This window comes from Condylostylus longicornis, unplaced genomic scaffold (genome assembly GCF_029603195.1).
Source record: "Condylostylus longicornis isolate FDR11 unplaced genomic scaffold, ASM2960319v2 ptg000814l, whole genome shotgun sequence".
In the NCBI taxonomy this organism is placed as follows: Eukaryota; Metazoa; Arthropoda; class Insecta; order Diptera; family Dolichopodidae; genus Condylostylus; species Condylostylus longicornis.
The window spans coordinates 81,513-225,691 of record NW_026578758.1 but is presented as its reverse complement, the minus strand read 5'-3'; the positions used below and the strand labels follow the sequence as shown (position 1 = coordinate 225,691).

The 144,179-nt window shown below is 23.5% G+C and overlaps 10 protein-coding genes and 1 non-coding gene across 13 annotated transcripts; 5 read left to right on the top strand and 6 right to left on the bottom strand.

Annotated features, from left to right (window-relative positions):
* The first annotated feature begins 47,001 nt into the window (after positions 1 to 47,001).
* Positions 47,002 to 48,561, top strand: LOC129618330 (developmentally-regulated GTP-binding protein 2). The gene is made up of 4 exons (XM_055533098.1): positions 47,002 to 47,175; positions 47,237 to 47,544; positions 47,603 to 48,160; positions 48,217 to 48,561. The coding sequence occupies exons 1-4, from the start codon at positions 47,112 to 47,114 to the stop codon at positions 48,376 to 48,378; spliced, it is 1,092 nt and encodes a 363-aa protein (XP_055389073.1). The 5' UTR covers positions 47,002 to 47,111; the 3' UTR covers positions 48,379 to 48,561.
* A 252-nt stretch (positions 48,562 to 48,813) lies between these two features.
* LOC129618328 (uncharacterized) lies at positions 48,814 to 53,094 on the bottom strand. The gene is made up of 7 exons (XM_055533095.1): positions 52,679 to 53,094; positions 52,006 to 52,456; positions 51,650 to 51,867; positions 50,608 to 51,592; positions 50,178 to 50,554; positions 49,517 to 50,117; positions 48,814 to 49,430 (listed from the first exon to the last, which is right to left on the bottom strand). The coding sequence occupies exons 1-7, from the start codon at positions 52,796 to 52,798 to the stop codon at positions 49,177 to 49,179; spliced, it is 3,006 nt and encodes a 1,001-aa protein (XP_055389070.1). The 5' UTR covers positions 52,799 to 53,094; the 3' UTR covers positions 48,814 to 49,176.
* A 16,311-nt stretch (positions 53,095 to 69,405) lies between these two features.
* LOC129618327 (glycine receptor subunit alpha-4) lies at positions 69,406 to 85,831 on the top strand. 3 transcript variants are annotated; one of them, XM_055533093.1, is made up of 7 exons: positions 69,406 to 69,534; positions 80,788 to 80,857; positions 80,931 to 81,385; positions 83,711 to 83,988; positions 84,194 to 84,361; positions 84,436 to 84,579; positions 84,646 to 85,831. In XM_055533093.1, the coding sequence occupies exons 2-7, from the start codon at positions 80,790 to 80,792 to the stop codon at positions 85,084 to 85,086; spliced, it is 1,554 nt and encodes a 517-aa protein (XP_055389068.1). In that variant the 5' UTR covers positions 69,406 to 69,534; positions 80,788 to 80,789; the 3' UTR covers positions 85,087 to 85,831. The 3 variants fall into 3 exon arrangements, with proteins under 3 accessions (XP_055389068.1, XP_055389067.1, XP_055389069.1); XM_055533092.1 differs by lacking the exon at positions 69,406 to 69,534 and adding an exon at positions 77,252 to 77,322; XM_055533094.1 differs by lacking the exon at positions 69,406 to 69,534 and adding an exon at positions 80,579 to 80,627.
* Positions 77,538 to 77,609, bottom strand: Trnap-ugg (transfer RNA proline (anticodon UGG)). The gene has a single exon. It is a non-coding gene; the product is annotated as a tRNA-Pro (tRNA).
* A 4,842-nt stretch (positions 85,832 to 90,673) lies between the features above and the next one.
* Positions 90,674 to 91,854, top strand: LOC129618334 (solute carrier family 22 member 3-like). The gene is made up of 4 exons (XM_055533102.1): positions 90,674 to 91,004; positions 91,146 to 91,266; positions 91,462 to 91,616; positions 91,682 to 91,854. The coding sequence occupies exons 1-4, from the start codon at positions 90,674 to 90,676 to the stop codon at positions 91,852 to 91,854; spliced, it is 780 nt and encodes a 259-aa protein (XP_055389077.1).
* A 623-nt stretch (positions 91,855 to 92,477) lies between these two features.
* LOC129618333 (uncharacterized) lies at positions 92,478 to 93,932 on the top strand. The gene is made up of 3 exons (XM_055533101.1): positions 92,478 to 92,803; positions 93,165 to 93,299; positions 93,466 to 93,932. Exons 1-3 carry the CDS (start codon positions 92,743 to 92,745, stop codon positions 93,930 to 93,932), a joined length of 663 nt encoding a protein of 220 aa, XP_055389076.1. The 5' UTR covers positions 92,478 to 92,742.
* Positions 93,933 to 94,512: 580 nt separating this feature from the next.
* Positions 94,513 to 96,407, bottom strand: LOC129618332 (RIB43A-like with coiled-coils protein 2). The gene is made up of 8 exons (XM_055533100.1): positions 96,285 to 96,407; positions 96,092 to 96,232; positions 95,692 to 95,849; positions 95,534 to 95,612; positions 95,304 to 95,465; positions 94,969 to 95,196; positions 94,718 to 94,824; positions 94,513 to 94,654 (listed from the first exon to the last, which is right to left on the bottom strand). Exons 1-8 carry the CDS (start codon positions 96,405 to 96,407, stop codon positions 94,513 to 94,515), a joined length of 1,140 nt encoding a protein of 379 aa, XP_055389075.1.
* Positions 96,408 to 97,584: 1,177 nt separating this feature from the next.
* On the bottom strand, positions 97,585 to 99,818 carry LOC129618325 (histone deacetylase 11). Its single transcript, XM_055533091.1, has 5 exons — positions 99,293 to 99,818; positions 99,012 to 99,228; positions 98,592 to 98,955; positions 98,424 to 98,532; positions 97,585 to 98,363 (listed from the first exon to the last, which is right to left on the bottom strand). Exons 1-5 carry the CDS (start codon positions 99,458 to 99,460, stop codon positions 98,196 to 98,198), a joined length of 1,026 nt encoding a protein of 341 aa, XP_055389066.1. The 5' UTR covers positions 99,461 to 99,818; the 3' UTR covers positions 97,585 to 98,195.
* A 156-nt stretch (positions 99,819 to 99,974) lies between these two features.
* LOC129618324 (adenylyltransferase and sulfurtransferase MOCS3) lies at positions 99,975 to 101,853 on the bottom strand. Its single transcript, XM_055533090.1, has 5 exons — positions 101,619 to 101,853; positions 101,074 to 101,550; positions 100,898 to 101,018; positions 100,387 to 100,836; positions 99,975 to 100,333 (listed from the first exon to the last, which is right to left on the bottom strand). Exons 1-5 carry the CDS (start codon positions 101,775 to 101,777, stop codon positions 100,185 to 100,187), a joined length of 1,356 nt encoding a protein of 451 aa, XP_055389065.1. The 5' UTR covers positions 101,778 to 101,853; the 3' UTR covers positions 99,975 to 100,184.
* Positions 101,854 to 104,532: 2,679 nt separating this feature from the next.
* On the top strand, positions 104,533 to 106,403 carry LOC129618331 (zinc finger protein 112-like). Its single transcript, XM_055533099.1, has 9 exons — positions 104,533 to 104,784; positions 104,848 to 105,186; positions 105,248 to 105,365; positions 105,421 to 105,493; positions 105,550 to 105,598; positions 105,662 to 105,747; positions 105,815 to 105,841; positions 105,897 to 105,980; positions 106,081 to 106,403. Exons 1-9 carry the CDS (start codon positions 104,641 to 104,643, stop codon positions 106,283 to 106,285), a joined length of 1,125 nt encoding a protein of 374 aa, XP_055389074.1. The 5' UTR covers positions 104,533 to 104,640; the 3' UTR covers positions 106,286 to 106,403.
* Positions 106,404 to 106,570: 167 nt separating this feature from the next.
* On the bottom strand, positions 106,571 to 109,633 carry LOC129618329 (protein O-mannosyl-transferase TMTC4). The gene is made up of 12 exons (XM_055533097.1): positions 109,542 to 109,633; positions 108,989 to 109,385; positions 108,848 to 108,931; positions 108,694 to 108,791; positions 108,406 to 108,624; positions 108,172 to 108,350; positions 107,939 to 108,113; positions 107,747 to 107,875; positions 107,611 to 107,690; positions 107,443 to 107,550; positions 106,947 to 107,386; positions 106,571 to 106,882 (listed from the first exon to the last, which is right to left on the bottom strand). The coding sequence occupies exons 1-12, from the start codon at positions 109,557 to 109,559 to the stop codon at positions 106,746 to 106,748; spliced, it is 2,064 nt and encodes a 687-aa protein (XP_055389072.1). The 5' UTR covers positions 109,560 to 109,633; the 3' UTR covers positions 106,571 to 106,745.
* Positions 109,634 to 144,179: the final 34,546 nt, after the last annotated feature.

Genomic DNA, 144,179 nt, shown 5'->3' with positions numbered 1-144,179 from the left:
AAAATAAATAAAAATTAATAAAAATAAATAAAAATAAATGAAAATTAATAAAATTAATAAAAATAAATAAAAATAAATAAAAATTAATAAATATAAACAAAAAATAGTAAAAATAAATAAAAATTAATAAAAATAAATAAAAACTAATAAAAATTAATAAATAAATGAAAATTAATAAAAATTAATAAAAATAAATAAAAATAAATAAATATTAATAAAAATAAATAAAAATTAATAAAAATAAATAAAAATTAATAAAAATAAATAAAAATAAATAAAAATTATAAAAATAAATAAAAATTAATAAAAATAAATAAATATTAATAAAAATAAATGAAAAATAATAAAAATAAATGAAAATTAATAAAAATAAATGAAAATTAATAAAAATAAATGAAAATTAATGAAAATAAATAAAAATTAATAAACATTAATAAAAACAAATAAAAATTAATAAAAATAATAAAAATAAATGAAAATTAATAAAAATTAATAAAAATAAATAAAAATAAATATAAATAAAAATTAGTAAAATAGAATAAAAATTAATAAAAATAAATAAAAACTAATAAAAATTAATAAATAAATGAAAATTAATAAAAATTAATAAAAATAAATAAAAATAAATAAAAATTAATAAATATAAATAAAAATTAGTAAAAATAAATAAAAATTAATAAAAATAAATAAAAACTAATAAAAATTAATAAATAAATGAAAATTAATAAAAATTAATAAAAATAAATAAAAATAAATAAAAATTAATAAATATAAATAAAAATTAGTAAAAATAAATAAAAATTAATAAAAATAAATAAAAACTAATAAAAATTAATAATAAATGAAATTAATAAAAATTAATAAAAATAAATAAAAATAAATAAAAATTAATAAAATAAATAAAAATTAATAAAAATAAATAAAAATTAATAAAAATAAATAAAATAAATAAAAATGAATAAAAATAAATAAAAATTAATAAAAATAAATAATATTAATAAAAATAAATGAAAAATAATAAAAATAAATTAAAATTAATAAAAATAAATGAAAATTAATGAAAATAAATAAAAATTATTAAACATTAATAAAAATAATTAAAAATTAATAAAAATAAATAAAAATAAATGAAAATTAATAAAAATTAATAAAAATAAATAAAATTAATAAATATAAATAAAAAATAGTAGAAATAAATAAAAATTAATAAAAATAAATAAAAACTAATAAAAATTAATAAATAAATGAAAATTAATAAAATTAATAAAATAATAAAAATAAATAAAAATTAATAAAAATAAATAAAAATTAATAAAAATAAATAAAAATTAATAAAAATAAATAAAAATAAATAAAAATTAATAAAAATAATAAAAATTAATAAAAATAAATAAAAATTAATAAAAATAAATAAAAATTAATAAAAATAAATAAAAATTAATAAAAATAAATAAAAATTAATGAAAATAAATAAAAACTAATAAAAATTAATAAATTAAATGAAAATTAATAAAAATTAATAAAAATAAATAAAAATAAATGAAAATTAATAAATATAAATAAAAATTAGTAAAAATAAATAAAAATTAATAAAAATAAATAAAAACTAACAAAAATTAATAAATAAATGAAAATTAATAAAAATTAATAAAAATAAATAAAAATAAATAAAAATTAATAAAAATAAATAAAAATTAATAAAAATAAATAAAAATTAATAAAAATAAATAAAAATTTATAAAATTAAATAAATATTAATAAAAATAAACAAAAATAAATAAAAATAAATATAATTAAATAAAAATTAATAAAAATAAATAAAAATTAATAAAAATTAATAAAAATAAATAAAAATTAATAAAAATAAATAAAAATTAATAAAAATAAATAAAAATAAATAAAAATTAATAAAAATAATAAAAATGAATAAAAAATAATAAAAATAAATAAAAATTAATGAAAATAAATAAAAACTAATAAAAATTAATAAATTAAATGTAAATTAATAAAAATAAAAATTAATAAAAATAAATAAAAATTAATAAAAATAAATAAAAATAAATAAAAATTAATAAAAATAAATAAAAATAAATAAAAATTAATAAAAATAAATAAAAATAAATAAAAATTAATAAAAATAAATAAAAATGAATAAAAAATAATAAAAATAAATAAAAATTAATGAAAATAAATAAAAACTAATAAAAATTAATAAATTAAATGTAAATTAATAAAAATTAATAAAATAAATAAAAATAAATAAAATTAATAAAAATAAATAAAATTAATAAAAATAAATAAAAATTAATAAAATAAATAAAAATAAATAAAAATTTATAAAAATAAATAAATATTAATAAAAATAAATAAAACTAAATAAAATAAATAAAATTAAATAAAAATAAATAAAAATTAATAAATAAAAATAAAAATTAGTAAAAATAAATAAAATTAATAAAAATAAATAAAAATTATAAAAATAAATAAAAATTTATAAAAATAAATAAATATTAATAAAAATAAATAAAACTAAATAAAAATAAATAAAATTAAATAAAAATAAATAAAAATTAATAAAAATAAATAAAAATTAATAAAAATAAATAAAAATAAATAAAAATTAATAAAAATAAATAAAAATTAGTAAAAATAAATAAAAATAAATAAAAATTAATAAAAATAAATAAAAATTAATAAAAATAAATAAAAATAAATAAAAATTAATAAAAATAAATAAAATTAATGAAAATAAATAAAACTAATAAAAATTAATAAATTAAATGAAAATTAATAAAAATTAGTAAAAATTAATAAAATAAATAAAAATTAATAAAAATAAATAAAATTAATGAAAATAAATAAAAATTAATAAAAATAAATAAAAATAAATTAAAATTTATAAAAATAAATAAATATTAATAAAAATAAATAAAACTAAATAAAAATAAATAAAATTAAATAAAAATTAATAAAAATAAATAAAAATAAATAAAAATTAATAAAAATAAATAAAAATTAATAAAAATAAATAAATATTAATAAAAATAAATGACAAATATAAAAATAAATGAAAATTAATAAAAATAAATAAAAATAAATAAAAATTAATAAAAATAAATAAAAATAAATAAAAATAAATAAAAATTTATAAAAATAAATAAAATAAATAAAAATAAATAAAAATTAATAAAAATAAATAAAAATTAATAAAAATAATTAAAAAAAAATAAAAATTAATAAAAATAAATAAAAATTAATAAAAATAAATAAAAATAAATGAAAATTAATAAAAATAAATGAAAATTAATAAAAATAAATAAAAATTAATAAAAATAAATAAAAATTAATAAAAATAAATGAAAATTAATAAAAATAAATAAATATTAATAAAAATAAACAAAAATAAATAAAAATAAATATAATTAAATAAAAATTAATAAAAATAAATAAAATTAATAAAAATAAATATAAATTAATAAAAATAAATAAAAATTAATAAAAATAAATAAAAATAAATAAAAATTAATAAAAATAAATAAAAATGAATAAAAAATAATAAAAATAAATAAAAATTAATAAACATTAATAAAAATAAATAAAAATTAATAAAAATAAATAAAAATAAATGAAAATTAATAAAAATTAATAAAAATAAATAAAAATAAATAAAAATTAATAAAAATAAATAAAAATAAATAAAAATTAATAAAATAAATAAAAATTAATAAAAATAAATAAAAATTAATAAAAATAAATAAAAGTTTATAAAAATAAATAATATTAATAAAAATAAACAAAAATAAATAAAAATAAATAAAAATTAATATAAATAAATAAAAATTAATAAAAATATTAAAAAAAAATAAAAATTAATAAAAATAAATAAAAATTAATAAAAATAAATAAAAATAAATGAAAATTAATAAAAATAAATGAAAATTAATAAAAATAAATAAAAATTAATAAAAATAAATAAAAATTAATAAAAATAAATAAAAATAAATAAAAATTAATAAAATAAATAAAAATAAATAAAAATTAATAAAAATAAATAAAAATTAATGAAAATAAATAAAAACTAATAAAAATTAATAAATTAAATGAAAATTAATAAAAATTAGTAAAAATTAATAAAAATAAATAAAAATTAATAAAAATTAATAAAAATAAATAAAAATTAATAAAAATAAATAAAAATTAATAAAAATAAATAAAAATAAATAAAAATTAATAAAAATAAATAAAAATGAATAAAAAATAATAAAAATAAATAAAAATTAATGAAAATAAATAAAAACTAATAAAAATTAATAAATTAAATGTAAATTAATAAAAATTAATAAAAATAAATAAAAATAAATAAAAATTAATAAAAATAAATAAAAATTAATGAAAATAAATAAAAACTAATAAAAATTAATAAATTAAATGAAAATTAATAAAAATTAGTAAAATTAATAAAAATAAATAAAAATTAATAAAAATAATAAAAATAAATAAAAATTAATAAAAATAAATAAAAATTAATAAAAATAAATAAAAATAAATAAAAATTAATAAAAATAAATAAAAATGAATAAAAAATAATAAAAATAAATAAAAATTAATGAAAATAAATAAAAACTAATAAAAATTAATAAATTAAATGTAAATTAATAAAAATTAATAAAAATAAATAAAAATAAATAAAAATTAATAAAAATAAATAAAATTAATAAAAATAAATAAAAATTAATAAAAATAAATATAAATTAATAAAAATAAATAAAAATAAATGAAAATTAATAAATATTAACAAAAATAAATAAAAATAAATAAAAATTAATAAATATAAATAAAAATTAGTAAAAAATAAATAAAAATTAATAAAAATAAATAAAAACTAATAAAAATTAATAAATAAATGAAATTAATAAAAATTAATAAAAATAAATAAAAAATAAATAAAAATTAATAAAAATAAATAAAAATTAATAAAATAAATAAAAATTAATAAAAATAAATAAAAATTTATAAAAATAAATAAATATTAATAAAAATAAACAAAAATAAATAAAAATAAATATAATTAATAAAAATTAATAAAAGTAAATAAAAATTAATAAAAATAAATATAAATTAATAAAAATAAATAAAAATTAATAAAAATAAATAAAAATAAATAAAAATTAATAAAAATAAATAAAAATTAATAAAAATAAATAAAATAAATAAAAATTAATAAAAATAAATAAAAATTAATAAAATAAATAAAAATTAATAAAAATAAATAAAATTAATAAAAATAAATAAAAATTAATAAAAATAAATAAAAATAAATAAAAATAAATAAAAATAAATGAAAATTAATAATATAAATAAAAATTAGTAAAAATAAATAAAAATTAATAAAATAAATAAAAACTAATAAAAATTAATAAATAAATGAAAATTAATAAAAATTAATAAAAATAAATAAAAATAAATAAAAATTAATAAAAATAAATAAAAATTAATAAAAATAAATAAAAATTTATAAAATTAAATAAATATTAATAAAAATAAACAAAAATAAATAAAAATAAATATAATTAAATAAAAATTAATAAAAATAAATAAAATTAATAAAAATTAATAAAAATAAATAAAAATTAATTAAAATAAATAAAAATTAATAAAAATAAATAAAAATAAATAAAAATTAATAAAAATAAATAAAAATAAATAAAATTAATAAAAATAAATAAAAATTAATAAAAATAAATAAAAATAAATAAAAATTTATAAAAATAAATAAATATTAATAAAAATAAATAAAACTAAATAAAAATAAATAAAATTAAATAAAAATTAATAAAAATAAATAAAATAAATAAAAATTAATAAAAATAAATAAAAATTAATAAAAATAAATCAAAATTAATAAAAATAAATAAAAATAAATAAAAATTAATAAAAATAAATAAAAATAAATAAAAATTAATAAAAATAAATAAAAATTAATGAAAATAAATAAAAACTAATAAAAATTAATAAATAAATGAATATTAATAAAAATTAATAAAAATAAATAAAAATAAATAAAAATAATAAAAACAAATAAAAATTAATAAAAATAAATAAAAATTAATAAAAATAAATAAAAATTAATAAAGATAAATAATAATTTATAAAATTAAATAAATATTAATAAAAATAAACAAAAATAAATAAAAATAAATATAATTAAATAAAAATTAATAAAAATAAATAAAAATTAATAAAAATTAATAAAAATAAATAAAACTAAATAAAAATAAATAAAATTAAATAAAAATAAATAAAAATAAATAAAAATAAATAAAAATTAATAAAAATAAATAAAATTAATGAAAATAAATAAAAATTAATAAAAATAAATAAAAATAAATTAAAATTTATGAAAATAAATAAATATTTATAAAAATAAATAAAACTAGCAAAATAAATAAAAAGCAATCGAATACAACTCGCCTGCCTTCATGTGCTTTGTCGATTTAACAAAAGCCTTTGACAGAGTCGAATTGCATGATGTGATCACCCTTTTAAGGAGAAGAGATGTCCACAACAACATAGTGGATGTAATAGAAGAATTAAATAAGAACAACAAAACTTCTATTAAAGTCAATGGCGTCGTTTCATCTCCGGTAACAATAACGAAAGGTATCAGACAGGGTGACAGTCTAAGTCCAATATTGTTCAACATCGTGATGGACGAAATAATTAAGACTGTCAAAAATGCGGGTAGTGGCTACAGAATAGGCGACGATGAAATAAAAATTATATGTTTCGCCGATGACGCAGTGCTTGTTGCTAATGACGAAAACAACTTACAGCGAATGCTTTATGCATTCGAAAAGATAGCAGGAAAATTTAATATGAAAATCTCTGTCGAAAAAACAAAATCAATGACCTTCTCAAAAACTCCACTTCGATGCAAGCTTGCCGTCTATAATAAAAGTGTTGAACAAGTAATGGAGTTCAATTACTTGGGCTCGATAATAACGTCATCCCGTGACCTCAACAAAGAAGTGACAACGCAAGCCAGAAAAGCCGCCTCTATATCCGGGTATCTAAGAGATGTGATATGGAGAAATAGAACAATGAGCATCAACAGCAAGGTCCGCATTTATAAAACATGTGTCAGACCGATATTAACGTATGCGATAGAAACGAGGGCTGATACAAAAAAAACAAGTAGTATAATGAATACAACAGAGATGCATACGCTCAGATCAATAGCAGGATATACCATGTTTGACCATAAAACCAACGAAGAAGTGCGACAAAAATGCGAAATTCAAGGAGTAGAAAAATGGGGACGCAGAAGAAGAAAAGAGTGGAACCAACATGTACGCAGAATGCTCCCAGAAAGCATAGCTTATAAGGTACTCAGTGGCCGACCAAACTCAATGAGGCAACCTGGTAGACCGCCTAAGCGTTGGTACGAATGTTGGACATCTGGATCAACCGACAATCAATAGAAAAAAAAAAAAAAAATATGTATATATGTGTATATATGTATATATGTTTTTTATTAAATAATTATTATATATAATATATAAGAGGCTAAGTGGTAAAAACAGAACAATGTTCTATAATAAAGAGGAAGAAGAGAAGAAGAATAAAACTAAATAAAAATAAATAAAATTAAATAAAAATTAATAAAAATAAATAAAAATAAATAAAAATTAATAAAAATAAATAAAAATTAATAAAAATAAATAAATATTAATAAAAATAAATGACAAATAATAAAAATAAATGAAAATTAATGAAAATAAATAAAAATAAATAAAAATTAATAAAAATAAATAAAAATAAATAAAAATTAATAAAATAAATAAAAATAAATAAAAATTAATAAAAATTATTAAAAATAAATAAAAATTAATAAAAATTAATAAAATAAATAAAAATAAATAAAAATTAATAAAAATTAATAAAAATAAAAAAAAATTAATAAAAATAAATAAAACCAAATAAAAATAAATAAAACCAAATAAAAATAAATAAAAATTAATAAAAATATATAAAAATTAATAAAAATTAAAAAAAATAAATAATAAAGTTGGGTCAAACCAATGGTTTGTATTGTAGCACTTTTCCCTTCAACAAGTGAAAATTCTGCTTTTAAATACAGTCTATGTATACCAATCACACTATTAAAATTATTTTCATTCATATACAAAACTATTTCTAGGATTGCATATATTTAGGATGAAGCATACATGCAGTCTTTGAAATAAAGCAAAAATTAATATAAAGAGGGGTTAACATAATGCTCGATTTTAAGGATAAATTGTGTGAGTTAAGAAAAATAATTATATTTTTTAATGTCATGGAATTTACCGTTAGCTTTTTGTGTTTATAGAAATTTGAAAAAGCTTGCGGTTTCGGAAATATAAGGTGTCAAAAATTCAAATTTTACAAATTTCAAGAGGCGATAACTTGAGAGGGGGTAGAGATGGAAAAAAATTTTCTTCTAACGAAATAAACTATTTGCTAATGTCTAAAAGCCCATAAAATTTCAAGCTTCTACAAGCTGGGGTCTAGAAGAAAAACGAAATCAAAAATTTGGAAAAAAAAGACTTCAGATAACGGTAAATTTAAACGGCCATTTTGTTTTTCTAAAGTTTAACTATAGTGTACCACGCTAGGAGAAGCAAGCCGCTGCCTTTATGCGTTTGCAAAATTTCAAAAATGCTTATGGTTTCATTGCAACAAATATTTAAAAAAGACCATTTTTAGTGTTTTGGGGGGGTGTAACTTCTAGAGGGGGAAAGATAGGTAAAAATTTTGTTTTACGGAAATAAGTTTGTAGTAAAGATCTATGTACATATAAAATTTCAGCTTTCTATCTTCAAGGGTGTAGAAGTTTTGTAAACAGACACACGGACAGACAGACGGAAAGACGGACGGACGGACGGACGGACGGACGGACGGACGGACGGACAGAGTGAAACTAATAAGCACTTTTTTTCAAAAATTTTTTGGAAAAGTGCTAAAAATTAAAAAAAATTTATAAAAATTAATAAAAATAAATAAACATAAATAAAAATTAATAAAAAAAATAAAAATTAATAAAAGTAAATAAAAAAAAAAAAAATAAATAAAAATTAATTAAAATAAATAAAAACAAATAAAAATTAATAAAAATAAATAAAAATTAATAAAATAAATGAAAATTAGTAAAAATTAATAAAAATTAACAAAAATAAATAAAAATTGATGAAAATTTATATAAGCTTGTCGTCTGTGCTTGCAAATATGTCTGTAGTTTTAAAATCATGTTCTATTCTATGAGATATTTTGGGCTTACTTTATTTTTCAAAAGCAGATCCGTAATATACACATAGATATAATTTTTTCCTAATAAGCAATAAGATAAAATTTAAAATAAGTTTTTAAAAATAATTACGAAAAAGTACATAATTAAACAAATAATTAGTTCCTTTGCGATCTAATATTTTTTGAGTAATTTATTTTAGAACCTCGCTTTGAGTTGCATTGCATAAAATCGTAAATTACCTATAGCAATAAGCACTTAAGCGATCAATTATTGTATACGCATAATATAATTCGCTACTAAAATACACGTATGTATTTGGATTCTATAATGCGTGCGAATAAAATGCGTAAATGTATAATTAGGTAATACTAATAACATAGAGGGTAATGTGTATAACATACGATTTGTATGCAAAAGGTCTCAAATCCTGAAAAATGTGGATTGTAACATGAAGTTTTTGTTTTTATTGACAATTTTTTTTTATTCTTATTTAAAATGAAATTAAAAAAGCTTTACGCTTACAAATCAATTTTAGCGAGTTTCCTTCCTCAAATATTTTTTTGAAAATACCCTATTTGTAAAAGTTTAATGCAATGAAATAACATTTTCTAATAACATTTTGTCTTAAAAATATATTGTCAAGAAATTGAATGTACACTTATGTTTTTCAAAAGATTTTTTCAAATATCTCCAAAAATATTTTTGCTACAGTTTTCCTGAAAGTAAAAAATTATTATTAATAACTTTACATAGTCAAAGTTAAAAAAAAAAAAAAAAGTTGTGATCAGCACATAACTGACCGCAATGTATATTGTCTAGACTATTTAAAGTATTCCAGGAGATTATGACAATGCGTTTTAACCACTTTTTTAAGGACACTAATAAGCTTTTAGTTAATATACCTAGAAAAATGTAAATTTAAAGAAGCTTTTTCCACTTTAAAGAACTTTGAAGAGATTGCAAAAATTCATGTTTTCAATTTGTTATGCTCCCCATTCAGCATATACTTTTAAAAAACAATTGAGAATATTTCCGCATCGTTACACATACTCTCTCTCTTCATTGAAAATATAAAGAATTAAACAAAGATCTATAAAAAATCACGAAACTCACATTTAAAAAAAGAAAAAAAAATTTTTAGATATTGTAAATTGTAATCTTCAGAGAAAGGGTAATTAATATTTTTAATATTTCTTTTTCATTTTCATTTTTATTCTGATATTCTCATAAATTATCAAAATAATTCTTTATTTTATCAAAAATTTCATTATTTCATCCAATATAGTATAATCTTATATCAAAAACAAAAATTGTATAATATTTCACGTTCTTGACTTAACATAATCTGTAAAATTATGGAGTTACGCGAAATATTTCTATTAAAATCTTAAAATCTTAAAAAATAATATTTATTACTGAGTTGCTTCTATTAGTGTGATTTTAATCGTGATTCGCTATGTAGAAAAAATAAAAACGTTTAAAATTCGTATTTGCTTTATTAAGAAAAGAGGTTAAGAAAACTAATTTTGTATACAGCTTATACATATGTATACATACATATATGTATGTAAACAGGGTGTTTCATATAATGTAGCAAATAATTTCAGGGATGATTCTTTAATAAATTTACAGCAAAAAATTGTATGGGTGGAGGAGCGAAAATATACTCGTTTTCGAGATACAGCCTGTTAAACAAAAAAGATACCGGACCATATATTTTTCTCCATATAAATAAATGCTTATTACTTCACAATTATACAACATAGAGTTGTCATTAGGAGCTTGTTTTACAGGCAATTGATTGTTCTTAATTTTTAATCTTACTAAATAGTAAGTTTTCTAACCATACTGGTCGAGATAAAGCTCGTCAAAGTCAGACTTTATGGTTTTTTTTTTTTAAATTTTTTTTTTAAAACTCAAAATTTCCCGAAAATTTATGTCATTTTTTCCAATGAACTATTATGAGAGCTAAAAGTTAACTATTATAACATTTTCTTCTATCTCCCATAGTTTTGTTAGTGTAACGTGGTAAATGTATGCGAAAAATTCGTAGTTCATTCATTTTGTGCGAATTTCTTTATATGCTTTTTTTTATTCCTACTTCGCTCCGGGGAGGGGTATTAGGCTGGTAAACGATATTGTAGATAACCATGAACCAGTTTCTTACGTCATTGAGTTTACCAGGTAGCTGACGAATCTACCGTAGTTTTATATTAAATATTTAAGGTTTTTGATATTTACTATTTTATTTTGTTGGTATTTTTTATATTGGATATTATTGAAATATGGCAATTAGTTCATATTAATTTTTTATTTTTATATGTAATATGTGTAAAAGCTTTGTAATAATATTAAATATAATTTTTAAGTGAACCCGAGACCCTTTTGTAAAAGGACCAGTGCAATTACCACTACACAATTGGTCAGGTATTGGATTATACGTATTAAACTAAAAATACTTAGTGTTTGTTATGGTTTTATGAAATGTACATATGTATATCTGATACCTTTTTTAAACAGGCTTTATGTCGAAAACAAAATAATCCGCACTCGCCTCTCACCAGGTCATACAATTTTTTTTTATTTATTTGTCTAATCATCGAATCTAATCAAAGAATCGCCTCTGAAATTATTTGCCACCTTATACGATATACCCTGTATATCTAGATGCACCTTTATACCATATCATATGTAAGTATTAGTGTAATTTATAAAAAAGTTTTAAATCGCAGGTGGAAACATTCCTTTCCGTATTATAAAAAGATTTATAAATCTTATTTACATATTTTTATGCAACATTTTTATTGTGCATAGTTTGATAGCAGAATTTTTGTTTGTGTTTTAATATACAGTAGCGGATAACATTATATAGAAAATATAGAATGAAGATAGTATACGTCATATTGAAACACCAAGATGATCCTTTTTGTTTTGATTTATCATCTCGTAGAATTAAGGGTCGAATCCGAACAAAATTTATACAAACGACTGTACCCATTCTACAAAGTGATTAAAGAAAATGTTATAAAATTCAAGTTAATTATACAAAAATCTATATTAAAAGATAAATAGTATGATATTTTTTTGTAAATTATTTTTATTAAGATTAAATGTTTAAATTTATCACAATCAATTCTATTAAAACTTTCAAAATAAATTTCAAAAACTCTGAGTAGTGTGAATAGGTGAGTAAGTATTTAAAATTCCATAATTAAATTTTCGTTCTTCATGTCATGACTTACACTGTATACTTATGTATGTATGTATACATTCATATATTTTAAAATATATATGCGTATTATGCAAATTAATCAAAAGTTTAAGTTTTCAATATTTTAAATTAAAAATTGAATATTAAACCTCTTTTGACCGCATTGTGTACACAAAAAAGTAAGTTATGTGATAGCACCCAATTTTTGATGTTAAGTTTTCGGTGGGAACATATTTCTCTAAAGCAGGGAAGGGTAGTTAAACTACTTTTAGAGACATATTGTTCTGCCAGTCTGTCAGTCTGTCGGTGTGTCGGTCAGTGTGTGCGCACGTGTATCTCAAGCGACTTTGAATTTCGGCTAAATTGATTTTGATGAAATTTTACATGTGAGTTTATTTTGACTATGGCACGGATTGGTCAACTTTTGGCTATATCAGCCCTGGGGAACTGCACTTTTTAACGTGCATGTTTTACATTTTTGATCATTTTCAAGAAAATATTCAACAAATTTACTTGAAATTTCATATATAAGCTTCATTCAATCGTACGCGAGACCTCCTAACTTTTTTGTTTACTACGGGCCAAATATAAATTTTTGCGTATAGAAAGAAAAATTATCAACCGATTTGATTAAAAATTTTTTATTAAAATTCGAGCTGTTAAACAATAAATCTATAAATTTTTTTCAAAGATCAGAGCTCGGAGACTAATCTAGGGGCCGATTTTACATTTTTTACTATATCTACGGAACGAATTGATGAAATTTTTTGATATTTAATATTTGAGTTCTGGTTGTTAGCAGAACTGAAATATTAAATTTCTTTTACTTTTTGGTTCAAAAGTAAATTAGTGACGAACTTTTCGTATATTTCGGACGGCACAAAGTAAAATTCTACTAAGAGGCAAACTCATATTTTTCTAGGTAACTTAACTAAAAGCTTATTAGTGTCCTCAAAATTGTAAAGAAGTGTTTAAAACGTATTTTCATAATCTTCTGAAATACTTTTACTAATTAAGACAATATACATTGCGGTCGGTTATTTGCTGACCACATCAGATTTTTTTTGTCTCGTTTGGATATTAAATACATAATAAATTACGGCATATTAAATACATAAAACATTAAAAATTCATTTATTAAAATTTACCATTCGTTCTGGAAGATCAAAGATTATAAATTTTGGGTTTTTTCTTTAAAAATTTTTAAAATTTTTTCCAATCAAATTCAAAAATTTATCCATATTTATAATAATGTAACAAAGTACATAATTTATTATCTTTATTATTTATTATAAACTTACGATAATAAAATATGTATCAATTATCATTATACAACGTATTGCACATGTATATATGTGTAACAAAACTAGATATATTCTTCAAATTTAAGTGTTACACCATGCATTTATTTAAGCCTCAATAGATTCTCGTTGCTGTCTAAACCATTGCAGTAGATTAACTCTGTAAGGTATATTTATAGTGGAAATGAAAAAATTCGCACTTGTAAGGCATAATTAAAGTAATTTGCAAATTAATATTAATATTACGAGTATAATATTTAAAAAATGTTAAAATTTAGTTTTTCAAAATTCAATTTATAGATTTAGAATTTAAAATTTATAATTCTTAAAGAAAATTGCAATTTCTACAACAATTTTAAAGCTCTTTATATTAACACACTCACCTTGTATGCTTACGAGTTTGTGATAAATATCCTGTAATTAAAATATTATACATATATAAAAATATTTTCAATTTTTATTATAAATTGTTATAAAAAAACATGATTCAATCTCTAAAATAATTTATTTTCTTGAAATTTATGTCAAAAAAAATTATACACATACATACATATATGTATATATATGTATATTATTTATGCATATAGAAAATTTTATTTAAGAACATACAATACAGTAGACATACTTATGTATTTTATTCAAAAATTTATTTGTAATAAATTATAGCACTTTATTACCATAAAGAGGAAAATATGTTTGGCGCTTTTTAGCGAGATACAGGAGTTAAAAATAAAAATGTTCTTTATTTAAGCGTAAAGAAATTCATTATAAATTGTTTTAATAATTTTTGAACACTCAAATTATTATCACCGTCAAAAATGATTTATGAATTTTCACCATGAATTTGCATACATTATGATTTTTTTTATTGTTTAAAAGAAGAAGAATAAACATAACAAAAAAAAAAAAATTTTTTTGTTTTTTTTTTGTCTAATAATTTATTCATAATTACTTCTTTCTCTCTTTCATTACTTGTTTTTCTCTGAATCGACTTATGCGAATTATCGTTGTAAAACAGTCCTTGAATTTAGTTTCATCAATTTTTCAAAGAATATTATCGCTTTTTATTTTATCGAGACAAACAAAGAAATTATCTTGGCATTAATTATAAAGGATATCGAGTTAAATTTACTTTGCCATTAATTTGTGGAAATTTTTAAGAATTATATTTGTTTATATTTAGAAATTTAATTAAGGTATTGATGAAGTTTTCAACAGGTTATTATTATTTTCTATATGTCCTAATTATAATATGTTCTACAAAATCGTATAAAGTTTTCAACTTTTACAAAAAAATTTTTGCTTTCATTTATTACTTGTTTGAGCTTTCGTATGTGATCAATTCATATATATAACAGGGGTAATCAATTCATACATATAACTTGTGACTTCAAAGCCAACGGGGGAAAGGAAGAGATTTTTGATGATCTACCGCTGACGTTTAGCGTATTTAAAAAAATTTAAAAAAAAGACGAAAAGGATTTTCAAAAAATAAATCTAATGAAGTTAGAAATTATAAATTAAAATTTTCAAAAAAACTGTTATATTTAAACAGAGCTAAATATAACAGTTTCTTGAAAATTTTCAAATTTAGTTCCTTTAGTAATTCTTTTTTTTTGTGGAAAAATATTCGGGTGAACATATTGCTATTTAGTTTGATTGAAATGTTATTGCGTATATAGTAAACTCTTTATTCTCCTAATTATGCTTATGTTCGTACATATATGTATGTATTTTTTCACAAAGCTTAATATCGATTGTCATAAGATGATTGTAATTCTAAAATATAATATAACTGAACATACTTTTATTTTTTATTTTTAAAATATCAATTAACATTAACTTTCCAGTTTATGTCACTATTGTTTATTCAACTGAGTATTAATTAAGTTATAATATCAAAACGAAAATCATATTTACGAGTATTACAATATCACGATGAAAAACAAAAAACAAAACGAAAAAGTCACTACGGGTAAAAAACAAATTAATGATATTAAAGTGAAATAAAGCTTGAAAAATGCTTCTAGATTTCAATGAACAATTTTATTCTATAATAAATTTATTTTTTACTGATTTTGAATTTTTCAAAATACCAGCGGCATAAAACTATATATGCGAATTCCCTAGTGTTTTAATTTTGTTGAAAATTCATCAATTATAAATCAAGTTTCATCGATGCTATAAAGAGCATAAGGAATTGTTTTTTTTTATGATTGTGTATTTTTGCTTAAAATAATTATTTGAAAGGATGTATTATGTTGGGTTAACAAATTGAAAAAAAAAATATAGCTATAAAAGAAATGAGAGTCAGAATTTGTTATTTAATTACATATTTACGTTTACTCATATGTACATATTATGTTTGCAGTATACCCATGAAATTAATTTATTTTTGGAATACATATTCTTATTATGTTACAATTGATTTTCAAATTTACCTACGTATATAGTTGATTTTTCTAAAAATGTTTTGTATGCCAAATATGCCTAAATCGAGCTTATTTTGTAAATTAATGTTATTACTTTAGTGAAATAGGTAAAATTATGAAATTCGGCACAGTTTATGCACATGGATCGTCTTTGAAAATATGGGTAGGATCGGCCGCCTGCAACGGATATCTTCCATTTCCCTCTATGTGAATGAGGGTTTTTCTCATTTCCCTCTATGTGAATGATGGTATTTCCCATTTCCCTCTATATCTTTTGCGGCACATGTTGAGCGACATTTTTGTTTTACTTTAAAATATCCGCCTATTATAAAAATCTTTATTTTGTAATAGGGGGGGGTTTTCAACTTTGGCAAGACCAAAATTAATTTTTCACCTGTTTTACATGAATTTAATTTTTTTTATGAGCGTGTCAATACTAGAAATTTTAATTAAAATTAGAATGTAAAGCTATAATGAATACAAATAAACTATGTATGTAGGGAAAATGTATGATTATATTTCTTTTATTTAAAAGTGAACTAGACAAATTTGATCTGCCAAATGAATTTTTGTGCTAAATATAATAATTTTTTATTCAACTATTTTCCATAACTATACAAGGTAAAAAGTACATATTAAATCATATAATTTGTGTAGTTATATCAATGGTATAGCTTGTATACTAGTATATTATAGCTAATATCAATAGTATGTTTATACTCAATGTAATTATAATATATTTACATAGAAAATTAAATTCATTGAGCCGATTATTTCATTACAATGCAATTTTTAATACATAATACTTTTTTTTTTGATTTTATAAATTAGTTACAACTATATAGTATAAAATTATTTCTTTTATATGCCCTGTAGTTACTTATTTACTGTAATATATACCTACATATTTATTAACAATAATAAAAAATATTTCGCATTTATTTGTAACATCCTAACGATGAAACTTTTGAAATAAGATCGTTCTGGAAAAATTAATACGGCTTCCTGTTTGATGTGTTTTAGATTTTAGATTGAAATATTTAATATCAATTCAAGATCAGAGAATATGAGTTAGTTTTACAAAAAATAAAGTTGAAACTTCATATACTTGATGTATCTAAAAAAATCAAAAACGATTATTTTTTGTGTTTTATTAGATAATGTCTGTTAAATGAAAAATATAGACTATAGTCCGAACTTAAATTTGTTGTCTCAAAAAAACCATTAAATCCAAAATTTATAATCTAATTGTAAATATGTATTTATCTTAAATTAACTCTTAAATAATTAAGAGTATTTGTTAATTGAATCAGCCTATTTTTGTTAAAAATTTAATATTTTTCGATGGAGTATTCTTGTTTTAGTGGTATGTGGTATTTTACATAAAATTTTCTAATTTCTTTATTTTGATTTTAAAATATTATTAGTTTTGTTGAATAAAGTTTCGTTCAAAACCTAAATATTCCATCATAAAATATCTACATATTTAATTCCTTAAAATAAATACTGAAGTATGTACATAATTATATTTGTACATAAATTTCAATTCACTCTTTTAATAAATTAAATATTTATAATATATAAACTAAATAATTTTCTAAAAGGTATTTAACATTAAATATTACACTTAAATAATATATTAAGAGATTATGAAAGCCAACAAAGCATTTTTAAATAATTTCCACAATATTATATTTTATATTTAAATTGTTGAGTCAATAATTTTAGGTTATACAAAAGTTATCAACAATAATTGTAATTTTAATAATATTCTATTGTATTAATAATCTAATAGACCTTCAATATTTTTTGAATAAGCGTACTGAGTAAAAACATATAAATAAACAAGTAAAAAATACATAATGAGGAGTTACATTATTTATGCATAAATTTCTATCATTATTTAAATGAAATTACATCATTGTTATTTATTAAATTATTAAATATGAGAATAACTATGAAAATGAGCCCGATGAAGGCTATGGAATCCCTACTGGAACTTACACTATGCAATTAACAGTCGTTTTTGCCGTCAAGGCAGCTGTTCTGGTTCTGGTCACGATAGATGCGTAAGGACGGAATTTTGTTTTACGCGTGATTTTTGGAAGGGGAGGCTTAATAGACCCACCCCTTGGGTAGCGATCTTATGCAAATCCTTTCGATAAAATATTATACAACAAATACACAATTCAATTGTTAAAGCTGAATATATTTTTGCTACAATATACTAATGCTACACTGTGGTGTTGGAAATATCTGAAAGCGGATAAAAGATCATTTTAATATCGAAGAGCTTTTCGAATTGAAATTAAATTTGGAATTTGTTCTTATAAATTACATATCTAAATAAAATTTCATTTGGTTTGGTAATCTTTACTACTATGTAAGTTATAGTTAGAACCAAAATTTGTGCCAAACTTGTTAATCATTCAGAATATCCGATATTCTGAAAATTTTGATTAAAAATTCAATAGACAACTTTAAAGTCAACGTATTACACTCATATCTATAACTTTAAAAGTTCAATTTATTGTTATGGTTAGTTTTGAAAGCGTTGACTTCTGATTAATATTCGATTATGTGTTTTTATTATAAATTGAGTATTCAGTAATTTCATTCAGTGTCAGTCAATCATTTTATTAAATAATAAAAACTATTTGCATTTATTCGTGCTTTTTTTTCTCAAATCATTAAATCGAGTGTTCTTGGGCCGCTTTTATTAATTTAAAAACATTTTTTTCCAATTCAATTCTTAATTGCTATATGAAAATTGATATCAAAATTTTTTTTTTGGTTTTTTGATTTATTTTCTTTTTTTTCAATCAATTGCGCACTGATAAAACAGAAACCATAACAGACGTTAATGGAACTAAAATGATAAATTCTAGAATATTCACACATATAAGAATAAGTCATTGTTGATCATAAACTTTATGATGAAAATTTGTTTTGCTTTTCGTCATCACTCTATTAAGAATTTTCAGATATACGAGTAATATGTACATATTATTTGTAGAAATTTGAGAAAATATGTAGATGACCTTAAGAAACTTGAATGAGAAATAGTATTTTATTTCCGAGTCATTCAATTACTAATTTACTTGACTTTATTTTCAAATAAACTATTAGGAAAAAAATTTAGATAGAATTCAAAATTACAACAAAGAGAAATTCAATAATTTTTAATAATCACTTTGTGCTCTTTAAAATTTTCATCACCGTAAACATCAAGTCAAAACTAGCATCTTAAGTGTATTCGAGATGCGCTATATCCTAGGTATATTCGAGATCAGTGTTGGGCTGTTTTGAACTCAAGGAATATAAATGAGACACTGGACTGGCAAAGTTAGGCCTGTATCCTCTTTTTGGGTATTTTATACAATTCTTAATTAATTAATGAAAAAAGTAGACATTGTACAGTCGGTGCACTAGATAGCCAAACCGAATTATGCAATTTACAATTTACATAGATAAGTATAATTTTCAACTGATTTCTAATACATCATAACAGTAGCGAGTACTTCCAAATATACATATAAGGTGCATAGTACATGGTCTATATTACCTCTGATTTAAAAAAAGCAACTTCAATTTCCTATGCAGAACTTTTATTATGAAATGTGCATTGTAAAAAGTAACAAGAATTAAATCAATATTTATTATATCAGTGCAATTTTAACAAAGTAAGTGTGTATGTGTAAGGAATAAATTTTGAGTGTCGATAAATTTGAAATTTTCTTTTTATGTGATTTTTTTAATTACATATGGATTAAAAAATACAAGACCTACACATACTCATCAGTTTTCCTCTTATAAAAAAAATATCATAATAAATTTTAAAAAAACAGAATATAATATACATGAGCTTCACTGAAACCACACCAATATGTTTTTTTTTTTATTAACGAAGCATGTCCACACATTTTAACCGTAAATGTACGCATGCATACCTATTGTATACTTGCATTGCATTTTGCATATGAATATAAAATTTTTTAGAAAAATTTATACATTTTTTAACTGTAACCAAATTAATTGAAAGTCGGTAAAGAAAACAAAAAGTTGTGTACATGTACAGACATCCAACGGCTTTTCACTAATGCATTATTCTAAAAGCATTCTAACCCTCTTAGCTCGATTTAATTTTGCTCTGATTTATTTACTATAAAATTTCTGTCATTTTATCATGATTTAAAAAAATCATGAGTGCATACAAAAACTTAATTTTAAATTCATAATGCATTACTGTATAAAATAAAAACTTTCAACTCGACATTAATTTTATTATGTATACATACATATAAACCGATGGTTCCGCATCACGCTGTTACTGCAGATGAATTTTATATTTTTTTCACGTAAATTTTTGTAAATACAAGTAATATAACGAACACACATAATATTTTTATAAAATAATTTGGTAAATTATAACATGCGTCGCGGCTATAACTACCACATAAAATATAGTTTTCAATATTTGTGAATAATAAAAAAAAATTAAACCCCAAAAAAAAGGAAATGGTACAAAAAGAAATTCAGTTGGAAAAATTTTTGTTATAATATTACTGGATCAAAAGAACTGTTACGAGTAATATGCATGATAAAAAGTTAAATATCTAGAATGAGAAGTATGAAACTTGTGCGATGAAGTATCAAGTCCATTGCATACAAATGAAGGAAATTTTATGTGTATACATTGTACATTGATGAATCATTAATATATATTAAAAAAAATATTAGATACCGAATATTACATAAAATTTCATAGGTAAATTATTCAAAATGTTAAGCAATCATTAAGCAAACTCAATACAAACAATTTTCAAAAATCCATGAATATACTAGGAACATTCACTATACCTTAAAATTTTTAAAAGCAACATTTAATTAAACTTATTAAATTATTATTTAATAACCATAAAATTTTTTAAATACAAATTATATTCGATTTTATTAATACGAGAAAACTATCTGTGCTTTCTTTTCAGGATATACGCTGGAAGAACAAAAATCATTAAATTTAATATCAAATCGAATTTTAGAAATAATCACAAAATTACCAATAATAGTTGTTTTCTTAATTAGATATAACTTTTTATTCAAATAACCTCAATTCAATTTGAATACACAACGGACAAATACTTATTTAAGAATACAGTTGACATATACATGTATTGTACATATACAATATGTGTTCATGCATATAGATACATTCACAATTAAGTTTATATCATTTTGTAATTTTTCCTAATTTTAAATTATAGTATAGATAATATTTTATTAGTTTGGAATTTAGCTATCTCTAGATTGAATGTTTTAAGCGGCTCGTGTAATGCAGATTCAATGATAAGAATAAAAGATCAGTTAAATCTGAGATCAAATTATCCGAAATTATTGTTTAAATACCATTCGTACACGTTTAATTTCTTTACAACATATAGGTCATGTCAAAAAATGTCAAATTAAAAGTCTAAGAAAAATATTGGCAAAAAACATCATTACGCCATGCCTGCAAGGATTAAGATATCATATCGATGCCTGCAAGGATTATTATCAATATGATAATTGCTTGACCAATCAACCCTACTCTTGACGGTGTTCTTATTAATACAATTTAGTCGTTTTGAACTTCTTTGCAAAAAAACCCTTGGTTTATTATGGGTTCAACTATAGATTTTCAAGCTTTATTTTTTAAGGACCCTATCTAAATTTCGAATTACGAAGTATTAGAAAATTCACAAATAGTTTCCTAGCTGCTACTTTTTTCAATTTAAATACAATTTCATACGAAAATTTAAATAATATAATATGTAAAATTTTATGATATTATAGAATCCTTTTCAAAACTTTACTTTATATACCACGGTTACTTTAATGTCTATAATTATATAACAAAGCTATATGTAATACACAAAAAATCATTTTATTTTTTAATCGATAATCATTAGCCAAAAGTTACTGATATACTTTATAAATTTAATATTCAGACAAATATAATTAAAATAAATATTAAAATATGTATTTAACAATACAATATACATATATACAAACTAGGCTATAGAATTAATATTATTATGTACATTTGAAAAGAGTATAGAAAATTTGAGCGGAATTGTAGTAAAAATTACACTTTAAAGATGCGATGGTGTAAAATAAAAAAACAATAAATATTGTAAAATAACCTTCTGTATTTACAGTACACACAATAACACTAGCAACATCATTAAATGTTATTATCACTTCATATTTGCCAGAATCGTAAAATTTAATTTCACCTAATTTACAATAAAGTTTATTTTTAATATTTTTCACCTTTACCCCCATATCTTTTGCGCTTTTCATTCTTTACTTAATATATGTATATATACAAAAGCTTTTTTAAGAATACGCCAAACAAAATTATCATTTTATATTTTTTCTTATGGGGTGTATATAAAATGTCCTTATGGTACCATAACAATTCGCAGTGCTGTTTAACATTCATATTGAAAACAAAAAGAGAAACAAAAGCAAAAGACAAAAAAAAAACAAAATGTATAGAAGAGCCTCCACTTCAAAAATTTTTTATATTGGATAATATAAGCACCTGTTTTGATTACTTTAATTATGTGCTCCAAAAATCAGTGTCATTTTTTTTTTTTCTCTTTGTTTTCTCCAAAAATGTTGAGTTTCTTTTTTCTTGTACAAAAAAAAAAAAAAACACGAATAAAAAAAAAAGAAAACAGAAAAATAAGAAAATATTTTTTATTTGCTGAAAGGTCGTTTTTAGCTTATAAAAAGTAAAGTATAAAAATTTTTAACAAAAATATTAGGAATGAAAAAAGAGAGGTTAATAACACCTGTTCTTCTTATTCACCTTTAACTTCGTATATATACACACTTGTGCACGTGAATTGAAAATATCAACAACACTCAGTTATCGGTAATAAAAAAAGATCAGATTTTGCTTTTTCTCCTGTTTCTTTCACTCTCATTTTCCCATTTAGTTTTTAAATATATATACAAATTCACATTCTAAGACTTATCTAACAGGTCCTGTTTTTATTTGAAAAGAAAATATCATAAGGATTCAAGAAAATGAATTAAAGTTGAATACAATATAATGAAAATTAAAGAATAATTAAAGGAAAAAATATGTTTTCGTTTATTGGAAAGCTTTAAATTACTTAATATACCTTCATATTTGAGTATATCAAGAGAACCGAAATCAGAAATAAAATTATATAAAATATTCCTTAAAAAGCATTTATTTAATGTAAAATAAAGTAAATGTTCGTAGTGATAGTATTTTATATTTATAAGGAAAATATCCATCACATGTACGATAATAAAATGTTACGGTCAGTATTTATATAGTTAGTTTAATAAACCATAACAACATTAAAGGTGAAATTTATGATTAATTTAATATGCCAATGAAAACGTAAGATATTTAATTAAAAAATCTTTATTGCTCTATAATAAAAACTTATGATTGGGGTAACTTGTGTTTGGAACTTTTGTATAAAATATTAAATGTACCTATACATCTTATGTATATTCTTGTATTCTTGTGAGTAAATCTTATATTATATTTATGTAAATATTTCTAGTATTACATAAATAAGAATTCGGAAATTGCTAATAAAAAAGATAGCAAATCATTTGAAATTTCATTTTAAAACTAATATAGAACCTGTACCTGTAATAGACACTGAAAAAAAATTTGAATATATTTTTTTAATTTAAAAATTCTTACTACATTTAATCAAAAAACTTTAATTATAACTAGAAATTTATAGAAAAAATTCAATATTTCATCGATTTAGTGTTTGTATAGTGGAACAACACCTAAGAGCCGATTTGCGTAAAAATAACTTTATAGTTTATTTAATCGAAAATTTTATACAGTTTAATTAATCAAAACTGCTTTGTGAACTTCAATGAAATACAATCTGCAAAGGTAGTGGAGGAGACAACCAATATAAGTTTAATAAGATTTAAGACGGAGTTATCTAAAATTGAATAACATTAAAATATCTAATTTTTAGACAAGTTTACATATTAAACTACTTGACATATAAAGTGTTAAAAGAATATTGAAGAAAGAAATAATAAATTCATTAAGGATTTATAAAAGATTACCCAAAGAAATATTTAAAAGTACTAAATTTGCGTGAAATTTTTAATAGAAATTTACTTTCGTTGTATACATTATGAGAACAAAGAGGAAATAACCTCTGCTACTTAAATTTATCACATATTTAATTGTAATATTTCAAAGTAAAAATTTATTTAATTGTAAATACGTATATGTATTTCCGTATGAACATTATATAATTTTCATTTCATTTTAAATTAGACTAAAAAAAATAATGAATTCTGTAAATATTATGCCTAATAGTTACAGTAGGTAGTATATTTACATTATAACTACTATTTTTTGGGTTCAGCATTCATTATTTTTTGATAGGTAATAATATATGAGCATCTTTACATGTTCTGAATGACATAATGTAATTCACATAATGGAATATTATATATACATATATTGTATATGTTAAATGTAATAATACGTGTATATACATTGTAAACAAAATGTAATTTTGTAAACCTATCAAAATGATCTTCTTTTTTCTCTTGGAAATTCATATTTAGGTCAAAAAAATATATATAATCATATAATATTTTAGATAAAGCAGCTGTAGTCCATGTAATTCAATGTATATACAAATAAGATTTCAACGAAACCTTATCTTAACTTAAAAAAAAAAAAATAATTTTTCTAAATAGAAAAGGAAAATACAAATATAGCAATTTTTTTTTTATTTCTTAAATTAGAGCCCCCATAAATATTTTCTAGACAGAAAGATGAAAAATCTTTATACTATGTTGGTTATTGTAAAAATTAATATTTTGATAAATGATCCCATTGCAGAACTCTATGAATTTTATTTTATAATAACTATATTTTTCGACTATAAGACATACACATACATACATATACGGTTATGGTATAGCATGAAGAATACATTGAGATATTCATTATTCAGTTTTTCTTCCAAAAATTTATTTCACCATGTAAGTTTATTTGTATATGTATAATATTTTTCTTTATAAAAATCATTCATTCTTAGAAATAGAGCAAATGTGTATGTATGTATATGCATATATTCAGATTTTGTATGTTTACATTTCCTTGTTGTTATATACCTATGTTTATAAAATATATACATATGAGCTTACGCAAATGTTTATATAGTATACCAAAAGTACTATAACTAAACTATTGTATTGTAACTATGCATGTATGTATATGTATATATATAAGGAAAATTATTTATTCAATATAGAAATTTTGAGTATAATTCAATTGAATAATATCAAAAACAAAAAGTAATAATAACAATCAAAACCTTTCCTTCCAGTTATCAGAATTTAAAAATTTCGATTCAAAATTATTTACCTTTAATACTTTTAACAAAAGTATATTCAATGTTCATTTTGTTCAAATTCAATACCGTATATTTCATAAAATTTTCATTCCGCCTAAGGAGAATCTAATTTTTCTATTATTTTTGATTTAAGTAAACAATAACCAAATACAAAACAAAAGTTTACTTGATTCGTGTGCAGAAATTTTGAACAATAATTTTGTAAAACAAAAAACAAAGGAAGTTCATAATAAATTTATGGCCATGTGCACAATAAAAATCCCAAGGGACAAGAATTAAAAATATTTCTTTTAAATTTATATAAAATTCTTATTCCAATTCCAATCAGATGACATTCGTGTCATTCATTATGAGAACACAATTACAAAAATACTTTTATTTTGTTTTAAATTCAGCTTCATTAAATTGAAAATGTTACTTAAGTAAAAATAAGTTTAGTTTTGTACATAAATATAATATTAACGTTTAATAATAAAGTATTGCCTCAAGTAGAAATTGTTACACCAGTATATCGACATTCCAGTTGCGCCAGTTTTATTGAAAAAAGAAATTTTATACCAAACTCAATGCTATAGTTATAAGAATTGCTTATGAACTTTAATTTTGGAAAATATAAATATTTTCTTATTTCCATAAATTGATTTTTTATAGTATACATAACTTTTTGATTTTATCTATTATTTTTTGAATTTTTCAAGACAGGCAAATGGAGTTTGTGGGTAACTTAATTATCATATTTCTTAAGTAACAAATCTTACTTCATCTTGCAGACGATTGATAACAAAAGAAAAAGCCAGATGTACAAAATGATTGCTAGTAGCTGTCCCATTTCAGAAAATAGATTTGTACAAACTACTCGTATTTATTTTTAATGTACCTTAAGGAAATACCCTAGTCAAGTCAGAAAGAGAACTCTGGTAATACGATTCATTCTCAACAAATTGATAATAATTATTTTTTTATTTCTTTCAATTTAAAAAAAATGGCGTTTTGGTATAACGAGATTATAAGGAGACATAATCTTATTGGGGACCAGATTGCTGCGATGAGGTGGTGGAGGAGACGGTGGCTCATCTCATTTGCTCATGCCCGGCTCTGGCGAGGAACAGACGAAGATGCCTTGGGTCATTTTCCATTTTACGGGCGACGGACCTTACGATTGTAAATGCTAAGGAACTTAGCCGGTTTTTGAAAAGCTCGTGCTGATTTTTGCAAAAGCGGGAATTTTGTGAGTTCCGTGTTATCACTACAGGCCTATCTGGCGTATGTGTATCTTATAGTAGCCGCGTTAACCTAACCTAAACTAATCTACTAATTTACCTTAATTTGTGTTCTACATTTTTAGTGTGGCAAGGACGAATTAAATAATTTATAAATTTTTAATTGTTTAAAAACTTGATTAATTAATCCAAAATTTCAATATTTTTCCATTTATTTTCGTTGTTCAATTGTTCAATATTCACTATAAAAATTTATTTCAATTATTGATGGTTTCAAAAGATAAATTGAGCGAAAATTTTTTTCCAAAAATTTCATTTTCATTAAATTTATTTTCAATGACTCTTATTAGAAGTATAGAATCATTTTAATAAATGACTCTAGCATTTAAAATTCATCAAAACTTCAAAATTGATTTTATAAACTAAAACATCAAATATTATGCAGTTCCTAAATATATGCAATTCATATAGATATAATGTATACGTATAACAAAAAATAAACTATACCCATAAATTTATTGAATTATAAAAGAAATGAAATTGATGTTTACACATAAAAATATACTTACATATTATGCATATATGTACATATCTATGTATTACGAATATATGTATCTGTTATATTTTTATTTCTAAACTTTTATTTATATAATAAAAAAATTAGGGTTCTTGGCATAAAATTGAATTTTTTTTTTTCGAAAAATTCAAGTTTTTTACAACTCGTTAGTGTTCAAGAGAGCGTTAGAATATTGAAAATATTTTTTATTTTTATTTTCTCATTCAGCTATATATACAAAAAATCTGCGTTCATATCAATCTGGATAAAGAATCAATATGTGTCCAACTTTTTATTAAAAAATCGATTTGACAAAAAAACTATTCGAAAAATGTTTGAGAACGTGAATTACTATGTAGTTAATATTAAAAAAATCGACATGTTACCTTTAAAATTTCCCAGAAAACGAGCTCACTATTAACATATTTTAGCTAGGTATAATAAAAAATTGTAGTCCACAAAAGTTTTCAGCCAAAGGGCAGCACAAATATTTCTCCAATTTATATACGCACCTCCAGTTTCTGTCCCCCAAAATTTTCTATAATGTTGTTAAAAATGTTTATACATTGGCATATAATTACAATTAAGGATCCCATATTATTTCCTAGCAATTTATGCAAATAAAAAAATTTTGCGTTTTGTAGTTTTAATTTAAGTACATACTTATAAGTAAATTTTTTCAATTAGAAAACAATCAATTTTACTAAGTTATATGTGTATAATTACAAAATCTATTATTATATACATAATAAACTTTTGGTTTCTAAAAACTTAGTACTGGAAATTTTTTACAATATATAATAAAATAATAAAAATAAAATACTTGTAACTAAAAATGCCTATGGTATTCCTACAAATTCTAATTGAAAAATAATAAAATAAAATTTTAATTATTCTAAATGAATAAATTTATTATATTAAATATACATACGAGTACATATTTAATGCAATTTTGAAAATATGCACAAAATTGACATTGTTTATATAATAATATATATATTAACATATTTATATATTCATAATGCTAAAATATCCTTCTATATTTACTAAAAATGCAAGTCTTTTATAATGCAAGTTTATCAGACGAGTTTACTTGACATTGTAAACATTTTATGAAATTTCGTTAAACATAACCTACAAAAAAAATTTTTTTAATACGTAGCTATACTATTATTGTTGAACCGAATAATGATTTACAAAAAATTATGCTAATATTATAATAATAAAGTCAATTTTTTTATGTATGTAAGTATGTTTATGTACGTGTACGTTTCCAGTTTTTCCAGTTTTCTTTTTGGTTTTTATTTAGTTTTATTTAACTTTTTCTTTATTCTTATATAATACATATATACATATATATGTATATATACAGATACGTATATTATTACAACTTATATATGCAAGAAAAACTTTAGTATGACCCTCATTCAAACGTAACCAACTGCAATTGCCCTCAATTTTAATAAATACAATAGAAACTTATATTTTATTTAACTTTTACAAAAAAAAATATTTTCGAAAAAAAAAATAAATATTTTTATTTTTTGCACATACACACTATTTATGTATTTTATTTTTATATAAATTCGTATATATATATATATATATATATATATATGTATATATATATATAAGGTTATTTTACGTGTATACAATATGTATTTTAAACAAGGAAAATTTTATCCTTTTCATATTAGAAACCATGGTTTGGCTGTTGCGACTTTATATATGAAATATTTATTTATTTATTTATTCAACTTTCGTTTTTGTTTTTCCCCTATTTCCTATGTACCTTTAAATTTTCCCGATCAAAAAAGTGACATCATAGTATAAACGGGATAAAAATGTTTGCAATCCATTTAAGAGTAAATAAGCGTATGCTTCAACTAAAAGTTATATTGGAAAAGAATAGTTACTCATATTTATTCCGATAGCTGGCTTTATATTTTTTGATATGGAAAATAATCATCAAATTTTTAAAATTTAAATTTATACATAAGTAAATTATTACTTCTACTTTCACAATTGAACACAGTTTCTAAAATCCTATCTTAGAGTACCTTAAAATACTAATGTGTAATTATTTTTTGTTGGATAATTTGGGAAAGTTATATTGCTTAATATAAAATCGGAGAATGATTATGTGTGAACTTAGGTTCTCTCTTCTGTTCTTAATCCTTTGATATTATCAATTCTTTATCTAAAAAAAAGGAATATCTAAAATTTGACCCATAGTAAAACAAATTTACTTTTATACTTTGAATATTTTTAAAAAATTCAAGTTTTAATTCCGAATTATTAAAAAATATTTCCAAAAAAATTTTAAAATACACAAATTTTACTATACTTATTACAACGTTGAGTCGGGAAAGTTACGTAGTGTATTTTTTCTTGTTGTTTTACATTATTAAATAAATATTTTATTAGAAAAATGATTGTAAAATAAATTTTGAAATGTTATAAATACTTCAAACACTATGAGTGCTTTTATGCTTCCTTATAGTATGTACACGTTTTGCCAATTGTTAGAATTTAATTTACATTCATCGTATACCAATTATAGTATGATGTTTTGATCCATGTACATATGTGCGTAGATGTAAACAACATAATTGAATTAAATAACACAAAGCACAACATAATATTCGCTTCTTGTTAAAAAAAAATGTTATATAATTAATTATAATTAAAAATTGTACTTGTACTTTAATATACATTTTCAGTTAATGACCTTCAAACGACACTTGGAATATTATGGTATTTTATGCGATTTTACAGCTTGATAAATCATACAATTACACATATACATATTAAGTATATCCTTGAGTATTTTGTGCCGTTTTTTTTTATTTTCAAATTAAATAATAGAGAACATACACTATTACACTATTAAAAAAATTTTTGTTCTTGTTTTTTCTCTTATTTAGCTTTGACGCATAATACCCAGTTTTTTTTTGGAAATCTCAAAAGTAATTTTGATTAAAATAATTAAATTTTTTATAATAAGAATGAGATTTATAAAATTATTATTAATAATTTTTTAATGTGCTAAGATTTTTTAAAACATTTTTCGTAAAATCTATGATAAATGCTCATCCCTATTTAAAAAACCCGCTACAAAATTCTGTTTAATTCCGCACTCTACATAATTTCAATTTAAAACCGGTACTTTAAATGAATATTCAACAATAATATTTTACACTTTTATTCAAAATTAAGATAAGATTCGAAGAAAATTTAATTTTGTTTAATAAGGAAAAGATCATTAATGTTCGATGATTTTTGTAATATTTATTCGAACGTTTTCCTAAAGCTCAATTCTGTGATGTTAATTTAAGGAATAATATATAGGGGAAAAGAACAGAGAAATAGAAACTTGTATAGACCAGAGATTTCTACAAAATGATAATGGTCGCAAAAATTTTCAAATAATTTGAATATTTTTAGATTCATACAAATGAAACAAAGTTCATATTGAGAGCTACTTTTTCTAAATTGACCTATGTACCTATGTATCAAAACAATGATGAGTTAACTTGTTATCGAACTTGAAAAAGGTCAAACTTGAGTTATTTCGCCTAATTATGTTACAATGAGAAATTTACTTAAAAAAAGCAGAGAGCTTTTAAGTGAATTTTTAAACGGACTTATTTTTGTCTAAAACAAAATGTCAAACTCGAACTCAAAACGAAGAATTTTTTCAGCTTCTATTGTCACGAACACTTTAATATTTTATATTCAATATAAAGAGCATGCAACTACCCGGAGAAATTTTTTATGTTGGGAATTTTAAACAACTTTTCATATAATTGTGTCACCCTTTTATACAATATTTCATAATACCAATACACAATAAATATACATTAATATATCTGCAATAATTGTACATATATTTTTAAAAAAATACTAAGTGCAGTTAATAAAAGTTTCATTTACACAAAGTTCCACTCCGTAATCGAATTGAATCGAACAATTCTTAATTGAATAATTTTTTAAAAATAAATTTTTCAAAAAGTTTTTGTACTTGTTTTTTTTTTATTGTGTTCAAAACTTTTTTTTATTGTTTCTAGTAATTGAATTGGAACCGTATTAAGTACATAAGGCGACCTTTAATAATAAACATGACAAATTTACTTAAAGTTTCTGTTAAAAAAAAGTTTTAAATTCTCAAATAGAACGGAAAAATGTTCATTAAATTTGTTTTTTGTCCTGTTATTTATGCAATTTCCTTACAAGCTTAAAAAATCTCTGCATTATTTTACGAGTAACAATCAGAAAGTTGTTAAGAAGGAAATAATATTTTATTTTACTTTTATAGGACAAAAATTTCTTTGTTAGTATACAAATTTATTTTTCTTAATTTTCCTGTCCTCTGTTATATTCAAGTTTTGTTTAATTAGTAACAATTAATGTAATACAATGCATGACATAGCATTGCGTTACAAATGCTTGAACTTGGGGGCATTTTTAAAGATTGAACGCATTGAATGTGCTTAATTTATGAATTGAATCTATTGAATTCGCTTTCTATTCTAATTGCTCAATATAAATTCATCTTCATTTTGTCATCCGTTATAAATACCTTTTTCAATGGACATCTTGATTAATAGAGAAAAAAAATTAGCATTGTTTAAAAAAATAAACTTGCTGAAATTTTAACCTTATTAAATAATTTCCTTATTTAATTTTTTATATAACAACTTCTTTAATATTTTCAACAAAATTAAAAAAAAAAAAAAACGCTTTAAAAGTTTTACTATTAAACTAAAATATTTTCTTAAATTAATTTACTGTTATCCACTTAAATGAATTGAAGAGAGGATTATATGATGTAATTCACCAATTTACAAGAGAGCAATATTTATAAAATATGTACGTATACACAATTATCGCAATCACCATAAGGAAAACAGTAAATATATAAATAAAAAATTTATTACAACAATACAGTAATTAACTTTTATATATTATTGATGACTTTTATGTATTAAATTGGTCAAAGTAGTAAATTAGAGTTTCTGTGTAATGCGAATTACATGATTTTTTTTTTTTATTTTTAGCACTTTTTGAACAAAATTGAAAAAAATAAATGCTTATCATGTATAATTTTCCGTAAGTTCACAAATTTGATTCAATTTTTAATTTTATTTGAAGCGTTTTCAAATTTTTGCAGCTAGGATAGTTGCAAATCAATGGCTTGAGAAGGATTTCTCCGATATCAGTACAATATTGACATTCAATTGACGAATGTTTTAACATCAACATTTGGACGTCAAGCAGATATTTTTTCACAAATTATATCCGATTGCTGTATTTGGTTGAAGGTGATTATTGAAGACACAATATGTCAAATAAATATAAATTATTAGTTCTAAAGTTGTCAGTTTTTATGAGTTATTCGCTGAAGATAAAAGTGCAGCTCACACTAGTGTTGTTTTAAGGCATCATACAAAATTAGGCCACATATACTCATGTACTCGTATATAATAAAAAGAGGTGGATGTGAAATTTCTTGAAAAAATGTAATTGGAAATGTAAATTGAATTAAAAACGTTCAATTAAGATTTGAAGAAAACCCAAAATGGATTTAAAATATGTAATTCAGGATATACAAAATTTATAAAAATTAAATTACGAGAACAAAATAAATTTCAAAAATTTTATTATTTCGAGAAACAAATTATTTGAGCTTAACATTTTAAATTCTATTTTATTGAATACATTAATATGTTATACATAATGTATATATATATATATATATATAACGTATATATACCAATGTATCCAATATGATTGTATTAAATAAAAATAGCAATAATGGAAAATCTTCTTATAAATATTTTTTAGCCAACCAACAAATGCACTTCATTTAATTATTATAATTTTTTATTTTTGGGATGAAAAGTCCAAAAACGCATTGGTACAATATGCTATATATATATATATATATGTACGTGCCTATGCATGCACACAAATATTTATAGCTTTATTCTCCTGAGTCCTGACTAAGAATTTAATATCACAATATTAATACTAATAATTATTTTATATATACATATATATATATATAAATGTACATGTAATTACAAACATATATTATGAGTATAACGGATACAAAATATTTTATATACATAAATAAACATAATTATTTTGAACTTATTTAAAGTTTAGTTCCATTAAATTTTATTTTACTAACACAATACAACTATAAAGAACACAAAAAAAAAGAAGTTTATAGCATTAAAAAGGGATCACTACGGTGCTTTTTCACTGTTTTTAGATTTTTTTTATTATACCCTGCACTTCGTGAAGGGTATATTAACTTTGGTATGGAGTTTGTAACTACTTGAAGGAGTCATCTGCGGTATGGACATATATATATATTCTTGCTCAGCGTAAAATTCTGAGTCGATTTAGACATGTCCGTCTGTCCGTCCGTCCGTCCGTCCGTCCGTCCGTCCGTCCGTCCGTCCGTCCGTCCGTCCGTCCGTCCGTCCGATCGCACGATAACTCAAAAACGCATAATGCAATCGACATCAAACTTTCACAAGTTTTTTCTTTTGTACCAAGGACGAGCCCTATTGTTATTGGACTAATTCGGACAACGGGTTCGGGTAGCTGCCATACAACTCAAAGAGTTTATTTTAAATATTTCAAAAACTAATAAAGGTATAAATATAAAATTTTGTATACATGTGTCCAATTATATTCTACACATGCTCTAAAAATTATAATGGGGTAGCTGCACCGGTTCGGGTGGCTGCCATACAACTCCAACAGCAAATTTTTTATATTCGGCAAAATAATAAAGTCAGATCCATGAAACTTGGCAGTCATGTGTCCAATTATAGGTCAAATATATTTCTGAAGTTTTAGAGGAATCGCTTGACAGGTTCGGGTACCTGACATACAACTCCAGAAGCAAATTTTAAATATTTAGGAAAATAATAAAGTCAGATTCATGAAACTTGGCAATCATGTGTCCAATTATGGCTCAAATAAATTTCTGAAGTTTTGGTGGAATTGCTCGACAGGTTCGAGTAGCTCCCATACAAGTCTAAAAGCTTATTTTAAATATTTGGAAAAATAATAAAGTCAAATTCATAAGACTTGGCAGTCGTGTGTCCAATTATAGGTCAGACATATTTCTAAAGTTTTGGTGCGATTGCTTGACAGGTTCGAGTAGCTCCCATGCAAGTCTAAAAGCTTAATCTTAATATTTGGAAAAATAATAAAGTCAGATTCATGAAACTTGGCAGTTGTGTGTCCGATTATAGATCAAATATATTTGTGAAGTTTTGATGGAATTGCTTGACAGGTTCGGGTACTTGCCATACAACTCCAAAAGCTTATTTTACATATTTGGAAAAATAATAAAGTCAGATTCATGAAACTTGGCAGTTGTATGTCGAGTTATAGGTCACATATATTTCTGAAGTTTTGGTGGAATTGCTTAACAGATTCGAGTAGATCCCATACAAGTTTAAAAGCTTATTCTTAATATTTGAAAAAATAATAAAGTCAGATTCATGAAACTTGGCAGTTGTGTGTCCGATTATAGATCTGATATATTTGTGAAGTTTTGGTGGAATTGCTTGGCAGGTTCAGGTACTTACCATACAACTCCAAAAGCTAATTTTAAATATTTGGAAAAATTATAAGGTCAGATTCATGAAACTTGGCAGTCGGATGTCCAATTATGGGTCAGACACGTCCGTGAAGTTTCTATAGAATGATTTTAGAGGTTCAAGTAATTGCTACACAATAACGAAAGGTGCAGGGTATAATTCAATCGGTTTATACCGACTGAAACGTTTTTACTTGTTTTTATTTTATTTTTAAATTTACCAACGTCATTGTCGTGCTCATCGCAATAATCATTATATTGCATTCATACATCGAACATAATATGTTAAAAAGAAATGCACAATGGAAGCATCATTTATTAGATAAAAATCCTTATCAAGGATGAAATTGCAGTTTATATATACGAGTATATAAACATTAACTACATAGATAATGTGGCTAATACAATGTGGCTGTACAAATACATTTTCCATAAATTGATATACGTATATATGTATGTACATACAATTAAGTAGATCTGTTCTATATAATTCATTGTACCATAACGCGTTTTATTTCCCTTGGAGGAAACATACATTACAAATTATTTGAAAGAAAAGAAAAGAAGAAAAAACAAAACAAATTGCAACAAAATATTTATGATTCTTTCTAATATAATTTATTCTGTCAACTCTAGGATATTATAATGCGCTTATAATATTTAATTTAATATTTGAAATAATTATGAAAATTATCTGGTGACAGATAAGCTTTAAGCAGTAGTTTAAAAATTATTTAATTATTTTTGTATTTAATTGTATTTTATATATTTTGTTAATTCATAAAAATATTTTCAAATTCTGTCATATTCCGTCTATCTTTAGTAAAAATTGCAAACCACACGACATGGGATCATACTTGATTCCTAATGTTCGGGAGAATAGAAAAATTTCTATGATTTGTAATCAGACAAAGCCTCATGTCACACAGTGTTTAAATATGCAATTTTCATCAAACTCAGATAAAACCTTAGGTTTTATCTTGTATAATGTACCTAAAATTTGCTAATAGATCGGACAATTTTTACAAAATTTGAGAAAAAAAAGCATTCTGGAACACTCATAAAAATTTTGACTTAAAAGTTCGAATAATTTAAAAGTTGAGACATTAAGTTCAAATTGCAATAATATGGTGGCTTCATAGAGATTTTAAGTTCATAATGAAATCACAATAGTAAGCTTTAATTTTTGAATACATATTTGTATTTTGAAAACAATACATTATATATACATAAAAAAATAAGGAGAGAATAATAGAATAAATCATGCAGTTAATTTGTTCTTTATATTATATAAACAGTATAGAAATATAAGTTGGTACAAATATCCTTTTTCAAGCTTCTTCAAACTCTTATTCTCATTTGGAAAAAAAAAATAAAAATCTTAAATTAAAATCTTAAAGCAATCGAAATAAATTGTATTTGATTTCAAAATTAGAAAATATCATATGTCAAGTGAAATTGTTCTTCAACTTTGTGATATTTATTTAAAGAAAAAAAGAAATGAAAAATTGAATAAAAAATTTATAAATAAATGTACAATATTACTGATACTAATAGCACTTCTTCTGAAAACATAAAAAAAATCTATTCGGACATTATATTCTGGTTTCGATGGTCGGCTTAATTAATTATAAGATTATCGAATTAATAAATTATTTTAATTTGAAAGTTAATTTACATATGACATACTCAACTACTAATTTAATTATTAAATTAATTATGCAATAAGCTTATCTTAAAATTCGAAAAATGAAATTTGTATTTTCGAAAAAATCTTTATGTGTATATTCGAATATTGTATATAACACCAAAATATATGAATATAGCTGCAAATGTGCATCAAATGTTAAAGTTTTTCCATTAAATTTATTATAAAAAAATTATATAAGCTTATATATGTACCTTATATATACTTTGTGTACATTTATAACTAAAAACTATATACGTAAAGTAAAAACAATATAAAGATAAAAAATATCAAATTCATGTTAAGTTAATATGTTATTATTTTACTGTTCAATTTTCAAAAGGATTTGTTCAAGGATAACCATAAATACAATGATAAGTCAAAATAGTTCAATATAATATGCAATTATACAATATTATATATATTTTCTTATTGTGCACAAATAGTTACAGATGCATATATAAAATATAAAAGAAAAATATTGCATTATAAAATATTTAATGTTATACTTTTATCTTCATACTAATATATTAAGTATCTATTGTACATTATGCACAATATTCTATGGAAAAGTTGTCCATATGAAACAAAAAAATAAAATGCAATCTATATAAGAATGAGTCAACTGAATTTTTGGTTTACATTACGAGTATATTTGAAAATTTTTTCTTATCAATAAATTTAATTCATCTTATATACAAAAAAAAAAGTAAAAAACAAAAAATGATGGTTTATAAAGAGAAAATTAATTGACTGATTTGTTGGTTTGAAAGCAGTATTACGTATATATATCTATATATATGAATAATATTAAATATCATGTCCATAATACCCAGAAAAGGATATGGAAAAACGGAAATAAAAGTAAAATCCTACCAGCATTTTTAAGTTTAAGATATAAAAGAATAAATAATAATGATAAAAATTAAATGAAAATTCACCTTATATATGCAATGCACATTTACACATACTGCGATTGTGAATATTGCAAAAAATACATAATATTTATGTACGGTGTTGGAAAATGGAAAAGTGGAAAAGTTATTAAAAAGTGGAACATAATAATTCTTATAACGATTTTAAATTCATTATTATTATATTTTTGTGTTTATTTAACAAAGAGGAGAACTACATATAAAATCAAAGTAAAAGAATATTTAAAAAAAAAATATTTTTATTGGACATTTTATTTTCATTAAAGTTTTGGATTATGTTTCTTAAAAAAAAATTTTTTTTTCTCTCTTTCTCTTTTCATAAATTTTATTATAAATTTATACATATTATGTCAACATTTAAGAAAATTGCTTTCAATTAATTTTAATTACTTTTCTGTAGAAAAAAAAATTTAATAAAATTGAAAAAAAAAAAAAAAAGAAAAATTATTGAAATATGAAAAGATTTAAAGAAACAACAAAAGAAAAACTTTATATGAAATTCTTTAATAATTTGTTTTTAAAGTTCTTTGTAAGCATGCACATATACGTATGTATGTGGTCATGTAAATGTATGTTGTATATACACATATATTTATCATTAAAAAATATTAACAATTTATTGATGAATTTGCCATAAATTCTTAATGGTTATATGTGTAGATTTTTGAAAAACTAATAATAATTCAATAAGATCGAGATGTAAATTAAGTTTAACAAGATAAAATAGCCTTAAAGAACATGAATATGATATTATATGAACAACTCTAATGAAAATTTTAAAATATTCCTTCAAAATTTTTAAGAAAATATTGTATCATTCTTGGGCTTTACTCCAAGATAACTATTTTATTTAACATAATAACAAAAGATGCCTTTTAAAATTTGACAGCTGTCGGATCATTAGTTTGTGAGTTATCGTATCGAGAGTGACGCTACTTTTGTTACTTTTGAAAACCATGGAAAGTCAAGAGTTTCGTGTGTTAATGAAACATTATTTTTTGATGAAAAAAAGTGTCGTTGAATGCAAGAAATGGCTTGATGAGTGTTATCCGGACTCTGTCCCGGGCGAAGCAACCATTCGCAAGTGGTTTGCTAAATTTCGTACCGGTCATATGTCAACCGAAGACGACGCACGCAGTGGACGCCCAAAAGAGGCAGTTACGGACGAAAAAGTGAAAAAAATCCACAAAATAATTTTGGGAGACCGCAAAATACGGTTGATCGACATAGCCGACTACTATATAGCGTTACTGGAGCGTTTGAAGGCCGAAATCGCCAAGAAACGGCCACAAATGAAGAAGAAAAAAATCTTGTTTCACCAGGACAACGCGCCGTGCCACAAGTCCATGAAAACGATGTCGAAATTGCATGAATTGGGCTTCGATTTGCTCCCCTATCCACCGTATTCTCCGGACCTTGCCCCAAGCGACTTTTTCCTCTTCTCGAACCTTGAGAGAATGCTCGCTGGAAAAAAATTTCACACCAACAAAGAAATCATCGCCGAAACTGAAGCCTATTTTGAGGACAAGCCGAAGGATTACTGCCGCAAGGGTATCGAAAAACTTGAAGACCGTTATAATCGCTGTATCGCTCTTGAAGGCAACTATGTTGAATAATAAAAGCGAAATTTGTCAAAAAAAAATATTTTTTCATTGAAACGATACGGACTTTTCAGCCCACCTGTTACATAATTTAAACATTTAAATTTTGAGCTTTTAAATTTTTTAAATTCTTTATTTAAAATAGTAAAGATGTTAACACTTTTATTTAATATCTTCTATTTCGGAATTTGGTGCGCGATGTAGTTATTTAACTTTGGACCTTTAGTAGTGATATATTTGATCTTAAATTTAAGTGATTTTCTTTTATAAATTTTGTGTTGCAAATCTATAGTAAAAATTGAAATGTACTTTGTTACCAAATATATTATCGAAATACTTAATTTAAGCTTAAAAAAGGCTCGTTTCGAAAATTAAAGATTTTTTTGTAACTTTTGCATTGAGACCAGTACAAATTATAATAAAGGTTATTATATTATTATTAACAACCCATGTTAAAATATTTTTATATAACATTCGAAAGTTTTTGCGGTATACACACATACGAGTATATACGAGAATAACGCACAAATTCCATTTAAAATAAATTTCTATTTAATTATATTTAAGGAAAAAATAAATATTACCCCGTTTAGTAGAACGATTGTCAAATTTTCTAAGAATTTACATTATATTTTTAATGTATCAAATTATCAAATTATATGAAAATAAAGCAAGTTATTGTTAAATTGGAAAATTTATTACATATACATATATATATTTTATTTTTTTTGGAACACACTATGCACATTGTTTTTCGAATCCCTCGGATAAAATTTGTTTCATTTCACGTGAAATTGCCAAATCGATTATATCAAAATTTATTTACAATATATACATGTGTATATTCATGTGTATTGTATACATAATCGTATACTATTGAACAATTGTGATATTTTTTTTTAAATAAAAGTCTTATTTTTGAAACTTATTTAAGATTCCATTATGCATTAATAAATAATATCAAAGGATTTTATATATAGAGCGAAATAACAAATTCAAATCAAAACTCAAGTTTATTGTAAAAATTCTACATAAAAAATCTGTTTTCATTTATTTTAAAAATATAATATAAGGTTATTATGCTTTATATTATAAATATTATATTGATTGATAATATAAAATTATTTTTATATTGAATAAATTGTTGGTTGTAAATGAAATTATGCAATCTGAAAGAACACAATGCAATAAAATTCAATAATAAAAAATAATTTTTTATTATACATGTACATACCAAAAATGTAAAATGTATATATATATTGTTTTAAGTAAAAAAAAAATTAGCAAAAATGTGTTTATTAGTTCCACCCTCTCCGTCTCTCCATCTCTCCGTGTTACTGTAGTTTCTTAAAGAAATTAACCCTCCTGCCTTGTTTTTTCAATTTTATCACTTCTCGAAATTCGTAAATTTTGAATTTTTACCGTATTAATTTCCGAAACTGCAAGCTTTTCCAAATTTTTACAAAGTTAAAAAAAAGACGGCAATATTAACTCACTTACTTAACCATTGAATTCGATAGTTAACTTATATTAACGCTTCTTGATTTTTTTTTTTGCTCATCCTAAATTTATGCAATTAAATGATATATTTTGTTTCATTTAAATAGTGTAGTAGATTATTTTTAAAAATAGTATATTCTCTTATTTAAGAGAGAAATGTGCTACTTTACAAACCATTAGATTGGTCCATCTTTCAATTGCCCATAAATGTATACAAAAAAAAATTTAAAATTAAATTATCATGGTATTTTTTTCAATGAATTTTTAACTTTCGTTTTTTCTTTTTTATGAAATATGTAATTATTATATTTATAAAAATTCATCAATTTTGTAAAGGGCAATGATATTAATAATATTATGGTAATTAATATTGAGTTATTATGATTTTTTGTTTAAGTTTTAAATTATTGTAAAACAATTATTATAAATGTATAACTACATATATAACATACATTTTTACCTTTGATATAAGGGTGATTTGACCTATGGGCACTTAACTACTGCTTTAAAATAAATTGATTAATGTTACATACATATGTATATGATTTTAAATTGAATTGAATTATGCATGTACATTAACATAAATATAATGTTTGATAATATTTTTAATGTAAAAGTTTTTTAATTATATATTGTTCTTATACATCATAAATATGTATTTGTAATTTTATAAATAATGTATAAGTGTTGTATTATATTTAAATATTAATTTACAACTTTTTTCTATAAGTTTTTAAAATTTTAAAATAATATCCTGATATTTGAATTGAATTTTTTTTTTTACTTTTATACAGACTTTTACATATTATACAGGCTCTATACATTTGTACAGAGAAATATGTACAGAATATTTCGAGCTAGATTGAAAAGTTTCAAAAAAAAAACATTTAAAAAATTTGTTAGTTATTTAAAAAAATAGCAAAAATTGCAAACAATTTCATTCATTCCATATGAAAAACTAAAAAACTTGTAAAATTTTCAAAACACTTAAGAAAATAATATTCTCAAATATATGTATACTCGTATATGTATATTTAAAATATTCAAAACATTATAAAAGAATTAAAATTTTTCTAAAAATTATTTGAAAATTTTTATATTTCTTAAAGCGAAATTAGGAATTATTTTTAATTAAAATATGCAAAATAATTTCAAATAAAAATGCAAATTAATTTCGTATTCCAAATTTTAATTTCGTTTTTATAATTTTTAGTACTTACGAGTACATCAAATAAAGAACATTATGCGTAGCTCTATACGTACACATATTCTATTTCTGTTATTTATTATATTATCCTAAAATTTATTTCAAATATATTTTTATTTATAATTTTTTTGTTTTTTTTTGTTTCTATGAAAAAAAACCATCATTACGCCTATTAGAATAATTATCTTAAATTTATCCGTAGAGAATAATAAAATAAGAATTAAAAAACAACAAATTTTTTATATATTCATAGATTAAATACGTATATGTAGATCCTTGAACAAGTCTAGATAATTTAAATATATACATACACACAAACCTAATTTTAAGTGTTCTAACTATACATAATATGTTTTCTATACTATTTTTGGATAGATTATAAAAAAAATTTATGTAAATAAGTGAAAATTTTATTCAAATTCCTACAAACATATGCATATTTATATTTTTTATTTATGTATATATATATATACGTACATACAACCAAAAATTTGACATTAAACAAAGATTTTTAACACTTATTAATTTTTCTTATACATACCTACATATATACCTTTTATTTAATATAAACCTTAAAATATTCGTTTGAACATATTTTACACAATTGGTACATAATATATAAATATACCGAATTTTAAAGTTTTAACTAATTTTCCCAAAAAAATATGTATATGTACATATATATGTTATATATAATGAAATTTAACTTGACTGAAATAATTATTTCTGCTCTAATTATAATGTTCCGCGTTTTATTTATGTGTGAATAAAATAGAAATAAAAATTTCTGATTCGGTCTGTTTATTCCTATATATACATAGCTACATATAGCAAAATAATCTATAAAACATTAAATTTAAATTACGTAAAATTAAAAAAAATATTTAAAACTCGTATCCAAAAAATTCACATAATTGTAATTACATATATCTATGTATTTACATGCTTAAAAAATACGCCTAAAAGTAGACAATTCTTCTAAAATTTCCTATTCCAACAGCTTTATCTTTAAACAATAATTTTTAGTACACAAAAAGCTGTTAATTGTTGTTTGATTCTATTTGTATAGACTATACTGTATCAATTTTCAAGTGAGTATTCCAGTCCCTTATAAGTATTCTAAATTGGATCAAATAATTAAAATAATATTGCCCACTTTATTTATAAATTATGACGCATATTTCTACATAATTTAATTCAAATTTTTTTTGGCAAAATTATTAAATAATTTATAATCAATTCTTTTAATTTTATTCAATAAACGCTAAGCAACATCATCTCAAAATATAGTGGTGTTCTCCTATAGTAATATAAATAAACAATTATAAACATAAAAATCTCTAAACTAAAATTTATTAAAATGTGACAGTTAATGTTAGTATGTTAGTTCTCTGTTGTATCCTTGAAACATGGTTAAATGCAGTATAATACTTTTCACGCTGATTCTTTATAAAATTCTTGTATTATTGTAATATGTATGCAAGCAATCATTTTATTTACGTTCTAAGTTTGCTAAAATCTTATAAGAAGATTAGATAAAATATCACAAAAATTTATAAATTATTTTTGTAAAGAAATATTCTTTTATATAAATAAAAATTTAAAATCCAAATATTAGTTTAAACCTGCATAATACGAGTATGTATGTGTACATTTAAAATATTCAAACTTCATTAATTAATTTGGTAATGAATATGTTCGCGAGTATGTAGACGTATTTATGCATTTGAATATTTCAAAAATTTTCGCACTTTCACAAATATAACGTTATCGCGTTGTAATATAACAACATAAGAGATTTAAAATGTTCTCAGAATTTTATAAAACCGAATTGTGTCTATATATACATATAAATTTGATAAAACATTGTATGAAAATGTAATGTACTCATTACTTACGGTTGTGAACACAACAGATTTTAAATAGTTAAAATATACATATATTTTCATACATATATTTTCGTACAATATATATATAATGTACGGTTTTATTGCAATTTAAATTTTTATAAAATAATAAACGTTTTATTTTTCTCCTAATAATTACATGTGCAAATATGCAAGTATATTGTGTTGAAATTTTCCAGTAGCAGATAATTTATACTTTTATCAGTTTATAAGAAAATTCATAAAGTTTAATATGTTTGCCGATAAATATATACAATCGTATATATAAGACTATTCATTCAATCTATACAATATGTATATATATATATGAACAATAATTTAAATTCTATTAAAATTGTGTTTAACCAACCAAAATTAAGTTCTTGAACATTTCTTGTTCATAAACCAAAGGTAATAAATTATTGAGTCTTATATAAAGTTGTGGTTTATAACACATAAATATAAGTAAGTATGTATAAGTATTTACACATATAGACAAATAATACCAACATATGCATATAAATAGTTTTTAGGATATTGTATATATATAATATGTATATATATTTTATTTCACCTCATGCGGTATACTTTTTCACCCACAAAAAAATTGTAATTCTTATATTTTTTTTAATTTCAAAAATTTTACACGTTCATTTTTATGCACTGGAAGGTTTCGCACAAACATTTTTAACAGAGTAAAATATAACAAGTGAAAAAGTGATTTGAAATGTAGAAGTTGTGATTTTTGAAAGTAATTTTATTTTGAAATAAAAAAATTATCATTTTTTTGTTCGAAAACAAAAATTTCGTGTATTTTGCAAAATAATTCAAACAGTTCTTTAATATTTTAATTTAAATCAATTAATAAATGTGGATGGGCCGCGATTTTCAGGTTCAGAAAGCCATTTATACCCACTCCTATTGTATTTGATCCTTTCTTTGTAAAAATATAAAGACCATCATAAATTTTTGTAAAATCTATTTTAATATCGTAAAATAATTTTTTCTGAAATGAGGAATTTTTAGCAAATTTCCTCATTTCAGCAAGGATTACACAGACGTATGAAACATGTTGATAATAAAATATAGGTAAGTAAAATATACTCCAAATATATAGCATAACTTTTACGACTTTTAAATATTTCTATACAGAATAAATTTTTTTAGTGCGGTTATAACCTATTTCATTTGTATGCTACTACTACACAATGTGCAAAAAATATAATAAAGGATTTCGGTTGCACCTGCAGTTGTAAAAAAACAGCATTTCCGAAATTGAAAAAGGTTTACTTTTATTTCATTTTTATTTTTTTTTTATACCATAAACGAGATACTCTATTAGATATTATTTTGAATGCAGGTCAAAATTTTTTTATTTTTTTTTTCAATACCTATTTAACTATAAATCTACGTTTGCATATTATGCAATAATATTCTGTCACTCACAATAAAGGATTCTTATTTGACAATCTTCATTTTTCTATTGTACTAAATTATTTTTTTGTGCTTTATCATGATTCAAAGTTATTATTGGGTAAAAAGTTGTTTTCAATAAGTGTTATATATTTGGTATTCTAATTTTAACGCGCAGCGTCTTAAATTTTATAATCCTTTTTGGAATAAAAAACGTCTGTTACCAACTAAATGGGATAAGTATAATATTTAATGTGTATCAAATATGTAAATTGTGTCACAAAATTTTAAGCAAGAAAATGAGAAAATTATCTCAGGAGGAAATGTACGCAACACAATATAAAATTGTTTTTCGAATTATGAGCATTTTGTAGAGTATAGTGTTATGTAAAATAAATATTTTTATTTTTTTTTTTAAATTAATATTTCCCTCGACTCTTGATCATGTCAGCATAAAATTTCAACACGGCCATCCCATAGTTAACCGAAATAATCTTTTACTTTAAAAATTCCTTTTCTATAGAAAGATAGTTATCTACTTTTTTTTTTGCGACAATTGTTAAGATTGAAGAAAAGAATAAAAATTTGTCATTTTTTATACCTAAACTAAATATATGTATGTATATTTAAAGGCAAAATAAATAAATAAAAATTGCGCTCATATTCAAAAAAAAAATTAAAGTTAACTGAACTAAAAATGCTGAAAAATTACATAAGTGAAAATACTCGTACATACACACAGGTAATAAACGAATGACAAATCAAACTTTAAACACAAAAACAGTAGAATAACATTTTCGTTAAAAAATATAATAATATTTTTAAATTGAATAAAAATTTACTTTCATATTATGTTAAAGTAAGTATTTTCAGAAAGTATTTTAAGAAAGCATAATTAAACATGCCCACGGTTAAGTTCAAAGACATCATACAACGAAATATTAAAAAATAGTACAATTCTTCTTTAATAATATTGTTAGCTTATATTATACATATATTATATACATATGTAGACATACGAAAATAAAATTAAAAAAAAATAATCATTATGTGTAATCACTTTTTGAATAAAAGTAAGTTGTTCTACAAACATATTATGCTATAGTACGTTTAATAATTAAATTAACGGTTAAAATTAAACCAAAAAGGTACTATTTTGCACAAACGATTATGTGTACGTCTAGTTTTGTTTGATTAATATTAATCATTTAATTCAAGAGTCAAATTGAAACTATTGTCTTGTTAAAAAATAATAACGCAAAATTAAATTTAACAATTGAAATTAAAAAATTTCAGTAAATATTATTATATATATGCATATTTAAACCTTTGACAACACTGGTATTAATTTTTGATACTTTGACAGCCTTATACTCGCTCGTTTGAAATATCGCGCCTAGTAAATATTTTTGAACTTTGAATACAAATCTGAACAAAAATAAGTGATACATTGAATTAAAATTTTTATAATAATATTAATATTTATATAATAACCAGTAATAAATATAAGATAATGACAGGATAATATTATTATATAATTTATAAATAGTATTATATATTTTTTAAAAATAATATTATTATTTTTATTTCGTTCCGTATTATAACAACAAATTCATGAACGCGTTTTACGCTCCGTTTCGTAATTGTGTTGTAGTATTGCAGTTTTTTTTCATTGTCACTGTCAAAACAAATTTGACGTTGACAAAATATGTTTGATCGGCTGTCGTATTTCGCATGTTAGTAATATACAAAACATTAATATTTTTTTAGATATTTATTCTGGTCAGATTTTAATAGTTTGTATAGTCCGAAATGGGTATTCTTGAGAAAATTGCTGAAATAGAAAAGGAAATCGCTCGTACTCAAAAAAATAAAGGTAATTCCGAATTGAGGTTATTATTAGTAGAAAAGTATTTTTTACATACATTTTATTTTAGCTACTGAATACCATTTAGGATTATTGAAAGCTAAATTAGCAAAATATAGATCACAGTTGTTGGAGCCTGCAAAGAAAGGAGAAAAGGGCGAAGGGTTTGACGTTTTAAAAAGTGGAGATGCTCGGGTTGCTCTTATAGGATTTCCGTCAGTAGGAAAATCTACGTTACTTTCAACACTTACAAAAACTCAATCTGAAGCAGCCAATTACGAATTCACTACCTTAACATGCATTCCTGGAGTAATTGAATATAAAGGAGCTAATATACAGTTACTCGACTTACCTGGAATCATTGAAGGAGCTGCGCAAGTAAAAAAGAAGTATGAAATCAATAAAATGAAAATGAATCCATTGTGTTTTATTTTAGGGCAAAGGAAGAGGTCGGCAAGTCATTGCTGTAGCTAGAACTGCTGATCTAGTAATAATGATGTTAGATGCAACTAAACCTAATGTACATCGAGATTTATTAGAAGCTGAATTAGAGTCCGTTGGAATACGATTAAACAAACGAAAACCTAATATTTATTACAAGGTTAAAAAAGGTGGAGGAATTAGTTTTAATTCAACTTGCACGTTAACAAAATGCAGTGAAAAAATGGTCCAAATGATTTTGCATTCATATAAGATTTTTAATGCCGAAGTTCTTTTCCGTGAAGACTGTAGCACAGACGAATTTATCGATGTAATTAGTGCCAATCGTGTTTATCTCCCTTGTTTATATGTATACAATAAAATTGATCAAATATCAATGGAGGAAGTAGACCGATTAGCAAGACAGTCTCATAGTGTCGTTGTCAGCTGTAATATGAACTTAAATCTTGATTATTTACTAGAAACTATATGGGAATATTTACAACTTATTCGAGTTTATACTAAAAAGCCTGGAGCACCGCCTGATTTTGATGATGGTTTAATTTTAAGAAAAGTATATATAGTTTACGTATAAATTGTCAATCTTTATATTAATGTTTAAACTTGTAGGGTGTTACAGTAGAGCATGTTTGTCACGCGATTCATAGAAACCTAGCAGCCCAATTTAAATATGCCTTGGTTTGGGGAACTTCGACAAAATATTCTCCTCAGCGTGTTGGAATCGCTCATATAATGGCGGACGAAGACGTTATTCAAATTGTTAAAAAATAAAAATGAACTAGATTAATTTAACTAATTACTCAGTGTGACAGAGTTTCTAATAAATTAATATCTTTTTTTATTCATGTAAGTACCTACGTCATAATTATTAGTTTGCTATTGCAAATTTATTCAATATATTGAAATATTCCCAAGAAAAAAAAAGTTAAGTTAATAAAGAACAGTTGGAACATATTTGTAAAATTTGTTTTTTCTTTATATGAGAAAGAGAATACACATAGTAACAATTCCAAGCTAATAGAATTTTTATTGTTCGTTCAAATATTTTTTTATAGCTTGATACATAAGTTCACTATTTTAATATTAAATTATCATCAATTATATGTATATATTTATTAAATTATAATAATGTAGTTTTCAATATAAAAATAATATATCAATGATATATAATGTATATGTATATTACATTTTTATATACATATATACATGCATACATAACATATAGGTAGGTTTATTTTTTTGAATGGCTTTTTTACGATAAAAAATAATCTTATTAATTTTTATAAAAAAAAAGATGAAGAAAATAAAAATGGATCTGCCACTAGTATTTTCATATCTTACAATAAATTTATATTACACATTTTATTAATATATAATTACAATATGGATTATTGAAATTGATAATTTAACATCCTACTTATTTGAAAGCTGGTACCCATATAACTTAGAAACTAGATTGTAAAAAATAAAGTTGATTAATTATAAAACTAAAATTAACAACACAATTTTTTAGTAAGAAAATTTTTGGTGTGTCATTGGCAATATTTATAAATTCATTTTCAGTCAATATTAATTTTTGTAAAATCCATTTTCATAATTTCCCATGAATTGTGTCCATTTTTGTTGATCGGCTTTCTCTAATTTTGAACATATCTCGCCAGGCTGTAGATTATGACAACTGCATGCTATTGATATTTTTATAACAACAACCTGAGATTCATAACGTGGTATACCTGGTTGTATATTTTCAGTACCTAATCGAGATTTTAAGCATTGCTCAAGAACTTGTTTTTGAATTTGCTGTAAATCTGCATTGGATATTGCTACATGAAATTAAAAAATGTAATATTTGACAAAATATCATGCCGTTGTTTTGCAATATATCTGATATAATAATAATTTCACTTACTGTTATATGAGCTCATTTTTTCTTCAATACAGTTAATATCTTCCTGCAGTAGTAATGGGGGATAAGTTTCTGATTCACGCACATTGATCACGAACGCATAATCAATAGTGGAATTGGATGACTTGTCTAAAGAATCGACTAGAACACCCGTAGAAGATATCGAAGCCAAAAAGAGATCACTTTCTTCTTTGAATGTACCCATAACAGATGGTTCCGTTTCTTGTTCTAAATTTTGTCGTCTTTGCCTTAAGCTATATTCATATTTATGAGATTCTTTTAATGCTTCCTCTTCTTCTTTTTCTAATTCTATGTCCCAAAGGTTCACTGGTTCATCATTGTTACTATTAGATTTTTCTGGTAAAGGCGAAGTTGATTTTTCATCGCTTGTGATATTTAAACTCTCCCTATTGATTGAAGTAGGGATCTTATCGTACGAAGTTATTTCACTTCTAACATCACGATTACCCGGATATTTACTTCTTAAACGAATAGGTCGTTCATTTAATTGCGGGGGTATTGGTTGCTGTTGCTCAATATCATTATATAAAATTTCAGGATATTCATCTTGAGTACGCGATTGTGGATCTCCATCATATTCCTTCTGCAATAAAAATTAGAAATTGTTACGTGAACATTTAAATTTAAAAGCGTTTTAACTTACAAATCCATTTCTTTCCGGTATATTGTATGACGCTGGGTATATAAAAGGTTTTGCATTTTCGAAATTAGAGCTGTCTTCGTCATCAACAGGAGCTAATTCATCTGCTATAATTGATTTTGGAGGATATAGCGGTTTCCTATACCGTTCTCTTAGTTTTTCTTGTTGTTCAATTATAGGATTTACGCTATTTTCTGGACCGTTTTCCTTATAAACTTTTTTTTGACCTTTATGTGGCAAACTATTTGCTAATTCGCTTTCTGTTTTCAAATATTCTTTGGCAAGTAATTTTTTTAACATTTTTGGGTGCTTTAAGGGTGAAACTGTATTTTGCTTAACCTTATGTAATTCAGTTTTATTCAACTTAACGTCAATGTCATCTAAAAATTAAGAGTTTAAACATTAAAAGAAAAGAACTAAATTTATAACTAACCTGAACTAAATATTACAGCACCCGGCGGTTCAATATGTCTCGTAATGGCATACAGTTTTAAAACGGTTGTAGTATTATATCTTAAAAGACATGTGTCAGCTCTGGCTTGCAATATTACATCGCTTTCCGGTATAAATTCATACGAATCTTTCACATTTAATTTTCCGCGACATTGTACTTGCCAATGTAAAAAAAAATCTCCACCGGATGTTTGAGATATTGAGACACCACCTAATAAGCTATTTGGGCCACCGGAATCCAACATCATCGCACCCATTATTGGTTGACCATCTATGCCATTTAAAATTGTTGTTTGTGAATAGTAATAAACCGGAAATCCTGGCCCCGTATTATATTTAATCATGAAATCTGTAACGTTATCATGATTAAAATGACCTGGCACAATTGCGCTGACACTTTCACTCCCCGGAAAAGTGTAATTCCATATCATAGAAAAATTTCGGCCATCAAATGCGAAAATTGTTGAATTAAATGAGGCTACAATTATATCACTTATTTGATCGCCTGTTACATCTGTAATTACAGCTGGTGTCATAAAGCCAGAAAAATCTGTTTGATAAATTGGAGTGAATTCTTTTTCACTTCGGTATTCCATTAAATTGTATAATCTAATAGTGTAAATTCCTCCTGGGCTATTTTGTCCACCAGTAATAATTAAAAGTAATTCAGTACCGTCTTGTTGAACTAATGTTTGTATCGGTACAAAAACTTCTTCTTTAAAAGGCGTTGGTATACTTCTAATTACTTTTCCAGATCTTCCTGAAATTAATTTTATATGCCCAGACTTAGATGTTTTACGTTCCTCAAGGTGAACAGCCAATATTTCTTGAATGTCATCACCATCTAAATCTCTAACTAAATTGATTGTATAAAGGTCAATAATTATTGGCGAATTTGTTTCAATATCTAACTCTCGAAGATTCCAAATTATTTCGCCGTTTCGGCCATTTATTGCAACGACAACCTAAAATTAAATATTAAATATAAGAACCGTTAATTAAAATAATGTAATATTATTAACCCCCCCTCTGCCTGCTGCGATACAGTCATTATAACCATCATGGTCTATATCGACTGAACATAAAATTGAAAATATATTAGCGGCAAGCCATCTTTGCCATATTAAATCTCCATTTTTTCCATTTAAGGCAGTAACGCCTCCTTCACATGATACTTCTTCATCTTGGCGTGCAGATGTACATTTCTTTAAAGGAATATTTTCATAAATGATACTATCATCTGTAAAATATAGAACGTATGTAAAATATGTTTGAATTCAATTATAAAAAAATTAATTACATATATCACATTTTTAAATTTTAAGATACATATGTATATGCTTAAATGAATTTTAAAAGTTTCCAAAATTTATCTTACCAATACCAAATCCAAAAACAATATCATCTATTTGATCACCATTTAAATCAACCTTTCGTACAGGACTTTCGCTAATCATCCTTGGAAAAATTTTCATCCAAACTCTTTGTACAGCTATATGGGTACATGGTACAAATTCTGGGCCTATAACACCGAAACCATCAGTTTCGAAATTTTCACTTTTATAACTTAAAGAAGCTGAATCTTTTTTTAACCAAACTTTAAGTTTTTGTAGTGGAATAGGAAACATTGTCAATATTAATGCTGCCAAAAATATTAATACACTTAATATTGTAACTGCAGCCAAACCATAACAAAATGGTTCACAGCATTTCCAACAACGTCGACGATTCTTTTTCATTATTGGTATTTGATTAGATGATTTGCCATTAGTTTTACTACTACGTTTCGGAGCCATTAATGGTCTTTTTAAGCCATTTTCATCGCTTATCTAAAAAAAAAAATAAATAAATTTTCCTTAGATTGTTTCCATAGATACACATGTACATATATTAATTTTAATGAATACTATACATTATTTTAAATTCTTATTTCAATTGAAAACTGTATTCACATATAAAAACTACACAGACACTATATACACACCCTTATACATAAGTGTACATAAGTATGTGTTTTTTTTTTCTAACAATAACGCTTTGTTTTTTCTCACCTTTCCTGTTCGACCATCACGTATAAAAACTTCATCTTCTATATCTGACGTTTCTTCATCTATGCTATCTGCTCTAATAGCTACCCTCTCCGAGGGGGCATATGGTCGCATTTTTATCATTATTTTTTTTTAAATACTATCTAAATTTTTTGTTTCTTTTGTTTCCCAAATTGAAATTTTTTTTTTATATATTACATATTCATGTAAAAATGTAATATGATACGTCGTCCCCAATTCGTAAATATTTTTTGATTTTTATCCTAATTTGTACTTAAAAATATATTTACAGCTTATCGGAAACAATTGAGATATTTTTATTGTGTAAAATCGAAAAACAAGAAAATTACACAAATTTTTTCTAAATTCTTTAGATTTATTTTTTTAAGGCTGCTCAAATTCTTAAAATTAAAACTGGATACTTTAATTAAATATATATATGTATATATTTCATATATTTATAGTAAATACATTGAAGCTCATTTATTTTGTTAAAATAAATATTTAAATTTTATTATAATTTTTTTTTAAATAAATTTTTTCTTCCACATTGATTAAACAAACTTTTAGTTTACTTGGCAAAATGAAAACTTTTTAAACTTTTTATGAAAATATTGATTTTCCTTTTCTCCTTGCTGAATTGCTGATTTGCAATGGCGTTGAAGCATGCGTGATTTGAATTAAACAAAAAAAAAAGGATTTAATATTTACATTTTGATAAAAACACGTGGTTCATTGCAACTGTTTTTGTTTATGTTTACATTTAATTTGTTACTGTTTTTCATATTGAATTTTGAGGTTATGTTTTTGAAAAGGAGAACAAAATTTTTTGTTATGAGAGAATATTGTTGAATATATCAGCTTGTTGCTTTAACATTTTACTGTAAATTATAAAAAAAAAATTATTTCATTTTATTGTTTTTGTCAGCACATTTTTGTGATAACAGTATATTTATGTTTTGGTTATGTACATAGGTACCGTTAGTATATATGCTTATTATAAATAATAAGAGAGTAAATTTTTTGTTAATCAATTGGAATTTTAATATTTATAAAAGTTAATTTGAGACTCCTTTATAAGCATACATGTACATACGTTTTTATACGAGAAATTGTTGAATTTTTATAAAAACTGTATTTTTTTTTTAATTACTATAATATTGTGTAATATTTATAGTTACATATTATGTACAAACATATTTAAATAATAGTACATATTAAGAATTATTTAAATGTCTATTATTAGGAAGTGTTATACGTTTCAAATGTAATACATTTTATGTATACTCCTAAAACGAACATAAGCATTGTACGCATCTAAAAGGAGTACCATATTATTGGCAAGAAACTTGCAAGGTAATAATATTATGAAAATATGAATTGAAAATTAAATATAGAAATTTATATACAATTCAAACTAAAATTTGGAATTGTTATAAATTTTGCCATTGGCGAGTGTATAAAATATTCTTATACAATTTAATTAATTATTTTCATACAGATTATGTTTTTAATTATTAAATATTTAAGAATATTAATATTTAAAAAGTGCATTTATGTTCTTACTGTTATACAATAGCAAAATAATACTGTTATACTATAGCAATTGAAATCTCCAATTTATTTATAAAAAAAATTGTAAATTTGATCAATTAGATTTCAAGAAAAAGAGTTTGTATTTAACGATTTTAGTGACGTTTCCTTAAAAAAGCTCCTTATTTCTTTCCCATATTATTCTTAGAAATAAAAATCAATATTATACGATCTTGAATTTTTTAATCTAAGAATATATGTATTTCACATAATCCTTCATCTTTTTTAAAATGCAAAAAAAAATCTATTTCCATTCAAGTACAAATTAGTATCATTTGTTTCATAAACATCATTTCTACTATTAAAACAATTCACATTTAGAACGCACGTCATCTCAACTTTAGAAATGTTAATTAATGCAAAATGATTACAGGATATTTGAGAATATAAAAGTATTTCGAATTTAACTAAAAATAAATGCGTTTCATATAAAAATATAAATTCATTTTATAATATCAGGAAATTTACATGATTCTCATAAGCAAATAATTACAATCCCTATGTCTATATACACACATATATTATTTTGTGTATTAACACTATTTATAGTTACAAAGGTTTTAATATTTGTATAACTTAAATCATTTTAAACACTAGAATGTGAAATGCTTCATTTATATACATATATATACATGTATTTTATTATATTATAGTATGTATACTTTAAAAGCGATAGATTCGTACATACTCCTAATTATTTCATATATTCATGAATATATGGAGGAGTCCATAAAGATACTATCACAAAATTCTTTTGTATAAAAAAAAAACAACATTAAAAACTTTTATAAATTTTATTTTAAAAAAATTATTATAAAAAGAAATTTATAAGACAGGATATATAAATACGAGTACATGCATATTATATACAATTCTTATATCAACCTTTTGTATAAAAACAGGATCCATAAATAAATATGTAAACAGTGTTCCAGCGAACATAAAATTCATACTTAATCTAATATTTATATTTTAATTTCCTTGATATCGAAATTACAAAAATATTGCATCAACATACAATTCAGCAATCGGAAGTTATAAGCTGAATTGTGTATTAAATAAAGTTTATTTATAAATTGTTATGTACGCAGATTTGTGTATTCAGATCACTTTGTTCAGGTTAAGTGTTAAGGTTTAAAACTTATCATAAAATCTACATATTTTTTGAGTAATTCAAAGCTTTGATTTCATTTTAGCTTTTTTGCAATTATCAGCATTTTATATAACATTTTATCACATAAAATTTATGCATATTGCTCGTCATCACCCTGTTATAAAATATTATGCACTTTATTAAAAAAAAATCCACACTAAGCATCATCTTAGTTCATCATTCTTTTTTTTTTAACGTCAACGTTAACGACATACGATTGAAAATTAAAATCCTTGAGAAAAAAAACTCAAGAAGTCCTTCTCAAAAACTCAAGTGTTTTTGATGTTCAACGAAAAACGAAAGAAATAACAAAAAAAAAATAAAATAAAACTTTTTCCTATTTCTATTTTTATGTCCTATATTTTATTCTTCATAATTTCTTTTCTATCAAAGAATCGTAGACATATTATACAACTGCAACAGCAGTATAGTTCTTAAGTAGGGTGGTTTTCTATGACCCATTACAAATTTTATTTTTATTTTTATAATGCAGTAATATAATTTTATTATATACATACACTTATATTTAAATAATAAAAGTGAATATACACATATTTTATTCTATTTTATAAATAGAAAGATTTCCTATATAATAAAGTAGAAGAAAGAAGGAAGAGATAGAAGGAAATATAGCAAAAGTGATTACTTACAATACAATCTTATAATATAGATTGTAATTTAATAAAATTTTGCGTTAATATTTTAAATTAGGACAAAATATATAAGTTGAAGTAAATTTACTTAAATTTTGTATATTCAGTTTGCAAATAAATAGTATCATATAGTTTTTTAAGTAATTCTATATTAAGTGCCTGCGAATTTACAAGCAAGTAATGGCTTGTAAATGTATATAGGTACTTAAATTTCTATGTATATTTTCGGTCTACAGTATACATTTTTGAGCGATATTTTGTATAAAATTCTTGGATTGGATAGATTTTTGAAGTTATACATTTTATTTTATAATAATAAAAGAATAATTTATTTGCTATACACAGTTTGTCTTTTAAAGTATGCCAAACATAATTACCGTTAATTCATAAAAGCCTTATGTTATGTGTAAGTAATTTCGTTTTGAAAGAATTGAAGTCTAAAGATATTCAATACTTTCACTTAATTTAAATAGTTATTCAGCTTCAAGTAAATGAACTTTTAAAATATATATACATATATGTGATTTCTACTTTTCACAATTTTTTAAATATTTACAAATGTTTTCTGTATAATAAAAATGGGGTTCATTTACTTTTAATTTTAAGTTTACGTCAACAGAAAAATACATATAAATGTTTACAATGAATACATACATAAGTACTAAGCAGTAACAATAAAATCATCAAAATATAATGTTACATATTAAATATAGGTATATCAGTATATCCTTATATGTACATACATATATACTCACGTTATTATCATACAACATTTTTTTGAAAATCTCATTGCATTATTACCCTCATTTTAATATTTAAGAGCAAAGGAAATATGGATGAATTTTAATTTTAATTAATTGCAGTGATTTTTATTCTCTAAACTAAAAATATGCGCTCTGAGAATTTGTTTTAATGAATATTAAAAAATTTTTTATTTTTTCTATAAAAAAAAAAATATTTTTGTATAAATTAGTGCAGTGTATTTATGTATGTAATTTCATAAATGTAAAATTACCTATACACACTTAAAGACTAAATAATTATTACAATTGAAAATCAATATTATATATATATTTATTCTTGCTATATACACAGATGTACATCTACTATACAATAATAACTATATCTTGCTTTAGTAAAAAATAATTTAGATATTTAATTTTTCTAATATTTTAGAATAATTAATCACTTTTAAAAAATTTTTATAGTGTAGTAGAATTTCAAAGACTGAAGGTAATTATACTTTTTTTTTTTCTAATTTTGTATTAATCATGTATGGCATCAAATATTTTTTTAATTGCAAAATTGTGTTGAAAAACAATTGCCTGTGTGTTATCAACTTCAAAAACAAATTTATAAACTGGATTATTAAAACCCTTTATCAAATATATTTGTTTTGTAATTCAAATAATGGCTAAAATGATTTTAATTTGTTATGGGGTATTGGAAATTGGATCATTGATCTTAATCTTAATTAATATCGATAATTAAAAAATAATAAATATTACAAGAACACAAATTTTATTGATAAATAAATTTATTGCATACATTAAGGATGATGAAAAGAAAAAATTGCCGGATTCGACGATTATGTAAGCTGGATAAAAATATAGTTATGTTTTTTGATGACAGGGTATTTTCTGTTTCGGAAATATAAGGCTCCGAAATTGCATAATAAAATAATAAATTTTACAAATTTTGAGAGGAGATAAATTGAAGTCGATGGAGGTGGAAAAAAATTTTCTTCTAAGGAAATAAACTATTTATTTGCGTGTAAAAGTTGCTAATTTCAGACTCTTATAACTTACCGTCTAGAAGGAAACTGATGTTTGTACGGCTTCGATATCGTACATTGTCAAAAATGTAAATTTTAGGATTTTGATGGTCAGTAGCTTGCGGGGGAGATAACTAAAAAATTTCTAGGGAAATAACAATCTAGTAAAAATCTAATTATACCTAAAATTTAAGCTTTTTATCTTAAATAGTATTTGTAATAGATGAGCGGATTTTTATCTTAAATAGCTTTGTAAATAGATAAGCGGACAAATTGACTATCGGACGGACAGAGCAAAACTAATAAGCATTTCCTAATTTTTGTCGTTTACCAGGAAGGAAACTGTTCTAAATACTGTAGGTTAAAAATTTCTCACGTTAGAAAAAAAAATCATGTATATCCACACATGCACACATACATATATACAAATTTGCACATTGTTTAAAATATTAAAATAAATTTTTCTCTTCGATCAATCAGTATTTTCATCAAAATTATTCTCAAATGAGCTTTATATAAAAATATCTATTATCTTTATTATCGATTTCCCAATAGAAATTTCTATACAAAAATTATATATACATATATATGTATGTATAAAAAACCTACTCAAAAAAAAAAGGATAAAAAAAATAAAAATTCTATTTTAAGCGGGAAAATCACTAGAATTTTTTTTTTCTCTTTCTCTCTTTTTTTTTTATCCTCTAAGAAGACATAATTTTTTGATTGGCTTTAACAACACAATTTCAAAAATACATGTTTATACACATACTTATAATATATGTATATACGTGCTCACATAATAATAATATGAGAACAACAAAAACAAATGAAAGAAATTTCAAAATAGAGGACAAAGTGAAATTGATTTGCACCAATTCACACCAAATTTGTGTACATTGAATTGTTTAATATGAAAATAGCAAAAAGAAAAAAAAATTAAAAGAGAAATTTCATTGAAGTACCGTTATTATTATTGTCTCATTTTATGAATTTTGTAGTTTATTATTATTTTTTTTATTGTTTTTCTCTTCTATTTTAGTTAATATATGTTTTTCTCCTATTTTGTTCCTTGTTTCGATTTTCAACAATATTATTGGTATGAAGGACAAATTGCAATGTCTGATGTCAGGATTATTGTTAAGATATTTATAATATCTATGTAGATATATTTGTATAGGTATAATTCTGAAATGTGTAGGTTCATATACATGTAAACATGCACATGTAACGTATATATTTAATATATACTTAAAATTCACAACTTGAATGAAAAATTTTAAATACACACATCAATGCATGGATTTTATTCATATACCACTTATAAATATGCACATTATACAATATAATAATGCAGAAGAAAAGGATAAGAGCGAAAAAAAAGAATAAATTGATAATGAGAAGAACAAAAAAAATTTAGAATATACTTGCATATATTTGAAAATATAAGAATATCAACATTAACATGCACATATATACATACAATAGGAATAAATAGTGATATATTTAAAGTTTTATTTGACAAAAAAAAAATTCTAAATTAGGTTTATATTCCAAGTTCGTTTCTCAAGTTTAAATAACCTTTAGCTTATTTTATATACACATATATATATGTTCCTGTTTATTATATTTATGCTAGATATACATATATAAAAGTAACAAAAGTCAAATAGTATAAAATCATACAGTCAAAATAAAATACAAAATATAAAAATATAAACGCTAGTTAAAGAGAAAAATAAAAAATGAATAGAAAGATTATATGGATTAAATATTGAGGAATTCATAAATAAACATTTCATTATGAAAACGTGTGTGATTACATATGTGTAGAGTATACAGTATCCTTTATTCTATACCAAATATTCTTAAAAGAAAAATTTAAATACCTATAGCTAGAACATTGTATTATAAAATTATTAATAAAATATAAAAATAAAAACGCAATATTTGTAAGAACTTTATAATTTGTAACATTATGTTAAATATACGTACAAACAATCAAATATATTATGTACATTCAGCTAAAGAAGGTAAGACACCGCGTTCTAAGAATAAAGGTTATTGATTAAATTGATTGCAATATGCGTGATTTACATAATTGCAGTCAATTTGCACAAGCGTTTGATTTTTAAATTAAAAAAAAAACGCGAAAAAATTTCAAATTTGAACCAGTAAAAATTAATTTTTGCTATCTACCATAAATAAATTCAAAGTTGACCACAACTGCATTTTAGAAATGACTATTGAAAAAATTAATTTTGTGCCATTTTTTCTCACATTTCAACGAGAACATCACTAATTATATGTTCAATTTTGCTATTTAAAGTGATACTCGATTTGAGATGATCAATATAGCGATAGTATTTATGCTGCAAGTTTGAAATCATCGATACTCCGCAGATGACAATTTTGTTTATTAACAAACCTGTTCAATCTAGGATAAAGACAAAATTATCATTAATATAATTTTTCAAAAAGAACTGAACTGTTTAAATCTATTTCCCGAGTTTTAATTATCGCTCGAACTGCATATTTTATAATTACCTTAAAACCATTATCCTGGCATGATCTATTCCACATAATTCATATACAATCTCAAGTATTGTAAACAACAGCGAATAGCCAAATATACAATGATCAAATTGGCCGAATCGAGAAAGAATAGCTAATTGATGCTTTAGAATCAAAAAATCTAAAAAATAAAGTCATTATTTCTAAATAGAGATTGCAGTGCAGGAAAAGTTTTTCATAAAGATAAAAAAAATTATCTGAGATAAAAAGATCCCCAATATTTATTATTTTATTTGAGTGCCATACTATATGGTATAACATACACATTATACCATATTACCATATTAACATCTATGAGATATAAATAAAAATCTCTTTTTGATTTTGAGGGTATAAAAATCAAGTTCTCAATATTAATTGTTTTCTTTTTTTTGATTAATTTTAATTAGCAAAAAAATTATTTTTATTCGTTTTATTTTTGTAAAATAAAAATATTTTTAAAATATTTTATCACCTTGTCAATTTAAATAATGATTGTTGTGCAAATGTGAACAAAAGTAATATACAAATTATTGCTTTATATTTAGCCCTTTACTGAAGGACAATAATTCCCATTCTTAATTCAAATATATATATATATATATTAATAATATTATAAAATGAACGAATTGAAATATATGTACATTAATTTGCAATAATAAGAGAGGATATGGTTTTATTAATAATGCATTAAGGAGCTTATAGTAGTGTAATACGTATATAACATTTATGTACCTACCTGTATGATATACCTGTTTGATAAATATTAATGACTTCATCTCATATGTTTAACAAAGTGAATGATAATGACGTAAATTGTAACCTTGATCTTATATACAAAAATTATATTTACATATGTATATAGTTACAAAAATATTTGAGAAAAAATAAAATTTATATTTTGATAAAAATTTTTTATTTTTAGCTTAATTAAAATGTAACAAGTTAATTGAAATGTCATCTAAAATGTTTTTTTTTTATTTACCTACAATTTTACAAATTTAGTTTTTATTAAATTAATAAAATGTAGGTATTTAATTTTATTATTTACAAACATAAAATTTGCTACTGAACAACCAATTGAAAAAACTCATTTTCAAAAAAAACTATTTAGTGCAGACCACAAAAAAAATTGCCATACAGTTAAATCCTGATGAAAGGTCCTTGAATAAAGAAAATTCTCTATTACATAGAGATTTTTTCCCTCAACTTATTTTGCCCGTTTTTTGAATTTTTATACCATATTCGTTTACAAGAGAACATTAATTTGTCAATTTCTATGAAATCATTTAGAAATGTTTTAATTATATTTATTTATTTTTAAGAGAAGGAATGATGATGTCTCTGAGCACGTGCAACCTGTTGTTAGGTAATATGGCAATAGAGCAAGTTAACACCGAGTGGTAAAGCGGAACGACATTCGGTGTGGCCAAACAATTGTAGACTAACCTAGATCTACATCGCACGGCTGATCTAATGTCTCTCCCTTCACATCGGAGCTGTGACAGGGGTTATAGCTGGTCATAGTCTGATTGTCGAACAACCTATAGAAGAGTGGAACGCCCGCTATTGATCTCTCTAAGGCGAGGAGAGCAGAAGATACTGGCCAGGCGTTTGTGCTCATTTTTAGCTTTAGCTGATGTAACAACGACTCGGGCTGATTCAAGTGAGGGTGGGAATATGGAGATGTAGTGGTATAACAAAAACATATTCTATTTTATAGAATTCATGAAAAAAAATCATCTTTTATTTGGATAGAACGAATTTTTACAGATTTATTTATGATATAAAAGAAAATCTTGTGGGTTGGACTGTTAAAATATAAATTATTTTTAATAAACTATTATATTAATTGTGCATCTACTTTCCTTATTCTTATAATATTGTTCAATTTAATTTTATATATACTTAATAAAATTTAAGTGTTACTTTCAATTTCTATATATACCATAATATATTTCGGAAAATTTCCGTTATCTTGCCCTAAATAAATTAAAACAAAATTGAATAATAAAAAAAAAAGAAAAACAATCTTATTAAAATAAATAATATAAAAAACTGAATCTACTTTATTCAAAAGTTGCTATTTGAAAAGAAAATTTCAAATTGTAAAATAAACTTTTAAATAATATTTTAGCGGTACTTGTAAATAATTAAATGCAAAAATTAAATATTATATTTTTAGATTTCATATTATATACTTAGTAATATTCATAAAATACCGCAGTTTATTTAGTTTAATATTTCTATACAAATAATTTTAATTTATGGAAAATGTTTAATTAGATCATGTAATTAATATAGAGTCTAAGTACATGATGACGTTCAGAATATAATTTTTAATCTTCAATTATTATGCTCAATTCTAAATCATTTTATATGTATATAATGTAAGAGATGGACTCTTTCTTAAATAATAATTCAAAGTAATAGTGTCAAAAAATTTCATTAAAATATTTCCTTTTTTGGCTAAAATTTTAGATTTCTTTTTTGATTAATTTACCGAAAAACTTGTGGATATTTAAAAACGCTGTTTGTTGGTATGTTAATTTAAAATGTTTTTCATTTACTTAAGATTTTTAAATCATATTTGCCTTTGTACATCTACATTTGCGATATAATTATGGATTTTTTACCATTTTTATGATGATCCTTTAAATTCAAAAATGAAATTTATTGTATATTTGTTACATAATTTCTGCTATACTCGTATAGCTTAGTAAATTAATTTTTATTCCAAAAAGATTAAAACTTATTATAAATTTACCTTGCATATATGCGATAATTATTCAATTATGTGCTATTTGTTATCTGGTATTTCAATCGGTAATTATTCAATTAATCTTATATTTATGGTATTTGTCTAAAATACAATTTTGATCATCTTTCAACTTTCAATTATTAAACTATTTATATTTAATATAAAGACTTTATTTTGTACAAGTGGGACTTTCCATTTAAATTTTATACACCCCTTACCGTCATGCATATTGATGTCATGTATATTTTTGATTTTTCTTATGCCACTTAAAATTTCGATTTTCAAGTCCTATAATAATTATTTTATTTTATTGGGTAATTTTCTATAAAAATATAATTTTATAGTTTATAAAATGAAAAATAAAATTCTATATATTATAAAATACGCCAAAATTCCTTTAAGAAACTAAAACTATATTTTCCAAAAACAAAAACACAAGAAAAAGCCAAGAGCATATAACAAGAAATAAATAAAAAAAATCTGATGTGGTCAGCACATAACCGACCGCAATATTTATTGTCTAGTTAAGTGAAAGTGTTACAGAATAATATAAAAATGGCTGTTAAATACTTCTTTCCAATTTTTAGGACATTAGTAAGCTTATAGTTAACATACCTAGAAAAATTGGCTCTTAGTTGAGAATAAATTTGGCTCTTAGTAGAGTTTCTCTTTGTGCTACCCGAATTCCCTGAAATGCTCGCCAGTTAGTTTACCAGAACTCAAATATCAAATTTCAAGAAACTCCATCAATTCGTTCCGTAGATATGGTGAAAAATGTAAAATCGGCCAGTAGATCAGTTTTCGCGCCCTGATCTTTCCAAAAAATTTACATGTTCATTGTTTTAATGCAAGGAATTCAAATATTAAATTTCAATGAAATCGGTTGATTATTTCTCTTTATATACACAAAAGTGTATAATTGGCCCGTAGTAAACGTTTAGTTGCCGATGCCTGATCTCTCCAAAAAATTTACATGTTCATTGTTTTAATACGAGGAACTCAAGTATTAAATTTCAATGAAATCGGTTGATTATTTCTCTTTATATACACAGAAATGTATATTTGGCCCGTAGTAAACGTCCAGTTGCAGACGCCTGATTTCTTCCAAAAGCTAGGAGGTTTCATCGCCGGTAGAGCAAAACTTATATATGAAATTTCAAGTAAATCGGTTGAATATGTTCTTCAATATGCTCAAAAATGTAAAACAGGCCCGCTAAAAAGTGCAGTTCCCGAGGCCTGATATATACCAAAAGTTGATCGATCCGTGCCATGGTGGAAATAAACTTACATATAAAATTTCATCAAAATCGGTTCAGCCGAACTTGAGATACACGCGTGCACACACAGACCGACAGACCGACAGACCGACAGACCGACAGACCGACAGGTTGCTAAAAATAGTTTATTTACACTTCCCTACTATGGAGAAGTACGTTCCCACCGAAAACTCGATATGCAAAATTTGTTGCCATCACATAACCTACCTATTGTTTACACAATACGGTCGGTAAAAATTATCTGGTAGGTACTCCAAAATATTTTTTGCACAAAGAAAAATTTTCTATACTAGCCTAATAAAAAAAAAAAATTGCTGTAAGGACAAAAAAAAAAATTTTCTATGCAATCTTCTTGAAGCAATCAATAATGAGGTTATGACGTTCAAAAATAGATAATTTTTTTCTTTCTTTTATATCTTGTACAATTATAGTTACAATGTCATTGAAAATGGGGTAAGAAGTATCTAAATAGATGATTATATGATGAGAACAAAATTATATGATGATGAAAAAATAAAAACCCTCTATTTGTTTACATTGACATTTCATATAGGAGAATAATGATTGTGACGATAATAGTGTGACGATAATAATGATAATAATGGTGGGTAGGTATTTAAAATACTGCATTTAAATTCCCAAAGTACTTTTAATTTTTAAAATATAGCTGATATTGTCAATTTTTAATAGTTGTGTTTAGAGTGGTTTTTATCGTATTATATACATATATATTTTACGCATGTATTTTGCAGTGTTTCGTTTCTGAATAATTTTCTTTTGTAAAAAGAAATCATGTAGAAAATTGTTTAAAATTTTAATTATTTATATTGAATTTTTTAATTCTATAACAATATTAGAATTTGTAATGAGAAAAAGTGATAGTTATATAGAATTTATTATGTATATTTCGTGTTATATGCAATATATACGTATGTATGTGAAAATTTGAAAGAAAATTTGCAAACAATCGAAACCTATGTAATTATGTGTACTTGATATTTCAACTTATTTATATAATATTTGAATTTTTAATTAATATGATATGGGTTAACGACTTAATATATTAAATATTTGTGTTATTAATTTATAACATTATAATTATCTGTTTATTTAATTTATATATATGCACTTTCAGGTTTTGTTTTATACAGGTTTCTTTGTACCAATCTTACTTTATCTTCTTTTATTATATATGCCATGTTCCACGTAAAGTTGCAATATTATATTGTATGCTGGAAGGGGGGGGGGGGGTCTTATTTTATTAAAATTTCTTCTGTATTGGTGGCTAAAAAGCAAGGAGTTACATTAACCTGGAAAAGGAATTGTCTTACTAATACCCATGATTTGTTTGTCAGCTTAGGTGTTTTTCCTGTTTTGGTATAAAGCCCCAAGGGTTTTCTTCTTAAAATCATTCATTGCAGCTATTTTTATAACCTTAAAGCTATTTGCAATTACCTCGTAATTGTTCAGAACTGTACATTTTGATCATTCTTATACAATTGAGGCACATCGTTTATTTAACAAGCTACCCGAATATGTGAGGAAAATCAGAACAATACCTAAATTCCTAAGTGAAATCAAAAAATTGACTTGTGAAACACTTATTTCGGAAAACAAATGTCTTCTAAGTAGTAGATAATTGTAGCAATTATCAAATTTTCATATTTTTTTCTTTAATCTTATACAATTTTTAATTAAATTAATTGAATTTACTCGCAAAAACTACAATTTGAATCACCCTTTTACTATATGTTAAGTTTATCATTCATTATAATTTTTATATACATCTATAAACACCCCCCATGTCATTTTAAATATCATATTGTATACGCTTTGTTTAACTCCTTTCATCTAAAAATTGTACCAATTTTTTAATATATATTCCCAATTTATAGACAAAAAAAACTCAGATAGCTAGTATTTCACTTTCTCGTTGTATAAACCCCCTACTTTGGTTAAATTTTATGATTATTTTAACATTTAGATCAAATTCATAATTGCATATTTACATTTATAAATTTTGTAATTTTTGAGAAAAAAATTTGTTCATCCTATAACCACATATTGAGCCTAGACAAAGTCAAGCAACCGATTAAAAAAAAATATTATATAAATATACATATATAAAATATATATTTTAATACTCTAATGTATTAATCATAACTATATAAATGTATGTATATTATGATATATAATAAAATAATATTAAAATTACAAGACGGATAAGATTTGTGTACAAATATATTATGAGGACAAAATACTCATTTATATAAAATTTCCTATTATATGCCTTTAATAATTTGTCGAAATAAAACTTTATCACCTCATATTGTACTCATGTTACATAAGTATAAAAGAATCATTTTAAGAATCATTTTTTATAATAAATCACACATTAGTTTAAAAAAAAATAAGGTACCATAAAATAATATTAATAGTATAATAGGCACAAGTATATAACATTTAAAATAATTATAAAATAATTTTTCATTTCCTATCTAATATTAATAAGACCGTAGATAATAAGTTAATAATATCCTAGAATAAATTGGTAAATTCTATATAAGTATACAATATATTCAGACGGATATTAAAATTCCCATTTATTTAATGCACTTCAGTTTTGTAATTTTAAAATGAATAAAATACATAATATATTTGTATGCATTTATAAATACATAAAATACCAACAGGTTTATATAAATATTAAAAAATACTTCCTTATATTATAATGTATATAAACAAACTTATATATATATATATATAACGAATAGAATTCACGAAATATATTTAATTTTAATTTTCTTATTATGATATTTTAGTAAAAAATATTTTTTCTCATTTCTTCATTGTATATATTTATTAAAATTACAATATGTATACCAAAATATATAAAATGAAATCACATAAGTATAAAAATAAATAATTGTATCCTTGAATAGAAATTGACTCCCTCGAATTTTACCTAAATAATAAAAATAAAATAAATAAAATTTAGTCTGCCGTAAAAGATGTTATAAATTCATCATATATATACTTGGATATAATGTACTCGTACAGCCGAATAAAAGTGTGTAAAATATACTTGTACTTCATATTATATTCTCAAATAATTTTGTTAAATTTACATCGAGTGTTACGTTTTCTATAATTTTATTCCAATTCATATATTTTTCAAAAAATTATTTAATTACAAAACAAAAATTGAGTGGTTCTTGCTATGTGTAATTTTAAGTCATACATCATAAAATTTTATCAACACTTCAATCAAAAACATTATTTCAATTCATTAAATGAATAAATAGTATGTCTTTTCTAAATAAAAAGGATCTCAGAAAATTCAATTAAATGGAAAAGTAAAAAAAATTATAATCTTATAAATTATATTTAATTGCTTATAGTATAGTAAACACGAGTGCGAGGAAACTTAACCTAATTATAATTTTTTACTTATATAACATATATGTGGCTTATATATGTAAATTTCAAATTATCTAACAAAAAACCTTAAAGCCTTTTAATTATTTTCGGGTTACAGAAATATTTTAATATATTGTCTCAAATCTGAGTGTATGCATTTAATTAAATAATTATAATCAGAATCATATTGTACTCGTACAGTGGTTTCAAACATAACATATATGTATACTCAAATCTAACACCTATATAAATCAATTCATGTGCATATACATGCATTTTATGACATACAAAAACGAAAAGAAATCATTCATTCAAATAAAATACACACAAAAATCATATTATACAAATATACAAAACAAAAAATAACGGAAATTTTTTTTGTTTTTGCTCGCAAAAATTTATCTAAAAAAATATTAAACCGTTATTATTTAGAATTATTTTCATTATATGTGAGAGTAATGCACAAAACATTTTCTCTATAACATAACAAACCTTTGTACATTTCATTTATATACATTTACATATTAATACATTTACAATTTTATTAATTTTTATAATTGTGTGAGTAATTTTCTTGAAATTAATAAAATATAATGGGAAAAAAATAAAATATTAAAGTAGAAGCAAAAAAAAAAAAACAAAATACTATTTTTGTATGTTATCCTTGTGTAATTATTTTAAAAAATTATGTATTACACCGTGTGCATTTATATAAATGCAACAATACACGTACATACATGTATATTTCAGCATTATTAATAAATTTATAATTTTGTAAAATTAAAAAAAAATACATACATTTAAATATTGTAATTATTTGCGAAATTATTACAAAAAAAAAAAAAACAAGAAAACAACAAAAATCTTTCGGTTTTCCACTTAAAATAGGAAAACCACACACACATAAATAAAATAAAACTCACGACATACCAACACATGGATAAAACATAAAAATATGAAAGTAAAAAAAAAAACGTATTTAAGTTTTGCGCGCACTAAAATTAATTTCAGTTTTTCTTCGATATTTATTGGTAACGGTTGTCAAAAAGGGAAAAAATCATAAATCAAAAATCATAATTTTTGTGGAAAATCACAATAATAGCAAAAAAACAAAATAACAAAAGAAAAATGTCCTTATAACATTATATACAATTAATTTCATATTATTATGTAATATAAAATATAAAATTGAAATTAAATTTATGTATTTTTTTAAATAAAATATAAAATATTTCAATTATAACTTGAATTTATTTTTTAATAAATAAAATTATAAAATATAATTATTATGTAAAAAAAATTTTTTTTTTTTTGCCTTTAATGAATTATGTAATAATAAATACAGTATAACATTTATTTCGAATGAAAAAATGAAATTTTATTTTTTCTAACAAAAAATTTATTTTATTATATTAAATTTATAAATTATATAATATATAGGTAATATACGCATAACAAATAATTTAAAAATAATTATAAAATTTTAATAATTAAATTTTTGCGAATTCAAAAAAAAAAAAAAATTAATAATTTAAACTATGATATAAAAATATATTTAATATAATTTAAATAAATAATAAAAAAACATTCTTAATAATTTTTGATTTTCAAATTTTTTTAAAAAAAAAAATTTTATCAAATGGAATATTTAATATAAAAATATTAGTTATTATTGGTAAGTTTAGAATAAATTTTGTTCCTTATTGCACTTTATTTTGCATAATATTAAACAACCACACATTAGGAAACATTACTAATCTTTAAGGGATTTTAATAGTTTTATATTAAAAAATTTTATAATTAAATTTTATTAATTTTCAATATTAATACATTTATATATAAAGAAATTTATTGAATTCTTAAAATTTTTTTTCTCTTAATTTTTTTGCCTTTTCTAATTAAAAATAATTTTTTTAAAAATTTTTTTTCCCTTTACCCCTATATTTTAGCATTTTTTAGCACTATTGTGTCACCTACGGTAATACTTTATGATATTTGAATAGATATTATTGAAAAAACTTAAATCATTTAGTTCTTTCCTCATAATAAAAAAATTTTAAAGGCTAAAACTAATTTAGTACATGTGCTAACACTCTGCCAAATTGTTAGTGCAATAACAATCGAAAATAATAAAATAAAAAATGCTAAAACAATGACTTACATATATTATTTTAGCATTTTTTAGCATTATTGTGTCACCTACGGTAATACTTTATAATATATGAATAGATGTTTTTGAAAAAAGTTAAATAATTTAGTTCTTTCCTCATAATAAAAAAATTTTAAAGGCTAAAACAAGTTTAATAGAATTGTTAACACTCTGACTAATTGTTAGTGCAATATAACAATCGAAAATATTCATACTAGTATCACAGAGTTTACTTGATTAAGTCTATTCTCTCTCTCTCATTTTTTGTATATTCTACTAATTATTAATTTCAGTTTTAAAATTAAATTATTTTAATCATATTTTTCTGGCTTTAAAATTAATTAATAATTAAAAAATTATATAGGACAAGATATACGTTATACTGAAATGCTAATGAATTTTTTTTTAACTCTAAATAAATTCCTTTAATTCAAATTTTTTGACGTATTCATATATTTACCATGTATAAAACTTTAAGAAGAAGGAAAAACCTTCATCATTAAAAACATTTATTTTAATTATTGCAATATCAAAGATAAATTATATAAATAATATACATATTCATATATTTTATTTAATTATGCCCTTCTTAGGTCCGGAATATTTTATTTTTATGTCCTTCTAAGTATTATTCCAAGTACATACATATAAATATGTATGTAAATTCCCTGCCCTTTTATATATTTTAAGTGGTTTTACATTATGAATTTTAAATTATTATTTTATTTTGCAATTTAAAATTTATGATCTCAAGGTTTATATTATATAAAATTTAAAATGTACATATAATTTTATTTACTTTTTAAATATGATTCTTTATTTATTTACTTAAAGTAAATTAATATAAATTAATCTTCCCTATGGAATAAATTTTAATATAAAGGGCAACGTCATTGCAAGTGAATTTTAGGGATTCTTATACATATATGAAGAAATATTTTGGTAAAAAACGAATGAGGCACATGTAACTCAAGCCGTTGACTAAAAATTTTGTATTTTGGGTATAAAATTTTAAAAATAAATTTAAATATGAAATTTTTGAATTTGATACTTGGTTACTATTCTAGCAATATAGAGACTAGAAATAAATTTTCACTATGAAAAAATCCTTTTTCGAAACATGAGTTCTTAAATGATATGAAAGTTAAACAATAATAGATTTAGCGTAAAAATTTATTAATTTATTAATTTGTTCTAATTTCTCTTTGCACTGTTTTAAAAGACTTTAACGCGATGCAATTAGTTTACACAGAGCATTCTGCCACATTTCCTGTATTTCTAAGCTCTATATTGCAATAATATATTTCTTTAATTTGAATTCCGCCTATATATCAGAATATAATATAAATTGGTAATTCCACATTGTACACGAATTACTCAGTTTAATTTAAAAAGATTTTAGTGGAAATTTTTCTATTATTGGAACATTTAAAGAACATTTTTATTAAAGGCACTCAAAATAATGAATTAATTTTTATTTTTTTGGAAAATATTTTTTTAAACTCAATTTTCATTTAATTTTTCAATATTTAATTTATGTATGTAATAAAACAATATTAACACATTATTTTTATTTTTTATTTCTTATATAAAACTGCTTTTGAACGATAACCAAAGAAATAAAGAAAAACTTTGCGAATTATTTAAACATGAGTCAACCTTAAGAAAAAACTTTTTCACAGTGCAGTGTTAAATTAAATTTTTTATTTCTTTTATTTTATTATACAACATTTCGAATCAACTTCTTGAAAAAATATAATATGTTTATAAAGAATAACTTCAAAAAAAAAAACCTTTTGAAGCCAAGAACAAGGCACTCACTTTTTGCTTTTGAAATCTTCTATACTTGGTTTTTCAAATTTAAGAAAATCTTATCTTTTTTATATTTTGTAACTTGCTAAAACAAAATGTTTCAAAATTTAAGGAATTATTGCTCTACTTGTTAATAAAAATGTTGCTTAAATTTTATATGCCCAGGAAGGAAACCATATAGAAATTTTTAATATTTGAATTTTACATAACATTCATACAACATAGCAGTTCTTATTCACGAATTTGCTAAAATTACTTCCTTGCAGTTTTTTGCTTGACCAGAACTTTACAATACAACCAGACAAACAGATTTTATTACTAAATTGCAAACAATAATTAATTTTAAGCGAAAATTACAACTAAATTCTTATTTTAAATGACAAGTTAAAAATTATGCATCAACTCTCCCCAACATAAACCGATTGTAGGATGAATGGCCCCGTTTTCAACAATCGAACTTTAAGCAAAACTCAAAATTGCTCATTTATTTTGAAAATAAATATGTATACATGGTGTTATGGTTATGAAAATTCAGATTCGGTGTCACTTCTGAAACTTTTTTTAAATTCGGCAGCATGTAGTCAGCATGTGGCACGTAGTTACAAGGAGAGCTTTAGTAATGTAATCGCAAACATCCAGTAGTGGATAAGCAGACGACGAAGAAGAAGCATATGTAATCATATATCTACAATAGGCATAACTTGTTATTAACTATTAGCACGCGCTTTTACAATTCAAAATGCATTTGAATATAAATTTCTTCTTAAAAAATTCTTAAACTATAAGCAATAATTAACTTTATATTTATATACACGAATTTTTCAGCAAGAAACATAATTAAGATTTTGAAAAATAATTTTACTAATTAAATTCATATATGTCTTCTTTGAAAAAATAAGATTTTTTAATTATAGAAAAAATTTTTACTTAGAAATTTAAAATGTCGTGCCACCACTTATTTATTAATTCAATGGCATATACTAAAATTATATGCTTAAATTGCTTTATGAGTTTTTCATTAAGGTTGAAAATTCACGTGTTGCATAATTCCAATATGTATGTGTTTGCAACTAAAATAAAATTTATATTGTATTTAGTTTTATTTAGACAGCTATATTAGTTATGAAACATGTGAAAATTCAAGTTAGAAAACATGTGCTTTGAGTTTGAAATGTAAAAATTAAGGATTTTCTATGCGTAATTTATAAATTTATTGAAAGTAATTTGATTTTTAATTTGTTGGATATTTTTTAAAAGCCTATATAACCATGATACTCAAAAATACTTATACAAAGTTCGTGCACCAATCTACGTGTAAAATAGTATTGGACCGAGGTTCCCATTTAAATTTTTTTCAATCGAAAAAATCTGCATATTTCTTAGAATTTAAGAAAAGAGAATACAAGAGGATTTTAACAATTAAGACAATTTTTTTATAAGCAGTAATAAAATTTTCAAATGTTCTTCTTCTGTAATGAAGGATAATTGAATTTTTTGCAATTGATTAAAACCGGTGAACCAAACAAATTTAATTTTTCCTTTAAAATTTCTTAATATCACTTATAGCTCTCCTATGCATCTCTTGAAATTTCAATCTTATCGTTGAAATTATTCTCTTAAAAATAAAATTATATTCAAAATTTTAGAATTCTGCGAATATTTTATTGAAAATTACTTAAATATGAAAAAAAATTTATTTAAATTTCATACGTATATATATATATTTATTTATTTATGCACCTTATTAAATATGTAAGTGTATGTATATACTGTAATATATGCAAATGTATATATTAAGATGTTATGCTAATTTCTTCTTTTGTATATAAATATATTTAAAAAATGAGGTTAAGTATTTATCATGGACATATAAAATCATTTTTTATTCCTTGTTTTTCTATTTTTTTGTTTTTTCTATTGTTTTCAAAAAATTTATGTTTTACAATTCTGAAAAATTATTAAAATTATTACTTGTATAAAGAAAAAATATTTTACAAGAAAGTTTAACATTTAATTCATACAAAATTTTCATTTCAATACAACTACATTGTTGCATTATATACATATATAATATATTATATATTATATATATATATATACGTACATTAATTTTATGAATGAATAACAAAAAATATATATATATATTTGTAAATATATGTAAATTTACAATTTACATTAGGATTATCATCTGTTCTTATGTCGGAAAAGGAACCTATTTACTTATTTTACTACAAAAACCCTTTAAAATGTTATACACCAAATTGCGAACTCTATATGGTATTTTTTATATAATTTTCTTTATCTTCGTAAGGAAATATCAAGGACAATACATGAGTCGCAGACATTTTTATTATGCGTAGGAAATCTTAAATGTATAACTAATTTTTATATTAAATCAAGATTAGAATTGTGAAGTCTAATTGACATGAAAAATCTTTCATATTTTTATAATATATGTGGCTTGTTTTGTTTTTGTGTTAAGAAAGAGGACAATATAATATGAATAAAACGGTTTCTTCCTCAGAGAATATTTTTTTTTTTGCAAATTTTATTATCGTTAAAACTATATGAATATATTGTATTTTAATTAAGTTTATAACATTTAGCATTTTTTTCGTGAACATTAAAGATGCTTATAAAATATCTATTAAAATTTATTTAAACTTTCAAGTTGGGTTTTGCTTGATCTTATTTAAGGCAAAAATATTCGCAAAATGACCGAAAATTAAAGTAGACTACTGAGGTCCTGTACTGTTTAAAAATTAAAAAATAATAGCAATGAATTATTTTCTGTGTAATTCACGGAACCCAATATTAAATTTTCATAGAATCTTCATTGTGATTCGCGATCCAGTTACATGAACACTATTTTAGACCCCTGACGGCAAATGCCTTGACGTTTCATCCTCTTCCAAGCACAATCGACACAGCTCACTCTCCACCTTGCCCATCTTTTTCAAATGAACCATGGTGAGACAAAGTCCAATGAGCCCCCCCAACTAACAGCCTCAAATCTAGGGGAATCAACGAGATCAGCTCTGTTCCTGCTTCTTGTGGGCCACAGAAATTACTTAGGAGAATACCTAAAATAGAATGTACTATTTCCTGCCACCGATTCCACCAGTCATTCTTAGCCCCAGTCTAGCCACCAAGGGTCTGGTAAATCTGGCTCGACAAATGGTTCGAAGTGCACCTTCAGAGCCCCGAAGTCGACGCACTCCCTTACTATATTTGATGTTATCACATCGGACGGAAGCAACTTGATTATATATCGAGTACTTCATTTTCGATTGTCTGTAAAAGTAAAATGTTGAGTAAACTTTGCAAATTTTATGCATTTTAAACTTTTAGGATTCTAAAGTATTTGTGAAATGATGCTCTTAAATATTCTAATGTCTAATATTTTTATTAACCTAAAATTTTATAGAATTATAATTTAACTTACATTTGAAGAAGCTCTACTTAAATCTATAATGATAACAATTGTAAGAAAACTTATACAAAATTATAAAAATTAATACAATTGTCGGTATTATATAAAATGGCAACCTTGTTCTCTTACAATGAAAAATTTAAAAGCTTTTCAGGAAAAAAAAAAAGAAAAATAAAGTAAAAGATACCGAAATAATAAACCATGAAATTTGTTTGATGCAATGAATGAGATGCACTTATCATGAATAACGAGGGGGAAAATCGAATACTTCCCGCAATTATATGAGAGCAAAGAAAAAGATAAAAAAAAAACTTGTTTATCCTTGCTCAGATTTCAAATTTTATAATTATACATACAAATGTATATGTATGTATATAGGAATACAATATAATATAAATATACAATTATGATATTTTGTTAAAATTTGTGTGAAGATATTTTTATAATTCTATGTTAATTCCCAAATTTAAATTTAATATTTTGATATTTTATTTTTAGCAAATTCAAAATTGAAAACAAGAAAAAATGCAGTAAAATCAAAAAGAACAAGCGCTTATTTGTAATTTGTTGCTAGCTAAAAAAAACGAAATTATTTTTAAAAACCTTAAGTAGTTGAAATTGAAGGTTTCAAATTTTTACGATAATTGTAAAGGTTCCCTCTTTTATTTTGCCATAAATTTGTTAAAAAAAAAAATCTGAAACTCAGGTAGGTTATTTTTGTACATAGTCAGTTTTGAACAAGTTATAAAACAAATATTATAATTTTAAGTCCTAAAAATTAATAATTAATAAATACAAAAAATAATAACAATGTTTACACAAAAATTTAAATTTCTAGCCTCGCCTGAATATATGCAATATTTTCGTACAAATAACGGTTAGTGAGTATTTTTTAACAAAATATGGCTGTAATCAATGATGTTTCTTATAGTTCTAATGAAAAATCAAATTTACAATATTAAATGCATAGTATTGTTTACACTCTTCATATGAAAAGCTTATTTAGTTTTAGATTAACAAATTTTATTTGAATCGAATTTATGATAATTCAATTAAATTAAATACAATAATATTGCTTAAAAGTGTATAATATACAAATTATTTATTTTCTATAATAGTTGTTCTTGTAACTTATGAGATGAATTGATAAATTACAAGTATTTATTGAATAATAGGAGATGCCAGTTCTGCTTGAACAATGAAAAGAAGCAATACGTTTGGAACAACATGAATTTCGAATACATACAAAAAAAGTAAAAGATAGAAAATACATAAGAAGGTATAAAAGTATGCAAAATGTTAATTAATTAAAGTTCTTTATTTTATCAGAATACAGAAGGTAAATAATTTACTTAATGACTATGATTTACTGGAATTAATTTTCTTACAGAGAGATCATTGAAAGACAAGTTATGGTTTTCAATGATCTCTCTTTTAGTTTATGTCGAATCCGTTACTATTATATTATAGCCTGTTTTTATGCAATTTTAAAAATTGTTATCAATATACGTTTCAACTTATCTTAAAAAACTCCGAGATGTAACGTAACAGTGCTTTTTAAAGTAACATTTATATCAGTTATAAAATTGCCGTTTTATAGCTTATTATAGAAAATTCTTAATTTAATCATAAATCGCGTCGTGGAAAAGCGAAAACAAGATTCAGTTTAAAATTTTGATGAACGTAAGATATTTTTTCTAAATAAGGCTTGTCAAATTTCTAAAGTAGATTCTAACACAATTCTAACATTTTATTCAAACTGCGATCAAACTTAAATTGCGCTATATTTCAAGTTATGTTATAATTTAAATTTTTTTTATTCTAAACATATCACCAATTGAATGAGGTCGCGTCAAATTATATTCGCTATTCCTTTTTAACTTTTATATTGTAAAATTTAAGCATTTTAATAAAATACTAGCATGCTCTTCTATGGTTTCCCATTCGATTTACAGAGGTAATTCAAAGTTTACATTAGACTTTTGCTTTTAGTTAGACTACTAAAAATGGAGCTTCAACATACATTTAGTTGCTGCTATTTAAAAATTTATTTTTTATTTATCCCTAATGTAAGTAAAAATTAGAAAAAAATGATAATCATATTTAAAAAATTAATAAAAATAAAGCAAAAAATGAAAAGATAAAATGTGTTCACAAATTTTGGCAATTTCAATAACAATCAACCAATATTAAATATTTAAAATGAAAAATGGATTAAATATACTCGTACGATCAAAACATACTTGTACAATAAAAGTAAAATTTTATTTAAAAAAAAAGTATCGGGCTCAACCGGGATTTGAACCCGGGACCTCTCGCACCCAAAGCGAGAATCATACCCCTAGACCATTGAGCCGCTTGAGAAATGTTAATAATAAAATGGTTTTTATAAATTTATTTTTTAACTAAAAGAAAACATAATAATAATACACAAAATAAATGTAGTAATCGTGTTTTAATGTTATGTTATAATTTTGTTTGATTAAATAAAACATACCACATCATCAAAACAAGTTTTTCCTGTTGCTCGAAATTAGAAATCATATTCTGTGCAACGTCTAACTATGTTTTAAAATTATTATGTTAAGCAACATACTTAATTATCATAATTATCTAAATCATTTTTTTCTTTATGGTTTCTTCTTTGATTATAACATTAAATTAATATTCATTATGAGTGAGTAAATTATGTTGCATATAGTACTTTAAAGCAGCTTTTAAATACAATGTATACAATGTATAGGAGCATATTACTTATCCGATTCAAAAATTTGAGGAGAAAAAATTATTTGTCATTTATAATTAACGAGCTCTTTCAAAACAACTTTGTATACAGCACATATCTGTTATAGCCTCAATTATAAAAGTATGGAGTCACTCTACCTATTTTTCTCAAAATCCTCATATAGCGAAAGCCGATGAGATTTAACATCTAATTTTTAATAATTTCATAAATTTTTACTGCTTTAAACAATAGTATTATGTGAAAGTTAAAATATTCGAGTGTTAAAAATAATTGTAAATCTATGAAAATAAAAATATAAGGCAATTTTATTAACGAAATTCAAAGTATATCGAAGCACGTGATTTCAGTAAGGTCACAATCGATTTTAAAAGAGTTAATCGATGATTGCATATATTTTAAATTAATGTAAGTATCTACATGTAGCGATAAGTGTACATATAAAGTAACATTCTTGATTAAGGCTTTATATAATATGTTAAAGCGAGTGTTCAATCGGATTATGCATACCCATTTCGTATATATGCCCATATTGTTGATAAAATTAACATTACGTAAAATATACATATATAATGTATGTGATAGAATATAGGCAATCAACTGTATTACGGAAAGATAAATATTTTTTCCGGTAATCTAATTTTTAATTAACTTTTACAAGATATAAAATCAATAAACAAAACCGTATTTGAGTAAAACGAAATTGTACAGCTACTATGTAAAAGCAATATTTTAATAAAGTATATTGAGGTATTTAAAGAAAAAAAAATTATTTTTAAAATATAAAATATAAAATATTATATAATAAGATTTTATAATATGAAAAAATGTATAATACAACTATCAAAATCTCTTATTAAAATTTTAAACTAACCACCCTGAAGTAAAAATTGCAATATACTCAAAAATTTTTACACATATGCACATTTATTTGAGATAGCACCATATTATATTTAGCTTTGTTGGACGAAACTATATTTTTTTGCTATTATTGAGACGAATTCAAGCAACACTTTGACGAGCTTTGATCGCTTCTGTTCTCCCGTCCAAGTATAATAACGCAAAATCTAATTCACTGTATGTTAAACCTTTCCGTACCAAGTGTTCTATTAATACTGTGTACAAAAAACATAACTAACTACTAATTATACTGTGAAAAGCCACAATTCAACTGACTACTAATTATGTATTTTGTAAACATGCTCCGTAATAAACAATAATAAATCTTAAGCAAAGAATGGCTTCGTCGAAAAATTCGGGAAACAATCATGATCCATCTTTGACAGAAATCTTCGCACCGTGACTGCAAAGATTTCTTTCAAAGATGATACATTAGCCCTACACCTAGGCCCCTGACAAACAGCACTATGGCAACCACATCAAGCTGGGAGACCCTCCCCGGGTCTCGCAATCACACAATAAATGCTCCACGGTTTCGTCCTCTTCCAGGCATAAACGGCAGACTTCGTCCTCCACCCTGTCTATCCTTTTTTCGAATCTGGACGACCGAGCATGGCCAGCTTTCGTCCACCCAGTCCGAGGGGAGGCACAAATTTTTCTTTTATATTAAAAATTCGATTAAAAATTAGAATTCGATTCTTTTGAAAATAATTATATAGCTCATATACATACATATATAACTCATAAATATTCATAAATCAAATATATACGAGTATGTGATTAATTTGTTATAAAAAAAAACTAATAAATTTTATAAAACAGTGCATTGACAACATTTATACATGCCCCCTGTACATCTATCAATAAAAAATTTGTGACACGTAATCCAAATAATCGGATTATATTTTTTAACACATTATCCTTCAATACTTTAATTGTTATTGATTGTGATAGCTATAATAGAATGTATTTTTGTCTTAATATGCATGATACCATACTGGCTTATACATCTAGTGAAAAGTAAATAAAAACATTTTAACGTCATCTTTTATGTTCTGGACGTCACAAATGTTTAAAACAAAAATGAGTTGAACTTTTTAATTAATAAAACAACAATGAAAGAACATTACATATTTATTGGGGGAAATATTAGAAAATCTAATCAATAAAACTCATGATTTGTAAAAACGAACATGTTACATAACAATTATTGCATTGTTACGGGCTTTAGGTCTAAAAAAATGAGAATGATTTTCTATTGATGTATTCATTATAAACTATTCTATTCGGATATTATTCTTTTTTTCTATTAATTTATAATTTTGCATAAATTTAGAATGAGTTCTAAAGTAATAACTTTATAAAGGTTATGATCTAAATACATAAATTAATTTATTTTACATATTTTGTGTATTAATTTTAATAATTTTCTACATTTACGCAGTAAATATGGCTAATATGTACTTGCTTAGTGACAGAATTTAAGAGCTATAAATTAAACAAAAGGGAAGATTGCGTGAAAATTCTGCTCTAAGCATAGAGAAACTAACGCACAGGAAGTAAAATAGACGTACATAATGCACAGAGAACGCAATTTACGATATTAAAGAGTTTAACATTATTTTGATTTCGAAAGAGAGTATTTATTCTCAACAAAAAGCTCATCCATAGACGAATTTCAATGTTTAATAAAAAAAGAAATGTCGATAGTCTAGTTTGATGAAAGAAAAGGTATACTTCATATTCGGTACATTAATCAGTTAGGGGAAATTAAACCATGATAATCTTTATTTTTAATTAGAAAAATACTGTAAATTTAAAATATTCAACACTCTTTATATTGTTCAAGTTATATTCAACACTCTTTATATCATTTTTTTTTTTGTTTTAGAAATGGAGCTTCAAAGGTTTTTACTAATTTTAACAATATGCTTAGCAAATATATCAAATGCCGAATTTCAGTAAGTCAAACAATTTTTTTTTTAATCATCACCATTTAATCTTGAATTCTATAAAATAATTTTTTTTTTAAAGGCAAAGTTTAGAATTTACCGATATATTACCATTAAATGTAAAAAGTTATGACAAAATGAGACCACCAAAAAAAGATGGACAACCAACAATTGTTTTCTTTCATGTAACTGTTATGGGTCTCGATTCAATTGATGAAACATCAATGACATATGCTGCTGATATATTTTTTGCACAAACATGGAAAGATCATAGATTAAGATTACCAGAAAATATGACAGCTGAATATCGTTTATTAGAGGTTGATTGGTTAAAGCAAATGTGGCGACCCGATTCATTTTTTAAGAATGCAAAAGCTGTAATATTTCAAACGATGACAATTCCTAATCATTATCTGTGGTTATATAAAGATAAAACGATATTATATATGGTAAAGTTAACTTTAAAATTGTCCTGTGTTATGAATTTTGCGATATATCCGCATGATACACAGGAATGTAAATTACAAATGGAAAGTCGTAAGTTTTGTGAAAAAAAAAACCGAACAAAATGAACATTTCTTTTATGTTGGCTTTTCATAAAATTTTTTTTTTAAGTTTTGTAAAGCAATTTTAATAGGACATTTTCGGATAAAAGTTATACGATCAGAAAATAATTTGATCGGTAGATTTTTTTAAAATTTACAAAAAATTTATTTTCTATTTGGTTTATATTCATGCCATGCCGAAAATGCCTTATAAATAAATAAAATATAATTTATATTTTTAATTACATACACACATTATTTATATATGTAAAATTGTATACTCTTTTGTATGTTTTTTTTTATTATACTTTTTGCAATACAAAAAATATTGTACTATAAATCTTTTTAAAAATTATTGTATTTTAGTGAAGTTTTTTTAAGAAATTTTTTAATATTTTTTTAATCTTTTATATATGGTTAACGAAAAAAAAAATTAATAATAACAAAATATTTTTATATGTTTGAAATCAAATTATATATATGGATTTTACACAGCTGGGACTTACCAAAAGCAACCTATGGCCCCAGTATTGCATGCAATACAAAGTTTTTTTTTCTTTTCTCTTTATTGTTAAAATTTTTAAAGTTTATATTCTTCTCTTACTTCATTAAAGTTTTTTAATTAAATTTCTTTTGTTAAAAAAAAAATAAAAATTTTGCAAGTTCAAATCTTCTATTTATCTATATCTTTTTTTTTTGTTTGTTACTATTTCTATCTAATTTTCAATATCTTTCTTTTTGTAAATTTATTTCATCTATATTGTATTTTTAAATTCTTTTTTACCTTTATTATAATTATTACTAAAATAAATATATACTTATTAGGAGAGTACTATATAATATGAATTTTTCCAAATTTTCGAAAAATTTTTAATTGTTATCAAATTTGAGATTCTGAAGACATGAATGCCATTATGCACGTTTTCATAAATTTAAAACTTTAATTAATACAATTTTAATTAATTGTTATATATAACGTTTGAAGGTATATTATATATATATATATAAATATTTTAAAACAAAATTCTAAATTTTTGGAAAATGATTCTATCTGTGATTACTGATTAGATAACATTGTGGTCACGAAACTAGAATGATTATGCTACATGATCTGATATTATATTCAGTATCCATATTTTTCAATTAAATCGTATATCTTATTAAACCAGATTGTATACTATATCGTAATTTAAAGAAATTTAATTAGATTATAGTGCAATTATTAAAACTTTTTAAAAATATTACAAATAAAAATATTTAAGTCTTATTATTTTCTATAATATAAATTAAATTTGAATACACTCTTGCAGCATAAAATTTAATACAATTCATTTGGTATAATTCAAATTTTAATTCACCTTTAATACATTATATATTATAATTTGGCATACAATATTTATTCGATTGTAAAATTAATTGAATGAAATATTCAACGAAAGTAGTTATTACTAATATTAAATTTATTACACTTTTAAGAGAGAATGCTATTAAATGTTTTCTGTACACAGGAGCTGCTCTTCATAAGTGTATATTTTCTTTTTACTACATACTAATATTAAGAATTTGAATTAATCATTGTTGTAAACAGTATTATAAATATTAAAATGAATTAAATTGTTATACGCTGACATTGAAAAACTGTAACCATATAGATTTTAACATAAACAAAATTCTTTAACTCCAAACTAAAACATGGTATTTCAAATTTTAAGAAAATATTTTTGATCAAATACAATTACGAGTAATATACTTGTTCTCTATATTCAAAATCTCTTATTTGTTATCTATATCAAAAATTGATTTTTATAACTGATTTTATTCGCCTTCAAATTTAATATTAAACGTATATATACATATACCATATTTTATGCTAAAACATAGATTATCTGAGCGAATCTGAGCTAATCTGAGCGAATCTGAGCAAATCTAGGCAAATAACAAATTAATTTTGTTGATACTGCTACAATTTCATAATACAATCCAAATTATTATATACTTATGTGCATTAAAATGGCTCTTAAATTAATTATTTATACATATTTTATATTGTATACCTTATTAACGTTATATTACAAAATTATTCACTTTTAATCATTATTTCTAAACTAATTTTTAATTGTTATTTCCAATTTAAACCTATATAATAAAAATTTATTGTTCCAATTAAAATTATATATTGGTTTTCATAATTGATTATTCATATGAGAAATTTTATTCTGAATCCTACAAAAAAAAAAAGAAAATTTTTTTAATATTTAAAGTGGAAAATAAAAAGAAAAACTAATTCTTATCCTATATATATATTATGTGCATGCAGTTTCCCATACAACGGATGATATGATTTTTCAGTGGGATCCTGATGTTCCATTAGTTGTTGATGAAAGTATTGAATTGCCACAATTGGCTTTAACTAAAAATTATACAGCTGATTGCACACAAATTTATTCAACTGGAAATTTTACATGTCTAGAAGTTATTTTTGTCTTAAAACGTCGTTTAGTTTATTACTTTTTAAATACATATATACCAACATGTATGATTGTTATAATGTCATGGGTATCGTTTTGGATTAAACCAGAAGCTGCACCTGCTAGGGTAAATAAAAAAAAAATAATTTTAATTTTCCGTTTCTCTTAATTAATCCTATTTGTTTATATATACATATGTATGTGATAATTTAAATATAATCATCTATATATAAAATTTAATAGAAAGAAAAAAATCTTTTTTGAATTGCATTCAATATAAAAATGTAAAAAAAAAACTGAAAACCAAACAAAAAACAAATCTGGCTATTTAGGTTACTTTGGGGGTCACTAGTCTGTTGACACTTTCTACACAGCATGCAAAATCTCAAGCATCGTTACCGCCCGTTTCTTATTTGAAAGCTGTTGATGCATTTATGTCCGTTTGTACGGTATTCGTGTTCATGGCTCTAATGGAATATTGTCTAATTAATATGGTTTTGGTAAGTAAATTAAAGCCCCTAATTTATACTACTAAAATAAATTATTCATTAATAAAATGAAAATCCATTTGCAGGGCACTCAAGTACCGAAACCGGCAGCGCCACCAAAACCACCAGAAGAACAAAAAAAAGAAGAAGCTGCAAAAACTGAAACAAAAAGTGAAAAAATTGAAAAAATAGAAAAAATTTTTGATGAATTACAAGCTGGCAATCGTAAAGTATGTCGTCGCTTAAATATAAAATTTTGGAAAAATATATTAATTCTCTTATTTATTCTTATATAGAAATCAGCTAATACCGGAGTAACTTTAAATCCAACACCAACGGTATCCTTAGGTGCACCATCTATATTAGCACATGCAAATAGACGTCATCAGCATCATTCACATCATCATGCGCATTCGCATAATCGTCATGATCCATCACCTGTTCGCCTTATGGAAAATAATAATTCACCAGAAGGTCCATGGATACCACGTCAAGAAAGTCGAATTATTTTAACACCAATTGTAGCGCCACCACCCTCATTAGCACAATCAAATAAAACAGGCGCTCCAACAGCTAATAAACCGGAACAGAAAAAGGCTGATTTACCAAAATTGACACCAGCTCAACAGAAATTAAAAATGGCTATAAATATTGATAGATTTTCACGAATATTTTTCCCGTTTTTATTTGCGATGTTAAATTTAACTTATTGGATTATATTTTGGGAATATTTATAGAGAATTATTATCAATTATATTATTTTTTTATTTTATTTTTCATTTTATATTATTTTATTTTTAAAATTTGTATTAATGCATATGATTTTTATAAGTTATATTTTAAAATTTTAGTATTATAAACTTTTTTTAAATACGTATAATAGATTCATATTTCAAGTAAATAATTAGCCCAACAATATATACGATCAAATAATTATAATTTCCAATATTATTAAAAATTACATTAATTTTTAAATTTTATTCCCGCAGTACATGTTCAATTTGTATCTGTGATATGTATATCCTGTCCCTTTGAAAGTAACGTGAAATTTATTAACAAATAATAATGTTATACAAGCAACATATTAATGTTATTTCAGTCAAAAACATTTATTTTGTTACAAATAATTTTTTTCTTTAATTTTTATTTCAAAATTTTTAATTAAAATTTATAATATTAGAAATTGAACTTAATTAATTTATAAAAAATAGTATTATTACATTTAGTATTTTATATTTATAATATTGTATAACACTATAATCATATACCATTCATAGTACATAAAGAAGCTTTCACGTATTATACCTGTCCAAATTGTATACTATGAATGTATACAAGTTGCATTTCATAACATTTCCCTTATATACATGATTTGCATTATATAAATTTACGTTAGATAAAAACATCCCCCAAATAACGCGTTAGTATGACATATGCATTAGGATCTTTATATAGTTTATTTGAATATACACATATACGCATACTATACACATATACTTGAAATTCGGAAAATATTCTTTTAACCTTCATAGGGGATGCGGTGCATATCCAAAACACTTTTTCATATTTATAAATACATATATATATTTCAAATATTTAACTTAAATATATAAGTTAAACAGTAGAAATTTGAATTATTTTCAAATATTTTATTACACATGTGTACGCCGAAAATTATGTAAAATATGCTAATTAACACTAACTATATATTTTATTATACAGTAAAAAAGCACAACCTTTATAATTATAAATCTTTTCCCTTACTTTAATGTTAGTTGGCAACACACATATTCAACTTTTCTTTATTAATTATAAATGTGTTCGAAAATATTCGAATCAGTTCATATAATATTGTAGTTCGAAAAAAGTGTTTCTTCGGATAAATAATCCGTCCAGATCGAATATGAATTAAAAATATTTTCTCGCATCCGAATGAAGGTGAAAAATACAATCAATTTTATGTTGAATAATTTGCAAAAGAAAACGGTAGAAAATATTTATAAATATTGTTATACATTCGAAAATTTAATACAAATTTAATACCATGTCAAAATTAAATTGTAAACATAATTACATATACATAAACATACATAGACTTTATAATTGTAATCAAATCAACAAAACACTATACAAATTTAAACGTACAGATACATTGTAAATATACACACATATACATTAGAAGCACATTTAAAAAATATTTTTCAAGCAAAGTACAAAATTTTGTGGATATCCTCCATATTTTCCTTTTCCGTAAGATATTTAAAATTTATTTACAACTATACATTTGCAATAAACAGGGTTCTTCATATTCAATTTTGTAATTTACAACTAACACATTATCTTTTTTACTTATTTTATAAATGAATATTATATTTGATTTAATAGTTTTCATTTAATGATTAACCCGTTTTTTCAGTATAACACTTTTAATTAAAAAAATATGAAATTTAAAAGCAATTTGTAATACGTGAATATTTTGTTTATTTATATACAAGTTTCAACACTCTAATATTGGACACTTTGCATTCTCTGAACAAAAATTCGATATTATAATATTTTCGATTAGAAAGGGAAAATTTTTGTTATACTCGTATACTCGTATAATATAAATAAGTCAATAATCATATGAAGAACATATACTATATTTTAATTAAAACTCCTATAATTCAAATAATTCGAAATGCTTATTTCTCCCTCTTTTAAACCTTTATGATTTTATATTATGAAGCACCCACATGCTTTTGCATAAATGTCATAAAAAATACAATTTATAATTGTGCTCTTGCGGTACTTTATTAAATTTTGTTTTCTTTTCTATTAAACTTTTGTTAAGTGTGCATAAAATATTTTTAGTTTATGGAAAGTAGCGCTTTAAACACAATTTTTTGCCTTGTCATAAAATAATATTTTTAATTTTCTAATACACCCCTTAGTTAAAAATTAACTTTATTTTAACTATACATACATACATACTTTATCATAAAAATAAAAAACAAACAAATACCAAAATTATTGCAAACGAAAACAGGTGAAAATACTCGTAATATATTATAAAACTTTAAATTTCACATACAAAAATAAACATACGTACAAATTTTCATTACACAAACAAAATATACAAAAAACAACACAAAATATCTTAAAAAATATTTACCTAAATTGTGGAACATATACATCATAATCTCTCAAAATTTCTCAAATTACGTTCCACAATTTAGAATGTTCGACTTTGAAGAAAAAAAAACAGCATTGATAAAATGGTGTCATATTTTATGGAAAATTGCAAATTAAATATTAAATTAAATATTAAATATAATTGTATATGTGTAAATTAAAAAATTAAATTTATTTTAGGTATTTAAAAAAAATACAAATACATTTATAGTTAATAAAAGAGAAAAATCAATTCTGTATAATTGTTAAAAATAATTCTAAAAAAAAAAACGAAAATTTTAATAATAGAGATTGTTATAAGTGGTAAAATATTACATGGGATATTTTAAATAATAAACTTATTTCTATATATGGTTGAACCATTTCTATACAGTATGTAATATTATAATGTGGTAAATTGGTGACTATTTATTGTAATTTAATATTGTCAAATTTTATTATAAACAAAATACTTGCTTATTCGATATCAATATTTTAAGTAAATCCGCATCTTTCCTCCTCAGAGATAAGCTTGCTTTATGAAAACTTTTTAGAACTTACCCAAAAAAAATTTTGAAAAAAAAGTACTAATTGGTTTCACTCTGTTCGTCAGTCTGTCTGTCAGGCCGATACAATTAATTAACCTTTAAAATAGAAAGCTGAAATTTTATATGTAGACAGATCTTTACTAGGAACTTATTTCCGTACAAGTAGTTATCCATCTCCAAAAGTTATAGTCTCTCAAGATCTTAAAAATTCCAGTTTTCAATCATTTATTGTAATGAAGCTTTTTCAAAAATCTATTAATGTACAAAGCTACCGGTAAATGTCACATCATCGAAAAATATATCTTGTCTTAACTCATTCACGCCGTTTTAATTGTGTTTTGTGTCATCCTAAATGTATGCAATCATTTGAAATATTTTGGTATCTGAATCTTATTTAGTATCTAATCTAAATGGTATCTAATCTGAATTTGATATCTAATTTAAATTGAAATAATTTAAATAATGTAATATACTATTTTTTACAGCAGTATTTTCATTTATTGCTCTACAAATTTTTCCTATTACTCCTACAATTTCCTATTACTCCTAAAATATTTTTACTATAAATAACTTCGTCTTTCATTATTTTGTCTTTTATAGTCTTTTAGGCTAACAAAAAATTCTGCAGCTTGTCTGACAAAATTAATTCAAGCAATTCTTATATACAATATGTATGTACACTCAAAAAACTTTATTAATTTTTGGAAAATTTTTAATTTTAATTAAACTGCACGTAAGCAAAAGCTTGAAATTAATTTTATATTTTAAATTTGATTATTAAATAGTCACCAAAAAATATACTAGATAAATAGAAAAATAATTTAAATTGCTCAAAATAAATTTCATTAAAATTACCGTACCAAAAAAAAAAAAGAATTACACTGAATTTTAAGTTAAAAAAAAAAAATGCTTCTATGCCATTGTAAAATATAATTAAAAAATTTAATATAGAAAAAAATATTTAATGAAAAAATCGATAAATTTAATTTAATATAGAGAGAATAGAAGTATTTAATTCAACGAATAAAATTATACATAGAATTAGAAATAAAAAAAAAATTACGTTGTAAATATTTACATCAGTACAAAAAATCAAATTGTAAAAAGAAAAATAAAAAATTCTAATAAAAAAAAAAAAATAAATTATGTGACGAATAAAAAATATTAATCGTAATAAAATTTAAAAAAATTTTTAATTTAATTTTTGAAATAGTTTTTTAATAGAAATTTTATATAGAAATTCAAAAAATGTTTGTAGTACCTATACCTAACATACAATATATTATGATATACATACATGTTATACATATATGTTATGTCCAATAATTATAAATCAAAAAATATTTGTGCTTGTTAGTTTCATTCCATCTGTTCGGCCGTTAATGGATATATGCATAAACAAAATTCAATTGGGGATCAATTTCTCTTTAAGGAAATTTTTTTACATAATTCTCTCTCTTTCGTGTTATAACAACACTTTATAATCTTAAAAACGTCATTTTTTGTTAACCTATTTAATTCGTTTTTACTCCATAACGAACCCTTTTCGAAGTTTCCATACAAAAAGAAAGAGTGACTCTTAAATTAGTCGTTATCGCTAAAAAGTTGAGAACTAACCAACTTTTTATAAAATAAAGGGTACAATAGTAAGTCTCTTTTTGAAAAACTTTAAAGATATTTTAATTTATGAAGGGATCTAACTTATTAAACCACATAATGTTAATAATCTTTTTGATTCTTTACCACTTTCTTGTGATATGCCACCAAAGGACATATGTATAGTCTTAATTAATAATTAGTTATGATTGCTACAAAAAATTTATAAAAAAATACCTACCCTACAAAACGTTACGGCATAATTAAATATTAAAATTTTTAAGCTAAATTTAAATTTAAATTTCTATATATATGTATAATTCCTGTGCAGTTTCAAGAGTAACTCTTAAAAGACCAATTATAATATTTATTTAAACTTAAAATTATCTATTTTACTAATTTTGATTAAAATTAAAAATAAATTAAGATTTAACACCTGCCAAAAAATAAAGTGGTGTCATGATAGTTTAATAACTTTATTATAGGAAAATTGAGCTATTTTATAATTAACACCCTTTGATTATATTAATTATGCGAAAATTTCTTATGTACTCACGTACAGTAACCATACAAAATGCAATAACAAAATTGTAAAAAATGTTTTTTTTTTTGTATATAACAAAATTAAAGTAATATTACAGTTGCTTTTCTTCCGGCTACTTGAAAAGATTTTGAATTTGATTTTTCAAAGCTATAATACGACTCTTTACTTTCTTGTTAAACTATATACCTTTACTAATGGTAAAATAAATTTGTTCGTTAGCTTTTATAACATATTGTAAAAAAGATACGAAAAACTTCCAATTTTACTATAATATGTACAAAACATATTAGTGATTATTAATAAAAATTTCAGTATAACAGTTTGCAAAATTTTTGAAATTTTAGTTCTTATGTGGGCTTTGAATGAGTAACATACTTTGTGCTCTTAAAATAAAATGTCAAGAATTTTTTCTTGAGAAAAAAGAATATTTTTAAAATTTTGTTATTTATTATTATATACGGTAATAAATTTTATACTTTTGTGATGACTTCAATTGATATTAATTCTAAGGATACGGTACGAAAACCAAAATTAAAAAAAAAACATGAATATTCAAAAGATATAATTAGTGAAATAAATGGTGATTTCGGACGTTGGCAATTAAGAACAATATTATTAATATTTTTATGTAAAATTCCATCATCATGGTTTATGGCTTGTATTATATTTACAGCACCATCACCGAAATATGGTAAATATTATTGTAAACCACCAGAAAATGTACAAATTAATGATACTAAAACTTGGATACATATAACACATCCAATTATTACTGAAGAAATTAAAGCTGATCGTCAATTTGATATGGATTTTTGTAATATTTATGAAAATGTTTTACAAGATGAAAATTTAAAATTCATTTTACAAAATTATTCAAACCCATTTTTAAAACCAATAGAATCAAATGCAAAAAATATTGTTCCATGTAATAAATTTGAATTTCTTACTGAATTTAATTCTTTAATAACTGAATTTGATTTGGTTTGTTCAAGGCAACTATTAATTAGTGTAACACAATCATTTCATTCTCTTGGAACATTTTTAGGTGGTTTAATTTCAAAGTATATACTAGAAAAGTAAGTATATATAGAAACTTTTATTTGATTTTAATTTATATATAAATAAATTACAATAATTTATATTAAATTATAAGAATATTGCCTTCAACATAATTTTTTTAATTCCGATGTATAACAATTATTAATATATTGAATCAAATTACGTATGTAATTATTTATTATTAAATATACATACACACTTTTTTTTTGTAGATTATCTCCAAAACGTGTTATGATCCTTGGAATGATATGTCAAATTATTTGTGGAAATTTAACCGGATTAGTTAATACTTTTATGCTTCATATTTTCTTTAGATGTTTAACAGCAATTTTTTGCGGTTTTATGATAAGTGCTGGAGAAGTTATAAGTAAGTTAAATTTAAAAATATTTTTATATCATATATATTTAATGTATGTGTATATGCTAATGTAGTTCAAGATATAACAAATGGAAAAGCTAGAACAATTATTATAACATTATTTCAACTTTACTGGTCAATTGGACTAATTTTATTACCGGGAATTTCAATTTTTTTTGATAGCTGGGCAATTTTGTACATTTCAATATCATCACCTACAATTCTATTACTAATTTTGTGCCGGTAATTTTCTTTTCCTTTAAATTAATTATGTATATTTGTATACAATTTAAAAGTGTTCATAATTGTCACAAATACAAAATTGTGACAATTATGATTACTTAGAAATTAAAATGTTATTTAAAACATATTGACAAATATTACAATAAAATTATTTACATACATAAGAATTTATATTTTTCATAATAGAACCTACCTACCTACTCCTATGTTTTATATTTCATAATCATATTTATTTAAAAAGTGTTATACATATTATTGGTTTTAAAAATAGTATTAAAGCATGCTATGATTTCGCTACAATTTTTTTTTGTTTGTAAAATTAATTAACACAAATGTGATTTAACATTACATTAAACTGTTATGGAAAATATAAAAATTAAGATTTAAGATATTTATAGATTTTTATTCTAAATTTAGTATTTGTTTACTTACCGTGTGTGATAAAAATTTGATTTCTTAATTTAAAATCAAGATAAAGAATAGATTTGGATAAGTTTTTTTCAAAAATTTGTACATTTTTCTAGATCTATTGCAGTTTTTCTGAATATCTAAGATAATTTTTTATAATTGTTACTTTTTTATATTTTATTTGACAAACGTACGTACATACTCGTATATTTTCTTTTCCTATTTTAGATGGATAACTAATTCCCCACGTTGGCTAATTAAAAGAGGAAAAATTGAAAAAACGTTACAAATTTTACTAGAATCTGCAACATATAATGCGAAAAAAATTCCATTGGATTTAGAAGATCATCTTATACAATATCATGCTGAAATACAAAAAACTAATAAATTAAAATATTTTCAATTATGGGATGGTGAAACAAAACGTAGAGAAATTTTTATAGTACATTGGGCTTGGGTATGGTCAGTTGCATTATATAATGCAATGATTATAAATATTCGTGCATTCGGCGTAGATCATTTACATTCTAATACAGTAATATTAGGTATTATAATTTTTAATTATGTATGTATGTATGTACGCAATATGTATATAAAATTTTTTTCAAAAGTAATTCTTCATGCTGCTTATAATCCAGTTTGGATCTCTCTTCGATCTTAACAGTACGACAATGCTTTAATTTAATCAACATTCAAATGACTTGCTTCAATAAATCTATAAAATTGTTAAAGCACTTAAAACAAAAGTTTTGTATTATAACTGAGATTCACTGATTTCTTTTTACTTATATATGTATGTACATATATTACATACGTACAACATAATATGTATTCAACATGTATATATAATTTAGAATACCTTTTGAAATGCTTACGCATTTCTCAACATTAAGTTTTATGTTTTAGGTTTTGCTGAAATGCTTGGAATATTGGCTGGACTTTTATTAATTTTGTACACAAGAAGGCATTGGTTATGGGCTGGTTCTGTATTTTCTATTTCAGGATTTATAACACTTTTTATATGGCTGATTCCAACAAACAGTAATGACATTTTTGACATTTTTTCATATACAAATAAAATTTAAATTTAATTACAACTTAAGAATATCTCTAACAAATTATCAATCATGTTTTTACAACATTTCTGTTTTTTTTTATAAAGAAATAAATTTATTTTTCTAATAATTTTTATTTATTTATTTTTCAGTTAAAGAGCATCGAAGAATTGGATTCGACATGATATTTTGCATTTGTTTAAAAATGGCTAATGCTATGTCGATGGCAATTTTGACAACATGTACAAAAGAAATGGTGAAATTAGAAAAACGTCCAATATTAATGTTCTCTGTTACAACATATAGTCGATTGTGGTTACTTTTTGCACCATTTATTACAGCTTTATCGATTATTCACCATTTAATACCAATAACAGTTTTTGCATTCTTAGGCATACTAGCTGGATTATTTATGACATTTTTAAATAATTCATTTTGGGATGATGATCAGCCGAAAATATTTGATGTTCCATCAACAGAAATATATAGAAAAAATTCTCAAATAATTATTTCAAGACGACAATCTATAGTATCGGAAGAACTGGACGAAATGCCGTACGTTTCAATAGCAAATATTTTAAGTTCGACATGTGATATACCTGCCATTGTTAAAAATTAAAAATAATATAAGTATTTGAATATTATATTATGAAAAAAATGTATGATTCTTAAATAATTATTTAAAAAAAATGTTTTATATGAAAGTTTTTAAACTAAAAGGATTTAGACTTATTATAAGATTTATTTAAAAGTGAAAAGTGAAGAAATTGAGGGCAATTTGATTTCTTCATATCGTCCAAAGCAGAATGTAAAAATTCACAACGAAAGTAAATTACAACCGTCCATCAATGTCACACTTTTCAAAGATTGGAACTCAAAACAATAATTTGTACTAATTACAATTTCTCAATTTATGTAAAAATAATAAGTCTCTTCATTTGAATAATTTTCTTCTACAGATTTCTGTGGATTATAAATTCAATAAGATAAAGTGATTGCTTGAATAGGTTAAAGATGTTTTATTGCAGCTCTATAAGTATTTTATAAAAAAAATTATATAAATTTTGAGATGTTTTGGAATGATTTTCTTTAACAAAAATTTTAAATATAAACTTCTGTAAAACACAGTTAAAACGAGTGAAGGCCAAAGTACGTTAACCAGTTCTCTTCTGTTCATTTCAGTCTACTGATTTTTTTTCTTAACGAGAAGTTGTATTGAACTGATCAAAAAATTTTTCAGTACATTCATTAGCATATAGAACTTTATCTATGTATGTATTTTGACTTTTTTGATTCTGGGCCAACCGAACGTTTTCTTCATTTAAAATTATTGTATTTTTCCTAAAAACAAAATATATAATTTTTTTTTTCTAATACAATTGCGAACAACTTTTGAGCCCTTACTTATTTTTTTCCTCTTGTTCTGATTTTTTTAACATACAAGCTCTAGTTATATTCATGTCCATTTGATCCCACATTTGTTCCTTTAATTTTTCTTCTGTTTCACGTTTCTATTACAAGAAAAATTCGAAAAATTTCAGTTTAAATAAATAAAAGTGCTATTTCGCTTAGTTTACAGTTTCAGTTTCGCTTAGTTTTCAAAAATGCATTATATCAAAAGAGCGTTACCGTAATACATTTTGTTAATCAATTACCTTACGTTCTTCGATTTGTTTACATTGTTCTCTTTTGAAATGTTCTAATTCTTCCGCATTCATGCCACGATATTCGAAAGCAATTTTACGATGTAAACCCATTCGACTTTGTGCTACGTCAGGATTTTCAGTTAGGATGTCACTTGTAATCATATTATAAATTTCTGCTTTATTATCTTCATCCTCGTGTTTTTTAGCTAATTGTCTTTTCCAGTTCTGTTCATTTGCCTATTTGCAATATTTTATAGTAGATTAGAAATGTAAATATTAATATATGTATATACATATACATATACATATATACATATGTATACTTATGTTTTATTGCACCTTACCAATTTTTTATTGTAATTTAAAACAGCATATTGCATTCTCTGAGCATTATTTCTTTCCATATTCGCCATTTCTAATGCTAGTTGATCTCTTGAATTCATTGTTTTTTGCAAAATAATATCAGCTTCATTCCTGTCAGCTTCAGCTTGCCTTTTCTCTTTCATCTAATATGTAAAAGTATACCCCATATTAGTAAATTTAAAATAAGAATCTAAGAAAATTTTAATATTACTTGCTGTTCTAGCCAAGCCTTTAATTGCTGTTTTTGTAATCTTTTACGTTCATGAATCAAAATATCTTCTCCTGCAAACCTAAATAAAATATTAATTAACATTCTTCCTTAAATGTATGAAAAATGCTAAGTTTAATATTATTATTAAATTTAGTTACACTTGGGCGCTAGATATACCCAAACGAGCGTCGTTATCAGCTGTTCTAGCTACTTCATTTCTTGTTTTTGGATCAATTAAATCATAATCTCTAGAATCTTCTTTTTTTTGGTATTGACATCTATAGAAATGTAAATCATTCAATTGCCGTTTCTTTTCCTAAAATTAGTGATTATATTATATACATATGTATATATGTATATACATATATGTACTAATGTATACTTATGAATGCACTTAAATAGGTAATCGAATTTCACACACAATAAGACAATTAAGGCAAATAAAGACGATTTTTATGGGACTTATTATGTATTTAACAATTCTCTCATGTAATAATAATAATAATATGTATGTATGTATGTATGTAAATACATATATAGTGGAATATCTATACGTACCAATCCTTTTTCCCTTTCTTTTGCATTAATTACTTCATTTCTTCTACAGAACTCAGCGTTCCATTTTCTTTCTTGTTCATTTTGAGATTGTTTAGCTTCTTGTTTTTCATGAATTTGTTTTTCCAGGGCTTGATGGTCTTGCTAAAATGAAATTTTTTTTTAATCTTAGTTTTGAAATTTTGATTTATAATACTCCATAAAGCCGTTGCTTGGCATTGAATATTCTTTTTTTCCTAGATTCTTCATACTGTCTACGACGTTCTATGGCTGCAGCTTCTTTTAAATCAGCGTGCGTTACAAAACGATCTTTTAGCATTTTAAAATATGTACGCAATTAATTGTTCATACAATATTATTATTCAAGTTGCAATTTACAAAAAAATTTTTCAAAAAAAAATGGAAAATGTTTTCAATATAAGAAGTAAAAATATAAAAATGCAAAAAGAATATATTAAGTATTGATTTAATAATTTTAAATCAAAATTTATTTTTATCTCAAACATATTTTGTTTTGACTACAAAATATTTTCTTTAGGTTTCTAAGTTTATATAAAAATTCAATAAACTAAGATTCATTCGAATCGATTTTGTACAAAATTTAATAATTAAAAGTTTGGAAGCTCTTGTTGTTTATGAATTTATTAGGAAGTAACAAATCTTATTAAATTAAAATTAGGAATTGTACATGCTTCGACAACACTACATAATTTAAATAAATTCGGCACTCTTTTATTGAATCTAAAGCAAGATTTATTTAATTGTTCTCAAAAGGCCAAATCATTATATTTACGAGTATGTACATAGAATTGGAAAACCTATTAGAATTCTATAATTGGAAATATTTTTCCTTCTAAATTTTGTTACTAGGTACTCATTCTAAATGGAAATTTCAGTCTTTATAAATTTTGTTTGTTGGAGTTGCAATAAAATACTGCGTGGAGCCGTAATAAACCTGTACTTGTTTATAATTCTATAATAATAACATATTGAAAATAAAGGGAGGAAGGGTCATTAGCATATATCGTACACGCAATGTATGTTGAAAATGTTTCAACATTAATTATTTGTCACTTATTTTTTTGTAATAAAAAGTTCTTAATTAAAAATTAAAGTATTAATTAAAATCAAACCATTGTTTGAATCAATCTAAATATAATAAATTAATTCAAAATAGAGAATATTCTAAAATAAAAAATATAATTAAATGTTTAGAAATAAGTGTGTATAATAATAAATCCCAACTAATAAATTCATCTTGTAATCTGGTAAATAAAAGAAGCAATCTATGTCTACATAAGGTCATTCATGTCCTGGAATTTAATAATTAAAATTAAATTTTATTTGTTTTGCAGTAATTAACATATTTATTTATAAATACCATTTTTAATTTTTAAACATAAAGTATCTTGTTAGAAGTGATTACAAATATATTTTAGAATAATTTAGATAATCCTCTGCCATTATAATTATTTATATTGTATTATATGTATTTAAATAGGTAGTTTTTATTAGATTTTTTTGCTAGGCCGAGAATTGGATTTTGCGTTTTGGCACAAATTTAATTATTTTATTTAAATTTATAATGCAGCAGGTACATTAAAAAACTAAGACAAATTAAGTTTAGAAATAAAAAATAAATTATTTAAAGTATAGAATATAAAAAATTATATAGACTAATTTCAAAACTTCCTTATTTTTAAAAAATAATTAATAAATATATATTAATACATATGTGTCCACATATGCATATGCTTATATATAAATATATATATATTAATTAAAAATTATTTATACACATACATATCCATATATAAATCCTTATTAAAAATACATGGTTTATAAGTTTTATTACTACACTCAATTTCTGCGAAATGTTCGCTACTTTCAAATATTCTTTATTATCAAAGAACTATTTTGGCAATTCACATTAGCATATATAAATCTCTTTCAAAGCATAAAGGTACCTAATTTGTTTAAGTATTCCTGTTTTATATTAAATTTAATATAGATTTGATAAATTTTAAGTATAAAGTTAGAACTACATTTAAATATTTAAAAAATATCATTTTTGGTTATCAAACCCATTTTAGATATTAAAACTTGACTAGTTGTGTACTCTTTGAATAAGTAAATTTTTATTTTTTAAATTTAATATAGAATCGGCAATCACTTTAGCAGACCTTTTCAAATAACCACCACTTAATAACATTGCAATTGGAACATTTTTACTAATTGCAGTCGAAAAAACAATTTCATCGCGCTCAATCACACCCTAAAAAACAAATGATTTTTAAAAAATAAATCAAATTATTGTTTAATTTTCTAGTTTTACCTCAGGTGTTATATCTAAAAGACCTAATGGATCATTTTGCAAAACATCAGTTCCAGCGTTATAGACTATTAAATCTGGTTGAAATTCATTAAAGGACGTATTCAACGATCTATGGTAAAATATTCAAGTAATATGAGTAAATATTAAATCAATTTTAAGTTATTTTACTTTTTCAATTTGTTTAAATAATATTTATCAGGAGTTCTGGGTTTCAATTCAACGGCACATCGTATAGCCAACTTTGCTGGATGATCTCTTGGATATATTGCTGCATTATACATATCCAAAATGTAAATATTGGCATTATTTATAAAATCTCGTTCGTGTCCATTTCCTTGATGTGCATCTAAATCAATTATCATAACATTTTTAACAAGTTTATCTTCTTGTTCTAATAAATTTCTTATAAGTAATGTTATATCTGCATATGGGCAGAACCCTCCACCTTTATCTGCAGAACAATGGTGAAATCCACCACCTAAATTTATCGACCATCCGTACTGAAGAGCTAATTTACCTGCCAAAATTGAACCTGAAAATAATTTTTGTTAGTGATTTTAGTTTTCGAAAAGAAGATATAAAATTTACCTGCTGTCTGAAACCTCATTGGACGTAAATAGCCATTTTGCACAAATGAATTTGGTACAAAAACTAAAAGGGGAATTTCAGCGATTTTGGCAACATTCCAACTCCATTTCAAACTTTTCAAATATTTTTTCGTGTGAACTTTCAACAAATCTTTTTTTTCAATTTCATTGGGAACCTGAACATCTTCTTCACTTAAAAATTTTTCTTCTTTAAGGAACTGTAATCACAACCAAAATGAAATCAATTCAAATCCAAATCATACTAAAAGAAATTCCTTTTACCTTCATTATGTGATGGCCTTTTTCAGCATCAAAGGGATGTAATTTTTGGAGTCCACAGAAATGAACACCATATCTTTTTGAGTAGATTATTGGTAAAAGGGGTCCCTCTGAATTTTCATATTTGTTAATTTTATTTGTACTGTTATGATAAACCTTATTAGAGAACATTATTTTTTTTTTTGTTTTGTATCGTACATGTGCATGTACGTGTGTGCGTTTAAATTTCTGAACTAACTTCTTGCAGTACACCTCGCAACCACTTGCAAAATTTCAGTAAAAGTTGGGACTCTATTATTATAGTAAGACTGTTTTTACAATAATATCAATATTATTGTTAAAAATTTTTGAAAGTTACGTGAAACAGCTGTTTCTTCAAAGCTTTTTAAAAATTTTAAAGCTTTTGAAATAACCCAAGAAGCAATGAATATGAAACGATTGATTATTTTAACCACACATTTGTAGTTATAGGAAAATTCTTTGCGATTTGATTTTTTAAATTTACATTCCTGTATTCTAAAGAGTCGCATACACTTCGTCCACGAGGAGCACAAACCAAAATGCACAAAAATGTACATTTTGCACTGGAAAAATGCCTCTCACAACACTAAATGTTCACATTCCAAAAGTAGAGACCTCTTTCAAAAATAAGGCCATTTTCATACAAAAAAAAAAACAACACTCATGACCTTTCAACAAAATATGTCCTTAATATTCAAATCCTCTCATTTTTTCCCCTTTCATGTTAATAAAAAAACAAACTTAATACATGCATAAATCAACAGTGCTGTTTGAACTTAAACTACGTTAACAGTATTATTAGATTATACATATATAGAAAATGATTTTATGTAGAATTATCAGAAAATAAAGGCAAAAACAGTTTCAGTTTATTTCAGTAAATTGGAAATGTTTTATCAACTTTATGTTGCCAAGCGTAGAGACCACCTATTATATCTTTTGGAAATGCTAAAGTTCTAAGTTTTTCACTAAGATGTCTAACAGCAAGTTGGGAATCATTTCCTCGTCGACATACTATTATAACTGAAAAAATATATGAATTATTTTAATAATTTGTAAATTTAGCAATTTGTTACCATCGGAACCGGCATTGGCGTAAGTCTTTATAAGCTCTAAAAATTTATCTTCCAAAATATATTTCAAAGGGATGTTCATGGAATTTGGAATTTTGCAAAATTCATATTCAATAGGACTACGTACATCAATGAGTAGATGATCTTTTTTCGTATCAACAAAGTCACTTTTATATTGTTCAACCGTCATTCTTTCTTGGTGATCTAACACATTCAAAGCATAATCTTTATCTGATGCTTTCATTCCGCAAAATTGTTCATAATCAATTAGGTCAATAATTTCTGGACATTTTGAACAAACTGAACATTTAGGATTTTTACCACGCAATTTCACATTTCTAGATGTGGATGTACTTGCGTCGAAAAGTAATAAACGTCCACTCAGTATGTCCGAAAAATTTAGAATTATTTTAAAGGCTTCTAAAGCTTGTAAAGAACCCATTATACCCGTCACTAAAAAAATACAAATTCAATAAAAATACTTTAACAAATGAGTTTTTAGCATTTTAATTACCACATCCTAAAATCCCACCATCTGAACAATTTGTAACCGTTTCTGGTGGAGGTGGTTTGGGAAAAAGACATCGATAGCATGGTCCTTCTTTATAATTATAAACTGTCAGCTGACCTTCTAACTAATAACAAATTATTTACCATTTTCATAACATTTATTATAAGAGTCAAATTTACCTTTAATGCACTTGCTGACACAAGAGGCTTTTTCAGTAAAACGCATGCATCATTTAAAAGATATCTCGTGGCAACATTGTCAGTGCAATCCAAAACTATATCGTACTTTTCTATTATGTTTACGGCATTATTACTATGCAACTGACAGTGATAGGTTACGACTTTGCATAAAGGATTTATTTCAAGTATTTTTCTCTTGGATATTTCAACCTTTGAAATTCCGATATCATTTGGTTCGTACAAAGTTTGCCTGTGTATATTATTCATATCCACAGTATCATAATCAACAATGCCAAATGTTTCCACTCCACCTCTGCACAAATAGTTTAAAGAGGGGCATCCTAACCCTCCAGCACCAACCACAAGTATTGATGACTTTTTTATCGATAATTGCCCCAAAATTCCAATTTCTGGAATAATCATTTGCCTACTATAGAGCTGAATTTCATCATTTGAGAGTTCACGGTTTGGATAATTCTGATAATTGGTTTAATGAATCAAATGAATATTTAAATCAATGTCGTCCTGAAACCATGCTTACTTACATGTTCTGATATTTGCTTTTTAATAAATGTTTGTTTTTTAAATAACAAAGTTTGTTTCAACTTGAAAATATCATCTTTTAATTCGTTTATTTGCCTTATTTTGCTTAAAATCAAATTCTCGCAATCAATTATATCCTTTGGATAAGACCCTTGATCCATTGTTTTAAGTTTTTAGAAGAAACTAAACTAAAACATGGCTAGAACTAGATTAATCCAACTCAAATAAAAACAAAGCAATCTCCCTTTTGAAACTTAATTTTTTGACATAATAATTTTGACATTTTGTGGTTTTGTCGCTTGATATGTCAATGTTGATTGAACTATTTTTTTCAAATAGTATGGGATAAAACTTGCAAAAACTTTAAAAAGAGAAACATTGGCGAAATTTCTCTCAAAAAGAAAAAAATCTTAAAAAAAATGGACCAGACAGAAAACTTGAGAAACTTTTGAAAACTTTGTAAATAGAGAGAAACTTGAAAGCACGACCTTATTTTAGATGGGTTTTTTTAAATCGAAGTGGCTATTTTTTGAGAAGAAATATTAAAATAAATTCACACTTATAAAGAAGGTAAAATTTAGAAAATATATTTGAAAAATCAAAAAAATATATTAATATTTTCATTGATAATTATTTTAAAATTATAAAAAAAAGCGGAAAAACAACAAGCACATCCTTCACCTTCAACGTTTTATATGATACTGAAAGCATTTCATTATTTTTAAGTGAACAGCTTTTTTTTCTCATAGGGTAAGTTAACTCAAGATATGGGGAGTAACTGTGGTGTCAAGTTGAAAATATAATTAATGAAAGATAATTCTTAAATATTGATATAAATACATAGTAAAGAAAAAATTTGAAGAGGGAATTAGAAAATAATATCTAAAATACAATCAAATATTATTTGTGAAATACAAATTTTATATAAACTTCAAAATTTTACCTCTATTTTTATTTGAAAAAATATTAAAAACTTACTATCATTTATATCAATTACCTAAGAAAAAAAAATATTTAAAATGTTTGGAAAAAACAATCATATATTTTTATGACCGGATTTGAATATTTTTTTATTTTTGAAATAAATTGTATTTTACCAAATGACTCAAAAATTCCGACTGTAAAATAACAGGTATTTTAAAATTTTTGTTCTTTATGTAATATTCTTTCCGTTTAGAATTAAGATAGGTCATACATACACATGCAGGGACATTTTATAAATAGATTGCTCTTGTTTACCTCCTAATAAAATATGAAAAAAGACAATAGCAAAATTTTTGAAGCACTCAATATAACATGTTTTAAATAGTTTTAAAATAATTATTTAAAAAAAACTTTATTGGAAGTAGGTACATACATATTTATTTTTAATAACTTAAAAACTAACTGAAATTATTTGAAACAATTTTATAAGTAACGTATAAATAACCGAAATGAGATAATTCAAATTGTTGAAATGTGTCAACCTATATTACTTTTAATAACATTTTTGTTAGCCGACATTACTCAACTTGCCTTACTTGGAAATACAAAATGTGCATAAAAAATCATACATCCTTCCTCATTAACATTTAAAACCATACTGAAATATGAATTTGAAATTTTTTTTCATTTTTTCTTTCCTCCTACCTTTCTTTCTTTTTCGTGCAATAGAATTTAAATGCGAAGCTTTTTAAAAAATGTGTATAATATCCTGAGATTTTTTAAAATAATAAACTCTTTTTTACTTAAAAAAAAAGAAAAAAATAATAAAAAATATGACACGATCAGTGGCATTTAAAGAAAAAACCAGCAACGAAGCCAAAAATTCGTAATATTTCGTAAAAAAAATTGAGTATTGGGACTTGTTAGATATAAAGACATTAGTTATAAACATCAAATTTCAAATTATTTATCAAACATAAACAAATATTTTTTGGTTATACCAAAAACTGAAAATTTTAATTTTGGATTATAAAAGTGTGAAACTTAGAAAAAACCATTTATGGACCTTTTTTGGTTATTTTAATTTATTTTTATTGAAATGTTTTGAAAAAAAAAATTATTGTTGATGAAAAATTTTTTTTTCAAAAATAAAATCTTCAGAGATAACCAAGAAAAGCAGCAGTAAGATTTGAAAAGTTTTTAAAACTCTAAAAACTTTTCAAATCTTACTTTACAAAACTGGAAAAAACGTTAAACATCGAGAAAATGAGAATGTCATTATTTTCTCTCATTTTTGTTCAAAAAGTATTATCTCAAACAGTTTGCATGCAAAAACTTCATAATAACTTTCTTATCGCAGACAGACCTAGTGTTTTTTTATATTTATGTACATATTTATTTTTGCTATGGAATTTGACAGTTTTCAATTTAAAAAGTTAGTTAGGGTAAGTTTAAGTCGACCGGGCTGCTATTCTTATTGGCAGAACGCCCCGTTGTGACAATTCTAGAATCTGGATCCACAAAATTCCCCGTCCTCACGAGCTTTTCAGAAACCGGCTGAGGTATTTATAAAGTTAGTATTAATCAAAAAATAATATTGATTAGCATACACCACGACTGCTGACAGCAATACTTAGATATTTTTGTTATGTCAAGGTATACGCTAAAATTGATATTTGCAACCAAAAATTGTGTTGTTAACTGTAATATTTTTTAGGCGGAATAAATTTTTTTTGACCTAATTGCGATCTGAAAATTGTAAATTTACTGTACTCTTGGTTATATTCTTTCCAGAATATTAATATTAAATGGTGTTGATAACGGATGTTCAGCAATACTAAAGATTAATTTATTGATTTGCAGAATTTTTTTTGGAATTAATTTTAAAAAGAGACATCCCTGCCATTAAGTCTATTCACAATAATATTTTGATTATAAATTGTCAAACTAGAAAGGGAGACGACAATGCCAATAAAATTTTTTAAAATATTTGACAGATAAATTTTTGTCAGCCGTGGTTAAATTTCTTCAAAACAAAAGAATATTTTTTGTTACTTGTTTGCTTTTATTATTTATCAATTAATAAAAGTTTTGGTCGCAATGGAAATTAATTTGAATGGCTTGTGGGAAAAAAACTGCCTTATTTGTTTACAAGAAAGTGAGTTCAAAATGATTCCAATTTTGGAAAATAAAGATTCAGACAGTCATATACTTGAAAAAGTAGTTAAATGTACAAATTTTAAGGTAAGTTTGAAATTTCTGGTTTTCTAAATTTGGATTATACAGAATGCCTTATATTTTTAATAGACTGCCGAACTAAAAGAACGAACGTTGTATCCAAGCAACGTTTGCAAAAAATGCTATTTCGATTTGAATGTTGCATATAAATTGATCACCTTATCGGAACATTCCAAAAATAAGCTAGAAAATTTGAATAAAAAATTGCAAAAATATGCGAATGATGAATTATTGAGAATTGCAGACGATACAATTGGGGTTTGTAAAAAGTGTACGGACTCTGAGAATATTACTAAAGTTGAAGAAGAAGATAATGCGGATAATTTCATTATCTATGAAGAGCATATTGCAAGCGATTTTGAAAATGAAAACAGTAGTGTTAACGACAATATTGAAGAGACTAAAAATGTTAGTTTTTTAAATTCTAACTATGTAGTTATACAAATTCATTTATACAAAATTATTTTAGGTAAAGTTCAAAATTACAAAGAAATTGGAGAATAAGAATATTTTCGAAGAATCTAAGCAGAGAGCCTTAGAACGAATAAATAAAGAGAAATTTCAAAAAAGTATATGCGATTTATGTGGTATGTGAACATTTAAAAAGAATAGTTCTTAAAGCTCTTAAATTTCTTTTTTAAGGTAATTATTATAGTCAAAGTCATTTGAAATATCATAGGATGAGGCATGATAAAGTAAAAAGATTTGAATGCGAGTAATAATTTTATTTGTAATACAATAGAACAGATAACTAATTTTAATAATTTACAGAATTTGCAAAAGAAGATTCGCTACTGAAACTGATTTAAGACGTCATATGGTGAGTGTACTTTTATACTTGATATTGAAAAGATCTTAAATAAATCGAAAAATGTATTATTAGAGAGTCCATACTGGAGAAAAACCTTATGCATGTAAATACTGTGATCGAAAATTTTCAGATTATGGTAGCCGAATAAAACATGAACGGTAAGTGATGAGGAAGAATTAACTGTAGATAAATATACATAACATATTTTTTTAATTTTCATTTTAGATGTCATACAGGAGAAAGGCCGTATACGTAAGTAAAACCTTTATGACTTAAAAAATATAAATTAAATTTAACATATTTTCAGTTGTCAAACTTGTAACAAGAGTTTCATGTACTCTCATGCACTCAAAAAACATCAAAGCGTTCATACAGGTTATAAAGCTTTCACGTAAGTTAGAAAGAAATTTAAGGAATGCTTTCTTAAGAAAAACTATTTATATTTAAAATTGCTAACTATTTAAACTATTTACTATATAACTTTTATGTAGATGTGAAATTTGCAATACCGGATTTACAAAAAAAGAATACCTTCAAAATCACGTTAAGAAACATAATGTAGAAGAGATTCAAAATGGTATAATTATTTTGGAACAATCGCCCGTTGAAGCATCAGATGCTACAACGTTTTATTTCGGACTCGCCAAAAACTCAGAGAATACAGGGAGTAAATTAAAAATTAAAGCGGAAAATTAAATCTAATTGCATGACATTTAGTTATTTAAAATATGTAATTCATATAGCTTGTAAGTTAAATCAAGCAAAAATCTAATAAAACTTTACAAAAGATCGACATTTACAAAAAAATTTCTGATTTTTCAAATATTGGACTAAATAAATATAATTATAAATCTTAACAACGATGCTTTGAATTGTTAAAATTAATTTAAATTGAAGCTACTTAAAATTACTTTTATTTCGAGTTACGTACGTATTATTTCAGAGATTTTAAATAATATAAATGGTTTTTACGTTTTTACATTTTGCTATTTATTTTTCTCCGTTAAATATCTTAATGTACATATTTTCGATTAAATATTTGTTAATAAATTTCCATATTACTCTACCTATTCCTTAACATTGCTCTCTATGCTTGCGCTGTATCTAAGCATTATTCTTTTAATTTAATAAAACAAGTTGTTGTAGAATTGTTTATTCAGTCTTCTTTTTGCTTGGCTGTTAGTAGTTTCACTAAATTGACTTTTGCGCTTTTGAGATCTGGGTCTAAAGATAAAGCTTTTTTATAACTTTTTCCAGCTAAATCATATTTTTTCCAACGGTGGTACAAAACACCTAAGGATCATTAATTTTAATAATAAAGAACATGCAAAAAATGTACTGAATAATTTTTAAATACCTAAATTAACATGATATAAGGCGTTACTGGGATTGGTACTTATTACTTTCAAATAGTGTTGTTCTGCTTCAATATAATTTCCCAGTTTTCCTTCAACATTTGCTCTAATAAACATAATTGATGTATCATTAGGCAAGAAGCTTAATGCCCGATCGGATGTTCTTAAGGCATCTTCGTATAATTTTCGATTATCAAGAAGAGTTAACATATTTACCCAAGCTTTTGATTGCAATGGATTAAGAAAAAGCGACTCTTGCCAATATTTCAATGCTTCAGAATACTTTTGTTGTTCTAAAAACATATTTCCCATATTGTACAAACAGGTCGGATAACGATTTCTATATTTTAACGCGTTTTCATAGCATTCAAGGGCAATATTATATTTCTTTTTGTGATGATATACTATTCCTAAATTCATCCATGCTTGCGGAAATTCTTCTCTGTAAATAGTTAAAATAAAATTTTATTTAAAACGAGTAAAACTATAATTTCCTACAAAATCTCTATAGATTTTTTTAAATATTTTTCTGCAGCATCATAATCACCAATTTCTCTATATAAATTTCCTAAATTCATTAAAGCAGATTCATATTCCGGATAAAGACTAACAAAAATAAAAAAATTATTAAAATGGACTTGATGTAGCGAGTACACTTTTACTTACGATATTGCTTTGTGATAATGTTTCAAAGCTATTTTGCGATTATTTTGATCAGCAGCTACCTTTGCCACGTTGTAGTGTATCTAGAAAATTAAAAATTATAGAATTTTCGAAAATTATTTTTAAAGATCATTTATACTTTGGCGTTATCTGGACAAACTTTTAAGCCTGAAACAAAAAGAGTATTTTCAGTCATCCATTCGGCTGCTCTTTGACGTGTTCTGATTATTAGCACAATCAATATAAACAATCCAAAAATTTTTAGTATCTAAATATAAGATAAAATTGTAAAAACTTTTTAATACAGTTATGTTTTTTTCTTGCAACAGACCATTTTACAGTTTTTAAGATGATGCTCTAAATTGATAAACCCATGCACAATCAATAAACAATACCCAATTGATGGAACATATAAAATTCTTTCCGCAATTACGAATCCAACTTTCAAAATTCCTGCTGCTGGCAAGAATGGAATGATTAAAAGTCCTAATGAAATAAAAACTAATCTGAAATAAATGATAAAAACATTAATTTTTTAATTAAGAAAACTAATTTTTTTACAACCTTGAGTGAGTTTTTAGCAACTTAAACAGAAAATAATAAAATATTATAAAAGTTATACATCTAATATCCATTACTGATGTCACTAATTTCAACGAGCCAAGAGCCCAATCGAAACTAAGCCATAAGGGGTTTAATAAAATCCAAAAATTCAAAACATAAAGATGATTTTGTGATAAAACCTTGTGGAAAAAATGTTACTTTAACAAAACAAAAAAAAAAATATTTTTAACAAACCCTTGTAAAAAAATTATCGTTAAATGCAACAGGATTATCCATTGTTTTGAATTTCGGACTTTCGAAGTTTTGAATATAAAGTCTTCCATATAGTTGACAACATGTAATTATTAAAAGAATTCCAAAACGTTTTAGAACAATCTTTTTAACATGCAGTCGAATTTGTAAATCTTGAAGTAAATTTGTTCTTAACACAATATCGTACATGATGCAAGTTGGCTATATAATATAAAAAAATATTTTATTACACACCTAAATGAAAAAAAAAACAAGTACATTTTTACTCACAAGAATAGTTATTGCATTTTCTTTAAAGAAGAGGCCCATAAAAGACACGAAAATTAATATGAACATTTTCAGCCAGTTATCCATTAAACTTTTTTGATCTAGAATAAATCTTAATGAAATTCAAAATAAATTTTTATTAAGATATTAAAAATACCTTCCAGTGCGTCAAATATTAGTAATGAAATTAAAAAGCATAAACAATACATTAATTCAGCTCTACCAACAATACCACATACAGCTGAAATTATGTTATATTTGTAATATATATATTTTTTTAAATATATAGTTGTATTACCTTCAGTATGAATAGGATGTACTGCAAATATAATAGCTGCATATAGTTCTAAATTTTTGTTTTTCGTTCTAGCAACATTTCTGAATATCCAGTATACAAGACATGTATTTATACAGTGAAGCAGTAAATTTATAAATTTCATATGAAAGCTTCCTAATTTGAAATAAGAATACTCTATTCTAAACATTAAAGTTGTTAATGGACGATAGGATTTATGGCTATTTGAATCACTTATGTTTTGTCCCCAAAAGTCGTGATAGAAAATGTCCGATATACTGCTTTGATAAGGGGTTGTAACATCTTTATTTTTTACAATCGCTACAATATCATCAAAAACAAAGTCACCATCAAGACTTTCAAAATAACACACGAAACAAAATAATATTAAAATAATATCCTGAAACACAATAAAAATTGATGAAATGTTCCACTTCCGAAATAGAATGTTATAGCTTAGGTTAGTTAGAGTTTTCTGTGTTTTTACAACTTTATAATTGCGAGTTATGCTAAATATTATTAGAAATTAAAGTTTTATGTTTCTTATATTACTTACTATTAAAAATATATTCATTTTTAAGTACGAATCGTACTTCAGGTCCTGGAAAGGCCTTGAACAATTTTTTGTTTATGTTTTTATTTAAATTTCTAAAGTTTGACTGACGTTTTTCATTCACAATATTAATCATAAAATAGTGTGGTCGCTTTTCAGTTAGGAAGAATAGTTGAAATATTTTTCAGTTTTTTTTTCATGTAGTTTTCTAACACACATTAATAATATTAATCATAAAAATAATATACTATTTAGTTTGTTTTTAATAAAATTTGAAATTTTTAAATAAAAGCGTAAAATAAGTAACAACAAAAAAATGTAGCAATAAATAATACATAACAATATTATTATATTTCTCAAAATTTATCGCAAATGTCAATAACACAATAGCAAATTTTGATTTTCGTAGGTAGTTTACATGATATATTTTGTTCTTTAAATTATTATAATGGCTATTGGTTTATACGTTCACATTAATTCTTTAGCAAAAAATGAAATGTGAGAGAAATAATGAAAAAAAAATGGAATTTTCAATTTTGACAACGCGTATCAAAATATTTTTATGTGTTTTTGATTGGTTTTGATTGTCAAATTAATTTTGACATTAAAAAACAGCGTTTTGTGATGAATATTAATGCCTGTATATAATCTTATATGTAGGTACACTTTCGTCTACAAAAGGAATTTTTTATAGTTGATTAACGGTTTTTTCTTATTAACAGATTAACAGTTAGTCTATGAATTCTTTATAATTTTTTGTATATATAGAAAACCATACAGTTTGAAATTAATTTTTAAATAAAACAAAAAATTCTAAATCAGAATTAAATAAATTAAAATGATTTTGATTATTTTATTTATTGAAAGTTTTCTCTTTATAAATTTTTGCATATCCTTTTGTGTATTTTGTTTTGTTTATTTAGGAAATATTTACTAAATGTCATTAACAAATAAATTTTTATTTATAAACCAACAACTTTTTTTTTTCTGGTATTTTTGTGTGTATAATTTTTATTTTGATATCCTCTTAACTGGCCTGCAAGGCTCAAAATATAAGAGGAAATAAAAATTTCACTAAATATCAAATCAAACATAAGGAATGGAAAATTTGACAAGCAAAGTACAAGTAAAATAAAGATGAACAACATAATAAAAAAAAAAGGGAAAAAATTATATTTTTATTTTGTATAAGTGTGTAGGGTAGGGGTATTTGAATCCTGAAATATATATAATGTACGTATGTAGTCCTGTATATTATTATTGTCATTTAAAAAAAAATCTTGTATGTTATGATGATTTAAAAATAAAAAGGGGCAATAACAATAAAAAACATGTTTGTACATAAAGAAAAATATATGTATGTATGTAATTTTTGTGTACACACCACTTTTAGTGTTGAAATATGATTATTGAAAGAAAGCATAAAATAAAGGCAAATATATAAACGGTCAAAAGAACTTCAGGGAGAAATAAGAAAAAAAAAAACAAGATAATAAAATATTAGAAAAATTTACGTACCAAATTCTCATTTTCAAAAACAACAACAAAAAAAAAGGATTCCAAATTTTTTATCTTAAAAAATTTTAATAATATTTCAGGCCATATATTTTATATGTATGTATTTGTATTTTTAAGATGTCCTTAAAGAAGTCCTTTTTCTTAGATATAAAATTTTATGTACCTACATAAATATAGATAAACGTAAATCTACATCTTGTAATTTTATATACTACAAGTAACTTAAAAATTATGTTTTTTGTAGATTCAATAATAAATATATTGTATATAAGTATGTACCGTTGTATGCATGTTTGTATAAATAAGTGAACAGAACATGCCCATAAAGAATTAAAAATAATTTTTTTTTGTTGTTGTTTGTTTTTGACATATAATGTTCTATATGACTTGATTGTGTATACTTACATGTAAATAAAAGTGTTTTACAGAGTAAACCATCAAACAGATATCTGGAACCCTTGCATTTTTTGAACAATTTAGTTACTGGTGATTTGTAAACTATTATGTGATAGGAGTTAACCAAAAGTTTTCAGAAATACATAACATGTTAAAATGTTTGGTTATAAATTGCTTTACAAAAATTATAAATGAGCTCAATTTTTTAACATTGATGAACCTTAGAATATATAATTACATGACATATAAGAAGGTTGCGTATTCAGATCACGTTGTGATCACTATTTTTTACGGACCAACTGCAATATATGTACTTATATTAAATAATACACTTTGTTATTTTATTTTATACTTTAATTACTTTATTAAAAATAGGTCTTTATTTGATGAAAATCGAAATATAAGAAGAATTAATTCATATCATTAACTACTTACATGTACTTAGACTAATCTTTTAACACTAATACTAATATAAAAATTTTTATGATGCATAATTAAATGAGTGAGGTGAAAACTCTTATACCTTATCTGGTATGTATCTTATCATATCTTGTGTATAATAACTCATAACACATACTTAATAAATGTAATTCCTCATAAAACTGTATGTACTATGTTCTTCGCAACAGTATAACTTTCTATTAAAATTAATTTCGAAACATAGAAAAATAAATTTTAGATTTAAAACAAATTCTTGTAATAATTCGAGCTTCTTTGTGGAGCACTCATTTAAGTATTATATAAATAGAAGTACATTAAAATTCTTTATACAAACTAATATTTTCAAAAAAAAAAAACATCAAAATTTTCGGCAAATACACGCGCTTAAATATTAAATGTACACGTTTTCCAGAATAGAATAACTATTCTGGAAGAATTATTCAAAGAGCACATTATCATGAGAAGCATTAATAAATACTGACCATATAGTTCTGTTTAAATATTTTATTATTTGCATTTACAATAAAAATTATTTATATCGTATATTTACATAATGTAGGAGTCTTGAAGATTGGCAGGATCATTTGTTCTTTATAATCTTTTCAATAAAAAAAATATAGGTAAGTTCCAATATTAATAACTTTAAGAAATTTAATTTTATTGTAGATTTTCTAAAAGAAATTTTTTATTTATTTTTTCTTTTAATTCAATAATTTTATTTTGTAGCATAATTTTTCTAAGGCAAGCAGGGCAGGTTTCAACTCATATGTTAATACTTTAGATCAAATAAATTTTTTAAATTTCGGTTGCTGGTGTATTGCTTATTTTGATAAATGCTTTACAATTTTAATTCGATTAATAGTAAATTTGTAAGTGCGTTATGCCATAATTTCGTTGAAAATTAGTTGTAATCACAATTTAATTTTAAGATAAGCTGCTCATTTCTTTGTTTTCCTTATTAAATTAATCATATTGTACCTAATTATGAAGAAGTTAACGTCTTTCAATTAAATTTCATCTGAAAACCAATTTAAAAATAAAAGCAAATATACACGTGTAAGTAAATAATTGTACGCGTATTGTTATTAATAATTTTTACTATGTATACCAGGCTCAAAATAAAATCTTAATTATCAATAAGATTAATCCAAATAAAATTGTACTCATTTTCCTCACAATGTACTTGTATGTACAACTTGTTCCATTTTCTGAAATTTAAAATTTTTAAAGCATCCCAACTTTTTAAAATTTTTCCAACTAAATCTTTATATACTTACACACGTATATACATATGTACATAAATCAGAAAAAAATCTATAAAATTCACAGTATTTTTAAAAAGTTCGATTAATAAACGTTTTCTTTTTATCAAGAAAGACGGGGAGGGGGGGGGGGGGGGAATAACATCATATTTTTTTTTAAGTTTAGTATGGTGATCTATTTGAAAATTGAAGCAGGAATAAAAATGAAGTCCAATTACGTATAGAGTAAAATGTGTGTATATAATTGAAATGATTAGAGTATGTATATCGAAATGTTTTTACAAATATATTTTTGTATATATATAGGAACTTTAGATATTAATAGGAAGAAATTTAAATTGAGTTTGCAAGAAATCGAAAATATTTTAAGGATTCAAAAGGAGATAAATGTTTGTTTATTTATTTTCCACTTTTTTCTTATTCTTCTACTCTCTAATAAAAAACAAAAAAAAAAAGGATCTGTTGATGTATGTAGATTTATTAAGGATTTCTTTTTTCTTATTTTTGAAAAAAAAAAACACCTTAAAATTTTACAAGGTTGTAACTGTTGTGTCTGTTCATTCGTTCGTTATACGACGCCTTCAAAAATTTTTTAAAATAAAAAATTTTTTTGGATTTTTGGTATGAAAATTTTTATTTCTATTTTGACACAATTTTACATGGAACTGGTCTTTCTAAACTTTTGTTTCATAATGTAAGTGAGTAATTGTTAATGTATGTATGCGTGATTACATGACAAGTTTAATTATAAAATAAGACTATTTAACTGTATGTAGATATTTTCATTCATTTTAGTTTATAATTTTTGGAAATATTGTTTGAAACAATCTGGAAATATTTATTGTTTTACGCTAATTTATTTTCAATTATTTTAATATCACGAGTATGTTATCTTAAACTTGCTTTATTCTGTCTTCTAAAATTAAGAAAATTCTTAAATAAATTTTATTTTTAATGTAGTTTGTAATTTTAGGCTTGTATCTTAATTTAGAGTAGCTTTAGAAACTCTAAATTAGTATCGTCCTTGCGAAACTGATTAGTTAACTGTCAACAGTGACAACTTCATTTCCCTTTCTGCCAAAATGATGGCTATAAATCTCTATTAATTTTAGGAATATTATAAAATTAACGTTTATGTTATAATTTCAGAATTCTAATAATGATTAATAAAGAAATTTAGAATTAATAACTACATTTTTTTAAATTGTAGTAATTGCTTTTTAAATATATTATTTTTAAAATTGCATACTTTATGGCACTTGAAAATGTAAAATCAATCCAAATGAACGGAAAACTTTTGTACGGTTTTAGCCTTTTTTTTTTGTAGTATTTTTAAAAAGACGATTGATTGAAACTTTTTTCTTTCCAATATTTTATTTTTGTTTTTATTTTATTTTATTTCCTGTTTTATGTATAGGGAATAAAAAACAAAATATTATAGGCTTTTCACTTATTTAAAGGATAAGCTTCAAGTTTATTTAATAGATTTATTTGAAGATGGAGGCGAATACCAAAAAAAAAACTATATTAATGGCAAGTATACAAAAAGAAAAAAATTTAGAAAGGGGAGAAAATAGAAAATAAGATAGGGAAATTATAGCAGAAAAAAGTGGAAATAAATAAGAAGAAATAACAGAAATAATAATAAGCATCAGGTGGCAGAACATTTTTAAACATCTAACAAGCAATTAAGTGCTTTAAAAAGTTTTAGAGGGTATTTCTGTTTTTCTTTTTGCTCTATGATTTGATGTTTTCTTTTGCCTCATCGTTGTTTTTTCACAAATTAAAGATAATATTTCTACTAAATCCTAGCAAAAAAGGTTAACATTTTTTTTTTTTTAGGAATTACTTATACTACTTTGTTAAATTAAATTTCTTTTGAATTTGAAATAAAATTAAAAGAATTCGTATAAGTCTGAGATCTTTTGTATTATTGTAAGTTTTTTTTTTTTAATGTGGATTTATTTAATATTTGAATGTTATATAATATGCCCTAATATAATAGATTCTATAAATGTTTAAAATATTTGGAATGTTATATAAGGAAATACTTTGAATTTAACTTTACGTATAGAATATTAAATTACAATAATTATTTTTCATTAAAATTTTTGATTGTATTAAAAGAAATTAATTTGAATGAAAAATAAATTGACTATGCGCACCGATAATCGGCACGTGCAATTTTTTGTATGTTTGAACTAAAAAATTTTATTTTTAATCGTTCCTGGGCGGTCGGGTGTTCAAATGAATATTTAACCCCAAAAATCCCAGTTGAAAATTTCTCGTTTCAACATAAAGGTTTTTCGATTTTGCAGCTTTCCATTGGATATCAATTTTTTTTAAATCGTTAATAATTATATGGAAGTTGTAGACATTCAAGTTAACACACTTTTTTGTCGAAATCAAAAATTTTCAACTAGGATTTCGGGGGTTTAATATTTATTTGTGGCCCCCTCCGGAAGGATTTTTTTTCATAAAATTCTCCCAACTTTCTGCCTTCGGGAGATTATATAACAGGTTATAGGTTCATCCTATATGCATTTATGACGGCAAAATATTTATACGCTTTAATAGCGTATAAATATTTAGCCTAGAAATCAATTTTAAATTCCTTGTTTTTTGAAATTTTTAGGATTCAAATTTAAATATTACTAAGGATATGCATAATTATTTTAAACTGTTGGGTTAAATAACTTATCAGGTTTTCCATATATCTTTCTATAATGTTTTTTTTACGATATACGAGTATATATATCAATAATTTTTTTCTAAAAAAAGAAAATATGAAATTTAATTAAATTTAATTAATTGCAAATGTTTATATATAGAATTATAGTAAATTCACAAATCGTATATGCCAAATATTTATTCGAATTTATTTGGACTTAAAGAATTGAAAAGTATTGACACAAAATAATATATGCCATTCATATGAATGGCATAAAGGAGTTGCCAGTTATTTTTTTTTTAATTTAATATGCATATAATATATAGGTGTATATTGAAAATTGCATAAATTATACGAAAAGTAATTTCCTATTAAAAATTCACAGAATTCAATTTACTTTTCAATTTTGTGTATATATGTACACATACAAAATATTCTTATTCAACAAAACAAAAAAAAAAATATAAACAATGTGTATATAATACGTTCACACAAAGTGTTGGTCTTCTGCCAACACAATAAATGACCAAATACGATTTGAGATCATAAAGTTTTTATGCATAAATAAGCATAAAATTGAAATTGCCTTACTATATATAGTGTTCTATGATACATATGTGTGTTTGATATAATATATATATACAATTAAATGCTACATTCTTGCAAAATGTTACATAATATGATGAAAAATCTCAGTATTTTATAATCCTTTCTCTAAAAGCTATATAAGTATTATAATATGTATGTCATATCGTACACTATTTATGTAAAATTTATGTTATTGATGTTTTTGATAACAAACATTCACATATATATTATATGTATATGAATGTGTGTATGTAAAACATATTATTATTGAGATTTTGTGATGATAATCCTCAAAGGCATCAACGTTAAAATTTTAAATATGAATCAGTGGATATACGATTATATTATTGTATTATATGTGTAACATATATACGTATTTATTTACAAAACATATGTATATATTAATATACAACTATATAAATAAAAACAACAATGGCACACTCAATTAATTTGCTTTTGGATGTGTGATAGGTTTTACAGAAATGTTTAAGGGTAACAGAAGAATAAGTATATTATGGTACGATAGTTTTAAATCCTTTTTGGGATATAATACATATATATATATTGGCATATGTATATGTATTTATCTATTTTAAAATGACCAAACCAGTTTTATGATTGGTTTTGTAATTTTTGATCTCTATATTATTTTAAAAGGCCAATATATATATATATATATATATATATGAGAATGTACAAGTTGTACATATATAAAAACATAGATAAATGTTTAACATTTTTAAAAATAGAAACTTTTCTGATGATGTGATCAGCTACTCGTAACATAATTATAGTGTAACATCAAATATTTAATTCAAATTTTTAAACTTTTCACGAACTAAAACCCTAGGAATTCTGAAATAGTTTGAGTAACAAAAATTCAATAAAAAATAAGTCAAATGAATTTACAATAAAAATTTATAGAAAAATTAATTATGCATTTTTTTTCTAAAAATAATTTAAGTAGACTTAAGTATTTTAGATTATTCCTGATTATTTTCAGTTGTCTCTTTGGTATTAATATTTCGTTTAATCAAATATAGTACACTTGGAGTTCTGCTTGAGGAGAAATCGAATTTTCGGATGTCATCACGCGAAACTGTTCTTCTCATCCTTCTCAAGGTAGTTCTTTTCAGAGATGCTTGGGATGGATCGAATCTTTTTTTGTGCTGTTACTGGCTTCTTCACTTGGTATTAACGTGAAATTTCACTTGAACAAACTGGACAAATGGGACTCCCTTTTGTGATGAGGGAACGGCCATACATATTCTGTGTAATTATTCTGGTATGGCTGGCGGGTGCAGGGGGTGCAGATGGTTGTAGGCGAGGCTTTCTCTGTGTTGCCGAGCTCGCGTAAAACTCCCTGAGAGATATCTCCAGGCATTTGCTTGAGACCGGAGTTGGATAATTGCGATATGCGAGGGTTGCGGTGGCTACGGTGGTCGGAGGAAGGAAATTCCTTTACCCATATCTCTCTTTAATAAAAAACAAAAGAATATAAAAGTATTAATTGAACCCTATAAAATGTTAAAAGAAAAGTCCGGTATTCATGTTTCAAAAATCTGGTCACTTCGAAGAAACAAATATGTACTTTGTTTGCTTTAAAAGTAGGTTTTCTGTTCATACTAAAGACTTTTATTTTTTTACTAATTTTTGATTTCTTTCTTTTTATATTTATTTTCCCATAAAGTTGTTTTCACCTTTTAAATCAATGACGCAAAATTAATTTTAAAAAAATGGTTATTTAAAAGATTTAAAGAATAATATGAGAAGAAGTCTTATAAACATATTATGTATATAACAGTTATTGCCAATTCGGAAAATAAGATAAGCAATATTTTGCGGGTCAAAAAGGATTTACAATGAATTTAGTCCCTAAAAAGACAATTTAAATGTAGTTTTTTTGTGTTTGGAAGAGGAAAAATTTATGAGGTGTTTTTCGGTTTTAAACAATTGGTCCAGATTTATTAATATGCGGTTATCAAGTAAATAATTTGAGGTTTCAGTAAAGATTTAGAAAAGAATTTTTTGCGAAAAAATAATTTTTAAAATATAGCATAGGTTCTCTTTTTATAGTTGGGCAGAAAATAAATTTGCGTGTAATCTTTTGATAAAATTAATAATAAATTATAAATTCAGCATTAATTTGAATTGTTTTTAAATTAATTTTTTCGTATAAAATATGAGTTGGGTTTGTATTTTTATATAAATGAAATTTGTCAATTGTATACCTGTATATTGACAAAATCCCGAAGAAGGACGACCACAGGTAGTGCGGCAACTGGAGAGTATTACTGTGCTGAATATAGCCAACAAAGTTTTGGCACTTATAATTCTGTCCAAAATTTAACCAAAAATTGAAGATACTCTGAATCCTGAGATGAGTTGTGGGGCAATCGATTGACTGGAAATCTCCACAATTTATAACATTCGTCGATTTTGAGAGAGTATTCGACACAGTAAGGCGAGAGGCACAAAAAATAACGAACCTCATATGAGCTCTATATACAATGATGCCAAAGTTAGAGACCTTCATAATGGTAAATTGGGTGAGCCACTACACATTGAAGCAGATGTAAGACAAGGGTGTCCACTCTCTCCGCTACTATTCAACATAGTCTAGAAGAAATAATGCAGAAGTCAACAACCACTCTAAGGGACATACAATGGACTTTAACAAACCGCCTGGAGGATTTGGAATATGCAAATGACATCACTCTGCTGTCCCACACGCATTCAGACATACAAGCAAAATTGAATTAACGCGTCAATATTCAAGAATTGCTGCGAATATTCAACACATGTGTGAAGTGTTGTATGGTTCCAAATCATTACTAGTGAAAGATGAACACACAAATAAAATACAGGTATTTATAAATAGAAACCTAAGAATCATCTGCCATATATTCTGGCCCAAGCGAATCAGCAACACAGACCTCTGGGCTTTAATCTACCAAGAGCCAATCGCAAGGATAGTAAAGAAGAAAAAATGGGGATGGATAAGCCATACACTGCGACACCCATCTGAAACAATTGCAAGATAGGTATTGAAGTGAAATCCGTATGGTAGAAGAAATGTGGGACGACCCAAGAATACGTGGTAAAGAACAATAAAGAAAGAAATCGCTACGACTAATATGACATGGGCAGAAGTAAAAGGAATGAGAAAGAGAAGCTTTTCAAAATTTGGTGATTTGTAAAATCACTGAGATTAAGATGGGCAGTACATGTGGCCCGAAAGAACGATGAAAGAGTACAATTTAAAATTTTTAATAGTCATCCTCTCAATCATGCGAGAGGTAGACCAAGAGCCAAGAGCAAGATGGGTCGATAAAGTAGAAAATGATACCAGAAATCTGGTAATTTAAAATTAGAAAACATCAGCCAAATGGTGTTGATAATAGCTTCCTCATCAAATCATTCAAAGGATTCACTTCTATAGAAAAGTAATTTTTAATAATGCCTTGTATCAGACAGTTTTTCAATCACTGATGAGTTCATCATCTATATGCATTCATCATATAGATGATGAACTTCTTAAAAGTTTTTTTTGTAGTTTCTTAGGATTTAAAATCATTCAAATACTTTTTGCTTTTCTGTTCTGCCTTTACTATACTATATAAATTTTTTTTTTTCTGTTTTTCTTTGATGATTTTTCAGTTATTTTATAGAGGAGAGGATGATTAAATCGTTTTACATAATCGATTGAAGATTTTTTTCTTGTTTTCGTATTGAAAGTTTCAAGGGATTTATTTATAAGAGTTTTAGTTTTACTACATCTTGTACTCGTATATATGTATGTGAATAAATAGTTATTAAAAAAATTATTTTTCTTTATATAAAATTTATTTTCTGGGCAGTTTTTATTTTACCACTAAAAGGACCTACATACTTAAAATGTAAAAGAAAATTCAGGTTTTTTTTTTTTTTAAATTTTTTTTATTAATTTTAATGTAAACGTTATACCAAAGTAAATTTTTTTTATATAACACTTTTGAATTTGAAAATTTGTTGTTGAATGTTTTTTTCATATTTCATTGTAATGAATAAACCTTTTTTATATTTCTTTTGTAGGTGGTGAATTAAGAAGGAGGTGGTAAATTTCAAAAAAAGATGATAAATCCATATAAATTAAACTTTTTAGTTTGAAAGGTGTTTACTTTCTGTATTCATTGTATAATCATAAATCGTAGATGATATACATTTAAAATGTGCATGTTATACGTATAGATTAAAAGTAAATTAATCTTTTCATTGAATTTTTTAAATTATTAAAATTTTAGGAACTGTTTCATGTATAAAACATTTAATATGCTTTATAAGTAATAAAATTGTATATGGGGCCGAGTTGTATTTTAAATTGTTAATTCTGTTTCTGAGATTTTAACGAATTTTATGTATATTTTTATACTGCAACAGAATATGCTACTATGGTATTTGCTGCATGTATGTTGTATGTTTTGTATGTTCAACTTGTTAATTTCCCTTCATGCGTCTTTCTGTGCAGTAAAAGGAAACAGTACAAATCTTCGACTTTCTATGGTAGAATATGGAAGACCACTTTATTTTTAAGACTACTTTTCTAAAATATTGAATATTATTATAATGACCTTAATAATTTTACATAATTCAAATACAATATAAATTTTAGTATACAAAAATTAGAAATTGAATTAATACATCGCGGATATAGCAGAAAACTTTTTTTCCGCACATTTTTTTAAATTTCGCTCTACCTGTTCGTTCATCCATTTGGTTAGGCCATTGGCCCGAAGGAAAAAATTTTATATTCAAATAGATCATAACATTTAAAGCGAATAACTTTTTTATGATTTCTTTTTTCACCAAGTTATAGGACAATAAAGTCGTGGAAGTATAAATTTTTGATAAACTAATGTCCGTTTGACAAAGTCAATTTCTAAATTCTGCAAACTTGTAGGAGTTAGGAATTACTTTTTCTATAATAAAAAAATATCAAATGATTGACTTTAAATTCCTTTAAATTACCCGTTCAAATTACTTGTTATTTCATATTTGCTAATTTTTTGAAGTAAAATTTTTTCTATCTATATGATAAGAACGAGTCTCAAACTATGGCAGTTTATTAATAAATATTTTAATATAGAATCCATTGCTCAATTCATTGCTATTTTAAGTTTTCAAAATGTCAATATTAAGACTTTAATGAAACAATAGAACTTTAACGAAAAGTCTAATTGTAACAGTAATCGTCCTTTTACCGAAAAGTATGCCCTTATGTTCAAACTAAATTAAATAGTAATACAATTATAGGTTCTTTCCATGTAAATTTTCCATTATTTTAAAATTTATTCTCAATTATGCAACTTAATTTTAATAAATAAATAGTTTCAAATTCCAATACAACTCCTTCGTTCTCCTTTTTTGAATTAAATAAAACCTGGTGTCTGGAATTCAGTTATTTTTGTTAAATACCTGAAATGAAAACTTAAAAACCTTTCCAAATCATTTTTGAATTAGAACAATTGACCAATGTTTTTTATTAAAAATAAGATTAGCTATTTATGATCTTCCAAATTTCAAAAGACTATTGATTTTTTCCAGATTTAATTTTATTGAAATTTTTTGTAAAATTTTATAAGAAAATATAAATTTATAAAAATTTTTTTAAATATTTTATTTTAAGTGAAAATGTTTATAAAAACTTTTTCAATCCTTTTGCAAACAACCAGGAAGTCTGTTAATTACAGGCAAATAACAGCATTGTAAAAAACAACAAAATACCTTTGTGTATACCGTTTTCTCGCAAAGGCTTTCTTATGAATAAGCCAACATTGATACACACGTGTAAATAATAAGAAAAAAAAAAACAATATTTTACTATACGGGGACTGAGGTCTTCTTTTTATAGTAAAACTTTGTAATTAGATATTTTCCAACTGAATTGCACTGTTACACAAGAAGTGATAAGGCAAAAAAAAAAAGAAACTTGTTCATGTCATTTGAACTTTAGAAATTGATTTCTGATTGTAACATATAGATGGCGTAACTTTTAGCCTTTATTTTGGGTTGACATTTAGTTAAAAAAAAGAAAAGTTTCTCGTTTTTTTTTTCTTCTCTTTTACTTTTTTGTTAATTTCATGTAAAATTTGAGATTTTTTTTTTTATACAGGTGTATTATATTAATGTAGATAAATATACCTGTGTAAATGGACGCACGTTTTAAAGGTAAAAAAAGTTTTGTTTTAATGTACTTTTTATAAATACTCGTTTTCTTCTTTTCTATAAGTTGGCAATTTGACATTTTTTGTATTTAAACAAAAAAAAAAAAGTTTGTTCAAAATTTTGAGCATAAAATTTAATTATTGTTAAATGGATGATTAAATTGGACAGATAAAAGAATATGGTAGGCACCTCTTTAAAAATAAACTAAATTAAAAGTGACACTAGGTTAAGGTATTTTTTTTGTTGATGGAGGTAATAACATAGTTGGTACATAAGTATAGGTATATTTAAAGATATACGAGTATATAATATGTAGATAATTAAGGAAAATGTTATAATATAAGTAATTAATTTTAGAGATTAAATTATTTTAAAAGCAAGTACCTAAACCGTATTAAAATAATAACGTAAATTTATTGTAAATGAACATTGATGAGATTGTGTGTGTTTCTCTTTAAGAGAATGATGTTTATTTAATTGAGCTGGTTCATTTTGTTTAGAAATGAACAGCAATACTTTCTTTTTTAATTTCGTAGAACAGCATTTTACAGGTATACTTAGATTGGTTTTATTTAATGTACTTATGCTCTGCAATTTCTGCTTTGATCTTAATAATATAGATTGTATTTGGTTACATATAGTTAAACGATTTAAAGTTCTTAAGTTCTTGAAAGATAATTACTGATATTGTATTTAATCACCAACTCTTTTCTTGAATTATTGATGCTCCTGTATTTACTGAGAAAGTAAATGACCATAGCATGTTAATTTAGTAAAATTTTATACTTTATTTTACATTAAACATTAAACATAACATAAATATAAATTAACTCATGATATGTAATTCTGTGTGCTGTGTAATTATATACTTTTTAAAAATAATTTCATTAAAATTATTTTTGCATTAAAAATTAATAAATTTATGAATTAAGTGTTTGGGTATTTTATTTATACTGAAATTTTCGTATGATGGTTAATCTGTAAAATTAAAGAGAAATAATTTCTATCGATTCTTTAATTAAACAAGAGTTTCTCATATCAAAAAATTTTTTTTTGAAAATTATTTAAGATTTTAAAGAAAAAATTTATATGAGCTTGTAAACATTTTTTTTAATATGATAACAAGGATAATATATTATGTGTGTGTATGTGATGTAGATATTTGTGATTAATATATTGAAGTAATAAGCTCTAAAAAAATATTCTAATATGTTTAGTATATATGGAACAAGTTCATTCCAATGTTTATTTCTGATTATGTAAAAATAGATTTATGTAAGTGTATGACAAGGAATTTTTTTGTCTCAACTTCTTATTTTAGGAAGAATTTAATTAAATGAGATTTTTAAAGAAAAATAAATTAACATTTAATTTTATTTTTATTAGAATTAGAATAACTGAAAAACATTAATAGGCTTCTCTTCTCATAAATCTGAAAGGTAAAAATTTATGAAGCATTAATTTACAGCAATTGGTTAAATTAGGACACATTTAGATTGGTGTATATTGATTATATCTGTAGTACAGAAATGTTTAATTAAATTTTACTTTCAATAGATTCGGATCTTGTGTAGGTGGCCTTGACAGACCATACCTTATAAAGATATAGTTAAAAATGTTCTACTAAAATTACACATAAAGTTTTAGCTTTCTAAACAGATTTTTTTAGGAACAGATGGATGAATGTACGAACGAAATAATGGAGGTAATAAACATATTCCTCTCCAAATTTCGTTTGATATACGCCAAAACAGCTAAATTTTAATAAGAGTTCTTATGAACTAGCTTTAGTCTCCAGTTTTTTTTTTAATAATGCATGATTATCTCTTCGATAATAATTTAATTATTTTTTTAATTTGATTGTCTACAATTTTAAATAACACTAAAATCTCCCATGATTTATATACAAATCTACATATACATACATACCAATTTTTTCATGTACAGCTAAGCATAAAATCCCTTGATTATTTTATAGTACATCTAACTTTAACAAGAAACATCAAGATTCTTTTATAGATAAGAACTGATAATTTTTTTTTTGCTATCATCAAATTTCTGCCAATGATAATTAGCAACTTAAATTTGCAAAAAAAAAAACAAAAAAAAATGACACAATAACAAAAACATCAACAGACTAATATACTAATTAACTCTCGAACTTTTGTAACTATTGTTTAGGTTCATTTAACATTATACTGATTGAAAGCAACTATATACAGTGTAATTGATTTATTTTTTTCCCATATTCATTCCCTTGTATTTGTTTCTTTCTTTTTTTTATGCTTAACTAAAGCATGGTAAAAGCGTAACAGTCTGAAAATTATTAATAGCTTTAGCAAGAAAAAAAAAATTACAAATATGTGTGTATGTATGTAAATATGTTACTACAAAAAGTGTGCGTTGCATAAAAGAATCTTTGTTAGGATAGAGGAGAATACACAACAAAAAAAAAAGAACATCGCTAAGATAATGGACAGTAAACTACTGTTATACTGCTTTGTTAACTAATGTATATTAATGAATGAAGTTTTTGGGGAGGGGTGGATGGGAGGGGGGAGAAACCTTTTTTCTCACATCATTCCCACCTTTTTTTTTGTACATGTATTGAACTAAGGACAAAGAAATATAACAAAATAAAGAAAAAACATCAAATTATTGAAGATAACAGATTAAAGGAAGGAAAAATAAAAAAAAAAAGAAAAAGTTGAGTAAATGAAATAAAATCTCATAAAAGCGATATTCTTAGATTAAATCAAGATTTTGTTCGTTGTTTATTCACAAAACTGTGAAAATGAAAACAAACTCATTTATCTCCATTAAAAGTTACGTACATAGAGCCTGAGTAAAAGTCAACTTGTATACAATATAAAATATTGTTATGTATGTGTTTGTAATGATATTAACATTTTTATAAATTTTTTCCTTGTTTATATTGGCGTTAATTTTTTTTCCACATATTTTTGCTTAAGGTTGCCTTTTAGCACTAATTGATTTTTAATGGTATTAATTTTTTACAATATTTAATTTATCTTGTAATTTCCTATAGTTATTGTTGCCTTGTGACAATATTGTACTTGAATATAATAGGGACTTGAACCGCGTTTTTGGAGCTTTATTTGACACAATTGCAATATTAGCAAAAAATACTAAAATTTATTAATTTATAAATTAATATTTTTAAAAATTAGATAGTATTTTTATAAGTAAATAAAATTAATAAATTAAACCACATATATATACATATATACTCGTAGTCAAAAGTTTAATAATTTTATCACAGACTCAAATCATTTGCACGAATTGGTTTGTGTTTACAATAATTCGGCTAACGTTAAATCATTACTAATTGGTGGTTTAATACTCACAATACCTCAGTGAATTTTTCAATAATTTTAAGAAATTTCAATATTTAAGTATGATATGGCATCTCTAGTTTCGTGTTTTATTATCTAGATTCATATTTCCAAAAAAAAAAAAACATATACACTATATGTACAAAAACACAAAAAATATTGATTTCAAAATGTACCGCAAGAGGGAATGAAAAATAACTAAATAGCAAAGAGAAACAAAAATGAAAAAAAAGTAGAAACTTGCTTAGAAGGATAAAAAAAATTAGACGACATAATGAAGCTTAAAACATGCTGATTGTTGACCACGATGAGAAATGAATAATGATTTTTGGCAACAGGATAGGACAAAAAAAAAGAAAATTTCTTTGTAATTTTTTCTTTTAAATTCTCTTTCAGCAAATTTAGTGCGAACTTAGTATACAAAATATCAACATGGTTTTCTATGTATGTGTAAAAATTTTAGTGCCTTTGATAAGATCTTAATGCTTTATCTTTTAGGCGATTGTATATTTATTTATATCCTTATTTTTATTATAATTTTATGTTTGTATGTGATTATATACATTAAGTATAAAAATTCTAATTTAATAAATATTAAGAAGAAGACTTCAGTTACTGTAAAATTAATAGAATTGATAGATTTTTTTGTTTTTAATGAATTGGAAAGTAAAATAAGCATTAATCCTTATATGATCTATATTCGTTTTACCAAAATCTTATTCAAATATTTATTATAAAAAATATTCCAGACGATATATGTATTTGTGTATGTTAATTAACAAAATACCCAAAAAAAAAATGTGAATTTCATTATTTGAAATATTTATAGGTGTACCTAAAAATTTTTTTACTTTAATTTGAAAATTTTGCTTTGGTTAGCACTTGAAATCATGAATAAGAAATAAAAAATTTTAAGCTGATATTAAGACAAATTTATAGTCAAAATAATGTTAAATTGTAACGATTTGTTTTTGTTATTTTATAGTTATAAAAATGTGATGGAATTATGTTAGTTTGTTGAACTTTAAATGTATTTTGTACTCAAAGAAAAATCAAATCAAAAAGGATTGAAAATCAAATCAAAAAGGATTACATTTATGATCTTCATTATATATGTGTACTATAGTATGTTATATCGAATGTGTTATACTAATATGTGTGTATGCATATAATGAAATGGAAATAAAAAAAAAAAAAATTTCTACTTAAGTCAAATGTATGTCAAAAGAGATTGTTATGCATAGATAATTTGATAATGGCTTCTTTGAACTTCTTTTTTTTTCATTTTTGAAATTATTTTTAGAGAATTCTAAAAAATACTCGTATTTTATCTCAATTTTGTTTTATCGCAAAATATTGAAATGACCATTCAATTACTTTGCATTTTTATTTAAGAATTTCATTAGAAATTTTGAATTAATTTTACATTATTTTCATAGAATGGATTCATTGCATTTTGAGTTCTTGAATGTAAAATTGTTAATAACGCGAGTTTTGAGATTTAATTTAAACTTTATGAAAAACTATAATTGTACATTTATCGGGACACGGCCTTTAACGACATTGACATGTACTCATTTAACATATTTTTTATTTTAGAAGTAAAAATTCACATAATCATGTTTTGAAAGTCAATATGAGAGTTTAAAATGCAGGGGCTTAAAAACAATTTATTTTGTGAAATTTTAAATATAACTCCGTGTCTGTGTAGGATAGGTACAACAATAAATTTGGATACCTCAGAATAAGGGTTTTCATTTTTTAAAAAAAGTTAATTTTTTATGTTACATATGAGCTTTCTCTAATTTTAGCACCGCTGGCAGCCTTGTCTACTGACCTGTAATTTTGTATATGGCTTCCTACCTGTCCTGGTTTAGGAGTTATTGAGAAAATATTTTACTGCAAATCTTGTTTTATACAACATTTTTTTCCTTCACTGAAAAAAAATTAGAAAAATGTACGACAATAGTTCAAAATGGTGTCTCTTTTGTTATGCAAATATAACACTTAACAACCGAGTTTCCTTCACATTTGCAAAAATTAATGGCCTGGAGAATATCATGTGGCGTCTCTCATTGGTGCAGCTCTGTAAGTCAATTTTGATTTCAATAATCTTTTGATAAACTAATTTTTCCAACTGTCGCATAGATAAAACTAAGGGAATGGATAAAATTTAATCTTAATCAAAGAGTTTTATTTCTTAAAGAATGCGATAATTTAATAAATCACAATTCTGAATCAATTTAAAAATGAAGTTCTTACTAAACAAGTGGCCTGTGTCATGTTATATTTGCAATAAATACTCACTTATAGTTGAAATGAAAATTATTTATAAATTAAAAGCAGTCAAATATGAGTAGTTTAATTAGAAAAATCGGAAAAATTATTTAATTTTTTTTTTCTAATTTTAAGAACTCCTGGTATTACATAGAATACTTATACGTTTTCTTTCAAAATAATCAGTAGTAAATTGTTATACTATATATAGTTATATACAATTTAACTAATTTTGTAATACATATTGTAATGTACGTATAAAAGCAACATATGAAAAGAAATGTTATCCGCAAAAGGATTTCAAGGACGTTCGAATTCAATTTTTCGATTAATATTATGGCGCATGTTTTATTCGAAAATCAAAAAATTTTAAGAGAACTTATTTTGCTTTTACTTTATTTTGTTCATATTTTTAAGAGACATACTCTTTCTTTTTAAATAAGAGAGAATTTACATTGAACGAGTGTTGCTTTCCTCTTCTTTTTGTAAAATAAAATAAATAACACGTATACATAAATATGTATATAAAAACTTTCAGTATAATAAATGATATAAAAAATGTTATAAATATTCTTAGGTCAGTGGCATGAAATCATTGAATGAGGTTAGATTGTTAACAGCTTGCTTTTTTATATTTTATATGGTTATTATTTTTATAAAAAATAAAAAAGGATTGATTTTGATAATATAGAAAAAAGTACTAAAAATTTTGTTGAGTCTATCAGTACAATGAGGTATACATACTATATATATATACATTTATATACTTGTATCTATAGTTTGTTTTTTATTTAGAATAAAAACGTAAATCACAAATTTATTAACATGAAAAAGGATAACAAAAGGATATTGTTATGTAGTAGAAAAAGAAATGTTAATGATTTTCTCTCATTTTTTTTTTGTTTCTGTTTCTTTGCTAAATAAATTCTTGTAAAAATATAATTTACAGGAAAAATTTTATATATGGGATTTTTTCCTATGTAAATATTTCCTTTTTTTTTCTATACTTTCTTTTAGAACTCATTGAAAACAAATCATTCTTCAGAGTTTTCAATTTTCATATATAAATATTCAAAAAAGAAAAAGCAAAAGAAACGATAAATCTACTGTATCCTCTTATTTTATGAACATTTGGTTTAGGTTTTTCAATCAACGTATCATTAATAATGTGTAGAAATAAAAATATATATGTATATACATATAGATACATATATAAAATTTAGTGTAAAAAAGAATATCCGGAATTTTATAATAAATTTTTAATAAAGAAATAATTAAGTAGCTGTGTGTTATTTATTTTGTATCATTCTTCTAAACCGCTAACTAGAAGCATTATGGTATCATAATATGAATCTAGTTTGTTAGATTGGTCTGAAAATAAAGCATCGGGCAAGAATCAATAAAGTATTTCACATTTAAAAAACGAGTGTAAAACTAGTTTTTATTATTATTTTATTTTTTAATTTATTCAAGCAAATTAAAAAAGTTGAAAAAGTGCCGGATGATGAATATTCCATAATGACTTTGACTGTCTGTCAAAAATTGAAAAACACGATATGGGTTCTACGATAGAAAAAAGTTTGGGAATCTCTTGTTTATATTCAAAATGAGTATACAATTTCTTTTTAAAAGCGAGGCGCTTAATTTCAATCTTTTACGAGATACAAATATTTCGAAAAAAATTCATAAAACTTTTGCTTATCCAAATATTTTTTCCTTATACTACAGTTTTCGTCCGGCAGAAAAATCGAATTTCCCGAATTTGTAATGCTGGCTAGCTCGAAAGTACATAAGTCACAAAATAAGATTTGTACTTAAATTTTAAAACTTTCATTAGCGCTTTCAAAAAACTCGTCTTTGAAACTATAGATAAAAATTTTTGAAATATGCCCGATTTTATTTCTGTTATATAATTTAAAAGCTGATGATGGAGGTCATATGAACTAAAACAGATTTTTTTCTTAATATTTTTTAGGAACTTCAAATTAGTAAAATCACATTCCTAAACCTAAAACTTTCAATTCATTATTTTAAATAAATCTAGCAGGGAATTCAAAACGTTAAAATTTTTGAATATCTTTCATCTAAATTTTTCAAAACATACTCTACAATATTTTCGAAAGCGGTTCGTAAATGTTAATATTTTTAAAGAGTCTATATGATACCGGAAGTGTAAATTTTATTTATACATAAAAAATGTAATTTGTGTATATATGGTTGAAAATTTTTAATTGAATAATAATGTAAGTACATTTATTTCTCTTTCTAATCGACAAAAAAAAAGCATGAAAAGAAAAAATATCGGATCAAACCTTTCCCAATAATAAATTAATTTGATGATTATTATAATGATAAAGACGTTATTTATAATTCAAGGTACATGAGATGGGATGTAGAGCTCGATATGCCATATTTAATGATTAATATCTATCGTTTAAATCTTTTTGAACATAATGGGCTAATGAAAGTAAATCATTTTTCAAAAATTTTCCGCTTTTAATACATACAAGTACGTTTTTTTTATATTTTTTACTCTTCAGTATTCTATTTTTCGTCTCCCCATTTCAAATTTTGATTTACTGTTTATTTTTTAACTATATGTTGTTACCTTTTGTCGATGTTTTTGAAAATATTCCTATATATTTTATATGCGGGTATATAAGTAATAACAATTACCGGTTCGAAATATAACAACAAAAAGGATAAATTGAATTTTATAGGTTTTTGTGATTTGTTTTTCACTTTTATGCAGGATAAAAGGAAACAAGTGAAATATATTATTATCTCGATGTGCAGCTCAGACGAAAAAACAAAAAAATATAGTCAGATTTTTTTTTGGAATAAATCTTAAATTTTGTGTTAATTTTTCTTTTTACCGCGAAATGAAATGATTCAGGAGTAGATGATATTTCACAAAAATAATTATAAAAATTGGTATTTATATATAGCGTATGTGTATGTAGATGCCTCTATTTAATGGTAAATATTCTGGTATACGTACATACATTCATGGTATTTATGATTTAGTGTTCCTGTATATCATTAAATGTAAATAAATAAAAAATTTTCTTTTTTCATTACAAACAGAGAGAAAATATTTGCGCTTTTGATTTTTCGTTTTCCTTTTTTCTTCCTTTGAAGCTAGTATGTATTGCGAATTATATAGTATGTACCTTTATAATGGTATATATGTTCTCATATTACTGTGGATAGCATATGTCAAATATAAAGATAAAAAGGTTTTGATTCAAAATAGCTTTATTTACTTTTATATTTTCCAAAGTATATCATAATAATGATGACGGTAGGAAAAGCAAAAAGAAAACAAAATAATATAATGAAAATATGAGAGACATAAAAGAATTTTCACTCGTTCGTTTTTAAACATCCTAAGGCACTCATAAATATTAAAAAAATAATTTTTTTTTCTTTATCTATGTTTACGTGTATTTATTTATTATTATACATGTTCCTCTGTTTTTAACTAAATATGGGCTTATCAACAGGTGAAAAATTAATGAAAAATATGTGGTTTGAATTTTCAAATTACTTCAATATATACACATACACATAACGAATACATTATAGTAATTTGTCGTGTATTGGCGTTCCGTGTATGTGAAGAAAAATGTTTTAAATAATTTGGAAACATTTTCAAATTTCAATTTTTAATTAAAATTAAAAAATATTGTTTTATTTTTTACTTGTTTTTTAAAAAATTTAATTTAAAATTGAAATATTTTTATATAGGTATTTTATATTGAATTATCTATGACATTTTAGAATTTTATTTTGATTATTCATTCACAATAGAATTTTGAATTTTGAATTTGATATTAAAAGTTTTAAAGTTTGTAATATCATTCAGACGGATGCTCGTTTTACAGAAAGATTTTGCTATCTCTTCAATATTTGCCACATTTTTGTTAATGAAATCACTTAATTGCTTAAATTATTAACCTCAATTGTGAATTTATACTCTGTGAGTTTTAAAGTTTAAGATTCTGTCAGATAATATTGTGATTTAAATTTTACATAATTTTGAAGAAATATGAATCAAAAATGAAAATTTCATTGAAAAATTTTTGAAATTATATTTTATATTTGTATAAATACTTACATACTTCCGTAATTTTTACTCACAATTCCGTCAATATTTTTTATTCTACGAGTACTCCATATAATTTCAGTAAACACATTTAAACAGGGTTAATGTCTGAGCTATTTAGCGGATGTATAGAAATTTTATTTTAATAAAATTTTAAAAAGTTCATTAATTATTAATTGTTTGGTAGAATTGGAGCATATTTAAGTATTTTAATATTATTCTTTAAAAATAAATAAATAATTTGAATAATTGCAAATTTTAATACGATTTACATTAAAGTGCATATCGCATATGCATAAAAGCTCTCTATTTCAATATTTTAGATATTAAATTTTAAAATTATTATGCATTAAATTAATGAATATTTATATACGCGAGCATTATATAAAATTCACATATGTATAAGTCATACGTTCATTTAAATGCACATTGGAATTTGTAAAATAAATTTGCTAATTGTGCGAGCTCCTTAGAGAATACTTCATATAATACAATAATTTTGTATATGTATACAAGTGCGAATAATGCGAATTCCATTTTTTTTTAATTTAATAATATTTTAATGAATGTACTTTAAATAAATACGTTTTTATACATTTGTAAAATGAACATAAATTATTTCGAAATATATAAAAATATTACAATAACAAATTAAAGGATTATGAGGAGGCCTCTTTGTCTGACCAATTGTAGAATTGAATTTGAATAACCTAAAGATAGTACAGCTACCACATATCTATTGTATAAAATTAATAATTTAATTTTAAAATGACTTTAAATTCTTCTTATTTCCTAGGAATTACCCTCTTAATCATAACTTGATTTAAAAAATAATTTCATTTATTGTTATTTTATAATTAAATTAATTGTGTTTTTTGAATTCCTAATAACAATTATACCATATAGGTTTTCTGAACAAAAAAACGCTGAAATTATAGTTATGAATTATTAATGAGTACAATAACAAAAAAAAAATGAAGCGATGAATTATTATGACACAATCCGAATAAATTTAATTAAAGTTTAATATTTAATTAAAGATAAGCAAAAAATTTGTTTATATAATTTAATAAAATAATTTGTTAAATTTATTCATAATTTTAGTTTTGAAAAATATCATTTCAAGTTTAGGATTTAAAATAAATTTAAAAATTCAAATATAAAAATTAATTTTAGTGCAAATAAAATAAGCAAATTTTAATTTTACGACTGGACTGGATGAAAATATTAAAAGATCTTATAAATTTAACTTTTTGTAAGCATTTGTATATTTTAAGTATATTATAATTATTTATAATTTAAAAGTTGTGGTCTTTGGTTGCTTTAGGCTAATTAAAAATATAAAAAAAAAATTTGTTTTGGTAGTGTGGAGTTATGAAAGTTGTCTGAAAATTCTTTGCTTGTATGTATGGAATGTACGAGTATGTTTCAAGAAATAATTTAATTCTTGTCTAATTTTCGAGATAATAAACAAGATTTTTGCAAAATTTTGTTACATGTTTTTCTGTAGATTTCGACTTGAGATCTTAATTTTCTAATGTTATCAATTATTTCTTGAAAATATTCTATTTTAAATGACCTCAGAGCTTTATGACTAAAGTATTGATGTAGTTATGGCTAAATTCAAGGACACTTTTTTATTACGCATTATAATATAGAAATTCACTTTAATTGAGTTTCACTTAAGTTAGTTAAATAGAATCACGTTTTGATCAATTAAATTAATTTTATGAGTTTTATATTAAATTGTTTTTCAATTTTAAATTATGAGTGGTGTACGTAACGCATAATTAAATTTTCAAAATCTCATTTTCCCATTAATTTTCCCGTATGAAAAGTAACTTTCACTGAAGTTCTAATTAATTTATTTATTGAAGAGTGTAGGCTGTATGAGGAATGAAATCAATCTGAAAAAACCCACTTTTGTTAAAATTTAGAGATAAATAAAAATTTAAAATGAAAATTAAAATACTTTTTAAAAGAAAAACAAAAAAAAAAAATCTGATGTGGTCAGCACATAACCGACCGCATTGTGTATTGTCTAGTTAAATGAAAGTGTTACAGAATATTATAAAAATGTCTGTTAAATACTTCTTTCCAATTTTTATGACATTAGTAAGCTTATTGTTAACATACTTAGAAAAATGTAAATTTGGCTCTTAGTAGAGTTTCGCTTTGTGCTACCCGAATTCCCTGAAATGCTCGCCAGTTAGTTTCGGTAACAACCAGAACTCAAATATCAAATTTCAAGAAATTCCATCAATTTGTTCTGTGGATATGGTGAAAAATGTAAAATCGGCCCGCAAATCAGTTCTCGAGCCCTGATCTTTCCAAAAAAGTTATATGTTCATTGCTTTAATATGAGGAATTCATATATTAAATTTCAATGAAATCGGTTGATTAGTTCTCATTATATACACAAAAGTGTATGTTTGGCCCGTAGTAAACGTCTAGTTGCCGATGCCTGATCTTTCCAAAAAATTTACATATTCATTGTTTTAATACGGGGAATTCATATATTAAATTTCAATGAAATCGGTTGATTATTTCTCTTTATATACACAAAAATGTATATTTGGCCCGTAGTAAACGCCCAGTTGCTGATGCTTGATTTCTTCCAAAAGTTAGGAATTTTTGCGTATGATCGAGAAAAGCTTATATATAAAATTTCAAGTAAATCGGTTCAATACTTTCTTCAAAATGTTCAAAAATGTAAAACAGGCCCGCTAAAAAGTGCAGTTCCCGAGGCCTGATATATACCAAAAGTTGATCGATCCGTGTCATGGTAGAAATAAACTTACATATAAAATTTCATCAAAATCGGTTCAGCCGAACTTGAGATACACGCGTGCACACACAGACCGACAGACCGACAGACCGACAGGTTGCTAAAAATAGTTTATTTACACTTCCCTACTATGGAGAAGTACGTTCCCACCGAAAACTCGATATGCAAAATTTGTTGCCATCACATAACCTACCTATTGTTTACACAATACGGTCGGTAACAATAAGAGTAAAAGAAAAAAAAATCGGTTTTACCTTGATTGCGTTTGTGTGTGCACTTCTTCATTTTAAATATACAAAATTAAATTTTTCAAAAGAAAATCCTTCGAAATACTTTTCATGCGTATACCATTTTGTTTTGCGATTTTTATTTCGTGTATAAAATAATTTAAACTTCAATTACGAAATTGTAATGAAAATTGTTATTTTATATGTTATAGTTGGTATAGACAGTCATATAGATTTCCATTTGAGAGGAATGGCTTTTCCAAATTTAGTCATCACGCTCGTAAGGTCTGTTTTTGCGCTATATTGTTGGTTATTGAAAAAGACATTTGTACCCGAAAATGAATCGGGGTATAGAACTGCATGATTCACTTTTTCGGGACGTGGGTCATTAAGTTGATTTCCAACAATCTCCTAAAAAAAGGTTGTAGATCTTGCTGAGATCATATTTTTCGAATTTTAATTTTATTACTTACAAAAAAGAGGGCTCTAAAGGGTTCGAAAAATCAATTTTTTTGGTTATAACTTCCGAACTGATATTTTTTTTTCAAAAAGTATTCGGGAATTTTCTTAAAAACTTGTCAAAGTTTCATGGTTATCTTGTTAAATGGTTATACTCGTAGATATAAAAGAAGATAAAATTAGAATGTGAAAAAGGCGATCTATTAACAAATAACAGCACTTATTAAATTAATTTTGAAGGTGACACTGAAATTTTGTATAAAAACTGAATTTCTAATTTCTTATATGAATTCATTCTTGTTACTTGTGAAAGTTCTAATTATTCAGATATATTGTGTGTACATGTGTATGCAATATTTTTCTTTGAAATTTATTGTTAAATATTTTTGAATGCTAAAAGGACCCACTTATTATTTAACCATAATAGCAGTAATTTAAAGGCTAAAATTATTTCATTATTTTTTTTCTAAATAATGTATGAGTGTTTTTATTTTATTCTTATATATTGAATAAATTTTAAAGAGAAAGAAATTGAATTATTTGTTTATTTATATAACGAATTTTTAAATTATTTAAAAAACAAATTAAATGAATATTAATGTTAAAAAAACTTTTATATTTAAAAAAAAAAAATTAAATAAAACAAAACTAAAATCAACAAAAAATATACATACATACAATTTTTGTTTTTTTCTTCAATATGCCCCCCAAGTTATTATTGCTTGTCTTTTTATGATTTGCTCCTTTTGTCTTCTATACAAGTAAGAATATAGCCTTTTTAAAGAGAAAACAAAATAAAAATAAAAGACTGGAAAAGAATGATGGTAAAAAAGAAAAAAACAAAAAAATATTGGAGTGTGTAAAATTGGGGAGTCTCTAGATATTGTTTTGCTTCCCCCTCCACCTAAATTTTCTAAATCTATATGTATGTAAATGTATTTTAAGCGAAAAAGTGAATTTGTTTGCTTATATATTGTTGTCTTTTTAATGTTATGCTTTATTTCTGTTCTCTTTTCCAATAAATAATATACATTTATACATACATTCACATTTCCTGATATATACAAAAAAATAAAGATTGTTCTTTCGTCTTTTCTATTCTTTTTTTTTCTTAATGCTTGTATCTATAGGATACTTTTATGCGGTTATAAATTTTCCGTTTTTTTTTTCAGTTATATTTTTTTTGTTTATTTTTGTTACAATTTTTTATTTCTTCTTCGCACATACCCTTTTCGTTTGTTATACATATAAAAGATATATGAATGCATAATTTTATATACATAACCTTATAAGAAAGTATACAAGTATTTTGTCATCAAGTTAAATGATAAAAAAATGGATAAGAAAGTTTATTTTCAATTTTCTATAATATCAGAGAGTATTGATTTAAATTTTAAGGGCAGTTTACAGTTAATGAAGAAAATGAAGAATTTTCACAGCATTTTTCGATTAAAATAGTTTATCAAGTTGTGATTGATTTATAAGAATAATTTGAGTAAGACATGTGTAGTAAGATATTATGGGAAATTTTGTTATTATGGGAAAGTGAGAAGTAATTTAAAGTAAGTATTTTATTATAGTATTGAATATACTTTTTACTAATTCAAGTTTTCATGCTAATTTTGCTAATATTTAAGTTTTCATGGTTTAAATAGGAAGGCAATATCTAGCACTGTGCAATTATTAATGTATATTAAAATTAACCAGGGACACTCACGCTGGGACCTGGTAGAACTCAACAGAATTTAATTTATTGATTTTTCTTTCAAAGTTTGTAAAACAATTCGATAAATATTTGTAAATATTCTTTTTTTAATATCAATCTACGATAACAGGTTGAACGGTAATTATCTTTTCGTGAAAATAGCCAAAAAACAGTCTTAAAGTCGTTTTGGGCACTGAGAGACTCCAGTTTGAGTAACGTGGAAGAGATTTGGATTTTTTTTTGTTGGAAATTTGTAGTCCTCGATTTTTGATTTTAAAAAATATGAAATACAAGTAAAACTTGAAAGTTTTACATTTCAAAAAGTTTTTAGAAGCACTCTGAAAGCAACAGGCAACTCTTATTATTGAAAAATTGTAACCATACCTTTACATACTCAATTAGTTTTTACAATAGAATCTTCCTTCATTTTTCGATTCCTGTTCCTTTATTTTTGTAATTTTTCTATTTTATTTAAAGATGAAAAAACTACAAAAAAAAGAAAAAAGAAATATACAAAAAATAATGAGATAAAAAACAAAGTGTGTTTTTCATAACAGTGTTTTGCTTTTCAACAACAAAAAAAAAACAAAAGCCAAATATTTTTTGTTTTGTGTATAAAAAAAAATCCTTATCTCCCTTTGCGCAATATTTCCCTATATTTTTATTTAACATAATGCTATGCAAAACCAACAAATAACCAAAATAATAATAAAAAAAAAAGAAAAACAAAAAAAAAACTTAAGAGTTAGGTTCATTCAGGGTTTAAATATTCAGAAAGATAAGGTGAAAAGAGAAAAGGCACACACAATCATCAGATATACTATTTTCAGTCAGCTGCTAAGGATTTTTCTATCGCTCGCATAATAACGGAACAACAGTAAGTAAGCAAGTAAAAAATATAAACAATATAATCGAGGAAAAAAAGGATATTAAATTGCTTTTGAAAATATACTGACAAATTCAACGTATATACCCACATACTTATGTATAATGTATACAAAAAGACATTGTATAACATCCTGACATACGTAATAGTAATAAATGTATAAACACATGTACTTCTGTACTCCTGTACAATATGTACAGGAGTTTTTGTTATTTAAAGAAATAATTAAAAATTGGCGTCTGCTAAACGTTAAATAAATGACAACATCATAACCAACACATTTATATAAAGATATTGGCACGTCCTTCATCGGATCAATAATGTTCTTTTAATACAGTTATTATGAAATTTTTATTTTTCCTCTCTCTCTCTCTTTTCTTATTGTTTTTTTGGGGAGAAAAAAGAAAAAAATCTAATTTTAAAGCTGTTTCCTTTTTTTTATGTCTATAAGTATTGTTGTTTTTTTTTTTTATGAATTTTTGTTTTTGTTGGTTTTTCATTTTTAATTTGAAAAGTTTGTTAATTGTTGACTACCCCTTTTTCTATTAATTTCAATAATATTTATAGAAATGTATAGCAAAAAAAAATATTAATAGCCGATATGATATTTGATGCTTGTTAGATGATATTGGGCACACGAGTATGTGTGTGTATGTATGTGTATATCATCAAGAAGAAAATTGACTGGAAAAATAATCTGGAAAATTAAAGTTCATATCATTTTTAATAACAAAGTTGATCACATTTTTAGTTAACATTTTGAAGATTGACACTTTGTCTATTACCTACGTATATACTCCTACAAACATTTTTGTTGACCCTCCTAGCCCACTTCATTAAATATCTATATGTTTATGTTTTAATTGGAATCGAAGTATGTTTATGTTAATTTTTTTAAATATATTTTTGATTAAAATATTGGGAGAGGTTGTATCAGATTCGATAGTAACTTCTGATTGAAATTACACGATTCTGTAAATAAAATATTTGAAAACAGCGACTTTTCAAAATATGATTCAGTTGATAATTCAACAGTGAAATATGGAAGGTATTATTGCACATTCTTAAAATGTAATGAGTAATAATTATTTTATTTGTCAGATAACATGAGGCAAAAAAGAAAACAATACAACTCATCAATAAAATTTTATTTGCCGAGCCATTCAAATTAATATTAGATCTGTTTTTTAGTAGACTTAATTAGCTAGGCTCTTTTTGTATGCTTCAAAACATGACTTTCAGTAACTCAGCTTTCAATTCAGCTGTGCGGTAGGTTTTTTTTGCACATCAGAAATATACATTAATTTGCCATAAAATAATGAGTCCAAGAAATATGAAAAAAGCAAAAGTTATGATAAGAATTTCAAACCTTTCATACAACAAAAGTCGAAATATGAGTGCAAGAACGGAAAAAATTTATTGTTATTGAAATTTTTTTTAAATTTAATTAAGTATAACACTTACTATTAATATTCAAGCAAAAATTTTCATTTTTATTTTTTTTTTTAAATATTTAAATTAACAAAGCCCGTTCTTAAAATAATTGAGATTAATATTTTTACATATATCTACTTTACTGCCTTTTGTATTCACCATCCTTTCATAACAAGAATAAATTTCTTGTAGATTTTATTTTTGTATAATTAAAAATGAAGTTATTCAAAAACAAAAAAAACAAAAAAAAATAAATTAAAAAAACAAGTTAAAATATTCACTTTGCATTTAATTTTTTGAACTGGAATACACAAAATAAAATTATAAGTGATAAATAACTTTGTCAAGACCAAAGTTTTTTATTTAATTTATTACAATGCTTTAATTAAACCATTCATGTGAACCATTCATAATGGAAGTACAGGTCAGTATATATATTTTTTTGTTTAAATTATTACCATATCTGATTTTTAAGATTTTAAAAAATAACAATTAAAAATTAAGTCAAAAATAAATTGCATTAATTTTCAATATTTTAATTAGTTCATATTTTAAAATTTTCAATTAATTTGAAAGAATAATAATTTTGATAAGAGTTTGATTTTGCAAAGAATCTCAATAAATTGGCTTTTGTGTACGAAAACAATTTAAAAATGTTCGGGAATTTGACTTGTTTTACACGACTTATGGGGGTGTTTTAAAATTTATGTATTGTATTCCTAGTTTTACTTAATAGAGAGTATAAATTTAAGATGAAGTCAAGTGTATGAATGTTTTTTTCGAAGGATCTTAAATATTTTGTATTGTTCATTTTTATTAAATTTTCGCTTAGAACTAAAATCTATTTTTTGTTAAAAACTTGATCTTTCTCAATTGATGGAAGAAAATTCTGTAATTATAAATTTTATTTGCATAAAAATTAATTTACAATCAAAATTTTTTTATTATATTGTCATCATACAATGCTTTTCAATTTCAATTAATAATGATAAAATGACAAAAAAAAATATCACCGTCAAAGCTCCTTTAAACATCCTTGCATTATACAATGTTCATGTTCGACATTATATAACATTGTAAATGTTGTTATAATTTTACTTTTTATATTTTTTAAAGAAATTCATTAAATTTATATTTAACTTTTCGAAAAAAAAACTTCATGAGTATTTCAATATAAAAGCCTTTATAATAAAAGAAGCGAAGAAAGAAAAAATTTAAAATAAAAGTAAGTTTTAAAAATCAAATTATTTCAAATTGCATTTATGGTGGCGTTTGGTGATGGAGTTGAAAATATATAATTTTAAATAAGTATGTATATATATATGCGTACAAGGAAAATAAATCGTATAGATAAAAAGCGATTTTGTACGGCATTTTCTTTTTTCATTTGCATTTTTAATTAAAATGCTAATTGAGTTCAGTATAAACTTTTTTGTTTTTTTTTTCTCTTACTCTGCGATATTTTTCTTTACAGTGTATATATTTATAAAAAAATAATTGGAACACATAAGAATATTTTCGCATACTATGTGTACTATGATTAAACTACCTGTGGTATTACTTATTCCCATAAAAAATAGGTAATATGTTGTGTGTGAATGTTTTTGATAAATAAAATAGGTAATCTTTGAAAATAATTTTCCCCCATACTCGTATTTGTTTAAATAAGGTAATGCTGAATATTTTTATTTTTAAAATACATATATAGTGAGAGAAACCATTATAAATTTCTAAATCACATATTTGTTTTAATTTAAGTGATTTCTTACATGTAAAACATTACCATTTTTTTTTAAATTGAATTAGAAAACTTTTACGTGAAACTCTTAATTAGGACTAAATTTTGTTCAATAATACAAGTATTCAGAAAAGCCACCGTAGTTATCATAGATTGTTTTTAAGATTTGTTCCAGAAGGCAAAGCAAAATTTTAAACTGGATTTTTAAAAAATAATATGCGCATGCAACAGTATCGGATGTAGACAGACACTTGAATTGATTTTTTTAAATAATTTTAAAACTTTTTTTTTTTGTAAATGATTTGAAAAAAATCATTTGATCAGCTTGTGCTCTACACCTTCAAATATTATAAAATCATCTGTAACAAGAAAATTGTATTGTAGAGCACTCTTACATACAACTTTTTCGCCCCCATCATAGATTATGTGGCTGTTGAAGGATGATATGAGTACTTTTGTTTAATATTTATTTTTAAAAATAAATACGTATGTACATACATTTATGTAAGTATTAATATAATATATGTAAAATTTTATTACACTAATATTAAAAATGCGAAGCCCACATATTATGTACATATTATATATAAATGTATGTATACGTACCATTTTAAATTTATTTGGAAATTTTTTAATTGTATTCTGTTAATTGTAAACCCTGTTTGTTGACAATTTGCAATTGTTATAAAAGTTAGAGAAATAAAATATAAAAAAAAAAACTTAATTAAAAAATGTAAACAAGAATGTTGAAAAGAATGTTCAGAAAGTTTTGAATTCCATTTTTTTTTCAAATACATACTTACTTCGTCTACTTAGCACACATTCCTGTATATACATTCACGTGCGTATTAGGCGAAATAAATTTGAACTATATTTTTATAGTGTTGATTTATGAAGCGTAATTATTTATTAAAATTGTTGGTTGTTAGCACTCATTACTAAAGTAAATAAAGCTTAAAGTTTTGGAAAACAAATTATTTCTCTAAATTCTATTATTGAAAGTATTTTTTGTTAAATAAATTTTTCATTGAAAATGTTGGTATTTAATGTCTATATTTCATGCACTACATACGTAATTTATCATCGCTGATTTTCTTCTAATTAAGACAAGAAAGATTAAAATTAAACTCTATTTAAATTAGAAATATTATACCTGACTTAACCTTTAACTTTATACCTGACTTGGTCTAAAATTTAATTTTTTTATTATTATTTTATTTTTATTTTTTTATATTAATTATAAACTAATTTTATATTTATTTTAATCCTTAAAACTGGTCAAATAATTAATTTAAAGAACTAAGTAGCTTTACCTTCGTCCGTTTTCAGCAGGTAGTCCTTGTTTGATTTATCTATATTATATTATATCCAAATGCTCTCATGAACTTTTCTCTTGTGTTTTCCTTTCACCTCTTTTGTTATCTTCAAGTTGTGTTCCGCAATTATGTGATCGGTTTCCTAAATATGTTTCGGATCAATTGAATCGAGATTTCTGTTAATTCTTCTCACCACCTGTTACTCTCTCTGCAGTTTGCCGCATTTAAATTTTCTTTAAGCTTTGTTGTACCAGATTTCTTCGTTTGGTCTATATAAAATTCGTCGCAATTAATGCATTAATTTTTCATGTTTCCTCAATTTATCCTTAGCCGAATTTAACAAGCTCCCCAATTGATATTTATTGGGCGTAGATCGATCATTGTAAGTTAAAGATGGTCATATTGTTCCTTGTCCTGCCAATAGCATGTTCAATTTTATATATTAAAATATTTAATCATGAAGTCCGAAATTTCAATAATTTGGAAATTAGTATAAAAAGAAAACAATTTATTTTCAAGATTCTTGAATATAGACAGTGTTTTCTGCTTAAAAAATTTTAGACAAACTATTCTAATGCTATATTCATTTTAAACTGTTCCTGTCTATACAAAGTTGAAATAATCTTCTAAGAAAGGGGGATGGGGATATTTTTACTTTATTTATGTCATTTTTTAACTGTTTAAAAGTGTGTGTTTTGCTAAAGAAATTTATTTATCTTAGAAAAAAAATTACAAAATAAAAAAAAATATAAAATCGTGTTTTTAAATTGAAATTCATATTACCATTTTGAAACCCTTAAAATAAAAATAAAACAAAATTTTACTACACAAAAAAGTTCTTAGGGGAAAAAAAAGAAAATAGAAAATCGAAGAAAAATATACAAATATGTATATATATATATAAAAAAGAATAAAAAAATATAAACGGTATAAATTTCTGAAAGAATTGCATAAATATTTTGTTACCGTTATATTTGGTTATGCTCTTATCTTTCATAACAATTTTGTGTTTAAAATTTGACCGCAGTACAAATTGAAAACAAAAATATTGCTTCTATCTACAGTAATAAATTTTGTAATTTTCGAAAAAAAAATTATTTTTCAAATTATTTTAAAATTATTTTTCAATATAAAAATTGAAAAAATTTTTGAGCTACGTTAAATTTATAATTTTTACTGTAGAAATTATACTTTTCAAGATCTTTTCACCCAAGAACATTTTTGCAGCACAATTAATGTCAACTACTTATTTGTATGAATCGTGCAA

Coding starts and splice junctions, on each gene's coding strand:
- LOC129618330 (XM_055533098.1), top strand. CDS start 47,112: ATGGGTATTCTTGAGAAAATTGCTGAAATAGAAAAGGAAATCGCTCGT. Junction 47,545..47,602: donor TCATTGAAGGAGCTGCGCAA/GTAAAAAAGAAG, acceptor GTTTTATTTTAG/GGCAAAGGAAGAGGTCGGCA. Junction 48,161..48,216: donor ATGGTTTAATTTTAAGAAAA/GTATATATAGTT, acceptor TTAAACTTGTAG/GGTGTTACAGTAGAGCATGT.
- LOC129618328 (XM_055533095.1), bottom strand. CDS start 52,798: ATGATAAAAATGCGACCATATGCCCCCTCGGAGAGGGTAGCTATTAGA. Junction 52,457..52,678: donor GTGATGGTCGAACAGGAAAG/GTGAGAAAAAAC, acceptor TTTTTTTTTTAG/ATAAGCGATGAAAATGGCTT. Junction 50,555..50,607: donor TGCTGTAATATTTAGTTCAG/GTTAGTTATAAA, acceptor CTTAATTTTTAG/ATGACATTGACGTTAAGTTG.
- LOC129618327 (XM_055533093.1), top strand. CDS start 80,790: ATGGAGCTTCAAAGGTTTTTACTAATTTTAACAATATGCTTAGCAAAT. Junction 83,989..84,193: donor CAGAAGCTGCACCTGCTAGG/GTAAATAAAAAA, acceptor CTGGCTATTTAG/GTTACTTTGGGGGTCACTAG. Junction 84,580..84,645: donor TACAAGCTGGCAATCGTAAA/GTATGTCGTCGC, acceptor ATTCTTATATAG/AAATCAGCTAATACCGGAGT.
- LOC129618334 (XM_055533102.1), top strand. CDS start 90,674: ATGACTTCAATTGATATTAATTCTAAGGATACGGTACGAAAACCAAAA. Junction 91,005..91,145: donor TCAATTTGATATGGATTTTT/GTAATATTTATG, acceptor TTACTGAATTTA/ATTCTTTAATAACTGAATTT. Junction 91,617..91,681: donor AAGTGCTGGAGAAGTTATAA/GTAAGTTAAATT, acceptor ATGCTAATGTAG/TTCAAGATATAACAAATGGA.
- LOC129618333 (XM_055533101.1), top strand. CDS start 92,743: ATGATTATAAATATTCGTGCATTCGGCGTAGATCATTTACATTCTAAT. Junction 92,804..93,164: donor TTCTAATACAGTAATATTAG/GTATTATAATTT, acceptor TTTATGTTTTAG/GTTTTGCTGAAATGCTTGGA. Junction 93,300..93,465: donor ATGGCTGATTCCAACAAACA/GTAATGACATTT, acceptor TTTATTTTTCAG/TTAAAGAGCATCGAAGAATT.
- LOC129618332 (XM_055533100.1), bottom strand. CDS start 96,407: ATGCTAAAAGATCGTTTTGTAACGCACGCTGATTTAAAAGAAGCTGCA. Junction 96,233..96,284: donor CCAAGCAACGGCTTTATGGA/GTATTATAAATC, acceptor ATTTCATTTTAG/CAAGACCATCAAGCCCTGGA. Junction 95,197..95,303: donor TAAATTACAATAAAAAATTG/GTAAGGTGCAAT, acceptor TATTGCAAATAG/GCAAATGAACAGAACTGGAA.
- LOC129618325 (XM_055533091.1), bottom strand. CDS start 99,460: ATGTTCTCTAATAAGGTTTATCATAACAGTACAAATAAAATTAACAAA. Junction 99,229..99,292: donor AAGGCCATCACATAATGAAG/GTAAAAGGAATT, acceptor TTGTGATTACAG/TTCCTTAAAGAAGAAAAATT. Junction 98,533..98,591: donor TATTTAAACAAATTGAAAAA/GTAAAATAACTT, acceptor ATTTTACCATAG/ATCGTTGAATACGTCCTTTA.
- LOC129618324 (XM_055533090.1), bottom strand. CDS start 101,777: ATGGATCAAGGGTCTTATCCAAAGGATATAATTGATTGCGAGAATTTG. Junction 100,837..100,897: donor TGGTGGGATTTTAGGATGTG/GTAATTAAAATG, acceptor GTATTTTTTTAG/TGACGGGTATAATGGGTTCT. Junction 100,334..100,386: donor CGCCAATGCCGGTTCCGATG/GTAACAAATTGC, acceptor ATATTTTTTCAG/TTATAATAGTATGTCGACGA.
- LOC129618331 (XM_055533099.1), top strand. CDS start 104,641: ATGGAAATTAATTTGAATGGCTTGTGGGAAAAAAACTGCCTTATTTGT. Junction 105,494..105,549: donor GTAAAAAGATTTGAATGCGA/GTAATAATTTTA, acceptor AATAATTTACAG/AATTTGCAAAAGAAGATTCG. Junction 105,748..105,814: donor AGCCGAATAAAACATGAACG/GTAAGTGATGAG, acceptor TTTTCATTTTAG/ATGTCATACAGGAGAAAGGC.
- LOC129618329 (XM_055533097.1), bottom strand. Junction 108,114..108,171: donor TTGCTAAAAACTCACTCAAG/GTTGTAAAAAAA, acceptor CATTTATTTCAG/ATTAGTTTTTATTTCATTAG. Junction 106,883..106,946: donor CTTATATCATGTTAATTTAG/GTATTTAAAAAT, acceptor AATGATCCTTAG/GTGTTTTGTACCACCGTTGG.